This window comes from Argentina anserina, chromosome 2 (assembly GCF_933775445.1).
Source record: "Argentina anserina chromosome 2, drPotAnse1.1, whole genome shotgun sequence".
Lineage (NCBI taxonomy): Eukaryota > Viridiplantae > Streptophyta > Magnoliopsida > Rosales > Rosaceae > Argentina > Argentina anserina.
The window spans coordinates 15,644,707-15,782,551 of record NC_065873.1 but is presented as its reverse complement, the minus strand read 5'-3'; the positions used below and the strand labels follow the sequence as shown (position 1 = coordinate 15,782,551).

At 39.4% G+C, this 137,845-nt stretch overlaps 13 protein-coding genes across 14 annotated transcripts; 6 read left to right on the top strand and 7 right to left on the bottom strand.

Annotated features, from left to right (window-relative positions):
* Positions 1-11,022: 11,022 nt before the first annotated feature.
* Positions 11,023-12,129, bottom strand: LOC126784045 (zinc finger protein ZAT3). Its single transcript, XM_050509549.1, has one exon. The coding sequence runs from the start codon at positions 12,127-12,129 to the stop codon at positions 11,023-11,025; it is 1,107 nt and encodes a 368-aa protein (XP_050365506.1).
* Positions 12,130-13,941: 1,812 nt separating this feature from the next.
* LOC126782950 (uncharacterized) lies at positions 13,942-18,332 on the bottom strand. The gene is made up of 4 exons (XM_050508308.1): positions 18,223-18,332; positions 15,719-17,212; positions 15,537-15,620; positions 13,942-14,311 (listed from the first exon to the last, which is right to left on the bottom strand). The coding sequence occupies exons 2-4, from the start codon at positions 17,196-17,198 to the stop codon at positions 14,220-14,222; spliced, it is 1,656 nt and encodes a 551-aa protein (XP_050364265.1). The 5' UTR covers positions 17,199-17,212; positions 18,223-18,332; the 3' UTR covers positions 13,942-14,219.
* A 561-nt stretch (positions 18,333-18,893) lies between these two features.
* Positions 18,894-22,734, bottom strand: LOC126805553 (ubiquitin domain-containing protein DSK2a-like). The gene is made up of 8 exons (XM_050532349.1): positions 22,355-22,734; positions 21,286-22,059; positions 20,559-20,797; positions 20,349-20,462; positions 19,992-20,050; positions 19,680-19,708; positions 19,495-19,584; positions 18,894-19,364 (listed from the first exon to the last, which is right to left on the bottom strand). The coding sequence occupies exons 1-8, from the start codon at positions 22,581-22,583 to the stop codon at positions 19,213-19,215; spliced, it is 1,686 nt and encodes a 561-aa protein (XP_050388306.1). The 5' UTR covers positions 22,584-22,734; the 3' UTR covers positions 18,894-19,212.
* A 3,635-nt stretch (positions 22,735-26,369) lies between these two features.
* LOC126782531 (U-box domain-containing protein 15-like) lies at positions 26,370-29,574 on the bottom strand. The gene is made up of 4 exons (XM_050507787.1): positions 28,866-29,574; positions 28,628-28,744; positions 27,872-28,303; positions 26,370-27,600 (listed from the first exon to the last, which is right to left on the bottom strand). The coding sequence occupies exons 1-4, from the start codon at positions 29,220-29,222 to the stop codon at positions 26,545-26,547; spliced, it is 1,962 nt and encodes a 653-aa protein (XP_050363744.1). The 5' UTR covers positions 29,223-29,574; the 3' UTR covers positions 26,370-26,544.
* A 4,140-nt stretch (positions 29,575-33,714) lies between these two features.
* Positions 33,715-36,496, top strand: LOC126784044 (uncharacterized). Its single transcript, XM_050509548.1, has 4 exons — positions 33,715-34,621; positions 34,706-34,858; positions 34,931-36,163; positions 36,262-36,496. The coding sequence occupies exons 1-4, from the start codon at positions 33,715-33,717 to the stop codon at positions 36,342-36,344; spliced, it is 2,376 nt and encodes a 791-aa protein (XP_050365505.1). The 3' UTR covers positions 36,345-36,496.
* Positions 36,497-36,771: 275 nt separating this feature from the next.
* Positions 36,772-42,420, bottom strand: LOC126784042 (uncharacterized). The gene has a single exon (XM_050509547.1). It carries the CDS (start codon positions 42,418-42,420, stop codon positions 36,772-36,774), a length of 5,649 nt encoding a protein of 1,882 aa, XP_050365504.1.
* A 1,781-nt stretch (positions 42,421-44,201) lies between these two features.
* LOC126783154 (G2/mitotic-specific cyclin-2-like) lies at positions 44,202-47,088 on the top strand. Its single transcript, XM_050508567.1, has 10 exons — positions 44,202-44,259; positions 44,346-44,442; positions 44,573-44,629; positions 44,733-44,769; positions 44,861-45,061; positions 45,157-45,273; positions 45,949-46,038; positions 46,129-46,449; positions 46,580-46,758; positions 46,885-47,088. The coding sequence occupies exons 1-10, from the start codon at positions 44,208-44,210 to the stop codon at positions 47,021-47,023; spliced, it is 1,290 nt and encodes a 429-aa protein (XP_050364524.1). The 5' UTR covers positions 44,202-44,207; the 3' UTR covers positions 47,024-47,088.
* A 31,146-nt stretch (positions 47,089-78,234) lies between these two features.
* On the top strand, positions 78,235-81,173 carry LOC126783213 (uncharacterized). The gene is made up of 10 exons (XM_050508632.1): positions 78,235-78,366; positions 78,458-78,516; positions 78,602-78,642; positions 78,757-78,788; positions 78,965-78,993; positions 79,638-79,674; positions 79,894-79,950; positions 80,270-80,346; positions 80,558-80,631; positions 80,959-81,173. The coding sequence occupies exons 1-10, from the start codon at positions 78,283-78,285 to the stop codon at positions 80,976-80,978; spliced, it is 510 nt and encodes a 169-aa protein (XP_050364589.1). The 5' UTR covers positions 78,235-78,282; the 3' UTR covers positions 80,979-81,173.
* A 2,598-nt stretch (positions 81,174-83,771) lies between these two features.
* LOC126781986 (protein LAZ1) lies at positions 83,772-89,387 on the bottom strand. The gene is made up of 9 exons (XM_050507126.1): positions 89,294-89,387; positions 88,412-88,670; positions 88,252-88,308; positions 87,344-87,452; positions 86,285-86,469; positions 86,094-86,182; positions 85,196-85,457; positions 84,608-84,859; positions 83,772-84,343 (listed from the first exon to the last, which is right to left on the bottom strand). Exons 2-9 carry the CDS (start codon positions 88,562-88,564, stop codon positions 83,987-83,989), a joined length of 1,464 nt encoding a protein of 487 aa, XP_050363083.1. The 5' UTR covers positions 88,565-88,670; positions 89,294-89,387; the 3' UTR covers positions 83,772-83,986.
* An 11,018-nt stretch (positions 89,388-100,405) lies between these two features.
* On the bottom strand, positions 100,406-102,222 carry LOC126784041 (uncharacterized). Its single transcript, XM_050509546.1, has 6 exons — positions 102,138-102,222; positions 101,961-102,041; positions 101,545-101,664; positions 101,301-101,363; positions 101,015-101,139; positions 100,406-100,634 (listed from the first exon to the last, which is right to left on the bottom strand). Exons 1-6 carry the CDS (start codon positions 102,207-102,209, stop codon positions 100,406-100,408), a joined length of 690 nt encoding a protein of 229 aa, XP_050365503.1. The 5' UTR covers positions 102,210-102,222.
* Positions 102,223-102,429: 207 nt separating this feature from the next.
* Positions 102,430-104,980, top strand: LOC126782674 (SEC1 family transport protein SLY1). Its single transcript, XM_050507971.1, has 2 exons — positions 102,430-102,569; positions 102,894-104,980. Exons 1-2 carry the CDS (start codon positions 102,539-102,541, stop codon positions 104,717-104,719), a joined length of 1,857 nt encoding a protein of 618 aa, XP_050363928.1. The 5' UTR covers positions 102,430-102,538; the 3' UTR covers positions 104,720-104,980.
* An 824-nt stretch (positions 104,981-105,804) lies between these two features.
* On the top strand, positions 105,805-108,735 carry LOC126782695 (isocitrate dehydrogenase [NAD] regulatory subunit 1, mitochondrial). 2 transcript variants are annotated; one of them, XM_050507995.1, is made up of 4 exons: positions 105,805-106,428; positions 106,595-106,822; positions 107,955-108,033; positions 108,207-108,735. In XM_050507995.1, the coding sequence occupies exons 1-4, from the start codon at positions 105,901-105,903 to the stop codon at positions 108,479-108,481; spliced, it is 1,110 nt and encodes a 369-aa protein (XP_050363952.1). In that variant the 5' UTR covers positions 105,805-105,900; the 3' UTR covers positions 108,482-108,735. The 2 variants fall into 2 exon arrangements, with proteins under 2 accessions (XP_050363952.1, XP_050363951.1); XM_050507994.1 differs by having other exon boundaries at positions 105,811-106,428; positions 106,583-106,822.
* A 2,140-nt stretch (positions 108,736-110,875) lies between these two features.
* Positions 110,876-129,629, top strand: LOC126784040 (probable flavin-containing monooxygenase 1). The gene is made up of 8 exons (XM_050509545.1): positions 110,876-110,893; positions 110,996-111,074; positions 111,179-111,197; positions 111,608-111,851; positions 126,922-127,159; positions 128,432-128,607; positions 128,717-129,078; positions 129,183-129,629. The coding sequence occupies exons 1-8, from the start codon at positions 110,876-110,878 to the stop codon at positions 129,523-129,525; spliced, it is 1,479 nt and encodes a 492-aa protein (XP_050365502.1). The 3' UTR covers positions 129,526-129,629.
* Positions 129,630-137,845: the final 8,216 nt, after the last annotated feature.

Below are 137,845 nucleotides of genomic sequence, written 5' to 3'. Positions count from 1 at the left end.
AAAAAAGAAAAACTTTTGGCTTGTAGATGTTCACCAAGACCACAAAAATGTTCGACTGTGAGGAAAATTCCAATGTTCAATTCAAAGCTAAGTACTGAATGTTATATCAACTCTTGTTGTATCAACTCAATAGAATTTCTATAATTTGAAAAGTATTGTATAGGCAATCAAGTAAAGCATATGTACAGTAAGCAAAAGCCCTCAGATTAAGAATTATGAATGAACCTAAAATTTAACATCATTATTTTTTTTGGCAGTAAAGTAATTATAAATCAATATTCTAACATCAAAGTTCCATTTTATAAGCACTTAATCATATGTTTTGCTATACGTTAAACCTCTTATACCCAAAGCACCCAAAACTATAATAAACTTTAGACACTAATACTCATATGCTGGGACTGAATTTGAAGCAAGCAAGAGTTGGGTATTTTAAAAAAGAAGAAGAGATTATTAGATGATACATGCTTTGTATGGATAAAATTCTAAATACCTGAGATGCTCAAGAGAGAGAATAAAAGGAAAAAATTACAATATATGCCTAACAACCTACATTGCTATGCATGAGAGAGGCAAAGTGTCCAATAAACCACATTAAAAACCAAAAATACAATTTCTCAAACTTGCTCTATACTATAAAAGGGCAAAAGCATTGCCCAAATGGCCCATAACGCAGAGTTATAATGTAAATGCAGAGAGAGCTAACAAAAAATTCAAACCAATCAAAGGTAATTCAGATTATATAAGTATAAATAACATTATATAAGTATGATTAACCTACCATGACTATTAGTTAAAGGTAATTCAGATTAGATTTTACACTAATGTATTTATTACATTCACAGTTGAGTGATTGAAAAATCTATGTATAGAAGATATGCATTAAGATGCAGCTATAACTATAAAATCATATATTCCACTTCCCCTATTTTACAAAATAACATAAGTTGTTATCTTGCCAATTAAAAATTGAGGCTGTCATTGAAGCAATGATTTTTTTTTGAAAGCAGGAGGTCTGTAATAGTGATACAGTGCTATAGCTGTTGCTAAAACCTAGAAAGCTATAAAGTAGACAGTAACGTGAAGGAGGAATTAATTTAAACCAATAATACAATCAATCCTTTGAAGCACAAATTTATAAAAACAAACTCCAACCTGTGTGCAAGTTTGGCACCAAATCCTTATACCTTGACATGCACTTTCTCATCAGGCTCTACATAATCTGAAAAGGTACAATAAATGAAATTGGCATGCTGTTCTGGATAGACAATAGAGGTATTAGACGGAAATCATCAAACATGTTTTTGTCAGCATTGTCTATACTAAATACTTCAGTTAGAATTGAATAAAAAAGGTAGTAGCTTATGTCAAAATTCAATCTGAACAAAATGCAATAGATAGCTAGTTAATTTCGAATCAAGATCTATTTTGGAAAGCAAAACCTATGAAATTGATAAGAGCAAGTTATATTTCCCAAGATAGTACCTGAGGACATCGATCTGATCACATAATTATGATTAAGAGTTGGATATGACTCTTTGATTATTAGCTTAAAATCCTAATGATCTGCAAAAAATATAAACCAAACAGAACTGTTTGGCTGCACACATCATTGCCTAGTTGTAGTTAGGATCAATATGAAGTAACATCAATTCACTAATAGATCATTTGACAGCATGACTGAAATTTATTTAGAACTTATATATGAATTCAAGACTCCAATTAAAAGTTACATAAAGCAAATGATACCGTACACAAAATTACAATTTCAGCAAAGGAAACCTTCATCGAAATCTTTAAATAACAATATAAACTGCATCACATAAAAATCTCATAGAAAATTGCTTTCTGGACTGAACAGTAAATATTCAAATTAAAAACAAAGAAATTATTCAACTACCTCATCTAATTATTGACAGTGAGCCTGAGCTGGAGTGAGAACACAAAACCGAGCCTTCTTCGTTTGTCGATCATTTTCAATCGATATCAATGTCTGCTACAGAATAAAATTATAGCTCTCCGCCAACAGTCCAAAACCCAAAACGAACAAAGATTACGACATGAAAGAAGAAAAGAAGAAGAAAATCTGCAGTGTAAAGATGTAATTTGACAGAGACTGACTTCAAGAGAAGAATACCACTGCCTGTGTACTATGGAAGTTAGAAACGAAATTGTTACAGTGATATAGCATTGTATCTAGGTTGTAGCAGTAGGATCTTCTATTAGAAACAAAATTGACCAGAATGCAAACACTAAGGTAAAATGAATGCATGTTGAAAATCTTAGAGTTATTCAATAGTAGAGAATGAAATGTTAAAGAAAAATTAATACCATGCAAATGAATTTAACTTTGCACAACTTTCTCAAAATAAATCTATCTATTTTTTTTTAAACAGAATCAATTTATTTCTCAGAATCAAACTTACGTTCATACAAAATGTTATATGGCTCCAATTAGGTACAACATCTATTTATTATGCAACAAAAGAAGATAAATTGATGGTTAGGTGGCTTACCTTGTTTGATATGCCACTGCCTCCAGAAGGTTTGGATACTGAAGGTCAAGCCATAGCACTCCTCACTTTTATTTGGTCATATACGATACTAATGCATCCTGTTTGGCACCACAGCTAGAATGCAATGGCAGTCAGAAAAGAAAAAAAATCAAAGCAAACCCAAAACCCAATCTGTGAACAGACCGACATCAATCACCTTAAGAACATCAATGCAATTTGCCTCCACTTCTCCTTCGCTCTATCATTTTTTGTTATCTGAGCAAAAGAGAAAGAGAAAACTCTCTCTCTCTCTCTCTCTGATTTCAAATAATTACAGATTAGAAGAGAGTGGAACTGAATAGAAAGACTTGCCCATTAGAACATAAAAGGTGTAGTAAAGAGCCAACCATTGTTCAACTCTTTGACAACATGAAAACCAAAAGCTCTGCCCTTCCATCCGTTTGATAGATAGCAAATAAAAAAACCCACCACAACTACATACATGGATATTTGAGTATTATTCTGCTCCAGCAACAATTACTCCTCCCCAAGGCCCCAACTGAAGAACCAAATATAATCAGAACGAACGATAAAATACAAAAACTTACCCATACTCATCTCTTGCTGAACAACCCCAATTCCAAATACCCAGATATCCTTACCGAATACGAACGACGCCAATGAAATCAATATCTTCTCTCCCACTCTTGCTCAGCCTGCCCTCATTTTCTTATCCCAAAATCCCAATTCATCTTCTATCACAACTCATAGGACCTATCATGAAGTGATTTCTTCTTGGAGACGACTATGAGAAGAGTGAGGGAACTGAGAAATTCAAGAATAGCACTTGATACACATAGCATACCTGAGCAAAAAAGGATAGCGAAAAACAAATAATTATTCCTCGAATTAGGTAAATCTGAAACTGTCAGAGTACCCAACAATTGACTACTGCCTAAATCTGAGAAAAAAAATGAAGTGTACCAGATAGATAAACCACTGAAATAATTCCAAGCTACTCAGCTCTCTATACTTAATTGAGCATTCCACCACACTGATCAATAGAAGTCCACAGTTGTCAAAAGCAAAACCATCAACATTGTATACAAATAAAAATCACAAAGAAATGGGAGTGAATTTGAGAGCACTAACAGTAGCTGGAAAACAAAATTCAGAATCAACAGCGCACATCACAACCACCATCAAATTCTTCCAAGAAATAAAACTCCCAAAATAAAAACCCATAATCAAATTCAAATTAAGCGTAAAACAAATAGCCAAACAAAATTCGGCAGCAGAAATTCAAATGAGACAAAACATGTTCAACACTCACCAATCAATAGAGGTGTACAACTTCAAAATCAAGCGATTATAATCCGCAAAGGACTTGACCACTGTTGTTAGCTTCTTTCTCTACTCTCTCTCTCCACAAGCAATTATTTCTCCCATTACTCGAGCAATCTGTTCAGATATATTATATAAAAGATTGAACCACAATAGTTAGCTTTTGAGTTCAACAACAAAAAAGAACGAATTCAATTGTGAATGTTCATACGAAAATCACTGCCACACTCTTCTAACCGAATGATCCAACCAACACCAACTACCAAAGAGCAAGAAAAAAATTCGAGAAAAAAGGAAGAACATAAGAACCAATCCTCAAAATCAAATAAAACGTGAACGTACCCGGGGAAAAATCGCTTCTACTGTCGACATATGACCTCGATCTCTCTAAATCGCCGACAAAAAACCAAATCCTGATAAAGTTTTCCAATCAATTAGATGAATGAGGTAGCAACCGATTGTTATAGAAGCTTCACGAATCAGGAGAACGACGCGGTGAAGAGCGAGAGGAGGAAAACATTATGACACGTGTTGATGACCATCTGCTTTTATACCACGGCGAATGGCAGGACCGTAATTAACAGAAAATAGAGGGCAGAACCGTAATGTCCGCGCGAGCTGGGAACAATGCTTAGCTACAATGCACCGCCCAACTCAAAAATAGTATATAGTAAATATAATTATGATGGTAGTCACGTAAATTTTCTGGAAATCAAGGGCTTTGTCAAATCCTTATGAATAGTACTACCACCTATAGCGTGTCTAATATATAGTAAATATATATATATATATATAGAGAGAGAGAGAGAGAGAGAGATAGAGAGAGAGAGAGAGAGAGAGAGATAGATCGATGAAAAGAAAGACAAAGAGAATCACTCTTTGCTCAAAACAACCATCCTAAGTTAGCTTCAGATCATTTTGGGGGAAAAACTAGCTATAACCTCCATTAAAAAAAAAGGAGCTAAATGAGCTACAAAGCATACAAGTCCCTTCCATCCATCATTCTTATGTGTCCTAGGAACAATAGGTGGTTCACTGCGATGGAGTTTTCCATTTTTAACGATGCATTGCAGTGTGTATTCGAAGTCAGACATTTCCACAGCCTTCCTATAGCATCTCTAAACCCTTGGCCATAAAACTTCATGCGTCGAGTTATCCATCCCTAGGACTGTTTTTGTTAGTTATAACTATATTTATATGTCATTCTGTTCATTTATAAGTTATAACTAGATTTTACCGTCACAATTAAACGCACATAATTAGTTATTCATGACTTTACACTACAAAAAAAATCAAAGAGTAATATATATTTTTGCCAATAATAAGTTGTACTAATTTATTTTGCTAGTTAAATTAGAAATAAAACGATATATCTGTCAGGGATTAGTCTCATGCCTGAGAAATTATATTCGGCCGTGGGGATACCCTGATGCCTAGTTTTTAGACTGGCCTCTCCGCTTCGGTATGTAATGATGTACCACCGTGGAGCATTGAGATTTTTCCTCCGCTGAGTTTATCTTCGGGCTCCACATAGGAAATGTCTTGGAACTAGAAATATAAAAAAAGAAATAAAAAGAAATAAAGCGATATATAGTTGCGATATGATTGCATATAGGCAATTTAACGATAAACGGTCAAAACATATGTTAAAACACCAAGAATTTGGTTAAGTATACAAGTTTGCGGCCATGACCAGTTAACGGTATATAATTATATAAACGTGGGAGAGCTCTGAAGTCCTTCATTCTCTCACTGTACACTACAACACTCTTACATAGATACTACTGCATTGATGACCATCACTGGCGCACGCTCAGACCTAAGGGTAGGCCAAACAGGCCGTGGCCTCAAGCACCAAACCCCAAAGAGGCACAAGATTGATTTTTCTAAACATATATTGTAAAAAAAAAACAATTATACCCAAATTAAAAATGCACAATAACCATATTCTACAACTATTCTACATCCTTACATGAACCCTTAGCTTCGTAATAAAAATTTATATAGAATTCCTTAGTTTGAGAAGGAGTTAGTTTATCGAATTTGTGTCTGGTGTTTGTGTATCGATTTTTTTGTGTACTAAAACACTAAAAGACACCATTTCTAGAACCCGCCTTAGGTATTTGAATCTCAGGATCGGCCCTGCACCGGCGCCCGGTGGTCTCACCTGACATTCCATACTTGGAGTCTTCATCTACTTTTCCAACCATTGCAAAAAAAAAAACACAAGAACAAATAAAAAAATCCTTAACAAAGGGCCACATAAAATTTAAATCACGAATGATGAGAGGATCCCAATCCATGTGAAGCTCGAGCTCTCTTTGAAGATGCCTCCAACTCCCATCGTTGGCCAAAATAGGGAAGATACTTCACTCTTGGAGGGCTAAGTACTGGATCTATGCTTAACCTGCATCTTTATTAATATCTATATGGGCCTGAAGTTTACGTTTTAAAATATTAGCTTTGTTAATTTTGATGACCCTAGGATTTGAACTTTGAAATGCATGTTGGTTTTTGATTTAGTTCAAATATTTTGTTTGTGGTTTTATGCTTTGGTGTTTTACGTAGATAAATATGTATATATGTTTTGTGTGGATTTTGTTTGTCGTTCTTTCATGGTGTAGGGTGAGGCAGAGGAGGTTTTGCAGTGGTAGCACGTTGTGGAAGGTTCTGGGTGTAGACTTTAAAGGTTCAAATCTGATCTGCGTATGAAGAGGTTTAAATTGGAGTGGCAATTGTTGTGGGTTTTGTGTTTAGAGTGGGTTTGTGGGTTCAATTCTATTCTAGGTATGAGGTTTTGGAGGGGCGTTGTGGAGGGTTGTGGGTTTAGATGTTCATCTTTGTTTGTTTGATAAGGGAGCGAAGGAGGTTTTGTGGTGGCGGTGGTGGTGGGTAGGCCGGTCTGGTGAGGCGGAGGAGGTGATTATGTGGTGGTATGTGTGGGTTATAAATTATTTAGCCATAATATAAATGTGATACTAATTAGTGTTTGTAACTGTGGTAATTAATTACTTTAATAAGTGTGTTTATTATTACTAACAATTATTACAGCAGTTAATATGATAATCATTGCAGCTATAAGTTTGTTTAATTATTGCAGCTATAAGTTCGTTTAATTATTGCAGTGATAAATACAACGGTAACCGCTGCAATGAATGTTTTAGCCGCCGATATAAACAGATGTAACTGCCGACTAATAAGTGAGTATAATAATAGTATTAGTTATGAGTTCTTAATATTAGACATATATCTTCTACTACAAAAGGGAAGCAAGAGGTTCAGGTTAGACATCTCATTCCTTATCTCCTAACTTGAGCGTTAAACTAACTTGAGCGGCATAAAGTTTTGTGATGATACCCCCCCCCCCAAACTTTCTCACTTGAATATCGATTCCGGGTCAGCTCCCGCTCAAGTTTAACAATCTATTGGTGGGTAAAACTTCTCAACAAATTTTCCCCTTGTCTGTGGGAAACACTTTTCCCTAAAAAGTAATGGCGAGAACTGCACTAAATGAAATCCATTTCTTGTCACTTATGATTGGGAGTGACGAAATCGTATTCCTGAATCGAGTGAAGAAAAGCACGTCAACAATGAAATATGACGATATAAGCTTATTCATAAGACAAGTGGGCATGCCGTATGAGGTTTGTGGTTTTAGAAAGTATGAACAATACAATTCAGTCATTACATTATATGCATGAAATAAGTGTTATATAATTTATATGTGTGACACGTTATGAACGGCGCGTAAGACGACGTTATGAAATAACTTGCATGCTGAGGCATGACTTTATTCCACATATTGAGGCATGTCGCTAACTTGCATGTTGGGGCTTGACTTTAACACGCATGTTTAGGCATGATTTTAACCCGCATGCTGAGGCATGACTTTAATCTACAAATTTATTGCAAGAAAGAGAAAATTGTGGTTTAACAAATTCAAAGGGGTCTGGGGGTTATTTTATCTCATGTTGAAGATATCTTGATCTCAAGGGAAGAATCGAGTTGGTCTGCGCTTGAGGAAAGAATCGAGGCGGCCAAGGTCCGAGGAAAGAATCAGGGCGGCCAAGGCCCAAAGAAAGATTCGGATAGACAAGGATGGTTGGAAACTTGCTCTACTATGGGGTTATAAATTTGGGGCAGTATGGGGTTATAAATTATTTAGCCCTAATATAAATGTGATACTAATTAGTGTTTGTAACTGTAGCAATTAATTACGTTAATAAGTGTGTTTATTATTACTAACAATTATTACAACAGTTAATATGATAATCAATGCAGCTATAAGTTCGATAATCATTGCAACGATAAATACAACTATAACCGCTGACTAATAAGTGAGTATAATAATTGTATTAGTTATGAGTTCTTAATATTGGACATTTGGACATATATATTCTATTGTAAAAAGAAAGCAAGAGGTTCAGATTAGACATCTCATTCCTTCTCTCCTTATTTGACTCACTTGAGAGTGAAACTAACTTGAGCGTCAGAGAGTTTTGTGCAGGTACCCTGCCCCCACTTTCTCACTCGAATATTGTTTCCGGGTTAGCTCCTACTCCAGTCAGCAATCTATTAATAGGTAAGACTTCTCAACAGAATTTTCCCCTCCAACATAGTATATTGTGGGTTTGATGTGGGGAGTGGGAGAACGATCGATCATACCAGACAAAATTACTTACCAAATCGCACCAGTGTTCTATCTCCCACAAACTACATACATATCATCTCTCTCTCTCTCTCTCTCTCTCTCTCTCTCTCTCTCTCTCTCTCTCTTCTTCTTCTTCTTCTTCTTCTTCCCCAAATTAAATCTCTAACCCTAAAAACTACACCTCTAATTCATAAATTATAGTGATTAATCACATTGGAACCTATGGATTGAGCTCTACACTCCATCAACGAGTTATGCGCGGCCTCCACTCCTCTAGCGAGCATTGGATGTCAGGATCAAATTGGAGATTTTTGCCATTTAGGGTTTCTGCGTTTCTCCCTCAGTCCCTCGATTATATATTCTTGGAGTACCTCCTAATTCATTATGATTTCTTCTTCTAATGAACTTGATATATGAATAATGAATTGCTGGAATAGAAATATAGAATTCTAGATATTTTGAATTGTTTTGTGACTTTGTGTTGAACCATTATGTTAAATTGTTTGGTTATGTATGTTAGTGTGTTGGTAATTGTTTAATTTAGGTTTGTTTTTCACTGATTATAGGTTATTAGATTAAGATCACATAATGTCAGAACTCAAACGGAAGCGTCAAAATAAGGCCAATGAGGCTGGAAATGAGATGTGATATGAGTTTCTTAGTAATTGTATGGTTCTTCATATTGAGAAAGAGTATGTTGAATCTATAAGGAATGAAGATATCATAAAAGAGTTTGAAGAACTATTGACCCGTAGAGTTAAATTTAGTTACTTTAACTTTTTCTATTGTATGCATTTGAAGAGTTAGACTCATTACGTTCCCCCCTGACTAGGTGTATATATTTTGGCTTCAATTAATAAAATTTTCTTGCACCGTTGTGGTAAGGAAGAAGGGAGGAGCAAGCACACTTGGAGAGCACAATACATTATCACTATTTTCTTATTGTTCAGTTTAAAACTTCAAGCATCCCCTAAGTTGGCATCCAAGATCCACCACTGCATCATTGTACGATCAGTACACAGCGACGGATCTACCTTAGTCCATGGGGTTACTCAAGCATCCCCCAATCTAAGACAAAAGAAAAAAAAACCTAGGTATTTAAAACTTTGTTTCTTTAGCTTGGGTTTACTAAAGCATCCCTAAATCCCCTAAAATCTGATTTGACTCTTCCTCAACTTCACACTTCTTCCACAACCTCATTAGCGTGTCCCCCTCAGTTACTCACTCATTCACTCCTAAACCCTAAGCACTCTACTTCGTTTTCAAAGATAATTATATATATTATACTATTATGTAAAATCTTGAGCCAAAACAAAAGCGTTCAAATTAAATTACTTCATGATTTTATGAGAAATGTAGATTTTGAAAGTTGGTCATAAAAATTTAGAGACAATATTGAGAAAGACAATGTTAAATCTTAGATAATGAGAAAGTGATTAAAGAGATCAAATATTCATCAACTAATATGCGAGAAACTTTTAGTATGTGCGAGAAATTTATTAATTTTTTATATAAATTTTGATTTTGATTAATAAAATTATATCGCACTATCGAAATTATCTGCTATTTTTTTTTTTTGTACAGAAGTTTAAGCATTCTCAGTATTGTGATCCAGGATCCGCCACTGTCAGTACACACTAGCGCGTGTGCATGCACATCACATTCATGCGCGTGCACACACACACCTATTTACATTGCAATTAATTGAAAGGTAAACTTTCGCCAGATATGCATCCTGGACAGAAACAAGACTACAACCTAATCTAGTTCTAAATAGGACTGAGTGACTGACTGACTGAGAACGTATCACCGAGATGGATTCTATTCCTGCGTACATACAAGTGAATACTATGCCAGCATCATGCTTTTGATAATTCATATATACTAGATTTTCTTAGTGTGTAACTGTGTATACGTTCGAACACTAGTAGTTAGAAGTACATCAACCAGCCACATCTCATCGCAGACGTTAGATTGTATAGCAACTAACATAAATAACTCAATTGAGAGCAATCCATGGCATGTACCTTAGAATCCCAGAAGCTCAAACTATGATTTATTTGATGATCAGGCCATGAGATTAGCCAAAACAAAAATGATAAATCAACGCCAGGGATGGAAAACAAGGTAAAGATGTTATCAGGCTAGAGAATGAATGAAATTCATCTAGTTATCGTATCTCTGCTGCATTAAGACCAAAAATATCCAACCAACAAGAAATAGAGGCTACTTAATTAAGTTCGCACACTCCATATTGTACTGCATATATACAACTATCTTAACTTCAAATATGAGCAAACATCTAACAACGGAACAGAGATTTGTATTATATATGAGTATCTTCCTAATGACAAATATATTTCAAGGTATCTTACATTCTTCCCAACTCCCAATGTTGGAGCCAATAGGTTCACTACCACACATATATGATTCCCAAGGGATCAATTACATCAATATAGTTATAAAATATACCAATCACCTATTATAATAACCAAGTAACAATCACCTGATTAGCTAATTAGCAATCCCAATTCAAAGACCCAACCTCAAATCCAAACCCAGGCCAGCCGACGAATAGGACGAGCATTGATCATCTTCACTCGCAGGAGCAGAAGCAGCAGCCGCAGCAGCAGAGGCAGCAGCAGAAGCAGGCAAGTTCAAGTCCAGCCCACCAGAATTGTTAACATTACTGCTCATCCCAACTTGTGTCATCACCACCGAACCCTCTTCCGCTTTCTCCCAATGACACCTCTTGTGCCCACCCAAAGCTTGCCCACTCGAAAACACCCTCCAGCAAATGCTACACTGATGCCCCGACTCCGTAACATCATCAGCATTACTATCATCAACCCCATAGCTACGACTAGCTACTACTGCCACATTACTATGCTCATGATGCTCCTCATCAGCATCCATATCACTCTTTGTATTCGCAAAGCAACCCTTCACATTCTTGTGGCTCGCCCTGTGGCCGCCCAAGGCCTGGTGGGATCCGAACACCTTCTTGCAACTGGAACACTCGAAACGACAGCCGCCTGAGTCGTTTTCCCGACAACCACTAGTACCAGGAAGAAGTTGTGTAGTTTGGTCAGTGCCGCCAGCTAGAATTAAGAGGCTAGAAGCAGCGTCGTGGTCGTCTTCGCTCATGGAGGTCTCTATCTCGGGAAAACACTGAACCGGGCTCGACGACGAAGGCGAATCGGTGCGTTGGAAATCCGGCGGCGGTTGGATACCGCGCCAGTGACGCTCGGGATGGCAGCGCATGTGGCCAAAGAGAGCCTTCCACGACCAGAACTTGCGGCCGCACTCGCTGCACGGCGTGGTAATCTTCGGAGCAGTAGGGTCTGGCTTCTTCGCCGGCCTGGGCCGCTTGTTTTCCGGGTTGTCATCGGCGTCGGGCCTCGTCAGTTTAGACCGCTTCTTCCTAGGGTTTTGCTGTTGGGGTTGTTGTTGTTGTAGGGCACTGCTGTCTGAAATGTTGAAGGAAGTAGAAGATGAAGAGGCGAATGCGACGGGGGTAGGGCTGGGAACGACGTCGTTTGGGGAGTGGTGGGGTTGAGTTTGGATTGGCGGCGGCGGCGGCGGCGGAGATGGGGGTGGAGTTGGGTGTCGGGAATTGAAGGGGGGATTGTTGTTCATGGTGGCTGTTCGGGCGAAGAGAAGAAAAAAATGAAGCGAAGGAGTGGGATTGAGTTATGTAGAGAGGGAGAGACAGGTTGGCGGTTACTTGGGGGTCAATCCAGGAAAGTGGCAGTTGTGGGCAGTTATCGTGGTTCCTATCTTTTACAGTTCAACTCCCTCTATCCCTCTCTGATCTTTCCTTTTCCGATTTCTGTTTCCTTACATTACCGTTATACTTTTTACTTTATTACAGTGGAATTTTACCTCAATGTACTACAGATCTCCGGTACTAATCCTATACTCTAGATTGTGCACTGGGTTTTTTGTCCCCTACTACATATGGCATATCACTTCGAAGGTTACAACTACGTTCTTGCCACCGTAGGTGATGACTCTCGATAGTTGCGCATCTTAAGCTTTGCTCAAGTAATTGAAGTTCAGGGTGTATGGATGATGGATCAAGGTCACTTACAAGAAAATCATATGCTGAAATAAAATTGCGAAGAACAATGTTTACAGACACATCAATAAAAGTAAAGAAATTTTTTTGGATCAGGTCTTAAATTATTGTGGCAATGTCAATATAGTACCCAACCTCAAAGTTGTACATGTGTAGTACCCAAACTTGCAATTCGCAATCAACGACGGGTCTGAGACAAATTTTTATCACGGCTCCGTCTTCTAGATCACGTGTCCCACACGTGACCACAAAAAAAAGGGGTAGTTAGTACCCAAACTCTTGTGACAAGGGCCAAGGTCAATGTAATACCCATACTCTGAGTTATACCAATGTAGTGCTCAACTCTCAATTCGCTATCAATGTAGTACCCATCGGAGCCCAAGTCGCTCTGGTCTGGCCCGAATGTGAACTGGGAAGGTGGGGTGAGGGAAGTGGTAGGGGTAGAGGTGGAGGAAGAGGGAGGGTCGAGGGTCAGAAGGCCGTAGGTGAAGGAGGTGAGGGAGACGATGTGATCGCTCAAGGTAAAGCTGTCGAGCTGGGAGAAGTTGTTGTCGTCATGGTTGAAGAGATTGGAAGAAACACAACCATATCGTCTCCCTCACCTCCTCCACCTACAACTTCCTCACCCTCGACCCTCCCCTTCCTCCACCTCTACCCCCACCACTCCCCTCACCCCACCTTCCTGGTTCACATTCAGGCCGGACTAGAGCGATTTGGGCTTGGATGGGTACTACATTGATAGCGAATTGCGAGTTTGGGTACTAAATTAGTACAACTCAAAGTATGAGTACTAAATTGACATTGCCACAAGAGTTTGGGTAATAAATACATTTTTTTTTGTGGTCACGTGCGGAACACATGAATTAGAAGACAGAGTCGTGACTGAATCTGATCTCAGACCCATCGTTGATAGTGAATTACGAGTTTTAGCATTACATTGATCAACTTTGAGACTGAGTACTATATTGACCTTACCACAATAATTTAAGAATTAAGACCTAATGCGAAAAAATTTTCAAAAGTAAAATATGGCCACATTATGTCATCATCAGAAATTTTTATGTTCCGTTGACCTTCTGAACAGATCACTTCCAGGATAGTGAATTGCGAGTTTTGGCATTACATTGATCAACTTTGAGACTGGGTACTATATTGACATTACCACAATAATTTAAGAATTAAGACCTAATGCCAATTTTTTTTCAAAAGTAAAATAGGACCACATTATGTCTTCATCAGAAATTTTTGTGTTCCGTTGACCTTCTGAACAGATTACTTCCACGATTTTTTTTTTCCTAATTATTTTTCTAATCGACCTCATAACAGAAACTAATTTGTCATTACATAAGAAACTGCATGAAGTGATTAAGGAATTAATGCAAAGCAATTGACAGATTTCTTTTTCTATTTACTTTTCAACAGTTACATATCAATACTTTCAGAAGCTTTGGCTACAGGGTGGTGAAAGATACTGCAGATTCATAAGTGAAATAGTACAGACTTGCAGTAAATACCCGCAAACCAACTGGAGAATTAACAACTGCACAAGATGGAACCGATGGTAAAGAAACTAATAGGCACACTTTCACCCAGCAGCAATTTAATCATCACCACAGTTAAGCCCTATTCCCTGGTCTTTGTTTACTTCTCAGATCTTTCTTGAAGAGTTGAGGGGCACTTTAAAAGGCTTCGTAGGTTTTCCCAGAACATTCAAGATCGCAACTCGCTTCAACTCTTTTGCTGTAATAAAAAGGAATGTAAGACAGGTTTCATGCTTGTTCCACACATTCAGCTGATTCAAGGTAGATGTATACACACACATTCAACTAGAAGCTCAAAAGCTTAATATGCAACCACTACCTGACTACAATGGGAGTGACTGTGACAGATGGAATATGGAACACTGTGCTTTCTATTGCCAGGTAGATATAGTCTATTGAAACTAAGAGAATTTCTCCAAGTTTGAATTATCATATATATATATGGAGTTTGAAACATCAGAATTAAGAATTATTTTGAAAACCGCACATGAAACATCAGAATTAAAATTTTGAAACATCGTCACATATAGAGCGATAACACTTGCATTTGAAAATCAAAACTAAACATAGTGCAATCATCTCAAAAAGGGTGATCCCTAGCCACAGTGCGTAGACTGATAGACACCACGCGCCTAAACTCACACTATATACTACTCTCACATTTAAGAATGAATTTGGTAGCATGCATGTGCAATCCACAATCTGGCTACCTAAAGTTGCGATTGCCAAGTCTCATGTACAGTGCTTGTACCGATTCAGAGACTCACTCATGCTTTCTATTAGGTCGTGGGACAAATATCAGCACTAGTCCTGCTATATTGATCGATGTTGCTGCATTTTTTCATACAGAACGTGGCTAAATATGCATACCATGTGTAAGGCAGGCTCCCGAGAACATAAGAAATATTTTAAAGTGAATTCTTTAGATGGAGGAAAAGAAAGTTCTAATCATCAAAACTGAGTGTATCCAAATCGACACTCTTTTAATCTTTTACACAAACATAATTTAAAGCAGATAATATCAGCCATCAAACAATGTGAAAACATTGAACATCTTAGCGAACCATATACTAATTACTGAAAACATCAGCAATTCACATAACATTAATAAGTTTTGTACATCCCAGTACAAGCTCGCATTAAATATAAAAGAGTTACGTACAAAATTAACAGATGGAGAAGACAAAGTTGGTAAATAAGGCCAGAATTAACATCAACAATATATGAAAGCAGGTCATAAAGTCATAAACTTTCCTAATCAATAATTATTTGAATGGTCTCAGTCAATCACAGTAGAAGTCAAAACATTTAGAACAAGAGAATAAAGCATGAATTATCCATCTTTTAGTGCTTGACACATCAGTTCTTTCTTGCATTTTTATGGGCACAGACAAACATTAAAAACACTACAAAATTTGTATTACCTTCCTCCAGTGAGAGCTGTATCGATCTCTTTTCCAACTCAACCGCATGTCTGCTTAGTTCAACCGAGGAGAGTGACCGCAGCACTGAAACATGAACAAAATCAAAGGAAAACCAATGTGGACAGAAAATACAGCAAAATAAAGTGAACCGATAGGATGCATTTTCTGAATTTATGACATACTCTTGAGATAATCCTCATGGTCTGATTGGTCCAATTTGCTCAATAGCATATGCAGTTGATGAAACCCCTCTTCCCCATCCATACTTCTGAGTCCCTTCGAATTACCCAATGAAGGGGTAGCAGAAGCAAGGGGTTGGCAATTGGATCCTGCCGGCGCCCCTCTTACATCAGATTTACTATGTGGCAGAGAAACTGAAGGTTTTCCAGGAGGGATGGCGGTAGCGTCTCTTGGAAAAGGTGCAACTTCCGGAATGCCATGATTTGTTGGCTGCTTTGGTTGAGATATGGGTCTGGTGCTTGCGTCCTGGTGACTATTTACCCTCAATACCTGACAATCAGCCTTAATGCTTGCATTATCATTAGCAAAATGAACTTTTGGCTCCTTTGTTTGGGATATGGGTCCAATGGCTGCCTTTTGGTTGCTAACTGTCATCGATACCTCACAATCACCATTAGTTCTTGCATTATCACTAGCACAATGAAGTTTCAGATCCTTTGTCTGGGAAATGGGTCCGGTGCCTGCCTCGTGCTGGCTAATTTTCCTCAACACCTCACAATCAGCATTCATGCCTGCATTATCTTTAGTAACATGAACTTCCAGCTCCTTTTTTTGGGATATTGATCCGGTGCTTGCCTCTTGATTACTGAGTTTCCTTGATACCTGAAAATCGGCATTATTGCTTGCATTTTCATTAGCAGAATGAACTTCTGGCTGCTCTTTTTGGGATATTGGTCTGGCGCCTGCCTCTTGGTGGCTAATTCTCCTCTCCCCTTCATAATCAGCATTAACGTTTGCATTACCGTTAGCACTATGAACTTCTGGCTCTTTTGTTTGGGATACGGATCCAGTGCCTGCCTCTTGGTGGCTTATTATCTTTGACACCTCACAATCAGCATCAACGTTTGCATTGTCATTAGCACTCTGAACTTCTGGCTCCTTTTCTTGGGATATGGGTCTGGGGTCTGCCTCTTGGTGGCTTATTCTCATCACTTCAGAATCAGCATTATTGTTTCCAGTATCATTGGAACTCTGAATTTTTGGCTCCTTTGTTTGGGATACCGTTCCGGTTTTCTCCTCTTGGGTGCTAAGTTTCCTCGACACCTGACCAACATCATTAATGCTTGAATTATTGTTGGTGCTACTTCTGACTGCGTCAGCTTCTGATTTCCTACGAACATAGACAAGAGAACAATGTGCAGAACTAGTACTGTGGGGTTTCAGTTCAGGAGGGAACATCTGGCACTCAGATAAAGGTCTTTTGGTGCCAGAAACTCTAGGGGCAGTATTAGGTATCTTATCTTTAGACGGGGAAGAGCTTGCGGCAGAGCTGGGCACTGCAACTTTATTGTCATATTGCAGCGTTCTTAAAACTGTCTTCTTTATAGGAACTGATGACTGCTTATCATGCACAGACAAGTCGGCTTCAGTAGTTCCAAGCCCATATTCATTGGTTTTAGAATCTATCGTATGCTGAACCATCTGAATATATTGACCTAGCAATGGAAACAACAGTCAAATTTAGAAAAATTAAAAAATATATAAAAATAAAAAGTAGCTTTAAATTTCAGATGTTAAATAAATTATTATAATACAAAAATAAAGCACAGCAGACAGCTCAGTTTACATAAATTCTAGAGAGTAGAGAGCATATATAACCAAGTATGTCGTCCTTAGTATAAGCTTGAAGGGAAGAATCACTAAGCACATAGCAAAAACCAGTGCTAGTAACCTAACATACTTCTAAAAGTAAAGCACATGAAATATTTCACTCGAACCATTCATGTCAACTTTAAGTTTCAAGCATAAAAGCTATCCCTGACCAATATGATCAAATCACTTGAAATCAATGAGGCATTTATAAGTGCAACAAAAAGATCAACAAAAAAACACATAAAAAGAGTGTAGAAATTAGGAAAACATTACCTCATAACTACGCTTTCACCCCTTTCCTTCCTAATTTAGCGGGAAAACTCAAGTTTGGCACTATAACCTAAACCTAGAAACTGCCTTCCCTTATTAATTACATAGATCATCAAAACTCAATCTCATCACATACCAATTCAGCTAACCAATTACCTACTTTACATCCAAGCCAATTGGGCGATCAAACCGCCACAACGATCCACATGATCCAAATCCAAGTTTCTAATTCCCATTAAATTCAAGATAAACATGCAACAGAACGAAACCGTCACTAACATGCAGCTACCTCCATTTCCACACAAATTCAACAATTTCAAACCACGAATTCCACCAAAATCAAAAATTAACGAGCACCCATTTGATCAATTTCACTTTACAACAAAAATACCTAACCGAAACAGATTCATAAGCAACATTAAATCCTGCTCCATAACCAAGACAACTAAATAGATCGTATAATAGAAAAGGTGATTGATGCAAAACAATAGTGTAAGAAATTGAAATTGGAATTGGCAAAGGAAGAAATTGATAGAGAGAAAAATAGGAATTGAATTGGGGGAGAGAAGAGAGGGGATGATACCTTTAGCTCATTAAGAACCGTTGTGCAAAACAAAGAGAGAGTCGCGGGTTTCAAAAGCCAGAAGGTTTGGCTCTAAATCCCTTCTTTAATATGTCAGGAATTTGCTGTTTGCTCCCTCCGTCTTATGTAATTTGTTTCAATTTGGTCCTACTCTCTTGGTATTTCGTGTTTTACCACAGAACTTACCTTTCGTATCAAACAGTTGTACAACTCAGATACATGGGATATAAATTCAACGTCGGATATTACCTTTCGTGTCGAAGAGTTATACTCAGATACATTGGATATAATATGACAGTCAATCTCGTTTTAATTGCCCCATTTTAGCAATGTCAACCATTACTATTAGCTGGGTAAGGAATTCATAAGTTACGAAAATAGCGTAATATTCATGTTCTCAGTTAATTATTTACTCAGTTGTGCTCAACCGTTATTGAATTGAAATCAAACAGTAAATATGGTATTTAGTTAATCAAATGATATAAGCATAAGCTTATCACTGGTGCCTTGACATGTTAGCATGATATTGGAGTGGCTGGTTGAACCCATCTGGTTTTATAGTCCTTTACACAATTTGTCAAATAACAAAGAGCTCGTGCTCTTAGCATCCATATGAAACTAATGAGAGTACCATCCAGCTAAAACATAAAAGCTTAAGAAATTCAGGCATATCAGAGAATTATACTTTACATTGAAACTTATTTAAAATGTGCACCGTATACATGAAAATAAGTTTAAAGCATATGAGAAGGAGGATGTAAGAGGGAAGCAGGTAAATTGTAGAGTATGGATAAGCTTGTCCACAAGTTCACAGCTCTATGACAGTGTGTTCTTGCTTATTCACACTCCCAAAATGGAATCTACAACCGCTTGTATGTCTGGTGTCTTAAGAAGAGTTTACTCCCCATTACTAATGTTACATGTCCACATTTAAACAAGGAAAAAGAATCCAAATTCAATGAATATAAAAACACGAAACCACATAACATGTTATGCTCCAGGTGGGTTCCCTAAAAGTCGCTCTACTGCAGCATGGACATTCCCGGAAGTGGCTTGCAATGCCCTGATGTTCTCTTGAGTATCGAAGAAACCCATTTCTTGAAGTTGTGACAGCTGAGTTGCGTAACGCTCCTCTGGTGGTACTGCATAATGTAAGAAAAAAAAAATTCAGAGACAAGAAAAAGTTGTGCCTATTTAGATCTTCCTCAGAACCAGAAGCTCATTCCACGAATGCAAGTTTGGCATTAATATGAGTTAAGTAGAGAGCCCTACCATTGCTGGCTGGTGCAGCCAAGCTGCCAGCTCCAAGACCACCAAACATGTTCATCAGCATCTCCAGTCCAGCACCATTATTGGGAGTTCCTGATTATACAAAAGAAAGAAGTCTTAACCCAATGAAAGAAAACAACAAGGCCTACATATTTTAAATAATTCTTGAATCTTTATTTCCAAAATACCTGTAGCACCACCAGTCTGAGTTGGATCCCTGGAAAGAAGGCAGCAATTAGTTGGTGAAAGTAGAAAAAAAGAAGATAAATGTCCCTCTGCTTGTTCAAGGAAGAGAATTCTAACCATATGCTGAATTCAACACCTCAAAAGTATATGAAAGGGCAGGATACAGAAGGGATAAGGCGAAGGAGACAATAAAAGAACAATAATATAGATTTATAACAAATTAATATGAACCACAGAATGATTCGGTATTTAGATATAAGTATGTAGTGACGAAGAAATCATGGAAACCTAGCAGGCAATATCTATCCACTTACAGAGGTGATTGCTGTCGATTGGTCTGAGAGGATAGTGACTGCTGTAGAGAAAGCATTTGCTGCAAGAGGGGGAAAAGTTAGAGATAACTGGTGTAAACTGTACAATATGAATGTTCACAGCAAACAAAATGTTTTCAAGTTGCTTGAACCAATATCTACACATAACCCACGCAGGATGAAGCAGGTTTCAAAAAAGAGGGGAACAAGGAAACCAATAACAGAGGGAACATAAACCAGCAAAGATTGTATATATCTTTGTGTACAAGAAAGAGTGAGGCAGGTGGTTAAATTGTTAATGGATAAATTGTTTTGGTACAATACCATGGTGAGTTTGCAAAAACTTGTGAAAGAAAATACCTGCATTGTCTCCGGGTTTGTCAACTGACGTAGAAGTTCTGGATTTTGCATCATTTCTCTAAGTTGAGGATTTAAATCAACCATAGCGCGTAGTTGTGGATTGAGATTCAGGATCTGCAATATAATTAAATTTGAAACATTAAAAAAAAAAAACTTCACTTGGCAAAACATTTGTGTCCTCTGTAAATAAAATTCTACTAATGATAGTACCTGATTCATATATTGGGGATTAGAGAGCATGCTTTGCATCATCTGAGATATAGCTGGATTCTGCATAAGCTGATTCATTGCATTAGCGTCTGGCATGCCACCCATCATTTGTTCCATTCCAGAAAGACCACCAAGCCCTCCCAGACCTCCGAGGCCTCCTAGACCTCCAAGACCTCCAAGGCCTCCCATATTTGGTGCCCCAGCAGGAGATGACCTGGCTGTGTTTGTAGGATTTCCTCCTGAGAATTTATATCACATTGTAAATATAAAGATATAGTTGGCAGGCTAGACCTAACAAATTCTATAATACATATTCAAAACTCTCTTTTCAGAAAAACTACACTATTAAAGGGCATAAGTTCATTTTCAAAAAAAAAAACAATATAACTTCACACAATAACAATTTTAAGGGTCAACAGAAACAGATTGCAGGTCAAACAAGCAAATTCAAAGACAATCCATGCACCACATCAGAACGTAGAGTGGCCTTCACCATGCTTAAAAGACATATTTGAACAGACCATGAAGAACATTGGTGATCCAACCATGAATTTAGCATGGTTTGTTGCTATAGCTTTGATAGGGTAATCTTAGTTTTTAAGGATAGGACTCTCAGAAAACTTTCTTGTTTGATTAAATTATAACAGCTTAATAGGGGTAATCTAAGGGACCAATGTTCAAAAGCCACATGTAGATAAGAAAAGAAAAACAGAAAGGAATAGCTCACCAGTAGTATTGCTCCACGGATTGGGAAGAGGGTTTGCATTAGGAATAGCAGAACCGGCAGTAGTTTCTGAACCAGTGGTTGAAGGGTTGTTAGTCCCCCTAGCCTGTGCCGCACCCTGATTCCCAAGAAGGGCAGCAAAGGGGTTTGATGCCGCATCATTGCCAGCGTTCCCGGACATTGTGGTAGCGTTCAAAAAAGGCTCCTGAACATTTTCATACATCCGTCTCAGCATGTTAAATCCCTCAGGCGAAGATTCAATATTACTCATGGCCCTGTCAGTATTACGCATCATCTCACGCATGAGTTCAGGGTTCCTTGCAGCTTCTAGTGTCTGTCGAAGAATGCCAGGATCATTAAGTATATGTCCAAGCTCTGGGTTCTGGTCAATAATGTCACGCATTTGTGGATTGTTCATGATCAAGCCCCTCATCAGCTCAGGGTTATTCATAAGACTCTGGATGGCAGGCGTATTCATTATATCCCTCATCATGTTCGGATTCTGAGTTAGCTGCTGCTGCACTTGCTCAAATTCCGGAAGCCCACTCCCAAATAAACCACCTGCTCCCCCATTACCACCAAGACCTAAACCCTGCCCGAATAGCATAGACGCCCCCAAGTCCGGATTCCCAACCCCCTCGGAACCAACACCGCGAGTAACCCCTGCCGCAGCGTTGGGGCTCGCAGAAGTAGCATTAGCCGCAGGAGCAGCCGGTGCAGCTGAAGCACCGGGAGAAAAGGAGCGAACCAAGTGGACAGTATGATCTGCCTGCAAACCTTCAACAAACCAAACAAAACACTCATCAGCAACACCGAATCACTTTAAACGGTGGATCATAACAAAGCAACCAATAACACTCAAATCCAACAATCTCAAATCCACCGACCGACCTCATAGCCCCTAATAACAATTGTCTCATACAAAAACTCCATGTTCTAAAGCAAAAACAAAACAAAAAACAAAATTCAATAAAAATAACAGAAACCCACATCACAATCAACCCAGATTCGATAATTAAAAAAACCCAACCAATTGCAATAACAAGAAGTCAAATTCCGTTGAGAAACTCACCATAACTGATGAGGGTTTGGTCGTCCTTCAAGATACGACCTTTGTAAATCAACCTCTGCTGATCAGCTGGAATATCACAATTCTGAGCCAGAATCGCCTTGAACGACGCAACATCGATATCCAAAGCCGCCCGCACCGAAAACTTGGACCCATTAGAGCACCGAATATTAATCAGCTCTCCTCCTCCTCCACCTACTTTGGCCTCGCTTGAATCGCCCTCGGCACCCATAATTTATCCGACCCGAAACAACCACCGATCCGAAAACCCTAACCCTAAAATATAAGGGACGATGGGAAACAGGGCCTGGAGTGAAAGTGAGAGGAACAAAGAGCCCAGAAATTTCTGGGGAGTAGAAATATATAAAAGATTAATTTAGGGGGAGAAAATAAATAAAAATAAAAAAGGAGAGGGAGGAAATAGAAATAGGGAGAAAGAGGGAGAGGGTGTATATGTGGGTTTGTGTGCCCAAGTAGAGAGAGAGAGAGAGAGAGAGAGAGAGTTCGGATTCTCTGCGGTCTCGGGTTCGCACATTCTATAGTCCTACTAGAATTTGGAGTTGAATTCTTCTCCAAACATGATGTTACTTAATTTTTATTTAATTTTTAGATGTTTTGGAAATAAAAATGATAGCTCAAAAAGTATGTATGTTACTTGACAGTCCGAAATTTCGAATAATAAAAATTTAAATTTGAAATCATTAAAATTTTAAAACAATTTTAAATATATTGAAATCATTTTATAATAACAGCGTATCGAAACTGAATCCACATCACGACTCAGTCGACTTGAATAATAAATAAATAGTTTATATCTCAATATTATTACCAATGGAAAATGTAAAATTCACTCAATTCTCAGCACAAACAGAAGAAATAAATCTTCAGAGTAAGCCCTCAGAATCTGCTAATTCCCACTTGCAGAACTATCTCATACACCATCAAATTGGTGCACCGGGATTATAAACACTAACCCGGTAAGTTTTTCAACCCGTATGAGTAAACCAACAGTATAACATACATCGCATACAAATGAAGTATGACAGATAACATTTAAAGAAAAACGTACTCATGTGACACTTGGCAACCCATCTGTTACCAAATACCATTTAAAAATATGTGTAATCATGAGACACTGGGCAACCCATCTGTTAACATGGATACTCATGAGACTCATGTACTCTTCTATTACCCCTCATGCAATACACCGACAGACACTGGGCAACCCATCTATTACCCAATATCACTAAAAAACATGGGTACTCATGAGACCCAAGCAACCCATCTGTTACCCCTCATGCAGTACACCGACAGGCACTGGGCAACCCATCTGGTTACCCAAAATCATTTAAAATATGAGTATTCATGAGACTCATGTACCCATCGGTTACCCCTCATGCAGTACACTGACAAACACTGGGCATCCCATATGTTACCCAATATCACCCATAAACATGGGTACTCATGAGACCCAAGCAACCCATCTGTTACCCCTCATGCAGTACACCGACAGACAGACTAGAGCTTTAACTGAATCGTAACTGACACCCGGCCAAGGCTTGGTTCCGATTACTGCCAACAACGTCCGAAGACCTAAAAACGTTTTAACAAGACTCAATGTTAAAACCACGTACAATAACAATCCACACATGTTATTGTACTACAACCAAGCGACTCTTGCACAACAATATGAATATAGTCACAACATTATAATCTCACATTTGAAATAAAACTGAAATATTATATAATATAGCAACCCATATATATGCATCGTATTTATCATTTTCATACATATACACAGCCCACTATATTATATAAATGTCACATTTCACTCTTTTTTATAATTTAAAAATATAAGTCACCGTTAAGGGTAGATTTGTCATAGTGAGATTTACTCACATTCACCACAGTCCATAATCACTAAAACCTTTTTAAAATTATTTATTAAAATAGTGTTTCATTTACCCATGAACCGTAGACGATTAAGTTCACGTAATTTAAACCAAAACATATTTTTAAAATAATTTTTTATAAGCTAGTGATGCAATAACTATGTTAACAACTGAAACTAAATTCAATAATTATAACACTACTTCGATCATGATGATCATGTGAGGTTTACTCACTTTATTTCCTGCGTGCAACTTCCACGACACCGAGAGCGATTCCCTCACTCATTTCGTCGTTCACCTAATAGCATGATAAAGTGCTTATAAAACGATACTTAAAATCTCAGATGACGATTCATTATAGCGGACACACTGTTCATAAAGCTGTTTCATAAAACATTGTTCGGGATTTTACTGTTCATAAAACATTGTTCATGTGCCGCCTGTTTTCCGACCACCACAATGAACCGTAGACGATTAAGTTCACGTAATTTAAACCAAAACATATTTTTAAAATAATTTTTTATAAGCTAGTGATGCAATAACTATGTTAACAACTGAAACTAAATTCAATAATTATAACACTACTTCGATCATGATGATCATGTGAGGTTTACTCACTTTATTTCCTGCGTGCAACTTCCACGACACCGAGAGCGATTCCCTCACTCATTTCGTCGTTCACCTAATAGCATGATAAAGTGCTTATAAAACGATACTTAAAATCTCAGATGACGATTCATTACAGCTGACACACTGTTCATAAAGCTGTTTCATAAAACATTGTTCGGGATTTTACTGTTCATAAAACACTGTTCATGTGCCGCCTGTTTTCCGACCACCACAATGACTACCAAATTTCACCACCACAATCTAAATGATATTCCTAACAATTTTCTAGTTCACCACAAAGTCAAGTTTTTAGCCTAAACACTTTAATTTAACAAAAACCGAAAAACTCAAATTTAAAACCTATGATTTCTTTTCTTTGATTCTCCTAGCACACAAGGATTTGGGTTAAATATTTTGGAGGGTTTGTAGTATGGAAGAAGACCTTCAAAATGGGACAAGAATCTCACTGATTGGTGGCCGGAAGAGAGAGATCCTACGAGATGAAGTTCGGCAAACTGTACACTTTCAGAGGAACTTCCGGGCTTCAAAGCATGAGAGTGCACTATCAAAGCATGCATGTAGCCATTTAACAAATTGTTGTCTTCTTCTGAAAACCAAGGACGAACCCAAAAAAATTGTGTGTGAATGAGTATATTAACTTAGTGTCCATTCCACAAAGTAAAGTACATCTTTTACTTTGATTAAAAGAAGGAACGATACTACTGCAAATTTTCTTCAAAGTACTTAATTCCTTATAGCTCTATCTTTATGACGCCACCTCCCCCAAGGCTCTGAATTAACTCTACTAATAATTCGAAGATCAAAACAAATAAATGCAATCACATAAAGAAAAATCAATTGCACCTACTGAGCCTCAGACTCTCATTAGTTTAAGGGAAGATTCGAAATCAGTAATACTAAACATGGTGTAACAAATTCCTTGTTGTAAATTTGTTGGGGAAGCATCACTTCCCAAGTAAGAAGCTGAAATGGGGATCACACACTGATTCATGGTCTTACAAAACCGTCATCATGTTCGTACCAGTTGCCAGCTGCAATGGTTATGTTTTTGTTGGATGGGGGTTGCTGGTTGCATCTGAATTCATGAGTGTACTGTTGCCCTCGATCAACAAGAGGATAACTAGGAGAATGAGAATCAGAACTAGGGATTTCTGATGTTAACAAAGATGTTCCTACGATGATACAAATGCCTAAACCACTACGTGAATATCGCTATGATCATTGCGAAGTTGTTACTATTTGTGATCCTCAGTAGCCTGATGTCGCAATTAAAGCTTTCTAAGAATATTGATTCTATAACAGATTGTAGACAGCACTACTTATCAAAGTGACAAAGTCCCATTGAGCATTACTTTTACCAGTAGAAGTGTTGGTTGCATTCAATGAGACAGTGATCCATAAGAACACAGGAAAAATTTATGTACTGATGGTAACCAATTTGAGCTAAGCTAGCTATGCAGAAGAAAGAAGATACAGAAAATTATAGTCTAAGAATCTGTCTGTAAAGATTGCTTCTTTCACTTACTAGATTCAACAATTTTTATAGGTTATAACACAATATAGTATAGTTCTATACAACATATATAGAGACAAACTTTGAAGAAAAGCTCGAATAAGAGTTCACTCAAGAGTCGAGAATAAAGAATCAAAATGAGGTTTTGTTTGAATTTTTTAAGGAATGTGCTCACATTTACTCATATGCTGCAAAAGGGCGTTTGCTTTTCTTTGAGCTCTGTTGGTTCCACATCTAGCTACCTCCACCAGATGCTCATAGACACCATACTGAAGTGCAGCCAAAGTGAACGACGAATTGTTTAATCCGAGCGCTAAAAGAACCGATGTAGCACATTCCTTGTTCTTGGGGGTTCCACTCTTGATTATTCCAACCAGAGTTTCTATGAAAGATAACCTCCCAATCTCATTTCGGCCGTCAGTATGTGATGCAAGGAGTAACAAAATTGAGAGGGCTTCATCAGTCATGCCAATGTTCTTATCCTCAAGTAGACGAAGCAATGGCGGTATTAAACCTGCATTGATGGCTCTTGACTTGTTGGCTTGGTTCAAAGACAAGTTGAATAATGCAGTGGCAGCATCCTTTCTACCTCTGATTGTTCCATTCTGCAGAAGATTTACCAGAGGAGGAATTCCATTTAAAGTCCCAATAAGTACTTTGTTCTCATTGAGCATGGATAAGCTCAACAATGCAGCAGCAGAATTCTCTCTAGCTTCATCTGTTCCATGCTGCAAAATCTCAATTATAGCAGAAATAGACTCTTCTCCTGCTATCAGTCTTTTGTTGGCCTCATCGATCGACAAATTTAAAAGAGCTGTCACTGTGTGTTCTTGAATCTTGGAATCTGGATATGACAAGAGCTTAATCAGTTGGGGGATCCCTCCACCCTTAGCTATCAGAATTCTATTCTCCGGATTCTCTTTAGAGAGCATTCGGATCTTAAAAATGGCTTCTTTTAAAACATCCAGCTGACACGAAGATAGATCATACACTAAGGAAGATATTTCCTCTAAAATTTCAGCAGTAGAGCCATCAGGAAATGCATTAGAATCCTTCTTTGGGAGTTCAAAACGATTCTTCTTGCACCATTGCTGGATTAGATTCTTGAGGGCGAAATTTGGTGCCAGTGATGTGTGATCCAGTGTTTGCCCCGTCTTTGGGCAGGTGTTGTGATTGGAAGCCAGCCACTTTTGTATGCTTGCTCTTTCGTAAGTCTTTATAAGAAGGCAGTGAAAATTATCTTAGATACCATATAACTGATATAAGTATTGTAGTTCAGAAAGCAAAACTATAGTTGATGACTTGATGTAAAAAAAGCTTTTGGAGTTTCTTTTGACAATTGAGAAACCAAAACCACAGTTGATGCTCCAATCATTCTAATGTTGGACATCAGGACATGAACAAGAGCTCCATGAAACCATCTCTCTAAATGTAAAGAGTATTTTTAACATAGTGCATTGGCTCCAAAAACTAGCAAAGATTTACCTGTCCAGTTGCAACAATAACAGGATCAGTCATGATCTCCAACGTAATTGGGCATAGAAACTCATTAGGAATCAACAAAGACTGACACTGCCTCAGACTTCTAGTGGAAACAGGACCATCAAGCAAGAAGTCCTCATAGATCCCTGCATTTTCTTTGAACCTTCCCAAAAGATCAGTGACGTGTTGAATGCTTTCAGCATTCTGCCTTGCTGATCTTCTTTTCGCTAGCTTTCTAACCGCTATTGTTTCCTCTTTCAAGTCTGCAATTGTGTGTAGTTCCAACTTGTTGGCTAGTCTTTCAAGTATCGCTTTATCTGCATTCCTGTCATCATTGTTCATAGACAACACAACCATCAGATCCATTGCGAGCTCTATGTCCTGAGTGTCTGCCCGTGTCTTTGCTCGTTTGAGTTGAATTCGCATTAGTTGAACCTGAAGTTAGCAATTACATAAGCACCCCAGAATCCAGATGAATACCATAAAAGCTCATTAAACTGGATATCCTCTCCTACTTAACAGCATGTTATGTTGTGTATCATCTGAACCTAATTAGATGAATTCTTATTCTCATTTGAACCTGTGATATCAACCAACAGAAATATATAACTTTTGCAAAGTAGAAATTTGAGCAAAGCTGGTATCTGGTGAATGGTGTCATAAATCATCAATTTCTAAGAAGATTCACCCATATGAGAAGACTGAACATTACAATTACAATTCTAAGTATTGCTAAAAGTTGGAAGGAGATGAAATTACCTGCTCTATAACTTCAATTGAGATCCCAAGCTCACCGTAAGGGAAATCCTCCAAAGCCTGGCTTAGTATATCATATACAGCATGAAACCTTACCATCACTGCCTCACTTTCCAGTGTCTATTCATATCACACAAACAAACAAGAAATCCAACAAAGGCATCAATACATGGATATGAGGAATAACCCATGTAAGCTACTACTTCAATTTATAACAGAGAAGAACAGAGATTACACTAACCAAGTAAATCTTACTCCCACAGCTACAATTCTTGAGCAACTTCTTGGCAGAAGCAAGTGCCCTCTTCAAACTAGCCAAAGAACTCAAAGCCTTACTGGAGTAGTACTCCAACTCCCTAATCTCCTCCAATAGAGGCAGCAGCAGCTTCAACCTCCTCACCAAGCTCAAGCACTCCTTCCTGTGAGCTCTTCGAAACCCGGAATACGATCCAACCGTCTCAATCACTCCCATCAATTCCTCCACACTGCCACCATCGCTTTCATCTCCACCACCACCACCGCCACCGCCACCACCAACACCAACAACATTCTTCTTCTCATAATAACGACCCGCCATCACTATCTCCCTCTCTGCCATTACCCACCAGCCTAGTACAGAGCCTAACAAATTGACCACCCTTAAAGGGTCTTCATAAAACTTAAATAAACCTTACAATTCTCCCCCGGAAAATGCGCCGAGTTTGCCCAGAAAGTAATGAGCTGGTTGCTTTAGCTAGCCGAAAACAGTGAAGTGAGTTTCACTTTTACCCTTGGGGCCCAATCATCAGCAGAACCAAAGATCCTAACTTTACCAATCACGAATCCAAACAAAACTCCACCATCATCAACATTGTAATGAGGGCTGTGTTACGTGTTTGGCGGGGTTTCAGGGTTCGTTACTAAAAAAAGAAGGGGAGCTTGATAAAAACAGTTGCATATGGTTTTACTGGAAGAAGAAGAAGAAGACGACGATGATGATGCATATAGTGCATGGGGGCCTGGAGAAGTTGACGCGGTTTTATTGACAAGAAATGACGCGCATTCACGTGCAGGGTTTTGGATTGGCTCTTCTCTATTTCTTTGCTGTGCTGACGGGGTCCCCCGATCTCTTTGTTTTTCTGGGTGGTGGCTGCTCTTGGACTTCTCCATCTTTCTATTCTAATATTTACCAACAAGATTTTCGGGATGGATCCCACTGAGCTCGTCTCTTGATTTTCCTCCTTGCTTTCTCTTTGGGAGTGATTTCAGGGAGGAGAAAATTCAAAGCGCTGGCCCGGCTGTTGCAAACACTCCATGTTTTCTCCCTTGTATCCGTACTATTTCGCAATTCATCCAACATCTTATCTTCGATTCCTATAACCATTAATGTATCAATAAGAAAATAACACATTGGCGAGTAGCCACGTCTGCATATACCTCATAGCTGTGTTATCTTGAGTTCATTGCATTGTTACAATGTGGGGAATATCTAGCAAGCAAATGACAGCTGGGGTATCTGATCTCGATTCCCAATTGGGTTTCCGAACCAAACTCATCAAGTGAAGAGCATAATCATACATGAGTGCTAGGGCTTCGGATTCTCCTATAATGTACTAGTAGACTGTCATCTCATGACCTCATGATCAATTTCTTTTCTTCAGTAAAAATGGAAATGTATATGTATCTAATTAAGATTGTGTCGGCTTGTTGTGAAGAATGCTAGTTACTGAATGGACTAAAAGAGAGTCAACTCAGCTAGAGCCTAGAGATAAAACATCTTTAGGCATATATATTTGAGGAGATACCCTCAAGCGTCGAGACAATTATGTTTGAGCTCAATTCAACAAACAAAGTGAAACACAAGGTCCAACATTTAAGTGAGGTGAAATTCTCTAAAATACCTAAATGAGGCAAAATTTCATTTAATATTCACTCGAGACCGATCTAACTTAGGCCGATTACGTGAGGTTATAATCAGATTGAACTTGATACATGTATCTATCAAGTACATAAACATAGGGGCTAGCCGGCTAAGTTGCCCACTTCCCCCCGACACTGCCCATGATTGAAAAATGATCATATCACCACTACTGGATCATTGGCTGCAAACTTGTAACTTGGAAGGCTTCCCCCCAATTTCCTCTTAACTCCGGGTAATAATTCCTTTCCTAGTTTGGTGAATGTTCATTAGAGGGGGGAAAAATAGATTTGGTACGTTTAGTGTTAAAAATGTCTTTTTATATGGCTCATGCTTGTTTAGAGTAACATCATTTTATGATTAATAATTGAATCAGGCTAGATTAGCCCAGATTAGGAGCTACTAGGTAATGGTGAGATATTGATTCTTGCAAGAATAATGAGTCAGATGACCACATGACATATTGGGGTCTAGCTCGCTGGCGTTGACCTAGACTCTATATTGGGGTCCTCTTGCAACAATATCTTGTTCTGGGCCACAAATCGAATTAGAGTGAAAGACTGAAAGGTGTGGTTTAGAGTAGTTGCCAACCAGCACATTTTTAGGTCAAGTCTTTCCAATGTTAAGACTATTCCTTTCACATATAGCACTATAGGAGAGTAATCAGTTGTGCGGCCAAAAATAGGACCTTATTTCATGTAGAAAATGTATCTAGCAAAATAGTTATTATAGCAAATTGATATCAATAGATGTAGGTCGGAATCCTTGCAGAGGATTCGTTTGAGTTTGGCATTGGATTGAGTGGAATTTAGGAGGTGGAGCTTTTTAGAGTTGGAGCCTCAGTCAAAGACCGCCATGGCTTGGTGACGGACCTGAAACTAAGGAGGCCATCGTCGCGGAAACGACTGTGAATGTTGATACATTCAGTAAAGTGACATTGGGTTAGAAGGATCTCTTAACGAATCTTTTCTTTCTTCTCATCAGAATTATGTCAGAAGAGAATTGTACTGGTGAGAAAACCACAAGACTACGAGTAAAATTTATAGTTACATAACTATATTGCATAGGAAAACCATATTTTATGAAATGGTTGAGGATACCAAAATTATGTTATGCTTTTATTTCTGTTGATGCTGTGATTATACTTGATTCAGTACGCCGTGCTTCCCGCGTATGTAGTACGCCGTACTCCTGGTCACTTCTCTGTCACAGGTAACACACGTCGTTAGAGCAGAGACCACGGCGGCGTGGTCTTCGACTCTCCGACGCTCAAGTCAGGGTAATGATAATTTGTGCAGAGTGATGGTAGGAAGTTCAGTGTACTTACCTTGTAAGGTCAAGAGTTTGACCTTTTATTGTTGAGTTGAAGTGGATCGTTTACTTGCCATTCGATGTGGGACGACGTCCGATTAAGGTGCTCTCTGGAGCCTTCTTTGAGATGCGCGTGAGGGCACGTCCGTAGTCGGTTTGGGCCGTGGGGAGGCCCGTTGTGTAGTTAGCGCGGCTGACTTGCTGTTAGTGTTGTAGGATTGTGCTATACGTTAGCTTTAATGCGCTGGTAGTTGTGCTGATTATGGCGGGCATAAGCCTATGCCAACAAGTCCCCCCAAGTTCCCAGTCTAGAGAGGTAATTTCTTGACTGGGGAGTTAATAATTGAGCGTCTTGCCATGATCAGCAATGGGTCTTGCGGACCCTCTCGTAGTCCCCCCACTCCCCGGTTAAGGAATGCCGAGTTTTTGTTTAGTATGTTTGATCGCTTCTCTCTGTTGGGGACTTCTTATATCGCTACTTTTGAGCATAGTGCGTCTTTCATGGCGTAGTAAGTTCTTACGCGTAGGACGTCTTATCGCTGTCTTTGAGCGTAGTGCGTCCGTCATAGCGTAGTAAGTTCTTACGCGTAGGATGTCTTACCGCTGTCTTTGAGCGTAGTGCGTCCGTCATAGCGTAGTAAGTTCTTACGCGTAGGATGTCTTACCGCTGTCTTTGAGCGTAGTGCGTCCGTCATAGTGTAGTAAGTTCTTACGCGTAGGACGTCTTACCGCTGTCTTTGAGCGTAGTGCGTCCGTCATAGTGTAGTAAGTTCTTACGCGTAGGACGTCTTACCGCTGTCTTTGAGCGTAGTACGTCCGTCATAGCGTAGTAAGTTCTTACACGTAGGACGTCTTATCGCTGTCTTTGAGCGTAGTGCGTCCGTCATAGCGTAGTAAGTTCTTACGCGTGGGACGTCTTATCGCTGTCTTTGAGCGTAGTGCGTCCGTCATAGCGTAGTAAGTTCTTACGCGTGGGACGTCTTATCGCTGTCTTTGAGCGTAGTGCGTCCGTCATAGCGTAGTAAGTTCTTACGCGTGGGACGTCTTATCGCTGTCTTTGAGCGTGGTGTGTGTAGGTTGGGATCAGCGCCATTCTTGCTGTGGGGAGCACGTGTCATACATGCATTGGGTGGATGTTTCGTGAACGTTTTGAATTCGTGGGGTGACGTTATCCGAGAAGACAGTTATTGCGTGTAATTAAGGCGTGTGTAACCGAAACGTTGCCTCGGTAACTCAGGCCACGTGGCGAGATCTGGAGCGATGCCTCTTGGGTCGACGACTAGGATGCGAGTAACGGTTTTCTGAATCTGACGGTTAAGGATCGCTGCTGAAGGATCAACGGGCAGGATGTGAGGTGGAGTTTACTACAAAAGGGTGAAAGGGACAGAATGGCTGTCATTATCGACAGACCCAAGTTTTCGAAATCCAAATTCTCTCATTCCCTCTCTTTTGCTCTTGTCTGTTTCCTTTCCTTCCAAGCGTAAACTCATCGGGATTTTGGCGTGAATCGGCTTTTTGAGGTATGTTTTCTGGTCGGATCCTTCTTTATTCGGTTTGTGGCTTGTTGTTTGTTGGTAGATTTGTGTTCGTAGGGTAAATCGGTGGCCTTGGGTTTTGGGTCTTTCCGGCAGATATGTGGGTTTTGGGTCCATTTGATCTTTAGATGATTATTTTCCGGCAAGGTGGGGTGTTTGTATGGGCGGTGCGGATGGGTTTTCGCCGTTAACTGGGCTTGGTGTTCTTCATGTTCTTCGTGTTCTTCGTGTTCTTCATATTCTTCAAACTTGTTCTTGCGAGGTTCGTAGGATAGATCTGACTTTACTTTTTGACTTCTAGTTTTAGGTTGTTCGCCTTTGACTTCGGTGTTGCTTGCTGCGGCGTAATGTCTAGGATAATTATACTAACTGATAGCGATTCCGCGTCTGCAGAAGGAAGTTGGTCCGCGTCGTCATCCGCTTGGTCGTGGACAAGTGAATTAGAGACCAACTACTTGGACTTGGTGCGGCGTAGTGGTGGAAACGATTTGCATCGCGAAGATCGTTCTACTGTCTTTGCTAGGGTGTTAGCGAACTGGGATACGAGTGAGTCGTCAAGCACCATGGAGTCGCAACGTGAAGAGACTGGAGAAAGTGAAGGAGTATCTGAGCGTATTATAAGTGCTTCGGGGACTAGCACTTCAGGCCCAACGCTGAGCCCAGCGCCTGTAAGGCGCTGGTTAGATGGTGGTGTGCAGAGGTCGGAAGTGGAGGAGGCATATGGAGCCGACTCTGCCGCAGTGAGTGGTTATGTCGAGGAATTTAAGTTACCTGGGACTATCCTCGCCCGTGCGATTCGGCGTGATGAATTTGGTTCAATGTTGCCAAACGGGCATGCGTTGGTGAGCCCCTCCGTATTACGACTTGGGGTGGAGTTGCCGTTAGACCCTCGTCTGCAATGTCTTGTGGCGGAGTTTGGCTTGGCCTTTGGCCAGGTGAGTTATAACATGTGGCGGGTTCTTCTCGGTCTCTGTTCATTATTCTACCTGTCGGGGTGTTCGGCTCCTACTGCGGCGGAGGTTCTCCATTTCTTCAAAGTGGATTACAACCAGCGTAATGGTAATGGGGGGACCGCGCGGTTTGTGAGGCGGGATGAGCGCAGTGAGTACCAGGTTTTAGAGAACTGGCCCACCTCGGAGGCGAACTGGAGAAAAAACAGCTTCGTGGTGGAGGACGGGTGGGAGTATGGGCGCATTAACGGGGTGGAGTACATCCCAAGAAAACGTATTCCCTCGCGGTTCCGGGCTATTAACTGTAGGTTTCAATGCTTTACTAACTTTTGTTACTACGGAATGATTGTTTGCTGATGCTACCTTCGCTCTGTTTTTGTTTATGTAGCTGGAAGGAGATTGGTTTTGTCCGAGCGAGAGGTTGAACGGGTGAATCGTGTAACTTATCTTTGGAGGTGTCAAGGTGAAGACTTGGTTCACGATTTAAAGGTATTGACGAACCCGTACCTCCTGTTCGAGCAAGGATTACTCCGCCGTCATCGTAAGTAGAAGTGCTCTGTTTTTTTTTTTTTTTTTTTTTTTGTGGCGTATTAATCTGTTGTTATATGTGCAGCTACTACACTCTCGGTGAACAGGAATTTCGAAAAGTCAGAGCGCGTCTGCTACGCCCGGTTTCTGCAGCAGGAAGATCCTGACGTTACGCCGGATACTGAAGGGCTAGCTATCACGATGTTGCGACGCGTCATGTCTAAGAAGGCGGCAGCCTCTACAAAGAAAGTAAACGTCGCGGCGCAGCGAGTCGAGGATTCGTCCGCGGTTGTGGACCTGTCCATTCCCCTGCACGCGAACCTGCCGAATGAGCAGGGATTACCACGCCGCAGTGATGCGGAAGGAGTTGGCCGTATCGATGCCGATCCGCATCTGGCTGATCCGGCGGTGTCGCTTGAGACTGGTAGGAAGAAGAAGCCGCAGAAGGCGAGCGCGTCTTCGAAAAGAGCAAAGTCATCTGCTGCCCCCGAGGATGTGGAGGATGCGGCAGTGGAGGCTCCGCCTCCTAAAAGACAGAGGACTACGCAGCTGGCGCCACTCACCTTCACGGAGTCTCGGGTTTTCGAGGATCTGTCCGCCTTGGACCGCAGTCCTCTGAGCCAGCTAGGAGCTCCGGAACTGGAGAAGCTGGTGTTGTTAAGCCAGCGCGCCGGGCTCGGGGGTTTGAGGCGACCTGAAGGATCTGGTCTGGACCTGCGGAGTCCCCTCGGTCTTGCTGCCACGAGGGCAGCGAAGATGGTTTTTAATTTGCTTGATGCGGAGCGGGATGCTCTGGAGGCACAGCGCCACCTCGCCGAAGTGGTTGAACGAGACAGCACCCGTGAGACAAGGGTGTTGCTGCTGGAAAATGACTTGGCCAATGCTAGGGCCAAGTTGGAAAATGCGGCGAACCTCCAGGAGGACCTTCGGCAGGAGGTTGCCCGTCGAGAGGTAGCGGAGTCACTTGCCCGAGAAGCGGCGGCGGAGAGGGATGCGGCGCAGTCTGCCCTTGCGGATGCAGAGGAGCTTGTTAGGAGGATGAGCGAGGAGGCAGAAGCTGAGAAGGCCCGCGTAGCAGAGGAGGCTGCGTCTAGCGCCGTGACTGCCTTCAAATCATCTATGGAGATGACTAAGTACTTGGAAGGGTACTATGTCACGGCTGTGGGTGACATGATAGCGCAGTTCCAGGAGCTGGAGATGCTGGATCCTGCGGACTACGAGGTCCGTCTGTCGGAGAAGGGTTTGGAACCGCCGCCCATGCCACATGAAGTGACTCCGCCCTTTTCGCAGCCTACTTCTACTGCGGAGGCTGAAGGTGGTAAGGAAATTTCTAACTCTTCTTCGTCTGGTTTTTCTTGTGATAATGACAGGTCTGATTCTAATCCGGAGACTCCCTCTCCTACTCCTCCTTCTCAGAGCATCAGGATGCACAACCGCCGCAAGGCGAATCGGGGGAAGCGGCGGGGCTAGAAGCTGCGAGTACCGACGATGCGGTCTGAGCAATGCTGGCGTACTAAGTTGCGGGGGAGGAGTAGGATAGGGTGATAAGATCGTTGTAATGCGTCTCCTGTCGCCGTAGTCTTTATGTTTCTGTAATTTTTGTAACGGCCTTTGTGCCGAACTTGCTATCTTTTGATGAATAGAAGTTCTTTTGACCCGTGTTTTTTTTATATTATTGCCGTAGTAATATTGTGATTGTTGTTTTGTGCTTTTGGCTGTATGCTTAATTCTATCTTCGTTGTGCGCACAATGAAATTGTCTGTCGAAGGAATTTAATTGCCATAGTACGCTAGCGTAGTAAGGATCAATGGTTTGAAAAATTCCTCATTTCATTGATAGCCTGGCCGTAGCCATTTTGTACAAAGATAGCTAAAGCAGCGCGCCAAAAGCACTCAAACAGTTGGTCCTTGTGCTACGGATGGACTCTTACTTGTAATAGTACTTGAGTTGTTCCATGTTCCAAGGATGGGCTAATTTTTCTCCGTACTTGTCTTCTAGGCAGTACGTGTTTGGGGCTATGATTTGGACGACTTTATATGGTCCATCCCATTTCGGGCGTAGTCCAGTGACCTTTGTTTGGATCTTCTTTAGAACCCAGTCGCCTACTTGTAGTGTCCTGCTTTTGACCCTCGAGTTATAGAAGCGTGCCACGCGCTGTTTGTTCTGGATGTTATGGCGATGCGCTGTGATGCGTTTCTCTTCCAAGAGATCTTTATCAAGGTGTATACTGTCCGAATTGGTTTCGGGGTCAAATAGTGAAACCCGTTGTGTTGGCTGAATTACTTCGATGGGTAGAACTGCTTCCGTGCCATACATTAAGCAAAAAGGAGTTTCGCCTGTGGCTTCTGTTGGTGTGGTACGGATTGCCCATACTACCTCGTCAAGTTTTTCTGGCCAAAGTCCTTTAGCTTCACCCAGCTTTTTCCGAAGAAGGCTTTTAATCAATTTGTTGGCGGCTTCTACTTGCCCATTGGTTTTTGGATGTGCTACGGATGCGAATTTGAGCTTAGTTCCTCTTGCCTTGCACCAGGTGATGAGGTACTCGTTGTTGAACTGCGTGCCGTTATCTGTGATGATAGACTCCGGCGTACCGTGGCGGTAGAAGATGTTGCGTTGCAGGAAGTTTTGAACCTTCTCGGTTGTTATGGCCGTCAGGGGCGCAGCTTCAATCCATTTGGAATGATAATCGATACATACAATGACCCATTTGAATTGACATTTCCCGACGGGTAATGGGCCAATCAGATCCATTCCCCAAAGGCAGTTGATCCACGGGCTGACTATGTAGGATAGTGGTTCGGAGGGTAGGCGTGGTATGGGTCCATGGATTTGACATTTGTGGCAAGACCTGGCGAGCTCCTGTGCATCGGAGGCTAATGTGGGCCAATAATATCCTGTGCGGAGTGTTTTTGCGGCCAATGCGCGGCTGCCGTAATGGTTGCCACAATCACCGCTGTGGATTTCGTTCAAGATCTGCTTGCCTTCTTTGGTTGTGACGCACTTGAGGTCAGCATTCAGCAGACCTTGGCGATAGAGTGTGTTGTTCCGCAGGTAATATCTTACCGCCCGTCTCCTTAGTTGTTTTGCCATGGTCTCGTCCTCTGGTAGTTTGCCGTTGCACTTGAATGCTACTATCTCATCCATCCATGAGGCTTGGTCGCGCTCTATCTGGCATATCTGTTGCAAGGTCTGGTGAATGGAGGGATGGTGGAGAATTTCGACCCTGGTATCCTTGTGGCATTGGTGGGGTTGCGCCGTGGCGAGTCGTGCTAAGGAGTCCGCTCTTGCGTTGTTGGCCCTCGGTATTTGATTGATGTGGTAGAATTCGAACCGCTTTAATAATGTTGTGGCATACGCCAGGTAGGCTGCTAGTTGCTCATCCTTAGCAGTGAAGGACCCGGTGATTTGATTGACTACGAGCTGAGAATCACTGAACACATTAATGCTAGTGGCGCCCGTGCTTAGGGCTAATTGTAGTCCTGCAATCAGTGCTTCGTACTCCGCTACATTGTTGGAGGCAGCAAAGTTGAATTTTAAAGCATACTCGAGTTCGAGTCCCCCCGGTCCGCTCAAGATGATCCCCGCTCCGCTAGATTTTGCGCAGCTAGAGCCATCTACGTGCAAATTCCATGGTGAAATACTGACGGGGTTGATGACATTATCTGGTTCCACTTCCGCCGTATCTCGGGGAATCATTTCTGCTATGAAATCGGCTACAGCCTGTCCTTTTATGGCGGGTCGTGGCCTGTATTCGATGTCGAATTCTGTCAGCTCGATAGCCCATTTGCTGAGTCGCCCGGAGTGTTCTGGATTCTGTAGTACTTGTTTGAGAGGTTGATTTGTGAGTACGTGGATGCTGTGAGCTTGGAAATAGTGGCGCAGTCGTCTGGCTGCTACGATGAGCGCGAGGGCTAATTGCTCCAATGTTGGGTATCTTGTCTCTGGGCCGTTCATAGCTCGTCCTGCGTAAAAAACTGGTAGTTCTTTAGTTCCATCACGGCGAACTAAGGCACTGCTGACCGCAGTTGTGGATACTGCGAGGTAAAGGTACAGGGGTTCACCCGGCTGCGGGGTTGACAGTAATGGTACTGCGGCGAGGTAATCTTTTAATCCCTGAAAGGCCACTTGGCAGTCTGGTGTCCATTCGATCAGTTTACTCTTAGAACGTCTCAACAATCTGAAGAACGGCTCACACTTGTCAGTCAGTCTTGATATGAATCTAGATAATGCCACGAGCCTGCCTTGGAGGGCTTCTACATCCTTCTTGAGTGTTGGCTGCGCCATATCTAGGATGGCCTGTATCTTTTCGGGATTCGCCTCTATGCCGCGTTGACTGACGATGTAGCCCAGGAACTTGCTTGTTGTTACGCCGAAAAAACATTTCTCCGGGTTTAATCTCATCTTGTACTTTTTGAGCACATTGAAGATGGTTCGGAGGTTGGTTACATGGTCTTCTGCTTTTATGCTTTTGGCCAGCATGTCATCGACGTACACCTCGATTTCCCGACCGATGTGTTGGTCAAACATTTGTGTGACGCACCGCACATACGTAGCACCCGCATTTTTTAATCCGAAGGGCATTACGTTGTAGCAGTACAGGCCCCTATCAGTGACGAAGGTCGTAGCTTCTTGATCCGCCGGGTTCATGCGTATCTGATTGTACCCGGAGTAGGCGTCCATCATACTGAGCAACTCGTGACCTGCCGTGGCATCGATGAGCTTGTCAATTCTGGGTAGGGGGAAACTGTCTTTTGGGCATGCTTTGTTTACGTTCTTGTAATCCACACACATACGCCATTTACCGTTGGCTTTGCGTACCATAACACAGTTTGAGATCCACTCAGGGTACTGTACCTCCCGGACGAACTTCATGCCTCTTAATTTGTCAACTTCCTGGCGTATTGCCGTGCTTTTTTCGTCGTCGAAGCTTCGGCGCTTTTGCTTAATTGGGTGTGCGGAAGGTTTGATGTGCAATTCATGCATGATGATGTCGGGCGAGATGCCAGGCATGTCTTCATAAGACCATGCGAAGACTTCCATGTTGTCGCCCAAGAAACTTGTTAAATCTCTCTCAACAGTGGGATTGAGAGTTGCCCCGATTTTGATCCTGCGCTCCGGATGACTTGCGAATGGCGTAATGCTTTTCAATGAGGATTCGGGGTTTGCCGGGATTTTTGTCTCGTATGGCGTAGCCTTCTGCTTGCTCTTTCCCTTCGACGTTTCGTCATCTCGTGCGTCGACAACTTTGTCAGTTAAGTTTACTGTGGCGTGTACTGCCAGGATTTCGTGTCGGTTGCGCGTTTGTCGAATTGCACGTGTCTGGCAATCTTTTGCCACGGACTGTGAACCCCGGACCTGTCCTGTTCCGTGCGGAGTTGGGAATTTTATGATCATCATGTGTCCTGCGATAAAGGTTCTCATCCGGTTAAGTGTAGGTCGGCCGATGATCCCGTTGTATGAGCTGTAGGCATCGACTATGATGAATTCAGCTTCGACGCAAACTGTGCATGGTGCAGTCCCAATACACACCGTCATATAATCCGAACCTAGGGGTTGGGTTATGTCACCAGAGAAGCTGACTAGCGGTTCGTGGTCTTGTACCAATTTCTTGCCGCTACGCTCCATTTTTTCGTAGCAGCCCTTAAATAGGACGTTGACTGCAGATCCCGTGTCGATCATCATCTTCCCTACATCCCATTGTCCGCCCAGGATTGCGTCTATGAGGAAAGCGTCGTCATTGGGTAAGGAGATGCCAATTTCCTCGTCCTCAGTGAAGGTGATCGGTTTCCATCCTTCTTTCTGTCGTTTAACGTTTCCTCCTGTGATGGCATACACTTGTCTTGGGTGATTATTGCGGTCGAGGCGCTTTTTTGCTCGGTTGGACAAGTTGGTCTTCGGGGCTCCTCCCTCTATAACGTTGATGCGGCGTAGGGTCTCGACTGCGGCAACCACATTCTGTTGTACCCTCTGTTGCGCCGGGCGAATTCCCGTGTCGCCATTGGTTCTTAATATGCGGAGGGTGCGGCAATCGTTCGTGTTATGACTTCCATTTTCGTGGAATCTGCACCATTTACCAGTTTCCGCTTCGGTTTGGGGGCGTAGCGGTCTTGCTGGTTTCCTCAACGTGTCCTGATGTGCGTGAAAAAAGTCCTCCAGGGTCTCTTCCCTAGGCAGTGTGTGGTCACTACGGCGTCCCATCGCGTTAACTTGGCGGGGGTCTCTGTTGTCGCGACGTTCCTGGTCAAGTCTTCTGTTCCTGTCCCGGCCCCTGTGCCGATCGTTGTTACGCGCATCACGGTGATTGGCTTGATGCCACTCTCTCTTCCTGCCTTTGCTATGGTCTTCTGTGTTTGGGAAGAGCTCGCGCTGGAGGGGGACTGTGTGTACAGATGTCTGCGGCGTAGTAGTTTTGTCTGATGGTACTGGGGTTCGCTTCTCTCCGTATGTGACGTATTCTGCCTGAGCGTATCGTACTGCTTCAGTCATGATGTCATCGTATGTGGCGCCGCGCATTCGAGGGTCCACATTAATGTGGAACAAGAAGTTCTCTGACCGTAGTCCTTCCTTAAAAGCAGCCAGGGCGAGCGTTTTGTTCAGGTTCCGGCATCTGGATGCTGCCGTCTGCCATCGCATGACGAAGGTGCCCAATGTTTCCCTGCTCTCTTGTTTTACTTGAAATAGGCCATCAGTTGTGTGGGCGGCCCCGGCCATGAGTATAAACCGATTCAGAAATGCTGTGGTTAACTGCGCGAAGGAATCCATGGAGTTCGCTGGTTGTTCAAAGAACCAATTCATGGCATCCCCATCTAAGGTTTCGCTGAATAGGTGGCATAAGGTGGCGTCGTCGAATTCTCTACTGGCAGTGACTTTTTTGAAGTTATCAATGTGCCGGAATGGATCGCCTTCACCTGTGTACGGCGTGATTTTTGGGCTCTTGGATTGAGAAGGACGCACGGTGTTCATTATCCTCGTAGTGAATGGGCCTGGCCTGGCGGCGAACACTGGTTGGCACCGTGGATTGGCATCCCGTTGTTCTATCGCTGTTAGCCGCTGCAAGATCAGGGCTAGCGTGGCAGACTCGCTGTTGTGAGCAGCTGTGGGGGGTCTGGAGCGAGAGGTGACGCTTGTGCTTCCTTCCTCACGGTTATGGATACGCCGTGGTGATGGTGGCCGTTTCTTGGCGAGTTCGGAGGGGGTCAAGCTGATACTTAAGCGAACTTGTTCTCGTCCTCTTGTTTGCGCGCTGCCCTCGCGATTTGACTCCTCATGTAAATGACTGCGCTCAGCCCGTTCAAGCTGTATCCGTATCCTGTCAAGTTCGCTCTGGAGAGCTGCTGCTTTCTCACGTTCCAGTACCTCGCGCTGCTGGCACTCGGCTAGGTCGCGAGCCATGCTTTCCATTCTTGCGGCGGTTGCCGGATCTGTAGTCGCATTGGTACTAACGACTGTTCCGGGTGTGGGTGTGAGGATGAAAGGGTCGTTGGCGGAGGGTAGAGGGTGGTTGAGGCTAAGGTCTGTGACGTCTCCGATGTGACCACCTGCCGGAGTAGAGGGGGACGGATTCGTAGTGCTCATGTCGAAGTGTAGTTGTTTGGCTAGGTGTTGCATGGGATGTTTTTTTTTGTTTGACTTTTTGTTGCTGTTTCCCACAGACGGCGCCAATGTTGATGCTGTGATTATACTTGATTCAGTACGCCGTGCTTCCCGCGTATGTAGTACGCCGTACTCCTGGTCACTTCTCTGTCACAGGTAACACACGTCGTTAGAGCAGAGACCACGGCGGCGTGGTCTTCGACTCTCCGACGCTCAAGTCAGGGTAATGATAATTTGTGCAGAGTGATGGTAGGAAGTTCAGTGTACTTACCTTGTAAGGTCAAGAGTTTGACCTTTTATTGTTGAGTTGAAGTGGATCGTTTACTTGCCATTCGATGTGGGACGACGTCCGATTAAGGTGCTCTCTGGAGCCTTCTTTGAGATGCGCGTGAGGGCACGTCCGTAGTCGGTTTGGGCCGTGGGGAGGCCCGTTGTGTAGTTAGCGCGGCTGACTTGCTGTTAGTGTTGTAGGATTGTGCTATACGTTAGCTTTAATGCGCTGGTAGTTGTGCTGATTATGGCGGGCATAAGCCTATGCCAACAATTTCCTTAATAACAAACTTTGACGGTATCAAAATTGTTTTTTAGATATTTTGATAGACACTATGCTTCAATGCTTGGATTATAGCTATATATTGATCATTGAGTTATCACATTATTAGATTTAATTATATAATTGTTGATGTTTGGCTAATGAACAAAAAAAAGATGTGAATCTAATCTATCACACATTAATGCGGTTAGAAACACGTCCTCCAATCGTGTGCATATTTCAAAAATCACATACTAACAATCGATATTTCTAACATTCGGTATTGAAGGTGTTCTAGTTTAAATTCAAAAGTGATTGGCTCTTAATTCGATGGTAAATCAAAATTCCAATACCCATAAAAAATGCAATGCCTAAACATTGCACATATTATGGACATCACCTCAGAAACTTTGAACCCAACAAACCATCAAGCTCTAAAGAGATCTTCTTTCCATGTAAGAGTAGAAACAAAGAAAAACAAGAATGTATTTCCATTAAATTGCTATGAGCCCCCACTTCCATAGTGGTGTAGAGCGTTTGTTCATCCGCTCCACAATTCCCACATTTTTCCATTTTCGGAAAATCATGAAAAGCCAAAAATCATTACACGAGCCTTACCCGACCCGGCCCAAGATCAGACCTACAGAAACATTTGAAAGGGAAGCGAGCACCGACGCAAGAAAAAGAGCGAGGTAGCCGTTAGAGAGAGATAGAAGCATCGCGACTTTTGCCATGGTATTAAAATCGGACGGTTGAGATTAAATAGCCGTTGCGTTCAAACCCGAGAACGAACACATGCCCGTTCTCTCCGTGCCTAATTTCGCTTTTTAATTTTCTTTTCCTTTTTATTCTTTTGTTTTTTGGTTAATCTCTCTCTCTCTGCTTCTTAAAACCCCAAGAACAATAAACTGAGAGTGTGACAGAGATAGAGAGAGAAAGAGAGAGAGAGAGAGAGAGAGAGAGAGAGAGAGAGAGAGAGAGAGAGAGACCTCACCCAGTATCATAGCCTCTCTTGATTCAAGATCTCAATCTGGGCTCTTAAAGATTCGAACTTTCGTCAAGGTTTGATCTGGGTTCTTTGTTTTTGGTTAAATTCTGAATCTTTTGATCTGTGTTGTGTGATTCTGTTGTTCTGTTCTTGCTTTAGATCATGGGTTTTTCTGGGTTCGTTTAGTTTTCTTTGAATTCAGGGGTTTTGTGTTTTGATGTGTTGTGATTGGTATTGAAGGTGATCGAGATGGGTTCCAGGGAGAACAATCAAGGGCTGGTTAGGAATGCCAATTTCCAAGGTAGGGGCATTTCAGAATGCTTAATGAATTTTTGTTTTGAATTTAAAGTTTTGATTTTTAATTTTATGTTTATTGAAATTGTAAAGGTCCAAGATTGGGGGGCTCCAAGTTTTTGAAGGAGATTGGCAACAATCCTCGGGCTGCTCTTAGCAATATCACCAATTTCAAAAGAGAGGCTTCTGGGTATGTGGATTTCATCTCAGAATCTGAATCTGTTTTTGAATCTGTTTTTGGGTTTTTGTTGTGGCATTTGATTTTTATAAGTCAAGTAGTCTTTGGGTTTCAAGTAATCGATTTGGGACTTACATTTCAGGCTCGGTGCGGTTCGTGATAAAAAGCTGTCAAATCTGGGTCATAGACCCATTACAAGGTTGGAACTCACTCAATCTTCTTTGATCTCTTGTTATTGGTTAATTAATTCTTGTTTTTTGTTATCAATATTTGAACTTTTTGTGCCATGATGTTTTGTACAGGAGATTTGCTGCACAGATGGTCCAGCAGAACCCAAATGTATATTCTTTTCACTCTATTCTTTATTTTTCATTGATTGTATTTGTTAACGCAAATCGAAATTTATTGCGGTTGTGATCATATGCTTTAGGAATCGGAGGTTCCAAATCCTACTGGAGTTAGGGAGTGTGATCAGGGAACTAAAAAACTGAGCTCAACTACTACTGTCGATCCTAGTGGACTTGTGGACTTGGGGATCATAGATGTGGAGGACAGTGAGGAGGAAGATTTTGATGCTGTGCCAATGTATGTGAAGCACACAGAAGCTATGCTAGATGAGATTGATAGGATGGTATGTGTGACTAGTACTTAATTTGATTGGCAATAAAGGGGTCCTTTGTAGTTTATTAGAAAATTTAAAAGGTAGTTGGTGTTGCATTACTGCAGGAAGAGGATGAAGAATCTGAAGACCCCATTATGGATATCGACACCAGCAGTTTGAAGGATTCACTCAGTGTTGTGGACTACATAGATGACATCTATGCACACTACAGGAAAACTGAGGTACTGTGGTTATTGAGCATTAAACAAGTACCTGATAACTCATCTGTTTGATTAGAGGAGCCTCAAACTTGTATAAAGTTAGCATTTGTGGTCTCATATAGTGTTGGGAGAGAATAATGGAAAGAACTTGCGTAGATGGGGGTATAAAATAATGGAAAGGACTCATGTAGATGGGAAGAATAGCAAAATCAGGCTTCGTTGTATATGAAAATGTTGACCACGTTATTGGCTAACTGTGTAGTGGTGACATTACAAAGTCGATCATATAGACATGGTACTGTTGAGCTGTTGTATATGTAAATGCTGAACACAGAACACCATTGCTGAAGTATGCAATGCTTATTACTTTTTAATGGTTCGATCAGAACTTATATATAAAGCATTTGCCAATGAGCCAATTGGAGTTGGTAGATATGTAGTTCTGTACAAACTGGTAAAGATCATTGAATGAGCTAAAGTAAACTTCTGTTTTGTGTATCTGTATCATGTATTGTGATTCATGCAGTTATAACAACTGTTTGTTTTTGAAGCTTTTTGGTTATTTTCTGTCAAACAGTTGCCATGTTTACAGTAGGTGATATTCTGTTGGACTCATTTGTAAATGGGTCTTTCTTCTAGTTTTACTTTTTAAATAGTTGTTCAGACATTCTGAAAATTTACATCTTAATCATGCAGAATCAAAGCTGTGTCTCTCCATGTTACATGGCCCAGCAACCTGATATCAATGAGAAGATGAGGGCTATTCTTATTGACTGGCTCATTGAGGTATGGTATTAATTCATTGGACCAGTTGAAAAGTTTTAAGTTTAGGAATGGGTTTACTTAATTTAATGGGTTTGATGATTCTGTTACCAGGTCCACTACAAGTTTGAGCTTATGGACGAGACATTATTCCTCACCGTCAATCTTATTGACAGATTCTTAGAGAGCCAAGTGGTGGTAAGAAAGAAGCTTCAGCTGGTTGGAGTGACAGCCATGTTACTAGCCTGCAAGTATGAGGAGGTTTCTGTCCCAGTCGTGGAGGATTTTGTTCTGATATCAGATAAGGCATACACAAGGCAAGATGTCCTTGGCATGGAGAAATCAATGGTTAACAAGTTACAATTCAACTTTTCTGTTCCTACCCCATATGTGTTCATGAGGAGATTCCTCAAGGCTGCTCAGTCTGACAAAAAGGTTAGTAATAGGAACCCCGATTTGCAGATGTGTCAAGCTTTATCTGTTAAGTCTTGTTTCTCATTGCGTTTTTGATAATGGATTAATGGTATTGAAATACTTGGTACTCTACTCTTGGAATTTGTAACAGCTTGAGCTTTTGTCCTTCTTCCTCATTGAGCTTTCCCTGGTGGAGTATGAAATGCTAAAGTTTTCACCATCTCTGCTAGCTGCTGCAGCAATTTACACCGCTCAGTGTAGTCTTTCAAGGTTCAAGCAGTGGAGCAAAACCTGCGAGTGGTATACCAATTACTCAGAAGATGAACTTCAGTGAGTGTTTCAGTTTTGTTTATAGAAATTTTGTACACATAGTATTTGGCTCATTGCTGTATCACAGTATACCACCTGAAATCTTATCAGTGCTCATTGTCTGTTTAATTGTTTCTTTACCAACAGGGAATGCTCGAGGATGATGGTTAGTTTCCATCAGAAGGCTGAAACTGGTAGGCTAACAGGAGTGCATAGGAAGTACAGTACTTGGAAGTTCGGCTATGCTGCTAAAGCTGAACCAGCTGAGTTTCTCCTGAATCCCTGACGCTTCTGCGGGTATCAGATCAAATTTTAAGGGGCTAGTTTTCACTGAGCAACAGAAGTTGCCCTGGGGGGGGGGGGGGGGTCTTAGTGAAACCCCACACATGGGGGATCATGGGTAATCTTCTTTTGTTGCCAAAACAAACACATGTACGAGTGTCTGCATTAATAATGTTCTTTTCTGTCTTAGTAGAGTCTTTTATTGACAACTCGGTGATTTCTATGTTTCAAATGGTTACTTTGATCAGTTTGATGATTTCTTTATGTGAATATAAATATGTTTGGTCTCTCCCTAGCTTGTTGGGAAGAGAAGGGAACCAAATGGAAAAAGCATACAAAAACTCAATCGAACTGGTGAAATTAAAACACTATCAGTTTGATGTGAATATCAAAATGGTTTCTTTATGTGAATATAAATATGTTTGTCTCTCCCTAGCTTGTTGGGAACCAAATGGAAAAAGCATACAAAAACTCAATCGAACTGATGAAATTAAAACACTGTATCAGTTTGATGTGAATATCAAAATGGTTTCTTTATGTGAATATAAATATGTTTGTCTTGTTGGAGAGGATAGATCCCACATCTAAGAAGTGACAAATAAAATAAAGATTATAAGTGGGTGAATAATAAACAATTGTACCGAGGTCTTTTGTGATTAACATTCAACACATGTGAGGTGGCTAAATTGGGACAGTATCGGTACAGTTGTCTCTCCCTAGCTTGTTGGGAACCAAATGGAAAAAGCATACAAAAACTCAATCGAACTGATGAAATTAAAACACTGTATCAGTTTGATGTGAATATCAAAATGGTTTCTTTATGTGAATATAAATATGTTTGTCTTGTTGGAGATGAGAGATCTCACATCTAAGAAGTGACAAATAAAATAAAGATTATAAATAGGTGAATAATAAACAATTGTATCGAGGTCTTTTGTGATTAACAACATGGAATGCTCGAGGATGATGGTTAGTTTCCATCAGAAGACTGAAACTGGTAGGCTAACAGGAGTGCATAGGAAGTACAGTACTTGGAAGTTCGGCTATGCTGCTAAAGCTGAACCAGCTGAGTTTCTCCTGAATCCCTGACGCTTCTGCGGGTATCAGATCAAATTTTAAGGGGCTAGTTTTCACTGAGCAACAGAAGTTGCCCTGGGGGGTCTTAGTGAAACCACACATGGGGATCATGGGTAATCTTCTTTTGTTGCCAAAACAAACACATGTACGAGTGTCTGCATTAATAATGTTCTTTTCTGTCTTAGTAGAGTCTTTTATTGACAACTCGGTGATTTCTATGTTTCAAATGGTTACTTTGATCAGTTTGATGATTTCTTTATGTGAATATAAATATGTTTGGTCTCTCCCTAGCTTGTTGGGAAGAGAAGGGAACCAAATGGAAAAAGCATACAAAAACTCAATCGAACTGGTGAAATTAAAACACTATCAGTTTGATGTGAATATCAAAATGGTTTCTTTATGTGAATATAAATATGTTTGTCTCTCCCTAGCTTGTCGGGAACCAAATGGAAAAAGCATACAAAAACTCAATCGAACTGATGAAATTAAAACACTGTATCAGTTTGATGTGAATATCAAAATGGTTTCTTTATGTGAATATAAATATGTTTGTCTTGTTGGAGAGGATAGATCCCACATCTAAGAAGTGACAAATAAAATAAAGATTATAAGTGGGTGAATAATAAACAATTGTACCGAGGTCTTTTGTGATTAACATTCAACACATGTGAGGTGGCTAAATTGGGACAATATCGGTACAGTTGTCTCTCCCTAGCTTGTTGGGAACCAAATGGAAAAAGCATACAAAAACTCAATCGAACTGATGAAATTAAAACACTGTATCAGTTTGATGTGAATATCAAAATGGTTTCTTTATGTGAATATAAATATGTTTGTCTTGTTGGAGAGGATAGATCCCACATCTAAGAAGTGACAAATAAAATAAAGATTATAAGTGGGTGAATAATAAACAATTGTACCGAGGTCTTTTGTGATTAACATTCAACACATGTGAGGTGGCTAAATTGGGACAATATCGGTACAGTTGTCTCTCCCTAGCTTGTTGGGAACCAAATGGAAAAAGCATACAAAAACTCAATCGAACTGATGAAATTAAAACACTGTATCAGTTTGATGTGAATATCAAAATGGTTTCTTTATGTGAATATAAATATGTTTGTCTTGTTGGAGAGGAGAGATCCCACATCTAAGAAGTGACAAATAAAATAAAGATTATAAGTGGGTGAATAATAAACAATTGTACCGAGGTCTTTTGTGATTAACATTCAACACATGTGAGGTGGCTAAATTGGGACAGTATCGGTACAGTTGAATCATGGGCCACGCTTATCGTTGTTTAATATGGTATCAGAGCGGATCCCTCTCAGTCGCGCTTCCAATATGTCGTGGGCTCAAGTTGGGTGCCAGTTTTTCATGGGCTCATGATGTGTGTCATTATCATGTCATCACCAAGTGTCGTTGGTTACTGGACCTTGGTTTATTTCGTCCTAGTGTGTGAGATGTTAATCTGTCACGTGCAAACCTAAAAATTAGGTTGCACGTGAGGGGTGTGTTGGAGAGGAGAGATCCCACATCTAAGAAGTGACAAATAAAATAGAGATTATAAGTGAGTGGATAATAACCAATTGTACCGAGGCATTTTGTGATTAAAACCCAACACATGTGAGGTGGCTAAGTTGAGACAATATCGGTACAGTTGATCCATGGGCCACGCTTGTCGCTGTTTAACATGTCTCTCCCTAGCTTGTTGGGAAGAGAAGCGAACCAAATGGAAAAAGCATACAAAAACTCAATCGAACTGGTGAAATTAAAACACTGCATCACCTCATCAATGGAACTTGGGACCTGGGACATCTAAGGAACTAGGAATACATAGAGCAGCCGGCTTTTTGACTCCATTGTACATCAGGAAAAATAAAATAAAGAACTAATTTGAAAAATGCTACAAAATCTATAGTCGAAATTTACTAGCGTATGTGATATGACTGACAATATCATGACAACCTAATACCCTCTCAGTTAACGTGACGTGACGGTATTGAGAGTTTGAAAGTATTTGTTGCTCGAGGGGCATATTGTATGATGGTACACACTAGAAAAGAGATGATGAACTAGTAGTCCATTGAGAGTGTAAAAACGGAAGAGAGGGGATGTACAGGTAGTATTATTGATGTTATTGAGTCGCTAGGAGAGAGAGAGAATGTACTAGTGTACCTCAAATATAGATCCATGAAGAGAGAGGATACACTAGTGACTCGTAGAGTGTTGATGTAGTCTTGTACTTGTTTCGTGACTTGGTGATTGATAGCATTGTTAGTTCTCCTATTTGAATTTGGAATCACGTTATTTTACACTCATTCAACGCATGCAAGTTTATTTATATTTATCAAAGTGGGAAAGTATTAAATGTTTAAATTCGTACCTGATGTAGTTTAATGTAGTTTCGGTATTCTAAGTTGTATCTTGAATTATAAATATTTGCTTGAGGTTGTGGAGTTTGGGAAATTATGGGAAGCATGGTGGCTCTAGGTGTTGAGGTTGGATTGGAGATTTTAGAAGTGTCGTTTTGTGCAAGTAGGATTAGCTACTTTCAAGGAAGACTTTTTTTCCGATGATTTTTTTGTTGACCCTTTTTTTCGGTGACTTTTTTGTTGACTTTTATTTTCTTGTTACTTTTTTTTTCGGTGATTTTTTTAAGGTGACGATGTCGTTTTGAGGAATTTCAACGTAAATAGGCAGAAGGTGATTTATGAAGATGATTTTATCTTAGAAGATGAGGATGAAGATAATGGAGAAGATGAGTTTGACTTTGATTCTGATGATGAGAGAGTTTATAATGCATGAATGCATAATCAATATCTCAATCTATCTTTTGTGCACCTATTTTTGTTCAATTAGTACTTAGTAGTTAATATTATTTGGTATATTTTGAATATTTTGAAGTATATGTTTATAAATATATTAAATTTAAATTAAAAATTAACAAAAACGATAAATCCGATATAATCCGATATATCTCCGTTATATCCTTATTTTACAAAACCGATACGATGCCGATAACCGCTATTTAGACTATTGGTTCAAAATCACAGTATAAATAACAAATAAAATTTTGCTATAATTTATAACATAAAATGCATTCGAATTGGCATATCACAATAAACTGGAAGAATAAAACAGTCAAAAATTTATAAAATAAACGTCTACAGAGTGAGAATAATATTTTTATTTGGATGCATGTGAGTTATTGAAAATGATATTATCATAGTTAGTTAAATGAGGAAGGAGTCTGTTTGGAATTATTGATGTGAGAAAAAAAATTGAGAAATCAAATTCTTATATTTGTTTGTATTGGCAATTTCGCATTAATTGACAAAATCAATACTAATTTGAAAAAAAAAGAGGTTTAAATATTGTTTTAGGAGCTATGAATAGAACTATAGAAGCTCCCTAAGAAAAAATGCACACATTTTGGGTGGGTTGGATTAATTATCAGCCTAGGTTAATCCATTATTCACCCAAATCAATCATTACTCATTTGTTTAACAATATACTAATGAGACTAATCCGAGGACCAATTACTATTCACAAAAGAAGAATTTTTTTAAACACAATTATTGTCTTGTACTTTATTATTTGAATATATATAAAATTATTTATTTATATGCTAAGTATCATGGAATTCATATAAAAAATTAAAATACAATTTTATACATAATTTTTGCAGCCATTTGATCTTGATCAACGGCCCTGATGTATTCCATGCCTCGTTCAAAAGTGGTTTTCTTTCTAATTAAATAATATAAGATGTTGCATATGGGATGATAGATGTGCCCCATAATTTCTTAGCTCAGACTAATTGGAGGACTAACGATTACCCCATCTCTTATCCCGGTTACTTGGGTCCCACGTGAAGCCTAGTGTTGACCCAAACTAACACCAGCCTGGTGGATTGCATGTTTTAGTCTAGCCTTCAGTCTCACGCACCTATCGCACCATTGACGCATATGCTCTAATAATCAACTTATAGACCCCCAATTTCCAAAAACTCAAACCCCTTCTTCCCACAAAAGATTTTCATTTCCAACAATAGATTTTTCTTAGAAAAATGTCAGATCAGATTCACTTGAGCGTTGTTGACATACTCCCACCCCTACTCTTAATTGCATTCTTGTTTCTTGGAGCTCTCATATACATTTATGCTAAGGAACATCGAAGCCGTTGGACTTCCAACTGGGATGTGCCGGAAATGAGATTGAGGGATCCCATGAGTGTAGGGAAAGACGGTCTGAAACTGAGAGACAGCATGATTATAGGAAATCAAAAGCGAGAATATTTGTATTTTGATCACCATCTGTGGTTCTTCTTCTTAATCTCTCTGCTTCTTAATTATCTTCTGCATATTCTTCTTCCCATCATCATCCTCTTCCTCCCTAAAATTCTTGGACCATCATTTCATCATCCCCTCTTTTAGGTTTTAGCTCACTCCAATACCCTATTTCACTACAAGAAAAATAGCCATTTACGGCATGTAATGCATGCCGTGAATTCGGTTTACGACACAAAAGCACATTGTTAAAGACTACGTCGCAAAATGTCATTTTCAATTAGGACACACAATTGAACACTGTAATTTTTTTTCATTTATGGCGCACAATGCACGCTGTAAAAGTCATTCCGATTATTAATATATATATATATATATATATATTTAAATAAAAGAGATCAACCATGCTTTGATTTAAATATTCTAGCATGAGAACGGTGCTTTGTAATTGAACTGCACACTGCCACGAGAGAATTCATCGACACATGAGAACATGTTTTTGTTATATTCAGGTACAAGACGAGGACAACAACAGTTTGTGTTTATAAGACTTTTTTTTTATATATGTTCCAGAATTTTGATTCAAGAGAGAGCCTCCATCTATAGTTTTAACTCATTTTTTTTTATTTTACACCGATTATGTTATATGAATTGGTGATTTATCCTTTATAGAAAGAAAAGATGGAGTTTGGGACAGGCTGTCTAGAGGTGGTGTGGAACAAAAACTATAGCCTTTTGGTTATGGTGGCCAATGATGACATGGTGCTTTAGGAGAACATAGTGTCTCAGATATGTGTTTGGATGTGGTGACGGGTGAGTGAATTAGTGCTTTGTAAAGGAACACATGACTTTGGTGTAAGGTGTCTAGTTTTCTAGGGTGGTTAACATGAAGCATGGATCGTTGCGGCTTTTTATGGTGTAATTGTGTATGAGTGTATCAGTTTTGTATTTGGTTTTGTAGGATCGGAAGGTGGTGACAAGAGTATTGTTAACGTAGCGAATTGCGCTGATACAATACGCTACACTCTTTGTTGATGCGATACGCCGTGCTCCTCGTTCATTTCCTGTCACAAGTAACACGAGTCGTCAAAGTGGAGACTACGGTGGCGTGGTATGCTCAAGTCAGGTTGGTAATAATTTATGCAGAGTAACAGTGGGTAGTTAAGTACACTTACCTTATGAGGTCAAGGGTTTGACCTTTAATAGTTGAAGTAAGGTGGATCCTTCACTCGTCTTTCGATGTGGGACAAAGTCCAGTTAAGGTGTTCTATGGAGCATTCTTTGGGATGTGCGTGAGGGCGCATCCGTAGTCAGTTTGGGCTGCGGGGCGGCCCGTTGCACAACTAGTGTGGCTGACTCATTGCTGGTATTGCGAGGCTGGGCTATTTATTAGTCTTAGTGTGGTGGCAGTTGCGCTGATTAGGGCGGGCATAAGCCTATGCCAACAAGTCTCCCCAAGTTCCCAGTTTAGGGAGGCAATTTCTTGATTGGGGAGTTAAAATTGAGCATTTCGCCATAATTAGCGGTGGGTCTTGCGAACACACCTCGGAGTCCCCCCACTCCCCGGTTAAGGAATGCCAAAGTTGCGGATGGTGTAATGAACTGTGTCGAGCCTCTTTGGGTGTTCGTTGGTCATGGTGCTTCCGTCATAGCGTAGAATATCTTTACGCGTGGGACGTCTGGACGCTATTTTTGAGTGTAGCGCGTCCATCATAGCATAGTAAATCCTTACGCGTAGGACGTCTGGGTGCTATCTTTGAGCGTAGTGCGTCCGTCATAGTGTAGTGAGTTTTTTATGCGTATGACGTCTTAGACGCTACCTTTGAGCGTAGTGCGTCCATCATAGCGTAGTAAATTCTTACGTGTATGACGTCTTAGACCCTACCTTTGAGCGTAGTGAGTCTGTCTTAGCATAGTAAATTCTTATGCATAGGACGTTTTTGAGCGTAGTGCGTCCGTCATAGCGTAGTGAGTTTTTTACGCGTAGAACGTCTTTGAACGCTATTTTTAAGCGTAGTGTATCCGTCATAGCGTAGTGAGTTTTTTACACGTAGGACATCTTAGACGCTACCTTTGAGCGTAGTGCGTCCGTCATAGCGTAGTAAATTCTTACGTGTAAGACGTCTTAGACGCTACCTTTGAGCATAGTACGTCTGTCATAGAGTAGTAAATTCTTACGCGTAGGACGTCTTTGAGCGTAGTGAGTTTTTTACGCGTAGAACGTCTTTGAACGCTATCTTTGAGAGTAGTGTGTGGGCCAACAAAGGCGCGATACGCGCTGTGGGTAGCACGTGTCGTACATCCATTGGGTGAACATGTCCCGGATGGTTCAATTTTGGGAGGAAGTGATGTTAGCAGTGGAAGCAGTTATTGCATGCAGTTATTGCGTGTGTCGTCTCAATAACTCATGCCATGCGGTGAGATCTGGGGTGACACTTTTTGGGTCAACGACTAAGATGCGAGTAACGTTTTTTGTATCAACGGTTGGGAAGCATTTTTGAGAAATCAACGGGCGAGATGTGGTATGAAGTTAATATAAAAGGGTGAAAGGGATAGGGGAACTGTCATTATCGACAGTTCTGAGCTTTTTTGAATTTCAAAAGCTCTCGCATTCTCTCGTTCTCTCATTTGTTCTCTATCTTATTCTTCAAGTTTGGACGAGATCCTACCGGGGTTATTTGTGTAAATCGGTCTTCAAGGTATGTTTTGATCGGAACTTCCTATATGTGTTTTGCACTTTTGGTTGTTTTCTGGTGATTTTTGGGTTGTGGGGTAATGCAACGGTTTTGGGTTTGGGTTTTCCGTCGAAATTGATAGGTTTTGGGTCTATTTGATCTTTAGATAAGTGTTTTTCCGGCTAAGTGGGGTGTTTGTGTGGGCGGTTGTCGATGAGTTTGGCCTGAAACTGGGTTTGGTGGTGTTCGTGTTCTTCATGTTCTTCCTTGCGATGTTCTTAGGCTAGATCTGATTAACTCTCTAACTTCTAGGTTTAGGTTGTTCGTCTTTGACTGCAGTGTTGCTTGCTGCGGCGTAATACGTAGGATAAATCATAAATATACTAACTGACAGCGATTTCGCGACTGTAGAGGGAAGTTGGTTCGCGTCAACATCGTCTGAATCGTGGACGAGTGAGTTGGAGGCCAACTACCTGAACCTGGTATGACGAAGCAGTGGTGGCCATTCGCGTTGTGAGGATCGTGCCACGGTCTTTGCGAGAGTATTAGCAAATTGGGAGAGTAGCGTATCGTCAGGTACAATGGAGTCAAGACACGAGGAGGTCGGAGAGAGTGAGATGTGCCTGTTCCGAGCCAAGACCGGGGTGTGCGCGAGCGTATTACGAGCACTTCTGGGACTAGTAACTCGAGTCCAGCGTTGAGTCCAGCGCATGTTAGACGTTGGTTAGATGGCGGAGTACAAAGGTCAGAGGTGGAAGAACCGTAGGGGGCAGACCCCGCCGCAGTAGTTGGCTACGTGGAAGAGTTCAAGCTGCTGGCTACGATTGTGGCTCAGGCCATTAAGCAGGATTAGTACAGGTCAATACTGCCCGAGTGATATGCGTTGGTCAGTCCCTCAGTATTGCGGCTCGGGGTTGAATTGCAGTTGGATCCACGGCTGCAGTGCTTGGTGTCGGAGTTCGGCTTGGCCTTTGGGCAAGTCAGTTACAACATGTGGTGGGTTATTCTTGGCCTCTACTCACTCTTCCACCTGTCGGGATGTTTGTTTCCCATTGCGATGGAGGTACTCCATTTCTTCAAGATACACTTTAACCAATGGAATGGAAATGGAGGGACTACGCGGTTCGTTAGGCGGGACGAACGCAGTGAGTTCTAAGTCTTGGAGAATTGTCCCTCCTCGGAAGCTAACTAGCGAAAGAATAGCTTCGTTGTAGAGAGTGGGTGGGAATACGGGCGTATTAACAGGGAAGAGTATCTTCCAGAGAAGCGTATTCCCTCACATTTTCAAGCAATTATCTATAGGTGTTAATTTTACTTATTAAGTAATTTCTGCGGAATAATTGTTTACTGACGTATTGTTGTTCTTTTGTTGCGCAGTAGGAAGAAGGCTAGTATTGTTGGAGTGCGAAGTTGATCGTGTCAATCATGTGACGTATCTTTGGAGGTGACAAGGTGAGGACTTGATCCACGATTTGAAGATGTTAACCAACCCGTACCTGCTATTTGAGCAAGCACTCCTCCGCCGCCATCGTGAGTGACACCACTACGCTCTCATTTTCCGCCTTTTGTTTTTTTTTGGCGTACTGATATGTAATTTTGTGTGCAGCTACGACACTCTCGGTAAATAGAAACTTCAAGAAATCGGAGCGTGTCTGCTACGCGAGGTTCTTGCAGTAAGAATACCTCAACGTGACTTCGGATACCGAAGGTCTAGCCGTAACCATGCTGCAGCGTGTGATGGCGAAGAAAGTGGCGACCACTCATAAGGTAGTGAACGCGACCACGAAGCGAGTTGAGGACTCGGCGCATGTCGTGGATCTACCCGTGCCGGCTCATGTGAGCTTGCCGAATGAGCAAGGCTTGCCTCGCCGTAGTGATGCGAAGTGTGGGTCGCATAGACGTCGATCCGCAGTTGGCTACACCGGCGGAATCGTTGGAGGTTGGTAGGAAGAAGAAGACTAAAAAAGAAAACGCCTCTTAGCGAAAGGCGAAGTCGTCCGCCACTCTTGAAGACATGGTAGATATGACTGTCGAAGCGCCGTAGCCCAAGAGACAGAAGACTACCCAGAAGGGGCCCATAACCTTCACCGACTCCCGGGTGTATGAGAATCTTTCATCCCTGGACCATAGTCCACTAAGCTAGTTGGGCACCACAGACTTGGAGAAGCTGCTTTTGCTGAGCTAGCGTGCTGGGCTCAGAGGATTGCGGCGACCTGAGGGGTCCGGCCTGGAGCTACGTAGTCCGCTTGGTCTAGCTGTGACGAGAGCGGCAAAGATGGTGTTCAACCTACTCGACGTGGAGCGGGAAGTCTTGGAAGAGCGGCATCTGTTCGCCAAGGTGACTGAGAACACGCCACAAGGGTATTACTTCTGGAAAACGACTTGGCCAAGGCCAAGCTGGAGAATGCGGCGAACCTGCAGGAAGATCTCCGCCAAGAGATCGCCTGTCAAGAGGTGGCCGAGTCGTTGGCGTAGCAGACGGCCGTGGGGAGAGATCCGACGCAGTTAGCTCTTGTTGAGGCAGAGGAACTAGTTAGGCGGGTGAGGGAGGAAGCGGAGGTGGAGAAGGCCTGCATGGCGGAGGAGGTTGCAGCGAACGCAGTGGCCGCATTCATGGCGACATCGGAGATGACGGAGTACTTGGCAAGGTACTACGTCACAGCCGTGGGTAATATGATTGCACAGTTCTAGGAACTGGGGATGTTGGACCCAGCGGAGTACGAGGTCCGACTGAGGGAGAAGAGGTTGGAAGCATCGCCGATGCAGCATGAGGTGGTGCCGCCCTTCTCGCAACCCTCTTCTGCTGCGGAGGCCGAAGGACATGAGGAAAATGGTAAGGAAATTCTGACTCTTCTTTTTCTGGTTTATCTTCTGATAATGATAGGTCTGATTCTAATTCGGAGACTTATTCTCCTACTCCTCCCTCGCAGACCGCCAGGATGCACAATCGCCACAAGGCGAATCGGGATAAGCAGTGGAATTAGATGCTGTGCAAATCAGTGATGCAGCCTGAGCGACGCGGGGTAGCAAGATGTGGGGGAGGAACGAGATGAGAGTTAAAAGACTGGGCGTAATGAAAGAACATCCTTCGTTCCCGAAGTGCTTCATCATTTTTTTTTTCTCGTTGTATTGTTCAAGTTTTTTGCTTCTGTAATGGGCCTTGTGTCGTACTGCTTATGTTAATAAACTGAAGCCCTTTGGGCCTTTCAAATAGTTTTTCTCCTATGTGATTTCCGTTTCAAACGTTGTGTGATTGTTATGAGGTGGTCCCCCTTGCTTTGCATAACGTTATGAGGTGGTCGTTATTGAACTGTGTGCCATTATCCGTGATGATAGATTCCGGCGTACCGTGGCGGTAGAAGATGTTGCGTTTTAGGAAATTTTAGACCTTCTCAGTTGTTATTTCGGTCAAGGGTGCGGCTTCGATCCATTTGGAGTGATAGTCGATGCACACGATGACCCACTTAAATTGGCATTTCGCGACGGGAAGCAGGCCTATCAGATCCATTCCCCAGAGGCAGTTGATCCATGGGCTGACTATGTATGATAGTGGTTCTGAGGGTTGTCATGGTATTGGCCCATGTATTTGACATTTATGGCAAGATCTGACTAGTTCTTGTAAGTCGGTGGCAAGTGTAGGCCACTAATACCCTGTCCGCAATGTTTTTCCAGCTAGTGCGTGACTGCAGTAGTGGTTACTGCAGTTGCCACTGTGAATTTCCTGCCAGATCTGTTTGCCTTCTTTAGTTGTAACACATCTTAAACTGGCGTTCAACAGGCCCTGGCGAGAGAGTATGTCGTTTCGCAAGTGGTACCTCACTGCGCGTTTCGTTAGCTGTTTTGCGGCATCGTTGTCTTCGGGTAGTTTGCCATCACACTTAAGTGCTATGATTTCATCCATCCATGAGTCTTGGTGTCACTCTATCTGACATATCTCCTGTAAAGTCTGGGAGATGGAAAGATGGTGGAGCACTTCGACCCTGGTATCCTTATGGCATTGATGTGGCTGCGTCATGGCAAGCCTTGCTAAGGAATCCCCCAATGCGTTACTATCCCTCGGGATCTGGGTGATGTGATAAAATTCGAATCGTTTTAATAACGCCGTGACGTATGCCAGGTAGGCTACTAATTGCTCGTCTTTGGTGGTGAAAGACTCGGTGAGTTGATTGACTACCAGTTGAGAGTCACTGAATATGTTGATACTATTTGCACTAGTGCTAAGGGCCATTTATAGTCCTGCAATTAATGCTTCGTATTCCGCTACATTGTTGGAGGCAGCGAAATTGAATTTGAGAGCGTACTCTACCTCGAGTCCCCCCGGTCCACTTGTAAGTTCCATGGGGAAGTTGTGGTGTGGGATATGACATCGCCTGGCTATAAAATCATTTCTGCAATAAAATCAGCTACGGCTTGGCCCTTTATGGTGGATCGTGGCTTGTACTCGATGTCAAATTTGGTTAGCTCAATAGCCCACTTATTGAGTCGCCCCGAGTATTCTGGATTCTGTAGTACTTGTTTGAGGGGTTGGTTTGTAAGTACTGGATAATGTAAGCTTGGAAGTAATGGCGCAGTCGTCTAGCTGCCATGATAAGTGCAAGGGCTAACTGTTCCAATGTTTGGTATCTCGTCTCTGGGCTGTTCATGGTTCTGCCAGCGTAGAAGACTGGCAATTCTTTAGTTCTATCTCGGCGAACTAAGGCACTGCTAACCGCGGTTATAGATACTGCGAGGTAAAGGTACATTGGTTCTCTTGGCTGCGGGGTTAACAATAATGGCACCGCGGCAAGGTAGTCTTTTAACCCATGAAAGTCTTCTTGGCAGTCAGGTGTCCAGTCGATCAGTTTTCTCTTGGAGTGTCTTAACAGTTTAAAGAATGGTTCACACTTGTCGATTAGCCTCGAGATGAATCATGATAACGCCACGAGTCTGCCTTAAAGGGCTTCCACATCCTTCTTAAGTACCGGTTGCACCATGTCCAGAATGACATGTACCTTCTTCGGGTTTGCCTCTATACCATGTTGACTAACGATGTAACCCAAGAACTTGTTGTCACGCCGAAAAAACACTTTTCTGGGTTCAATCGCATCTTGTATTTTTTGAGCACGTTGAAGATGGTTCAGAGGTTGGCTATGTGGTCTTCGGCTTTGACGCTCTTGGCCAACATGTCATCAACGTATACCTCAATCTCATGACCGATGTGTTTATCAAACATTTGTGTGACGCAATGCACATACGTAGCCCTTGCGTTCTTTAACCCGAAGGGCATGACATTGTAACAATAAAGGCCCCTGTCAGTGACAAAGGTCGTAGCTTCCTGATCCGCAGGGTACATGAGTATTTGATTGTACCCAGAGTAGGCATCCATTATGTTTAGCAACTCATGACATGCTGTTGCGTCGATTAATTGGTCGATTCTGAGTAGAGGGAAGCTATCTTTAGGGGATGCGTTGTTCAATTTCTTGTAATCCACACATGTCACAATCCCAAAATTTCGAGTATGAAAACTCAAATTCCGAAGTCATGAAAACTCTAAAACAATCTCAATAAATCGAAATCATTTTAATGTTACAGCGGATCATTACTGAGTTCATAGTACAACACTGTTAAAATGATTATTACAAACCAATTTTATAATTCAACATTATATCAAATGGAAATGTAAAAATCCTCAAAAATCCTCACCACAAGATAAAATAAAGCAACTTCAAGTCTTTAGAGTTGTCCGTCGATTTCCGCTAATCCACACATGCAGAATTATCCCCTACACCATAGAATAGGTGCACCGGGTTTGTGTTTCCCGGTAAGGTTTGCAGCTCGTATGAGTAAAACAACAATACAACTTGCATAAAAATATATACGAAAAACCACAAAACATCTATTATAAATGCACTCATGAGTCATTAGACGGCTCATCTGGTTGTCTAATAATATGAAAATGTATGCGCTCATAAGAATTTGGGCAACCCCTCTGTTTACCCAAATGCATTTATAATACGGGTACTCATGAGCGCTGGTACACCTCTGTTACCCCTCATGATAGTACGCCGCCAACATTGGGCAACCACCTGCTACCCAATATTCAAAATATGGGTACTCATAAGCCGATAACCCATCTATTACCTCTTATGCAGTACCGCGGCAGACAAACTAGAGCTCTAACTCTATCGTAACTTTCGTCCGGCCAAGGCTAGGTTCCGACATGCCAACACGTCCGAAGACTGGTCAGAAGACAGAAAACACGTCCGAAGACAGAAAACTCGTCTGAAGACATATCACATGTCGAAGACATAAAAACACGTCCGAAGATATAAAACGTTTTAACAAAACTCCATGTTAAAACCACGTACCAACAATCATAACATGATATTATACAAATCGAATCAACATGCTCAATAAATAAATCTCAACACCAAAATGAACTTATTCGCAACGGAAATTACGACAGTATATAATATAGCAAACCATATACATGTACCTATTTTACCATTTATACACATATACAATTCTCTATATCATATACATATCATATTTCATTCTTTAAAATTTAGTATATTCCTGAATCTCCGCAAGGTAGATTAGTTATTTTGAGATTTTACACACCTTAAAATGCTGAGCGTAATTTCCACGATTCCAAAAGTGAATCCTTTACTTGATGTATCGATCACCTAGAGAAGATAAGAAGTGAATTCAGAATTGTTACGTAAAACCTTAAATGCCGAAACAATAATAATATTTTACGGTTCAGCAATTTTTGGATTTTACGAATTTACAGTTCACGTAGTTACTATTTTCACATACACTGTACAAATACATATTAAATACGTATTTTGTACAAATACATACTATTTACGTATTTATGTACCTCCATGTACTATTCAATTGTAAATACTGTCTCAGTAAATAATAATTACCCACAAAAATCATCCTAAGCTAACCCTCACCTCGATTTCACCTTGGAGACGTCGGATTGTCACCGGAGAAGCTTGAGAGGCCGGCGGTGTCAAATTGAGCAGAGGTGAGGGGCAAGTCGCGAATCGAGGTCCCAATCTTGTCGGAGATGGCTCTAGAGGTGAGGAGAAAGGGGAGGCTAGCTTGCCTCGAGCACGGCGTCGCCGGAGGTGGAGTTCGCACGGCGACAGAAGGCTCGGTTGATCGTGCGGCTTCCCGGCGGCGAATGGGGACTTGTCGAGCTCGGGGTTGGTTGTGGAGGGCCGTGCGAAGCTTCCTGGACTGGCGGTGAGAGTCACAGACGGTCAGAGGTGGAAGATCGACGGCGAGCTTTTTCTTAGGGGAGAGAGGTCGGGGAGAGAGAGAGAGAGAAGGAGAAGGAGGCGGGGGTGAGGGGCTTCCGAAAATGGAAACCCTAATCCCTCAATTTTCCCTTTTATACCATTTTTCAAATAAGAAACTAACTTCCGTCGTTAATAACTTTCACGTACAACGTCTGATTAGAACGCGTGACATGTCCACGAACTCGTATCGACGAGCTCTACAACGTTCGTGAAGGAAGATTTCACAAACGAGCGACGAAGTAAAAGTCGATTCTCACGTCGCGGAAACGTAACGTTTTTCTAATTAAAATTTCCAATAACGTTTCCGTTTTCGATTTACAACGTTGTGAAGCGAAACAAACACGTTTAATGAATTTTACAAAGTTAATAAATTTTTAAAACAATCGAATACTTGGTTCCAAAAAATCGGGTTATTACAACACACATCCGCCCTTTTCCATTGGCTTTACAGACCATGACACAGTTTGAAATCCACTCAGGGTACTGGACTTCCCTAATGAACTTCATGCCTTTTAATTTGTCGACCTCTTGGCGTATTGCCATGCTTTTCTCGTCGTCGAAGCTACGACGCTTTTGTTTAACTGGATATGCGGAAGGTTTGATGTGTAGCTCGTGCATGATGATGTCAGGCGAGATGCCAGGCACATCCTCGTAAGACCATGCCAAGACTTTCATGCTCTCTCCTAGGAAGTTTGCTAGGTCCCTCTCTACTGTGGGGCTAAGAGTAGCGCCGATCTTGATTTTTTGCTCCGGGTGGTGCCGGAAGGGTGTGATGCTTTTCAAGGAAGATTCGGGGTTTGCCAGAGTCTTGGCTTCATAAGGCGTGGTCTTTTTCTTGCCCTTGCTTGTTGTTAATTCACCGTCGCACACGTCGACGACCTTGTCGGTTAAGTTTGTTGCAGCATATACCGCCAAGATTTCGTGACGGTTGCGCGTGTGCCTAACTGCGCGTGCTTGGCAATCTTTCACCACAGACTGTGATCCCCGGACCTGTCCTGTTCCATTTGGGGTTGAGAATTTAATGAGCATCATGTACCCAGCAATGAAGGTTCGCATTTAGTTGAGAGTAGGCCGACCGATGATCCCGTTGTAAGAACTGTAGGCGACAACTATGATGAACTCAGCTTCGACGCAGACTGTGCATGGTGTCATCCCAATGCGTATCGTCATGTAGTCTGAGCCTAGAGGTTGGATTATGTCACTGGAGAAGCTGATCAACGGTTCATGGTCCTGCACTAACTTCTTACCACTACGCTCCATCTTCTTGTAACATCCTTTGAATAAGACATTAACTGTGGATCATGTATCGATCATCATTTTACCTACGTCCAACTGTCCACCCAAGACGCGTCAATGAGGAATGCGTCGTCATTGGGTAGAGAAATGCCGATTTCTTCTTCTTCAGTGAAGGTGATCTGCTTCCATCATTCCTTTTGCCTTTTGGCGTTTCCCCCTGTGATGGCGCACTCTTGCCTTGGGTGGTTGCTGCGAGTGAAGCGCTTTTTTGCACGGTTAGACATGCTTGTCATTGGGGCTCCGCCCTCAATCACGTTGATGCGGTGTAGGTTCTCGATCTACTGTGGCAACCACGTTCTACTGCGCCCTTGGATGCGCTGCCCGGGGCCCTGTGTCGCCGTTGGCTCTCAGCGTGCTGAGGGTTCTATAATCATTCATGTTGTGGCTTCCATTTTCGTGAAACCTGCACCACTTACCAGTTTCCGTTTCGGTTTGAGGGCGTAGTGGCTTTGCTGGCTTTTTCAACCTCCCTTGATGTTTGTGAAAGAAGTCTTCTAGAGTTTCTTCCCTCGGTAGTGTGTGCTCACCGCAGCAACCTATCGCGTTAACTTGGCTAGGATCTCTGTTGTCGCGACGCTCGCCGCCGAGCCTCATGTTCTTATCTCGGCCTCTGTGTCGATCATGGTTACGCTCGTCATGGCGGTTTGACTGATGTTACTCTCTTTTCCTTCCTTTGTCGCGGTCTTCTGTGCTAGGGAATAGCTCGCGTTGTAAGGGGATTGTGTTTATAGGTACAGATGACTGCAGCGCACTGCTTTTGTCTGATGGTACCGAAGTTCGCTTTTCCCCGTATGTGACATATTCTATCTGAGCGTACCGCACTGCTTCAGTCATAATTTCATCGTAGGTGGCGTCGCGCATTCGAGGGTTTTCAGACCGTAGTCCTTCCTTAAATGCGGCAGGGCGTCGCGCATTCAAGGTTCTGACATTTGGATGCGGTCATCTGCCATCACATGACAAAGACGCCCAACGTTTCCCTGCTTTCTTACTTTACTTGGAATATACCGTCTGTTGTGTGTGCTGCTCCGGCCATGAGGATGAACCGATTGAGGAACACTGTAGCAACTGTGCGAAAGAATCCATAAATTCGACGGCTGTTCGAGAACTAGTTCATGGCATCCCCGTCTAGTGTGGTGTCGTCAAAATCTCTACTGACGGTAACTTTTTTGAAGTTATCTATGTGCCAGAATGGGTCACCCTCACTCGTGTATGGCGTAATTTTCGGACTCTTGGATTGTGAAGGGCACACACTATTCATTATTCGCGTAGTGAAGGGACTCGGCCTGGCCGCGAACATTTGCTGGCACCGCAGATTGGCGTCCCGCTGCTTTATGGCAGTTAGCCGCTGTAATATCAGAGCCAGCGTGGGGTCCATGCTGTGGCCAGTTGTGGGGTCGTGAGCGAGAAGTTATGCTCATGCTTCCCTCTTCACGGTTGCAAATACGCCATGGCGATGGTGGCCGCTTCCTGACGAGTTCAGAGGGGGTCAAACTGATGCTCAGGTTAACTTGTTCCCGTCCTTTTGTTTGCGTGCTGCCTTCACGTTGTGATTCGTCATGTTGACGACTGCGTTTGGCCCACTCAAGCTGCACTCGCATCCTGTCGAGTTTGGCTTGCAAAGCCGCAGCCTTCTCGCGTTCAAGTGTTTTGCCCTGCTAGCACTCAGCGAGGTCTTTGGCTTATTCTTGCGGTGATCACGGGATCAGGAGTCGCGCTAGTGCTAGCAACCGTCCGGGGTGTAGGGGTGAGAACGATAGGGTCATTTGTGGAGGGTAGGGGATGATTGAGGCTGAGGTCCGTTACGTCTTCCACATGACCGTCAACCGGAATGGGGGGTATAGAATTGAGAGTGCTCATTTCGAAGTGCAGTTGCTTCGCTAAATGCTTCATGTGTTTTACGGGAACTTTTTTATTGCGTTTTCCGCCGACGGCGCCAATGTTAACGTAGTGAATTGCGCTGATACAATACGCTACACTCTTTGTTGATGCGATACGCCGTACTCCTCGTTCCTTTTCTGTCACAAGTAGCACGAGTCGTCAAAGTGGAGACCCCAGTGGCGTGGTCTTCAACACTCCGATGCTCAAGTCAGGTTGGTAATAATTAATGCAGAGTAACAGTGGGTAGTTAAGTACACTTACCTTATGAGGTCAAGGGTTTGACCTTTAATAGTTGAATTGAGGTGGATCCTTCACTCGTCTTCCGATGTGGGACAAAGTCTAATTAAGGTGTTCTATGGAGCTTTCTTTGGAATGCGCGTGAGGGCGCATCCGTAAACGGTTTGGGCCGCGGGGCGGCCCGTTGCACAGCTAGTGTGACTAACTCATTGCTGGTATTGCGAGGGTGGGTTATTTATTAGCCTTAGTGTGCTGGCAGTTGCGTTGATTATGGTGGGCATAAGCCTATGCCAAGAAGTATCATAGTCACCGTAGTGTATCCATAGTAACCAGAGAACCATAGTATCAATAGTAACCAGTAGCCATAGTAACAAGAGGTACAGTAACCGAGTAACTCTAGTATCCAGAGCCAAGTAACCATAATATCCGAAGCCAAGTAACAAGAGAACCAGAACCCTAAAGTAACCATAGGAACTAGTAACCAAAGTATCATAAGGAACCAGTATCCATAATGATCAGAGAACCATCGTATCCAAAGTAAGCAGAGAACCATAGTGTCAAGCCACCAAAGATAGAGCCAAGTCACCAAAGAACCAGTAACCATAGTAACCGTACCAGGTAACAAAAGAACTGGAGTAACCATTGATCATCGTAACAAGAACATAGTAACCAAGAAGACAAAGAGCCATCCGTGAGGGATTATGAAAGCAACCGGGCCTTAAGTAACAGATTTGTAACAAGAACAAGAGAAAGAAGAGAGGACATCGTTCGGACCTTTTACAGAGAACAAACTTTGTCTTCTGGTATCTTTGCAGGGTCTCTATGTATCTCTTTATCTCGTCTCCCTTCTCTCTCCTTTTTTCTTCACGGTGGTGTTGCTCCTTTATATATATATATATATATATATATATTGTGTACTTGCTGAGAAGGTTGTATTTGAATTTAAATGGGTCTCTTGTGGTGTAGCCTTTGATCTCATTCTGACACTTGTTCGAGTTGTAATCAAACTCCACTAGGTTTGTACGCAGTGGCGGATCTTTGAGGACTAAATTTGGGATGCTTGAAATATAAACCCAAAGAAAAAAAATAGTGAAAAGTATCGATAGTGTAAATTTTTTTTATCAATTGAAACAAAAATGAATACAACAAAAAAGTTAAATTATTTAAATTTGACGCTTCCGTTTTATTCTGACATTATATAATCTTAGTCTAATAACCGATAATCATTGAAAAACAAAATAACTATCATTCTACCAACATACATAACCAAACAATTCAATAGAATAGTACAACACAAAAGTCACAAAACAATTCAAAAATCTAGAATTTTATTCCATTAATTCATATATCAACAAACAATTAATTAAGTTCATTAGACGAAGAAAGCATAATGATTATCTCCAAGCAGTAAAACATATGTAACCGATGCAGTGGATCAGTGGATGGAAAAACCTTGCTTCTTCACTTATTTTCAAAAATATTGCAGCAACAAGGTCCAATGGATACACTAATTAGCCAAATTCAACAATCAAAAAAATTAATCTGAGTATCTACAATCAATTGGAAAGATATTGAAGCAAACCCTAAATTGAAGTTAAAGAGTCAAAATCCAAACAACACCCAACACTTGAATTCAATAAAAATCTCAATTTGGCCAGAAATCTAAAACTCTCAAATTCCCAATTTCATTTCTTCCCCAAAAAATTAATAAGAGAAAATAAAAAAGAGATTGAAAAATTAAGAACCCACCTCTCTATTTCTTAATCTTTGCTGCGATTCTCTCCGCCGCCACCTAACTCATTAGTATAGTGTAGAGCTTTAATTTTGGGGTTAGGGGCTTATAGCTTTAATTTTGGGGAAGAAGGAGAAGGGAGAAGACGACAAGATGGAGAGAAAAAAAATTGTTGTCTATGTGAAATTGGAGAGGCCGAGAGGTGGGGTGGGTGAGGTGATTGAGTATGGGTGAGTGTAGGTGTGGGTGTGAGTATGAGTGAAATGATTGAGTGTGGAAGAGTGTAGGAGATACTTGACTTTAAAAAAAATTAATACTAGCATTTTTTTTGTTCTGATTAGCTTGAGAATGCTTGAGCATCCCCTCCTAATACATAGGATCCGCTCCTGTTTGTACGTATCATATGAACAAGACAAGTGTTAAATGACTTTTAAAGGTAATATGCTTCTTTTTACTTTTATTTCTTTACCGAAAACAACTCTCTTCTTTTTCAGTTTCAACAAAATGTAACCTGCAAAAGAGCAGATATAAAGAGAGAAATAAACTTCACAAGGCAATGCCCGTTCTTATTCCAGTTCTCCCAGAATCAATACATATATACCACTTTTCCCATACTGTTGCAGATATCATTACTATAAACCTCTATTAAATATAATCTCTAAAGGACTAATTTTAGATAAAGTCTACATCACGTCTAGACCTAAATATCAAGTTAACATGAAATTAAATTCACCAACAGTCCCTCAACTCTGGTGTACCTACCAATGTGATACCTCAACTCTTAATCGTACCAATGTGATACCCAGACTCTAGTATTGCTATCATTGAAGTACTTCCGTTAGTTTTTTTTAACTTTTCCGTTATCTTGGTGACGTGGCAGGTACGTGAGGCCCACAAAAAGGGTTAAAAGACAAAATTAACCTCATCTGAGAGGAGCAATGTTTTTCCCGCCCTTTACCTTGAGAAAGAGACCCAACAATTCTAATTTTGGCGCCAATTTTCCCTCCCTACTCCTTAATTTGTGTCTCTTATCTAAACTAAAGAACTACCGCCAACCAGTCGACCACAATCTGATAAAACCTAGATCAATTTTCCGTTAGTTTAGATAAGAGACACAAATTAAGGAGTAGGGAGGGAAAATTGGCGCCAAAATTAGAATTGTTGGGTGTCTTTCTCAAGGTAAAGGGCGGGAAAAACATTGCTCCTCTCAGATGAGGTTATTTTTGTCTTTTAACCCTCTTTGTGGGCCTCACGTACCTGCCACGTCACCAAGATAACGGAAAAGTTAAAAAAAACTAACGGAAGTACTTCAATGATAGCAATACTAGAGTCTGGGTATCACATTGGTACGATTAAGAGTTGAGGTATCACATTGGTAGGTACACCAGAGTTGAGGGACTATTGGTGAAAAAAACTCTTCATTTTAACATGTTTCTGCTAGAAGTCTTCAGCACCATCTGTGAGACACCCAAAGCCTAAAACATGAAATCCAGCAAATGTTAGCACACACCAACACCATTGTAGTTGGACCAATACAAGCGACACTATCATAATGTAGTCTCAAGTTATTCACCAACTTACATCAGCACTAACGCAGCGGAACAAATCCGTTAGAATCCACAAGACTACGGTTTCTTGAATCCACGAGAAGTTCTGGAATCCACCAGGAAAATTGAGAAAACTCAAAAGTTTTATAATATGAAAGATTTCTCATACGGCTACAAGAGGTGGCTTAAATACTAAAATGAAACTCTAGGGCGCTAACAAAAGCCTAATCAAGCCCATAGGTTAAAATAAAATAAAATCCAAAATAATTCAGAAAACACTAAAAGTTGTTTTTGAGGGCCTCAACGACATTGGATGCCCGAAAAAGCACACACATCGTGGCAAAGCAACGAGTTTGGTTTCTGGCGCTGTTCCCTTTCCGAAAATGTATCATTCGCCCTATTTTGAGCTCGTAGCCCAAACATGAACAGTACCAGCCTTCTCTTTCTTGCGTCGGTCCATTTGCTCTTCAGTTCTTCATGCCATCTGTTCTACATCTATGAGATGGATATCATTAATCATATGTTTCAGACTTTTAGTAGTCAAGATCAATGTTGGACTGTTACTTACAAGCAAGTGATGAGCAACAGATTGCAAAACTAATACCTGCTGATTCTCTGTGGATCTGATTTCAGAAGACACTATGACCATGACCACCAGAATTGAATTCATGCGGCTGTCCTTCTGAAGATCAAGTACGTACATGAAGTTGAAAGCAAGAAATTAGTTCAAGGATAATGATTGTGAACTAAGTTTTCAAACACAAAGATACATACAAGAAAACCAGGAAGTGTCTAGATACTGGACTAGTTTACCATCAATAAAAAACTGTTCTCTCTGCTCAGGGTTTCAAATGTTAATAGTCAGATATATTGGCCTTCCATATAAGAACATTTTCAGGGACAAATATAGGCACATATTTAAATTAAAGCAGTTAAGGGTTAGGTTATAGGGCCAACCTACATGAGTTCACTTCTGATAAATAATATGTATGTACTTCATATTCATAAATGTGCGGTCTCGCGTGTTATATAGAACCCTACTCGCTACATGGCTAAAATCTAGGTACTGATGCTGCCTTGCTTGTTGTTTCTCTCATCTTCTATTGAAGTTGCTTAAGATTTCAGCCAAAAAGAAGTTCATATATATATTTGGTAAGTTTGTTTCATGAATTTATGAATATCTATGGACCCCTACTTCCTATTCTAGTGTATGCTACATGGATATTTGATCTCAAATCCAGATAGTGTTGCTGCCTGGCTGGTTGCTTCTCTCATCTTCTATTTAAATTGTTTAAGATTTCAGCCAAACATGATCTTCTAGTTGGTAAATTTATTTCATATACTTTTGGATATCTGACATTTTTTCTGAAACACCAAAATAGAGCCAAGAGGAACTTAATTGAACACCTGGTGTTTGATCGACACAGACTTCCACAGAGAAACTAGTGTATTGATCATTCCAAGAGAAAAAACAGTGCATCGATCTCAAAATTCTTAATGAAATAGAAAACAATTCTACGGTGGAAAGTATCAGTGATTCAAAAAAACTCTCAGCACACGCTTTCACAAACTAACAAAGATATCAATAGCCTCACAATAGTGTCAAATAAGCAAATTCTAATCATGATATAAGATATCAATTCCATATGAGAAGACTGATGGTCAATATGAGAAAAGTAAAAGACTGATGGTCAATATGAGAAAAGTAAAACAGACATAAGGTCAATTCCAAATTCCTTATTATCCTGGTACTCACTAAAACTGTAACTAACTGGACAAACTACATCCTATTAGCTTCATACAAAAGTTTCCTGTGCCCTGTCAAACCTTCTCCTACTTCCTAAAGTAGAAACCAGAATCGAGATTTTAAAACAAAGTACACTAAAAACAAACGATTAACTTGGCTGAAACCATATCTTAATTAACAGGCTTGACTACCTCATTAAACAAATATGTCAATGTCTGTTCCAGAAAATAAAAATATAACAATAGGAAAAACAGAAAAAGCACAACATATTACCAAAAGACTCCCGCACTTAACCCTTTTACTAATAACTATTGAAGTATGATAGCAGCATGGCTTGGGATCTTATTCACGCAGCATGGCTTGGGATCTTATTCACTGATTTCATGGATCTTGGTTTTGCAGCATGGCTGCTTAGGGTTTGGTTTACCTAATGCTTTACCTTAGCATGGTAAAGCATGCTGTGTAATTGTTAGAGTTTTGTGTATATATACAAAACCTTTGTACTCAGACAATTTAATCAATATACTCAAGAGAGAAAACTGCTTGTATTCTTGCTTATGGAATTCTACATGGTATCAGAGCAGGAACTTTAGTGTCCTGCCTCTGCTTATCTTCTCTTCTCTTCTCTTCTTGTTTTCTTTTTGTGTTGATTGAAAATTTTTCTTTAGTTTCAAAATGTCTGGAAGCTCTTCATCGGTTGAGGAAAACCCTTTTGGTTCATCTGGTCATATTAACTCTAATATGGCTAGTTCTTCTGAAGCTGATCCAAACACATCTTAGCAATTATGCTCAACCTTGTTAACTCCATTCAACTATCTTAACTGGTCTAGGACAGTCACCTTAGCAATTGGTGGTAAGTCTAGGCTTGGTTTCGTTAATGGCAATTCTCCCATGCCAAAAGAAGGATCTGAGGCTTATGATGTCTGGATGAGGAAGGATCAACAGGTGCAGTCATGGCTATTGAATTCCATGGAGCCTGGTCTAGCTGAGATTTTCAGCTATTCTGGAACTGCCTTGGATATCTAGAACAATGTCAAGGAGATGTATGGCAACCAGAACAATTCAGTCTGAGTTTTCCAACTCAAGAATGAGATAGCCAACCTGGAGCAAGAAGATGCTCCATTTGTTCAGTATCTTGGAAAACTCACAGCTAAGTAGAATGAGTTATCTCTCTATCTTCCTCATACCACTGATACTTTGATTTTGGCAAAAAGGTCTGAAGAGGACAAGATTTTCCAACTTTTGGCCAATCTCAATGCTGACTATGAGGATCTGAGGAGTCACATTCTTATGAATTCGGAGCTGCCATCTTTCAAGTCAGTATGTGCTACTGTTCAGAGAGAGGAACTTCGCAGGAAAGTTATGAATGCTGAAATCAACACCAACAGTCAAACTCAAGGGCTTATGTTGGAAATCAATCATCTTCTGAGTTTAAAAACTTCAAAGGAAAGTCAAAATTGTTTAAATGCACTCATTGTAATGCGACTAACCATGTGGTAGAAACTTGTTGGATATTACATCCTGAGTTAACAGCCAAGTTTATGAAGGAACGAGAGAGCAAGAAAAATCAAAGAAATTGGACCAGTCCATTTCACAAGGCTAATGTGGCTACTAGTGTGGCTTCATCTTCTTCCACTGCTTCTGAGGGTTTGATTGACTTCACTACTAATCCTGCTATTCTACTCAATGAGTTTGCAGCTTATCTACAACAGAAACAAAGCAAGGGTGGCAGCAATAATGAAAAAAATCCACATACAGCTCTCCTTGGCAAGTTTGCGGGTTTTTTGACTGAGACAGACATGGTGAAAGACAGTGATATTCCAGGTATCATGAAATCCTTTAAGACTACCATTGATATTAATAGTGAGCATGATTATTGGGTCATTGATTCAGGAGCCACAGACCATATGACAAAATTGTTCTAAAAATTTGCAAGATTTTGAAAAAATGTCATCCTGTGTATCTGTTGCAAATGGGAAGGGTGCTCATGTTTTAGGAAAAAGAAAAATAGATTTTTTCTCATAAAATATCAAATCTGAAGCTTTATTCATTCCATCGTTTCCTTTTCAATTACTCTCTGTTGGTAAAATCACTATGCTTCTAAACTGCCTAGTCATTTTCTCTCCGGTTGGTGTCATTTTTCAGGATATCACCACCAAGAGGAAGATTGGTGAAGGGTTCTTTCTGGATGGCTTGTATTATCTGTCAAAAAAATCACAAGCCTTCCAAGTCAGCTCTAGCAGTGTCTCAGATCTTCAGCTTTGGCATCAGAGACTAGCTCATCCCTCAGACAAAGTATTATCTATCTTGTTTCCCTCTTTCAATCAAGGAGTCAAGCACTGTGATGTGTGTTATCAGTCCAAGTTTTCATAATCTTATTCTCACTCAATTTTCATCCAAAATCAAAATCCTTAGATCTGATAATGACTCAGAATACATGTCTCGAAACATGGCTAAGTTTTTGGGGCTGCATGGAATTATTCACCAAACAAGTTGTGTTAGCACACCACAGCAAAATGGCATAGCAGAAAGGAAAAATAGGGATTTACTTGAAAAGACTAGAGCTCTAATGTTTCATGCCAATCTGCCTAAGAAATATTGGTCACAAGCTGTTCTTACTGCTACTTATCTCATAAACAGGCTTCCAAGCAGGGTTTTAAAAGCCAAGTCACATTTGGAAGTTCTTAAAAATAGAAAAATAGATCTCTCACACTTGAAGGTGTTTGGTTGTGTGTGCTATGTTCATGTTCAGTCCAATCACAGAGATAAGTTGGATCCAAGAGCAGTAAAATGCATTTTCTTAGGGTATTCCTCTACTCAAAAGGGATATTGCTGTTACAATCCTTTAACAAGGAAAATGGTAGTATCAAGAGTTGTTAAGTTTGAGGAATCCATGAGTTATTTTTCAGAAAAAATCCAGTTTCCTAGTCAGGGGGAGAATTATAGTGATCTATTTCCTTTCTTAAATGTGAGTACAACAGTTGAAGAAAATGCAGACAACTCACTTATTTCAGCAGAATGTATTTCCACAGATTCTACTCCTGCCAACCCTGTAGGTCATGACTCTGATAATTTTTATGGTAACACTGATAGCTCTTTGCAGATTGATACTACAGATGTTGTTGATCAAGATGTGCATGTGCATCATTCCCCAGCTCCCGTTCAGCCTAGGAGAAATCCTCCTCGAACTCGGAATCCTCCTGTAAAAATGATAGATTATGTGGCCTACACTTCAAAATATCCCATTTTCAGATTTTGTGAGTTACAACAGCCTGTCATCAGATTTTTGTACTTATCTCAGCAACCTAGATGTTCTCCATGAACCTCAAAATTTTGAGGAAGCATGTCAGCATGAAAATTGGAAGCAAGCTATGGAAACTGAACTCTCGGCTCTTGAAGACAATCAGACTTGGAGCATTGTTCAGCTTCCTAAAGGGAAGAAAGCAGTTGGTTGTCAATGGATTTTATAAAAATAAATTCAATGCAGATGGTTCTTTGGAAAGGCACAAAGCCCGACTGGTGGCTAGAGGATTCACACAAACATATGGAGTAGATTATAAAGAGACTTTTGCACCAGTAGCAAAAATGAATACAGTGAGAGTTCTCTTATCTGTTGCAGTCAACAAGAACTGGTCTCTTCATCAAATGGATGTGAAAAATGCATTTTTGCATGGTGAATTGCAAGAAGAAGTGTACATGAAATTGCCTCAAGGTCATTTACATGCTAATACTGATCCTAACCTGGTATGCAGGCTGCATAAAGCCATTTATGGTTTTAAACAGTCACCTAGAGCTTGGTATGCTAAGCTCAGTTCTACACTGGAAGAAGTTGGATTTTGCAGAAGCAATGCAGACTCATCCTTATTTGTCCGAAATGGTGATCATGGAAAATTGGTTGTTCTCATTTATGTGGATGATTTAATTGTCACAGGTGATAACATTGAAGAAATTACTGCTCTCAAACAGTCACTTTTGTCAAAATTTTCCATGAAGGATCTTGGTGCTCTTAAATATTTTCTCGGCATAGAAATGGTTACTTCATCTAAAGGCTTGTTTCTAAACCAAAGGAAATATGTTTTAGACTTGCTTGCAGAGGGAGAAGTGACAGATTGCAAACCTGCTCGCACACACCTTGATAGCAAAATCATGTTGGACACTCTTGGTACTGCTCTCTCCAATATCAGCTCTTATCAACGACTGGTTGGAAGATTAATATACCTCACCATAACCAGCCCTGACATCTCATTTGCTGTAAGTATTGTATCTCAGTTCATGCATGCTCCTACATCTTTTCATTTGAGCATTGTGAAATGCATTCTGAGGTACTTAAAGGGATCGGTTGGCAGAGGCATTATTCTCAGGAACCATTGTCACACAAGTATTTCAGCTTATGTTGATGCAGATTGGGCTGGTAATGTTATTGACAGAAAAAGTACAACTGGCTTTTGTACACTTGTCGGTGGAAATTTAGTAACTTGGAGGAGTAAGAAACAAAGTGTTGTTGCTCGCTCAAGTGCAGAGGCAGAATATAGAGCTATGGCCTCTGCAGCTTGCGAAATGATTTGGTTAAAAGGTCTCCTAGGTGATCTGGAATTCCCTTGTCAAGTGCCAATGTCCCTTCACTGTGACAACCAAGCTGCCATCCACATTGCCTCAAATCCAGTCTTCCATGAGCGCACTAAACATATTGAAGTCGATTGCCACTATGCTTGTATTCTTGCTTATGGAATTCTACAATAACCTACAGCCTCCGCTACAACACAAAACAATAACAGAGCAAAGTAAGCTGAAAAGGAAATGAAACTCATGCGCAACACAGAAACTCAAAGCCACAGTTACTCTAAATCCATACCGTGGACAAACTTTGAATGGAGTTATATTTAAGATAACACGTCCGTCAACAGAAGAAGACTTGCAATCAGCAGTTCAGCACAATAATAAGGGGAAAATCATAGTTTATCATAAGATGTTAGAGTGTTTTCCGTTTTGCCCTGCTAGCAGCAAAGAAGAAAACTTATAATGATTGGATGTGGTATATTCAAGTAGGAGGGTTTTTACCTCATCTTACATGTATAGAACAAAAGAGTTCATCGCAACCAAGTTTGCGTTTTGAACTGTCAGAATAACAGAACATCCACGTGATTTTAAGTAAGATGCAAAGAGCCAGGTTAATAACCTAAACATATAATGAAGACGAATATTGGACTGAAATTGAGTGTGGGCGAATACACACATTTTGCAATACATGAGCAATTCGGTTCCAAACTCTCAATAAAATGAGACCAAGAACCTAAAACACAATAAATACAAAAATCACATCCAACCTATCAAGTGAAACACAAATACATAATTTACCCAGATATCTCTCTCCCTGCCTCAAACCAAAACATATTAATCCAGACTCATGAGACCTCCTAACCTCAAAGCACTCATCTTCAAACTGAAATAAACTCAATACGACTAAAAATCTTAGAAAGATAAAAATTCAAATAGAAAACTGAATTTCAACTCCAGTTCGGTACCAAAAGCACTAATTCAAAAACCCAGACATCAACATTCAAATAAAAAAAACATACCTTTCGATGGTCAGCCCAAAGCTTCAAATTCACCAGAAAATTTCAACCGCAACCATCTTTATACGCAGCTTAACACGAGAACGAGAGCATGAGGTAAAATACCAACGGTGCCCTTGAGTCCCTTACATACGCAGCTCTAAAGCGAAGGGCAAAAACCGACTTTCACTAATTGAACGGTGATTCCACGCGTCTATATTAATGTCCAGTAAAAAGCCAAGAATGAAATTAACAAACAAACTCTCGCTTTCTTTCTGATTCTGTCTCTCTCTCGCTCTCTCAACTCTGTATAAACTTCATCTGCTTGATCATTCTGCAATGGAGTTTATGGAGATGTCTTGCTTCTTCATTGTTGGTCTCCTTCTCAGCATTATCCTTTGCGGCGCGCTCAACATGCGTGATCATCGAACAGCCTCCCACAAGGAACAGAGGAAGCCCAAGATACACTACCTGACTACCCAGAGACTTTTGTCAACAGAAGACGATGAATCTTCTCCATCTCTTCTCATCATCTTCTTCTTCTTCGTCTTCATCTTCCTCCTCTTCGTCCTCCATCATTTCTTCTTCTTCCTCTGTTCCTTTACTCTGTTTTCTTTTGCTTCTTGTTTTGATCTTCTCCTTCTTGTTTCTTCTTCTTCTTCTTCTTCTACTACTTCGTCTTCTGGGATGGATGATCAGAGATCAGGTACGAAATTGGCCTTCTTGAACTTTCTTGATACATTTCTTTTCCAGGTTTCTCATACCAGTTCGTCATGCTTTTCTTGTGGTTATTAATTAGTTAGTAGTAGTTACTCAATGTTAAATCTGTTCAGAATGAGAAGCAAATCTTTACTTTCTGGTCATTTTGTGCTAACTGGCCGGAATGGGTAGTCGTATATGATGTTTGGCGTTGTTGGTGCTGCTTAAGCTGAAAAGATAAGATTGATACTGGGCCTCCTGAAAGAAGATGGCATGGGACTTCGACTCGGTGCATGATATTAATTGCTGAATAGCTTACAAGGGTTATTTCGTTCCTAAGTTTCCCAAATGTATTGACGTCATAGAGTTCCTGCCTCTTTCTTTGTAGTATACCAGATTACCAGTTGCATTGAGATAATTTCTTTTTGCTAAATGCATGTTTTACATTTCCTGCTTTATTGGTCTGCTTTAGAGCATTATGTGTACCCAGAAATTCATTGATATATTTGAACCTAAGAAATGAGTTCAGACTTAAGAAAATTAGGCAAATTAAGATGCATGTAGTCTTCCAAAGCCACATATATATAAAAGGATGGAGTTAAGATATAGTTCAGAACCATACAATGATCTTCATTAAAATGAAATGTAAAATGTTCAAAGTTTTAAAGTTCCATACGTAAGAAGTTTCAATATCTTAATTACCACTGGAATTTCTCCCTCTCACATGCACATCGGACTCAATGATGTAGACTCAAATCACTCAATGACTAGACTTCAGGTGAGAAAGAAAGCAAATATGGAGGTTTGATTTACAGTGATTTGCCTTGGATTGATCATACATGCTACATTGAATAGAAACTAAAATAACAAGATCGGTGGTATTAACGAAGCTCTTAAATTGTATTGATTTGGGAAATGTAGATGTAATTTCATCCCCAGGTCGATCCTAGCTAAAAGATTGTATCCTAAAGATGGCTTGGGACTTGCAACTCATTGCATGATACTAATCGGTGAATAGCTTACAATTATATTGACATTTTGTGTTCCCAAGTACCCCATACATGCCAACAGTGCCCTTGAGTCCCTACATACGCAGCTCTTAATCGAAGGGCAAAAAATAGACTTTCCCTTATTGACCGATGATTCCACACGTGGATCTAACTCAAAACGACGCCGTAGTGGGTGCTGTTTAAAACAAAAGTGTAGCATCCAGCAAAGCTCTGAGAGTCTGAGACCAGAGACAATGGAGAACGCGACTATTCTGAGAGAGTGGTTCGCCCGAGTTGACTCGGAGAAAGCCGGAAGCATCACTGCCCTTCAGCTCAAGGTTTCTTCTTCTTCTTCTTCTTCTTCTTCTTCTTCATACCCTTACACTCTAATCTCGCATTTAACTTATTGCCTTTCTCTCTGGTGATCAGAGCGCTCTCGCTGTTGGAAATCTCGAATTCCCTCTCTCAGTTGTTCAGCAAATGATCAGGTCCCACATACTCATCACTCTCAATTTCCATTACCCAATTTTATGTTCAATTATAAAACATAATCAAGTCTTTATTCTCTTACAGGATGTATGATTTTGATAGAAATGGAACCATGAGCTTTGAAGGTATGCTCATATCATATGCAGATTAATCTGGTTCAACTTTTTTATTGTTTTGCTTAATATACACACACATATATATATGGGTTCACTGATTTTTGAGCTGTTTATGTTTCTCAGAGTTTGTTGCACTCAACAAGTTCCTACTCAAGGTGAGAACTTTAATCAATCACATTTTTCAGTTCTTACCCAAGTGGCTTGTAATGTAAAGAAGTATGATCTTGTTTTAGTAATGCTCATTCAAGACCTTATTTTCATGGGTCTTGGTGCCATTGTTTCCTCGACTTATATATCTTTGTTTGAATTTTTTGGTTGTCTGTCCTTGTAGGTTCAACAAGCTTTCTCAGAACGAGAGAGGTGATTCAATGCTTAATTGTGATTCAAGAAGTTTCTTGTCGAGTCTAGTAAACATGTTCTGATTTTGCGAGTTGCAGTGTCTTCATTTCAACTTAATTTACGGTGGACCTGCTAGTTTCAACCTGCCAAAAGATTCATCTTACTGTTAGCAATTGAGTTGTCTAAAGTGGCCTACACCATTTTTTTTTCTTTCTTATACAAGGTTTATGGTGATTAAGATTCATCTTACTTTAGTAATTAAGCTTGGGTGTATAGACTGCCATGCTCTTGTAAGGTTTAGGGGGCTTTAACCGTTTATTAGGCAGTTTGTTGTGGTCATATTTAGGAACCGAAAGCCTAACAATCTCTGGAATAATTAATGAATGTGAGGAAGTTACAATCTTTAGAAAATTTATGTTTCTGGCTTTTCATTGAGCTGTGAAATCACTGAAATGCTTTGCTATGAGCTTTTATGCTCTGACATTTTTATGACCTTCACAGTCAATAATAAAAATACCTGGCACCTTGCCAACAACTGAATTTATTGGATATCTATTGTTGATATGATTTTCTTTCAGTTCAGATTGTTTGAGATCAAGGTAATTGCTTTATATACAGGTTGATGCATTTTATGACTGTAGAATTTTGTTAACTTATATTTTCAGGGGTCGGGGCTATCTCGTTCCTGATGATGTGTATGAGGTAATTTCTAATCTCTCCGTCTCGGATGGAAAATTTGAAACTCATATCTATTATCAAAAGCTGTGACTGACTGACTGTGTATTGCATTTTAAGCATCTTATATGTTTTAATTGAGTTGCAATGGGAAGACAGCTTTACCTCTTGCTCTGTATATATATTAATTTTTTTTCTTTTTTGTATTTTAATGTCTAATTTTTTAATGGTGAACCACTGTGACAGGCATTGGGGAAAATTGGTTTCTTGCTGGACTCCCCTGCTTTTTACACAGTTTGTGAGGTATACCATCTACTTCTAAGATGAGGTTTGAAAGTACGAATGGATATCATAATTTATTTAGCCTACATGAGGAGCCACGGTATTTTTAAATGTCACAACTACTCTCTCTAGACACATATGCTTGCATGTTTATAGTCTGTCCTAGGCATATATCATAAAGCCTCTAACACTGAACTTTTGGTTATGCCCTGGTATGCCTTGAGGAATCATCGATTCCCGACTAAATCCCTTAAAAAGGAAGTCATAGAAAGGCTCCCCAATATTCCATCTGATGCTTGAGTTGATCGTGTTGCTGATCCCTTTATCTCATAACATGCAGAGCTTTGATCAAAAGAAGAATGGAATGTTCCGACTAGCTGACTTCATATCTCTTTGTATATTTGTGCAGTCTGCTCGGTAGGTTGCACTTAATTTTAAGTTGAATGCAGAATTAATGAGTACTAGCAAACATCCTAGGTTTGATTAGAAACTAAGTATTTCCATGCACACATGCACTTTCTGTACTGAAGTTTGGACATGACTTAAAAAGGTGGACCCTTCAGAATTTGATATTGTTATCTAAGCTTTATTGGGACTGATTTAGTTGCTTGAACTTTGTTTGCTGCAGTAATCTGTTCAATTCATTCGATACAGCTAAGCAAGGGAGAGTGACTCTTGATCTCAACCAATTCGTCTATTGCAGTGAGTGCTTTTTCAATTTGACAGAAAATTTTAGTACATTACAATTGTCTAGTATAGTGTGAAACTTATAATCAAACATAATAGGTTAGAAGTAGCTTCTTTTAGCCCTCCTCTGCTTGTAAGTACATCACTGGTCTAATGGACAAGAGTCGAGTGAAGCAAATGATGTCGTCATTGAAAAGAGATAGATTCTTGGCCATTGGCCAGAGAAGGTTGTAGATGGGTTTATCTAAAATAAATAATCTAATGTTGTAAATATTGTGATTGGATATGTTCTTCATCACTAATTTTCATATATAAAAGTGTGCTTATTCCTTTCTTGTTCAGCCGCCAATTGCAGAATATGACTGCAGCAATGATCATGGATGCTGTGGAAACCCGACATACGTTTCTATTCAAGTCTTTTCTTTGTGAATGCATTACCAGCAGAGTTTGCATTTGTAAGATGGTGTAACCTAGAACTGGATATGGCAGTGTAAGAGGCAAAATCATAGAAAACTGTTTTTCAGTGTTATATCAATGTGTTGGATTTTCTTCACCAAGATAGCCTACAATCAGAACTCTAAAGCATTTACATCACTCTACCATAAACTTGGCATGAACCAACTAAGTCGAGAGTATTTTGCCATCTTAAAACTTGGAAAGGATCGCTCAATTTTCCAGTGTCCAAGTAGAAAATGCCATTCTCACGTGATGTATGAATAGTTCCACGTTCTCTTCCTCGTTGCAAAATAGATGCAATTACCTCGCAAGTCTTTGAAATCACTGGCTAAAATGGACAAGGAAGAAGATATCTGCTTGCTTCTGCCCATTAGTTTATTCCACCTCGACTTGAGATCGGGGCAAGGCAGCCTCGACTTGAAGACTTTGCCCCCAGAGAGGCTTGAGAAGCTCATGCTATGGCATCCTATGACTTGAGGTGTACTAACCATGGGAGCTGTGGACATGTTGGGATTTCTTTTCGCGTAGAAACTAACCTCCAAGACTTGCACAAACTACTTAAGCGAACTCGACCACTGAAACTCATTTGCTTAACAATCATCTCTTTCACATCTTCAGGTGGATCCTGCCAACAACCCAACTCCTTTTTCCCTAACAGACTCAGATAATCATAATAAATTCAAAGTTTCTTGAAGAATTCAGACGTGGTTAGGGCAAGGCAGTCTACCGCTTCCTTTACAGCTAAAATTATCTCTTTAATCCAAAAAAGGACAAAAACTGTATTAATCACAGTCTAAGAGCTTTTTTTTTTGTTACACAGGGGCACTTAGGCCCAGAAAAGAAGACCAAACGAAAAAGACCAAGCACCAGCCCCAACTCTGGAGCTTCGGTCTTGTAACCAAGGACTAAAAAATCGAAATTATCGTCGATATTTTGGCGATAATTTCGGGGTAAGGATATATCTTTCACATACCATTGTAATTTCGGTCGATATTTTAGAAATTTCCACGATATATTAGGATATTATCGATATTTTGGATATATCCGCGATATAATCACTCATTCCGCCACGTGTCCTTCACATACCACGGTAATTTCGGTTGATATTTTGGAAATTTCCACGATATATCGCGATATTATCGATATTTTGGATATATCTGCGATATAATCATTCCTTCCGCCACGTGTCGCCACCAGAAATTAAAACTCAATTTGAGTTTGAGGGGAATCGAACCGTGGTCATTCATTTGCAAGCAAAGATGTGTAGCTAACTCTACTAAGCATAGTTATTGTTCTATATGACTATTTTTAATATATATTTCATTCTATGTTAGAAATAAAATTCAAATAAAACCTAACTTGTTGTTGAGGGGAATCGAACCATGTTCACCTCAATAGAAAATGAATCACTTAGCCAACTCTACTAAGTCAATTTGTGTTATATTTTGACACTTTATAATATATATTGTATGTGTAATAAATTTGATAAACAAAGAAAATTGGTTATATGTCCAATCCCAACTAACTTCATCACATTATTTACCTACAATTATTTACCTACAATTCAATTTTTAACTATTTTTCAAATTAAAACTTTATAATACTATAAATATATTAGGATGTTAGTCCTTGGTTGCACACTTGCATCATTACTCAACTCTATTCTATTTCAAGTTCTAAATATATTAGCATCAAATTCCAAATATATTAGTGAGTGAAGCTTTGTTGATATTCTCTTTTCTTCCTTGTTGGTAAGTATATTAATATTATTAAGTTCTAATTTGTACCTCATAGATCATCTATGTGGTTCTAAATCACTTATGTAATTTTATATTTAATGTATCATATGTATATAAGGCGTGATGGCCTAATTTCCCTTTGGGTTCCCAGCCATTAAAATAAATTTGTAATAATTCTCGACGATTGTTTTACCTTAAATTACTATAACTCATTATAGACTAATAGTTATATAATAATTTCTTATGAAATATAGTAGATAATTGATCAAATAAACATCTCTCAAAATTTCATTCAAAATTTCCATGTTTTTATTTAAATTTCCATCAATTTACTCAATTATTTTTTAAAATCGATATTTTCCCGATATTTCCGTCGATATTTCCAATTTTTGGACCCTCGATATTTCCGTCGATATTTTCGATATTTTCGTTCTTGTCGATATTTTAGTCCTTGCTTGTAACACTACTCAGATCATCAAGGAAGGCATTAATAGCATGAACAGGGAGAATGGAGAACTTGATCAAACCAGGAGCATGCTCAATGTTATTCTTAGCGAGGGAATCCGCAGTCATATTGCACTCTAAATAGATGACTGATTTTAGGAATGTCTATAGAAGATAAGAGGTGGTGGCAACCAGTGATAACTGATAAGAGAGCCAAGGGGATGAAGAAAAAGATCAGATCTCTGAAGAAGATTAATCAAAATGACAGAATCTGACTCAATCTCAATGTTGGAAATGTCAAGAGCATTTTCGTTTGTCTACAAATCAGTAATCTCTCAATTTTGATCAATCTTTATAGATGGCTAAATCAACATATTTATAATGCATGTGGTTGGCCGATTCATACAAGAAGGCGATTTTACGTGTACGTATTGAATTTATAGTTCTAATGCATGAGGGAATCGACTTGTTCGGCACTTACGCCAGGCCGGATTATAATGATAGATTTCCAAAATGTTCATGTAAACTTCTAAACTTCATATATATATGGTGTTACATCATTTTTCGGTTACTGTATAAATTACATCAACCTAAATAAAATGTTTTCTCTGCGTAGACATTTACAAATTTTAACCCTCCAGCAAAAATAACCCCAAAATTTCTCACAGGACAAAGGGCAGACATCTTTCCTCTCCCAATCTTGATGAAAAAACTGGGATCATCTCTTCCCGTCAATCTTTCGTGACCCATCTACGGCCCCTGACCTGATATCCACCATAACTTTGGTCACTGCTGCTCTCTCCACCGCTTTCTGCACTTGTATAACCTGATTTTCGGGGATGCTTCTTTACCCTTGATACACCACTATCACTCATACTTCCATTCAAGAGAGGGTCATCTATCCCACGAATGACCTTCCCTACAGGTGACGATGTGGAAATACAACTGTCATCCTTTGTTTTCCTTTTCTCCTTGTCATGTTTCTTAATGTTTTGAGAGATCTTGTGTAGCTTCTCATTGAACCTTGTGAACCCCTTCTCTACAGGCTCAACTGCCTGCGTAACTGTAAACTTCACATCGCTAACAATCTGTATCAGAAGCAATGACCACATTTATATGTAAAATTACACACAAGGATATTCAGAAAACTGAGAAAAGAAAAGGGAAAAAAAATTGGAACAGTTGACTGCTTTCATATTACCAATTTGCTAACTTGCTTTTAATTCAACATTTTGAAAAATATCAGAGATTAAAGGTAAACACTTTTTTTTAACTTATGAACAGCAGTTACTACAGTTCTATATCCCCACAGTAATTTATGATAATAATGGGAAGAAGAAAAGCTAACTTACATATCCCCCACCACCGATAAAAACATCCCGAACACTTTCTCTTATGGTCATTCCGCTCCTAACATCAATGTCAGGAGTGGGAAGGCGTAGCTTTGTCGGACGTTCACTGTCCCTTACTTCATCGGGATCCAAAGGACAGTCAGCTGATACATAGTCTCCAAGTACTGAGACACTCCCAGGGAAGCGATCTCCCATCAGTTCATAAGGCTTTGCAGGGAAAACATACAGGTGAACAACTGAAGCAATGCCCATCTGTGCAAAACAAATATATAGCATTATTAAGATTTCATGTGTTCTACAAAAATGATCCACACAACCATGTACATCATAAAGATGGTGTAATGCAGATGCTAGTAGGTGAAATTTATCCTATTTATCATGGGCATTCAAAGCCAAGTCCACTTATTCTTATTTAAGGTTTACTGTCAAAAAACAAAAATACTCTCCAAGAGAAGAAAAAAAAAACATTCGAAAAAATCTCAGAGGTCTAGAACTTTAATTTAAGGGACTCATAGTAAATGACTACAGACACAGAGCATGACTGGTGCTGAAATGGCATATAAATTGATTTACCCTATGAAAGAATACCTCGATACAAATGATGAAGTCTTGGACACTTGACTTAAACTGTAAGCCTTGAGCTATAGGACTTTTGAACAAACCAAGAGCATACAGAAGAGCAATTGCCACACCTTGCCACCACGTCAAGAACACAATTGACTTAAAAGTCAGAAACTTGTATAATGGCTTTATATGAGCTAGTTCATCTTTTGTAACAGTGTAAAACTGAACTAGACAGTACAAAGCCCATGATTGACTAAAATTTAGAACCACTGCAATATAAGGATACCTACAAAGAAAAGATAGTAGGCCATAAGTTTACTTTGTGAGTTTAGTTTTAGGACATTTACAAGGACATCAAAATAGTCAAAATATCAGGGATACATAAGAAAGAATGTATACTAGTATAAAACATAAATGAACAACATCCACAAGCTACAACATAAGTCAAACCTGTGGCCCATTCTACAGGAGAAAGGAAAAATAAAAATTTGGTACATACAATATAAATAAAAAGGATAGATAAGAAAAGGTCTGGGTCTTTATATTTTTTTTTTTAAATACACACACTACTTAAGTGAGTTTGCATAACCAATATCAGCCCAATTCATCAACGACAAACACATCCACATTACAAACAGGCCTGAGAAATGTGAAAATATGTCCGACACTAAAGTCTACTGAATTTAAAGTCTATGATAAAACTTATATCCATATTCTGCAAGTCCCACAGAGCAATTACAACACATCAAAAAATCTAACAGAATCTTGATCAATCAACATATGAGAACTCCATGAAAAAAATCAGCATCTGATGGTTTTAACCTTTTTTTTTTTTTTTTTGCAAAATCACAAATTTATCATGTTAATTTTAAATGACAATTACTTGAAAAATACCAAATGCGATAGTTTAAGGTTGTCTTACCCACATCCCCACTTAAATTCTCCATCACAGTATATCCCAAAAGCTTCAAGGATAACTGCTAAAATGGCACTGAGAGACTTGGTAATCATCTGCCAGAGGATAAAAAGGGATTTACTTTATCTACGGTAAATGAAAGTAAATGAAAGAAATAGCATCATGTAGTAGCTTTTCAAAAGAGATGCCACACATACATACTGAACGATTCCGAATTTGACAAGTTGGTAAAACCCTTGACCAAGTTTCCAAGGTTTTAAGATTAAGTTCATTGGAAAAGGATGTGTGACAGTTCCCTCTCCAGAGATGTCAACTAACAGAGGAGTCTTATAACTTGCTCGTCCTTGTCTTTCCATAAACTCGATTGTCCTTTCTTCCCCGCCTTCAGAAGTATAAAAAATGTAGACAGGAAATAAATATGAGAAGTACAGTATTTAAGTTTATGTGACTACAAGAGAATTACAAAATTGTAACTATACAAAAAATGATCATCGGTTGCTCCATTAACACATCAAACATTTAGATACGATGAAAAGACTAGCACAAAAGATAACTTCGATAAACAAATAATATAACTGGCAGAACCATTTAAACTTAAACATTGTATATTATGGTGTAAAGTTTTGGTGTGTACGATAGTAGTTATATGTGCATGCATCTGCCAACATGCAGACCTCATTGAATGAGAAATAGCATCTTTCAGATTGCAGAATGATGCATCATACTGGTGCATGAACAGTGCGGTCTTGACAACATCAAGGAATCGATTTTTATGAATTGAATAATTATTAACATGCTCTACATGTACAAAACACACATTTCAAATTCTTATAGAGTGCATGAAATCGAGATTCACTAAAACTAAAATCATTTAATTATTGCAATTATGGAAACCCATAAGTTCTAGAGAGAATATCAGATCAAGCTCCTGCAATATATGAAACTCCACATACAATGTGTGAAATATCCATAGCCCAGTGCCAAAATGTCAACTTGAGCTTCAAATAAATAGTATATTTATGGTGAGAATTTCAGATCCATCAAATGTTGAATTATGATGCTAGCTAAAGATTCTGCAAGTTATCATGAAATTTCATATAAAAATGGTCTTATTATGTATATGTATATTTAACAGCTCGCAAAAAGGCTACAACCCAGCATCAAATGTCTGATCTCAATTACCCTTTTTTTTATGTAATGAAGTTTCTACCCATTATTGGTAGAAAGTCTGCTTAATATTTCATAAAATGCCATACCTAAACATGCCACCAGGTATCTTCCAAAGCAATACATGGCAAAAGATTCGTAACAATCCCGTAAAATTGCGCAATCAACGCTGATTGATGGGTTCACCAATGACACTAACTGTCAACCAAAACTATGTTAGAAAGTAGATAGCATAGCTTTAAAACTTAACATAGAAAAAGACATAAGCAAGAAAAAAATAAGGAACACGAACTATCAAAGTTTATAATTTGCATATCACTTCCAGAGTAATACAAAAGAAAATGAAAAGCTAAGCAAGAGAAGGTTTTCAAATTGTTAAATTAACAAATTTTCTACAACAACTGTCACATGCAAATTAAGCAACCAAATTTTTATAGAAAGATTATCTTTCACAAGAACTACATGCACGCACATGTACACCATGGTCTCCCCCACCCTGAGTTTTGTCTTTTGAAAACTTATTTCCCTATATATTCTCTTCTCTGTCTCTTCCCTTTCAACCCTCAGTTTCAATGGAAATTTTTTTATCATTAAGTATAGTGATGCATAGTTAATTGTCAAACAAACTGCATGTTTATAGAGTTTTTAATTAAATTAAAGGGTTAACAGTAATTTTAATCTTATGTCGGTGAATCTTGAAGTCAAGGTCTACATCCACAATAAACAACAAAATGTTATCTAACTTAAGGTTCACGTTGCAGCAACTAACACACGGGATGCATGAAAAATTCCCACCCTTTCTTTTCCTCATCTTTCATATTCTCTTATCCCTACTTTCAGTCTCGTACCCCTTTGTGTCTTTAGTGATTATTTGTATAAAAAAAAAAGGTAACAAGATACCATTATACAATGATAAGCAGTTCGAGATTCTGCCAGATTCTATAAGACACATAAACACTCATATCTACAAAAAGAATAGAGAGCGAAAATAGCTTACTGATTCTACTGCATAGCATGGAACCATGAGGATGACACCAATTAAAAACTTTTGTTCCTGGAAGTTAAATGCAAATCAAGTTGTAAAATATAGATCAGCAACAAAAATAAATGCCAACGCACATTTTATACATAAATTTGTCCCAACAGCTGATTGATACCTCAGGATTCTTGTATGCTGAAAGGTGCTCAAAGAGAAGATAGATTGAAAGCGTAAGAGTGATGAGTACAAAGACGCCACAACTTAGACTTGCCCATGTAGGTGTTGTGTAGGCCAACCGGATAGTGAGATCAAAGATTGGTGCGATCTTCATCAGCTACGTCTTCTTCTAAGTGGCTTATTTTCTCAAATAGTGCCAGCATAATGGTGCTCTCAATTCAAAAATATACATTAGGTGCTGAATCACCACGAGCGTGGACCTGTTCACACGGATGATCAGTACCAAGTGCAACTGAGGCTTACAAATTACATTAAATTTGAAGTACTTAAATTCAGGCAAAGCACAAAGACAGAGAGCTGACAGTGAAACGCAAACGCCCTAAATACAAGTACCCACAACAAACAAACAAACAAAAAAACACACACACACACACACACAAAGGTCCCAATTGGCCAGTTTCAATCTTGCAATAAGAGTAAGAGTGTTGCTTGTGTGAAGTCTTCACTGAAAAACAGTGTGGAGTAGCAGGAGGTTAGTGGGCATTGAAAATGCGTGTGTGGGTGAGGTGGGTTCATATAAAGCTTAGGTCTTTGATGGTATTGACCGCCAGAACTAGCAATATTGATCAAGGGATTTAATGGGTAGTCTTAGTATTCTGGGTATAACTAGTTGAGGAAGAGATGCCAATTAGAATTAATCACCCGTAAGCCAAAAGATCTCATTTACTTGGATAATGGAAGTCAAAATATACTAACTAAACCAAGTAATTGAACTAAGATTCCAACACGCTTGATCAGCAACCAGACACAAAAATTACAGAATTAAGAATTGCCGGAAAAACATCCGAATCCGATCAACATAAGAATGGAGGAAAACACTTACAGAGCTTCAGCTTCGTGGAGTTGGCCAGAAGTTGACAAAGCCTCTCGTCTGACCACGAAAAATCAAAAAGGCGAAAACCCAGAGAGAATAGAACCCATCACATGAATAGCCACGCACGCACCACGTGACTTTGTGCAATTGTACCCCAATAAATAAACTTTCGTTTTATTATAGTTATGTTATAATTTATTAGCCTCCCCGTACGTAGGGCCGCGCTCGCGCATGTATTTATTTATTTGCGAAAATATATTTAACGAATACATTCTTCTTTCTGTTGCATCTGTTGTAAATATTACCTACGAAAGCTTTCTAAAAGAAACAATCTTGCAACTAAATAAGAGTAACATAACACCAATTCACCAATGAAATAATCTTCGCATGAGTTAAACATAAGCCAAAATCAGAAATATCAATCACATTATGTCTAACCAAAACACCCAAAAATATCAATCAATGAATTAGCTTAGCTATGGCATATACTAAAACGCAAAGAAATAGAGCACAATGTAAAATTGATTACAAACCTGAAGAGGATGACACGTTATCCATAGATTTCCGATTGTGTGGGTGAAGCTTCTTCTTCTCCTCATCACCATTGTTAACTTTGTCATTCATTCTACAATGGTGCCCTTCACAATTAGGTAAAAGGAAAAATCGAATCTCCAAGACATAACAAAGAGGAATCGAAGCAAAAGGACTGGGAGGAAAATAAAGGCCGATAAAAAAACAAAGGACGACAACGAGGAACTTTTGTGTAATTGAAGAGGAGATAAGCTTTTGGAACGGCACCCTCTTCAACAATGTTTCAACTGAATAGGAGTGGGGAAGATAACTTCCCACGTAAACTGAATTTCTACTTGTTAATGTAGTGTACTGCCATGGATTAATAAACACCACTATTCGAATGTGATCATCACCACGTGTTCTCGTGATCCTTCTTATCACAAGCAATAATAGCTCGTCAGAGCGAAGACTACGGTAGCGTGGTCTTCAACTCTCCGATGCCTAGTCAGATGAGTAGTAATTTATACAGAGCAACAGTATGGGGTTCAGATCACTTACCTTAAATAGTAAGGGGCTTAGCCCTTAAATAGACGAGCCAAGCAAAGGCAGGCATCCATTTCCCGATGTGGGACTTGTTCCACTTTAAGGTGCTCTTTGGAGCTTTCTTTGCACTGGGTTTTGGCCGTGGCGTAGCCCGTCACGTAGCTGACGTGGTTGGTTTGAGGCCTGCGTAGCGGGCTTGGGCTGTACTTGGGCCTACCTGTACTGTTCACAGTGCTAATTGCGGTTAGGCATGAGCCCATGCCAACAAGTCCCCCCAAGTTCCCAGTCTAAGCGGTCATTTCTTGGCTGGTGAGTTAAAATGAGTGTTTTGGCATAATCAGCGCTGCGCGGGGACACTGGGCACCACCCATAGTCCCCCACTCCCCAGTTAAGGAATGGCTCATACTCGTTGCGAAGTGTGAAGGGTATTTTCGTTGTGCGCCCTGCCTGGTTAGGGCGGTTGTATGTCGGAAAAAATGTTGCGGTCTTTGAGCACAAAGGCGCGTAGGACGGCTTTGAGCCTCTGAGGACAAATGCGGCCTTTGAGCTCAGTGGCACGTAGGATGGCTCTAAGCCTTTGAGGCTAATGCGATCTTTGAGCGCAAGGGCCCGTAGGACGGTTGAGCCTCTGAGGGTGAATGCATTCTTTGAGCACAATGGCGCGTAGGACGGCTTTGAGCCTCTGAGGGCGAATGCGGGCTTTTAGCACAATGGCGCATAGGATGGCTTTGAGCCTCTGAGGACTATTGTGGCCTTTGAGCGCAATGGCATGACTGGGTTAGAAAAAAAGATGGGTTGCTGAGGCACCTAGCTGATTCCCCTACTTAGGGAGTATTAGACCAGAAATTATCCTGATTTCAGTGAGGAGCCTAGGAACCTTAGATTAGTGTTGTCTTCGGACGGGTTTAACCCTCATATTTCTCTTTCTAGGAAGTATTCGTGTTGGGCCGATTATATTGGTCACATATAACCTTCCTCCATGGCTTTATATAAAGAGGAAGTTTATGATGTTGACTTTGTTAAAATCAGGACTGAAGCATCCCGATAATGACATCGATGTCTACTTGCAGCCCTTAGTAGACGATTTGAAGATGTTGTGGGATGGAGTTGACGGAGTATTTGATGCACATAGAGGGGAGTACTTTAATCTGAGAGTGATGCTTCTTTGGACTATCAATGACTTTCCCGCATATGGGAACTTGTTTGGTAGTGTGATTAAAGGATACAATGCATGTCCAATATGCCTTGACCAAACCAAACCTCATAGGTTAAAGAAAGGCAAGAAACAGGCTTACATGAGGCATCGTCAGTTCCTACCTAGACATCATCCTTATAGGAGGCAAGCAACTGCATTTGACAACACTATAGAGGAAAACCTTGCTCCCGTACCATTGACCGGAGAGGAGGTGTTGGCTAGAGTACATGGTCTGATTGTTGAGTTTGGGAAAAGCAAACCCCTTATGAAGTGTGGTAAAGACCAACCCAGACCTTGCTGGAAGAAGAAGTATGTTTTTCTTTCAATTTGAGTACTGGATGTATGTTCTAGTCTAACACATTCTCGATGTCATACATGTTGAGAAGAACAATGTTGAGGCAATTCATGGTACTCTACTAAACATTCAAGGGAAGACATAGGATGGCCTTGTAGCTCGTTTAGACATGAAGGAGATGAAGATTAGGCCTGGTTTGCACCCTCAAGCCGATGCGAAAAGGAATAAATTACCTTTGGCCAATTAGAACTTGATGTTGAAGGAAAAAAAAAGTGTTTTGTAGTTCTTTCTTCGAAATGAAAGTTCCAACTGGATTTTCTTCAAATGTGAGGAATCTTGTGTCTAAGGAGGAGCTGAAACTTTCTGGACTCAAGTCACATGATTGTCACACTATCTTGCATATTCTTATTCCCGTTTCTTTACGTTCTATTCTTGAGAAACTAGTAAGATATGTCATTATTCGCTCCTGCCTTTTATTTTAAGGCAATTTGTGCTAAGGTGATCGACATTGGGAAGCTAGAGAAAATGCAACAAGATTTAGTGGTGACAGTTTGATAACTAGAGAAGTACTTCCCGCCTTCCTTTTTCGACATTATGATCCACTTAACTATGCATCTTGTGAGAGAAGTTCAGCTCTGTGGTCCTGTATTTTTTTTTTATGGATGTACCCCTTTGAGAGGTACATGAAAGTGTTTAAAGGGTGGGTCAGAAATCGAAGGCATCCCGAGGGATGCATAGCTGAGTGTTATATTGTCGAAGAGGCAGTTGAGTTGTGTGTTGAGCATATGCTTAGTGATGTTTCTACTGCCAGAATTCCTGAAAGTTCCAAACCAGAAGTTCGTAATGCCTCCAATCCCTTATCAACTCCTACAATGATATCCATATATGGCAAGGAGATGCATCAAGCACATCTGTGTATATTGCAAAATACTGAAGAGGTGCAGCCTTATCTCATGTAAGTTTTTGAGTTATAATTATCCAAAGTTCATAACTAAGTCCATTTTTGTTATTGTTCTTCAATTTAAATTGTTGAACTTTGTGTTTTTGATGTTCAGTGAAAATATGGAATTGTTGAAGCGGGAAAATCCAAGATTTGCAAAAAATGAGAAGCGGCTAAAGAATAAGCAAACAATAGTTTATTAATCTAAACCTATTTACTCTATATAGTCTAATTTTGCTTTGTTTAGCGCTATCTGCAACAATGAGGAGGGGTGCTTATTTATGTATATAGGTGGATAATATACATGTTGAAGAGTTGAAGAGGAGGAAAATAGTATGGAAATTAGCTAGGCAAGACGCGGAAGGCAACTACTCATCGTCACTTATACAGAGAAAGGCAGAGAGGATTGTAGTCCGGTTTTTTATGAAGATTGGTAGCTATTTCACAACATTTATGGATATTCTAACTACTACGTCTTGTTATTCATTTTTTCAAGATGAATTGAAGTGGGAAGAGGACAAAGGAAAAACAAAGTGTGAAGGACCTATGGATATTCTAACTTTGGCCTTGGAAACCCTGGAGTATCCTGAAAGGGTGAGAGGTGTTAGGGGTTTTGTGAAGCCAGAAGTATGTTGGAATCTGCCTGAACACACTAAGTTGGGTTCAGCCGAGTCTGTTCGAGCAAGTGTGAGGCAAATAATGGAAGAGGTGAAATAAAACATCATCGTTGAAGCAAAATCATAATGGAACAAAGAAAATAAAGCACTGTTTGCAAGATTACGCGCATTAGAAGCTGAAATTCATGGGGAAACGATTAAGTCACCCAAAATTGTGATGACACCAGTTGCTGAAGTAGGATCTGGGCAGGGAAGTTGTTCTCGAGCTCTTGAAAAGGCTGGTACTCTTGTTCAGAATGAAGTTGACAAATTTGTCAAGAAGAAGTTAGAGCTAGAGGAGGTTCATGTAATAGGAAATGAAGATAATGACGTGGAAGAGGTGGTTCTGATAATTAATCCTCTCTAACTTACTTTTTTTTTTCTCTTGAAGCATTAATACTGATGATAAAAATTTCTTAATTGTTACATTTGATGGTAGGGTGATGAGCACAATGACCTTCTAGGACTACAACAGAGGTGAGAACTAGTGGTTGATTCATTGAAAAACATAGTGGCTAAGGGAACTATGTTAAAAGTGGATGATGAGTCGACCGCCCAAATTGTCCATAGTGTTCCATTGGCCGCATCCAACGTTCAATTGTCAATCACCAAAATTCATGACCTAGATGCCCTGTTACCGGTTTCTATTGGAGATGACATTGCACTTGTCAAGGAAGCGATTGATAATTTGTTGCTTGGCCTAGGAACTGGGTTGTACACACTTTTTCAGCTTATTCTAAGGTACGGTTCTGATAATACATGCTTAGGCGATTTTCGTGCATTTTATCATCTACCACCTAACCTTGTGATTAATTAGCAGCTATTTTACATGATAAAAGTCTATAATTGCAATATTGTTATTTTATGTGTTTACATGCAGCTGGCTTTATGAGAAATTGAAGAACTCGAACATGGCTGATATGATCAGCTTTGTGGACCCTTTTACGGTAGGAGTAAAGGGTTGTGGGAACTCGGAGGAAATATCTCGTTCGTTTTCGGAAGCTTATAAAAGAGGGAAGGTTTGCCAAATTTATTTGGTTCTATTTAACGCAGGATAAGCAAGCTTTACTCAACTTTATTCAAGCTTTATTGATATTTTAGTGAATGCTTTTGTTGTAAAGGCTATGCCCACTCCTTGTGCTTATATTGTACTTCCAGCTTTATGGATTCGCTGAATGAATTGGTATTGATTATTCCTTTGTATTTTGTTAGGTCTCATTGGATCTTAACATTAGTTAACCCCACTAAAGAAGTTTTGTACCACATGGATCCAGCAAAGAGGCATCTAGATGTTTCCACGCCTGATTGGAAAAAATTCGTAAATCAGTAAGTGAATCTCTTCAACTCTTTTTACATGCATTAGTAAGCACATATATGTGAGATTGCATGATTTATTTTGATGACATTGTACTGTTTTGATTTTGAAGCTCCATCATAATGGGAAAAGTAAACGTCATTCTAAAAAATGCCGCAAGGATATTATGTGGAGAAATTGTGCAGTAAGTGTGCCCTTCTTGATCTTTAATCCTCCCTTGCTTTTATTCCATGGTATTTCTACAATTTATAGTTGATACTTTGTAGCTGATTAATATTTTAAGTAATGAAACTAATTTCTCATGAAAGTTGTGTTATTTTGTGGTAAATATCTCTCTGAATTACTCAGTTGATTGGATTGTTGTTTTTGTAAATGCTTGGGAATTAGATTTCACTTCCTCACACATGAAATCTCTTCTTGGAATCCATAAATGTACTGTTGGTAATGTAATTGACTTCTAATAAATGCAGGGAATTCCGGAGCAGGTGGGTGAAAAGTCATGTGGGATTTCATGATGCTTTACGTGAATGAGATTGTGGAGGATAAAAACCAAGACTGACCTGATAAGGTAATATAGTGTATTGATAATCATTGATCCTTGACATATTCTCTTTAAACTGATTCAGTTGTGATATACATGCAGCTTAGCTAATATATATATATATATATATATATATATATATATATATATACAGTCTCTATTCAGAGTGAAGCTTCACTCTGAAATTACATAGTGAAGTTCCAATTTTAGCACACTTTTCGGTCAAATTTTTTCACCATAAGTGATTCAATATTTAGGTATGCTATTCAAGATCATCTCTACAAAATTTTATCTAATTCGGACATCGTTAAGGTATTGAAATTACATCAAATCAATAAATGAATTAAAACTGTTCAACGTGAACCGTTGGTGTAAATCTCAATTTTGAAAGCTCAAACCATTGTCAAATTGGATGAAACTTTGTAGAGATGATCTTGAATAACATACCTAAATATTGAATCGCTTATGGTGAAAAAATTTGACCGAAAAGTGTGCCAAAATTGGAACTTCACTCTGGATAGGGACTGCACATATATAAATATGTTTTGTTGTTCTTAATTGCAGTGGCTGGTTCGGAAAAATAACTATCACACTATAGAGGATATTGATGGTTTACGGGCAGAGTGGGCAAAGTATGTTTTCAATTTCAAAGATAACAAGTATGTGCGGTAATCAGTAGGAGCTCGCTATAAGTAGTTAGAGATGCATTGTAAGCATCGATCTGCAAGTTAAATTTGGACATGGCCGGGGTTGCATCTTTTGCGAGCTATTTTAATTTGATGTATGTGCAAGTTGTTTAGTTTGTTACCTTTTGTGTACAACTGCTACTTGTAGTACTTTATGACGCTTTTGTGTTGTAAGGATAATATATACCATGGAATGTAAACTACTATTAGAAAGAATTTTATGGTGCTTTTATGATGATTGATTCTCATGTTTTTATGAAACTGCATGCAAGCAATATTCTATTTGGAATGTGTTATCTTAAAGAGGCAGAGACAACATATATGTGTAATTTCAACTGCATAGAAGTAATACAAACCTTTTGATATCCATTGGCTTTTTGATACAAAAGATAACACAAAAGAACAAAACATATGACGTCTCAAGAGTGCAACAACAACACATATGAAAACAAATAAGATGTTAAATGATGCTATACTAATACTCAGCCGACATATATATGAAAAAAGTGTTACATGGGAGGTTATATGTCGCTTATATCAAATATCACGACTAATATTTGTTATTTCAGAAGAATTATAACGACTTTTATATGTCATAAGAATACCTAATTAAACAGCAAAAAGAGGGTTTCAAATATGTCGCCTCATATTGAAAATTCAAACATGTCGCCTAGTAGCATGTCGACGTTATAGCTATCAGACGACATATAATATCTATCGCTGGAATGAATATCAGGCGACATAAGACTTTTTTCTCATATGTTGCTGTAAAGCGACATATATTATATGTCGCCTTATAGCTATAACGGTGACAGACTACTAGGCGACATATTTGAATTTTCTCCAGCGACACAACATATATGTCGCCAGAAGGTATAATTGGCCTAGTGAATAATTAATACATTGAGAAAAAATGATAAGAGTCCTACAAATCAATTACCAAATCTGTCGCACCAAAAAGGCATATGATATGTCATTAAATAACGCAAACAAGTGTTGAAAAAGATTTTTTTTTTTTTTTTACTCCATAAATGCAAAGTTAAGCTATCACCCAAATTACCTTTAGTCGTTACCCAAAATCATGTAATCATCTCTCTCCTAAACTCTCATGCTTCCAGCTCTCTCACCGTATCATTGCATAAATCTCATTTATCTCTAAAATTTGTTGATGTGAATGTGGAAATCATCGACGGGTAGAACACAACAATACTTCTTTTGGTTAATGATCTAACATAAATTTTTGTTTCTCCTTAAAAAGAAAAACAGTATGCGTGCATTCTTATATAGATCCAACCCAATTTGGTTTATAACAATATTATTATCAACCAAATCAGAACCGAATTGATTGTTGTGAAAGAGGTTAAGTACCAACAATATGGTTTTTTTGGTAACTGAATTTATACCAAACCAACTAGCCCAAGCTGAATTAATGATATTGTCAAAATGCAGAGCTCCACAAGACATCATATTATTCATTTAATTACAAAAAATAAAATAAAAAGGCTTACTACAACCCATCTTCTTCCCCAATTTGTCTCCAACCTGAAATGAGTGTGGCCATTCTTTTTTTCGCTGTATTTATTTCTTTCTTCTTCAATTTTTTTTTGCGTAGTCTTTTTGAAAATTTTATTGCGCAGTTCACAACTTGACCATTAGTCCAGTAACCTAGAGTGTTCGTTTAACCCTGACCCAAAAATTCTAGAAAAGTCCACTGACTTTTGAAAATACCACACTTCATAGATTTATGTCGATTTCTTTACCACATAATTGTCGCTTTTTGTCAATTTTTGTCCACTGACTATAATCTACCTACGAAAAAAACTATCTTCTTGTTTCTGTGGCTACCATAATTTTACTTATGGGTTGGCTAGTGCCGGTTGTCTCTTCCTGTAAACTCTACCATGCTGCAGAGAATAATGGATTATACATGCAAGAATCATTACGATAATGACAATTGTAATCAGTAGGTTCTCGACACTCATTCTAAGTTGCTATGTCATTTTGTAAGGTTTGTTTTCTTGAATGAAAAGTTGAAATAAGGTTTGTTTTTTTTTGAAATGACGCGGATGAGATTTAGTTAAGGTTTTGTTATATTAGAAAAATACACACACGATGGGTGTGGTAAATAATTTGTTTTCCAGAATAAATATGTATTTACTACATAATAGTGGGGAGATAGTGAAGTGGTTACAACACATTGAAGTTATCTGCAAAAGAAAACAAATTTTCATTTTTATTTATTTATTTTTGTTTTTTCATTTTATCCTCTTAATATTAAATATAATTTTAAATTAATATATGATATAGAGACTTATACGTATTTTCACATGTGTTTTGATTTGACAAACTCTCTTCTGGTTATAAAAGTATAGATAAGCTACCATACGTGTGACGAGTGCACCCATCTTACTATTTTTTTAATCACGTGAATTGTTTAATATATTTTAAAAGCTTTGAATTATAAAGCATTCTTTTCATACTTCACGCTGTAGCGAAGCTCTTATGTTCAAGTTTGTAATTAACCCGGGTTCAAATGCTTTTTGGTGTATTTTGCTAAATTTTTCTTTTTCTTTTTTTTTTAATTATTTTTTTATAATATACTTCCATCTCAACCAAAAATATGTTTGTAAAAAGTATTAAGAACGATAAAATTTCTTATATTCCATTGTGTAAAAACCAAATATAAAGTTTATGATCAAACTTGAATGTTCCAGCGTTATCGCCACTATATATACTCTACATACCCAAATACCCAATATCTTGCATGTTATAATAAATGAAAAAGAAAAAAAACAGTACCCCTAGCTCTTTTTCGATGTTCGTGACAAGGCTTGAATATTGCTAAACTAGTCCAAGGGGATCCCCTTCAAAAGTACATCTTCTTCTTGATCACTATAATTACTTACATGAGCATGCATGCTTATGGTAGAGTTGGATCTAAATGGATATATTTCACACATCAGAGCAAGTTCACTCGTGTGAAAATGTTAACCTTCGTTGTCCTAAGTCACTTGATAATTAAACCCAAAAATATTTATCTTCCACCCATGGGTTGCATCAACATTTGTTAATCTGGGTATGCCTCAAGCTTAACATTTGATAACCCAGGTTTTCCTATCCCACATCCGCGCCAACCCAAATTTATTGTGGGATCAAATCAAATAGCCTAATTAGGACTATAAATTTCAATTTAAAAGCCAATCTAATGTCTCAAAATTAATAGCATTTGGTTTTTATTTCATCATAAGTACTATATAATTAATAGAGTATTAATTCAGATGAATTACACACAAAAAATTAAAATGGAAAAATTGAAATTTTTATGAAATTTCTATAAATACAGACCAACACTATTATACATTCAAGCTCATTTTTTTGTGGTATAAATTTGTTATCCAATTTTTTCACACTTGGAGCATCTCTAATAGAGTAGACAAAAGGTTTGTGTCAATTTGGAATTTGACTGCTAAGTGGGCATTGTCAAATTTGACAAAAACCAACCCCAGTGGATGAGTTAAATTTGAGTAGTAATTTGATATTTTTACATCATCCTGTGTTGGTTTCTCTGTCCTTATCCCTTCCTTTTACATAAACTTCTTTCGTCTTTTATATAAAACTACTCTACAGGGAGAAGAAGTTCTGCTTGTTCCTAACCGGGTAACTTTATAGATTGATGGAAGAATTACAGCTCGCACTTGTGTTTTAGCATTGAAGTTAGTCTATAACTCTATAAGATTATAACAAAGGAGAGGATGTGAGGCACCTCTTACGTTTTATCAGGTCTGTTGTATGAAAGTGTCGCAGGTCCAAATAATTTTTTAGATTAATTCTACCCCGGATGAGCATCCGTGACAGTATTGGGGAACACAACGATGTAAACTCGGAAGGCTTTAGAATCGAATGGGAAGGCAATGAGGTTGATAATGAAGGCGTTGGAGATAGTGTATGGAGATGAAGTAAATTATGTAATGTATGGACGTCTTCTATTTGGATGATGTACATGTGCTAACATATCTGGAAACGGTTCCAGGCTTATGATAGAGCTAGAGATGGAGACTTGTTTGAGAATTTTGCTCTTTAATGGAAATGTTTCAAGTGCCAGCAGTGCCTTCAGATTTGGGAGTGTCTGTGTGGGATGCTCCAACGCTCCTATAGGGAGCTAGCTACTCAAGTATGATGCCCTGCCATTATTGTTAATTTTGTGAAACATATCCTTTTGCTATTAACTAAAACCAGTATCATATGTTTTTTCTGCCAAAAGAATTCCGTGCACTAAATAGGGCATCAATCAAACAGAACTCAGAATTATTGAGTAATGAAGAATACGAAATATAACTCAAGTCCTGTGAAATTCAATGATTCAATATTTAGATTGCATTCGCCCTTGTTAATATCAGTAATAATCACTAAGTGAAAAGATAATACTGTAGCACATATTCAGAATTTCAGACATGTACGCTTTGTAATACTGAGGTAAATAACTGCTCGAAGCTCTGCAGTAAGCAAGGAAAATTTCCGGTGCTGTGACAAGATGGAAAGTGTTCTTGCTGCTTGAATTCTTGAAGTCAGGTCATGACAGGTGGATCCTGCGTCAGGCTTAGCAGAATTCAATATTGTCTGCAAGATTTGTAGGGTATCGCCATGACTAACAAGCAAGATTGTGCAGCTGCATAATGAATATGAACACAACACATTAACATGCATAATATTATCCATCAAGAATCACAACAGCTTTTGCATCATTGGTTTAGAATTCAATGGAAAATCATTGGTCTAAAATTCAATGGAAACTGAAAATAACCATGAAATTAACTACAAAAGACTTTACCCAAGTACATAGTAAATGTTTCAAAGACATGTCTGCAATGCCACTATGTCTGATTAAATGCAATGTAAAACACTTCAAATTTTGCAGTCTTTTGCAGTTTCTTTACCAGAGATGCCCAGTTCTGGGACCAATTAGAAGGGCCCTTAGAAGAACCAAAACAGATGCTCGTACAATTATTTTGAAAACAAATACAATCTAAATTTACAGAAAAAAGTTACCCTTGAAATTGTGATTCCATGTTTGCTATAACTTCTACAAGTCTAGATGCAACGTCATCAACAATTTCTCCTCCTTCTGGCTTGATGAGTGGATCTATCTCATCAATAGCCCATATTTCGTGATACTGCCAGCAAAACTAAAGAAAATTAATATAGCCTCATCAGGAAGGAGATAGTAAGTCAGAAGCTCCAGTTCATCATCAATTGGCCACAAAAGAAGCTTGTCATCTGCCACTTTAATCACTGGGAAAACTATATACACGATTACCTGCTAATGGTTACTTACTTTATCATGTGACTTGAGCTCATATGAAGGACCAAAGAAGCGTTCCCGGAGGTTTTTCATAACCTGCCCAGAATTATGCACTTCAAAATCAGTGCCTAATTCAGTGGTTAAAAGCTAATTCTTGGAATTTGAAATTATAATCAGTATAGACCCAAACAAACTTGCATAAACTAGAAACTAATCCAACTCTTTCTCAGTGGCCTTTCTACATACACAAATGACAGACTGGCAGAGACCAGCTCACCTTACATTGAGCACCCTCAAACTGAATATTCAATACAGATGCAACAACTTCCGCAGTCTGTTTTGTTCTCGAAAATGGAGAATAACGAATGCGAACAATTTCAATTGGCACGCTGTTGTCCTACAGAGATTTGTTACCATTTATCTACTGACCTTCCTCATCAAATGCTACAATGCTTAAACTCAGTACACCAATATAACTCTTAAGAAACAACACTGATCAAAATGCTTAAACAGCAACCAATATCAGCAGTATGTATTCATTTACGCACTCTACGACATCCATCTTTCTCTCCTACCCTAACAAATTTTCTACCACAAATTAAATGTCACATTTTTTAACTGACATTGCTGTTTAGGGCTAAATATTGAGCTCAATAAAGTGAATAAACTGAAATTTGACCAAATAAATCGTACCTTTCGGAACAACTCCCCGGCGGCTTTAGCTTGATCAGCACCTTCCGGCGCCAATTGATACTCCGGGCGCGCCCCATTTTCCTGGATGAGATTCCAGTGTCAAAAATACAAAATATTCGATAAACATAGGACCAAATAGCAAATGAATAAAACAAGATTTGATAAAGGAAGAAGAACCATGGAGGAGACGATTAGGCCTTTCTCATTAGGAATGCTCTTGCCGTGCCTCAGTATCCAGTACCTGTTCATCCCAAACGACGTCGTCTCCATTCCCAAAGGCCAACGCCCCCAAACTCCCAACTCCGCTTCGTGCTCCTTTAAACTACGGAGACTGTCCTAGCGAGTCAACCAATTAAAAATTTTAAACGTCTCCTGTTTTCCTTGGTTGCGTGACGAACTTTAATATAGACCCTGCCGCAGAGGAGTGAAGTCTATAATTATATATACCAAACTCGACCGGCAAAATTTGCAGAGCTCTTTTTCGACCCCAAAAAACAAAGAAAATTGGGAGAGCTCTTTGAAAATCGTAGACCCGAGTCTGTGGCTGTTTGAGGAAGAAGGAGGTAGATTTCACGGCGATGGCTTTCAATCTCCGGCAACGGCAAACAGGTACTTGCTCTCTTGCTCGTTCTAGTTTCTCTAGATCCATTTCTTCACCGAATTGTAGTAAATTAAATTACTGGAATAAATCAGAATCTCAATTTATAAATCTCAGAAAACCCTAAGAAATTTGTAGTGGAATTAACTTTCGAGCTTATGAAATTCTACGCGCTTAGATTGAATGTGATCTGCAATTTCAGTCTCTGAACTTGAAGCTTCTGTAGTTTAATGGAGGATTTGATTGGTTAATTGCGCAATTAAATTGTATATATTCGCTTAATTTTGTGATTTTGGTGTGAGATTTTGATTTTGATATGTACTTTATTGATTCAGAATGTATTGCTCGTATGCTGAATCTGAACCAACCTGTGACTGCGACGGGTATGGTAAACGACGACGTTTATAGGATGTTGATCTATGATAGGCATTGCCAGAACATTCTCTCCCCACTGATCCATGTTAAGGATCTTCGAAAGCACGGTGTGACTCTTTATCACCTTATTGATAAGGACCGAGACTCTGTCGCTGATGTGCCTGCGATCTACTTTGTCCAACCCACCCTTGCCAATGTGCAGCGAATCGTTGCCGACACGTCCAAGCTGCTATATGATAGCTTCCATCTCAATTTCTCGTCCTCGATTCCCCGTGCACTTCTGACGGAACTGGCTTCTGGGGCTGTGAATTCAGATTCGATACATCGGATTTCCAAGGTGCATGATCAGTATCTGGATTTTGTGACACTGGAGGATAATTTGTTTTCTTTGGCACAGAAGTCTAGTTATGTTCAGTTGAATGATCCATCGGCAGGGGACCGTGAGATTGAGGAGATTATTGAGAAGATTGTTGGTGGGTTGTTCTGTGTTTTGGCCACTCTTGGTGTTGTGCCAATCATCAGTTGTCCACGTGGTGGACCTGCTGAGATGGTAGCGTCGGCATTGGATCAGAAGCTGCGTGACCACTTGGGTGTAAAGAACAATTTGTTAACAGAAGGGAGGACAACCTCCTTCCAGCGCCCAATATTGTGTCTATTTGATCGTAACTTCGAGTTGTCTGTGGGGATACAGCATGATTTTAGGTATCAACCATTGGTGCATGATGTTCTTGGGTTGAGGCTTAATAGGTTGAATGTGCAAGGGGAAAAAGGCGGGATGAAGTCATATGAATTGGATAGCTCAGACCCATTTTGGGCAGCAAATTGGTCTCTAGCATTTCCTGAAGTAGCAGGTGAGATTGAAAGCCAATTGAGCAAGTATAAGAAGGATGTTGATGAGGTAAATAGAAGGACCGGCGGAAGTGACGGGACTGAGTTTGATGGGACAGATGTGATTGGAAACACAAAACATTTGATGAGTGCAGTTAACTCCTTACCTGAGTTGACTGCAAGGAAGCAGGTAATTGATAAGCACACAAATATTGCAACAGTGTTGTTGGGTGAGATTAAGGAGAGGTCGCTTGATGCTTTTGCCAACAAGGAGTATGACATGATGGCCAGAGGGGGCATTGATCAAAAAGAACTTTTGGGCGCACTTAAAGGGAAAGGAACTAAGATGGATAAACTCCGGTTCGCTATCATGTATCTCATTTCATCAGAAAGCATTAACCAGGGAGAAGTTGAATTAGTGGAAGCAGCCCTCAGGGAATGTGAGGTTGATACCCGTGCTTTTCAGTATGTGAAGAAGATCAAGTCGCTGAATGTCTCATTGGCATCAGCAAATTCTGCTAGCAGAAACAACATAGTTGATTGGGCAGAGAAGCTCTATGGGCAGTCAATAAGTGCCGTGACAGCAGGTGTGAAAAACTTGTTATCTAGTGATAGGCAGCTGGCATTAACTAGGACAGTGGAGGCTTTGATGGAGGGAAAGCCAAATCCAGAAGTAGAATCTTACAAAATGTTTGATCCTCGTGTTCCGAAGTCAAGTTTGGGAAGCAACCAATTTAAAGGATCTTTTAAAGAGGCTATAGTGTTCATGGTTGGGGGTGGCAATTATGTGGAGTATGGGAGCCTGCAAGAGCTTGTACAGCGTCAACAGCCTACTACAAGGCATGTTATCTATGGAACAACAGAAATACTCACAGGAGAGGAGTTTGTGGATCAGCTTGCTATTTTGGGTCAAAAAATGGGATTGGGTGGTGCCCCTGTTGCTGCTCCAACTCAGTAACATTTGTCCTGCAATTCGCGCACACAACGCATGAAATAAAGCCATTATGAGAAGTGAAGAAATCGTGGTGGGTGAAAATGTATAATTTTCTGCATAGTTTGAAATAGTTAGCAGGGACTGTTACGTTTTGTGGTTCTTTTTATCAAATTTTCCTTTTTGTATTTTGTGGTGCCAGCATGGTGGCTTCATATGCGACTTTGATTGACATCATATTATCTCTGATCACCATGAAGAGTCTATTTAAGTTCATATTTTGTTATACAGGAGCCGGATCTTTCGTAACTGCTTTAGCATGTAGAAGTTTTTGTTAATCTGATAACATCCGTGGAAGATTTCCTATGGTCGGAAAGATATTACAAGTTTTACCTTATTGATGTACCCCAAAGCTGAACTTTGGGATTCTTATCAAGATATGCATTATATTGGATTCCAAAGTCTCAACTTGGTTTTACCAGATAACAAGAAGTTTAGGAATGTTTCACAATCTTGAACTATTTGCAGAAGTCGATCTTGCTCCTTGTAGGTCATCATGATCATTGATATCAGCATAGACAAATTTTTGTGCTTGGTTTTACTCTGTAAATGAGTTTCTGGGTCTTGCTGGATGAACACAATCAAGTACTCGGTATCTAGTCATTTAAGCCATTCAACATGACCTTTTCATTTTTACTTCAAATGAAGGCATCATAATAACTAGTCTAGCCAATGCTTGTGAGATGATTATTTTTGTGATCTTCGACTCTACAGTTAGCCATTGTGAGAATCACGATCAGAATCATTTTTCTGACCATTATTTTGTCTACGGTACAATATCGATAGATTACATCGGCGACAATTTTTTTTATCAGTTCTCACGACTCACGATTTGCGGCATGTCCAAAGGCAAGTGGTCAATGACTAATCTATTTAAGTCGATGAAGTAAAATATTACTATTTAGTATTTACTAACCCTGGATGTTCGAGCAGGTGTGAACCAGGGTGTCCAGAAGGGCAGAAGGAGAGAAATTAGGCTCCAGAATATTTGCAAACAAGTCCTCCAACTTCGCTCACTTTTATGATTCCCTCCCCAGCTTACACCTATCAAAGTTCAACTCTTCTTCTCTGCAAAAGTCGACGACCCTTCACTAAAACCCAAAGGACACCTCCCCGTCGGACTCGGAAACCTCCAAACCCTAGCTCCGATGGCCCGTCGAACTCTCCCCATCCTCAAGCAGCTCTCCCACCGCCCCACTCTCTCCTCCTTCCACCCCAAACCCGACCCGAACACCCGATCCGTCACCTACATGCCCCGACCCGGCGACGGCACCCCCCGCTGCGTCACTCTCATCCCCGGCGACGGGATCGGCCCTCTCGTCACCAACGCCGTCGAGCAGGTCATGGAGGCGATGCACGCGCCGGTGTTCTTCGAGCGCTACGACGTCCACGGCGACATGAACCGCGTCCCGCCGGAGGTCATGGACTCGATCCGGAAGAACAAGGTCTGTATTAAGGGCGGTATGAAGACTCCGGTCGGCGGCGGCGTGAGCTCGCTTAATATGCAGCTGAGGAAAGAGCTTGATCTTTACGCGTCGCTGGTCAATTGTTTCAATCTCCCTGGACTCCCCACGCGCCACGAGAACGTGGACATTGTTGTGATCAGAGAGAACACCGAGGGCGAGTACGCCGGCCTCGAGCACGAGGTCGTTCCCGGCGTCGTAGAGAGCCTCAAGGTAAAGGTCCTCTGCTTTTGTCTCTTTTTTAACCGTCGATTGTTTACTATGTGAAGGTTAAATTGTAGATGTGGATGGTGATTTTTGTTGTGGAAGAATGTGTTTGTTTTTATTTATTTATTTATTTATGGCTCTGATTGAGTGGTTTTGCTAGGTGATCACAAAGTTCTGCTCGGAACGGATAGCAAAGTATGCGTTTGAGTATGCATACTTGAATAACAGGAAGAAGGTGACTGCCGTGCACAAAGCCAACATCATGAAGCTTGCGGATGGTTTGTTCTTGGAGTCTTGCCGTGAAGTTGCGACAAAGTATCCAAGTATCAAGTATAATGAGATTATTGTGGATAATTGCTGTATGCAGCTTGTTTCAAAGCCTGAGCAGTTTGATGTTATGGTATGCGAGCTCAGTTCATATATGAATATTAGCGATTGCATTTCTTGTCATGGTTGTTGAAATGCTTTGGCATGAAACGTATTTATCATTTAAACTGTCAAAACATGTTATTCTCCATACCAAGTGTACTTGAAGCATCTGAGCTCTAGCTGCTGAAGATCTTGCATAGGCTTAGGCAGACTGGTGGTTGGGGAAGATTCTTTACGCTGAGTAGGAAGTTACTTGTAGTTGAGGCTTTTCAGGGTGGTAGTGCATAATAGACCTAGAATTTCTATCGCTCAGCCACAGTTTTAGCTTCTGAGCAGTTCTTTCAAGTGTTTCTGTTGTCAACTAGTGATGACTTGTTAATACTTGAGAGTGTACTTTAACAGTCTGATGCCAGTGGCCAAGCATTGGATGAAATTTTTATAGTATGTTCACCATGTTGTAATGAGAAGTCCCTTCTTTGAGATAAAAGTATATTTAAAATAGGAAAGGGCAACTAAGGTCGATTGGGACGCAATCAAGTGAAAAGGTCCATATGTACAGAACTTCATGTACAGGAACAAAAACCAAACATGACTTTACTAAAACGGTCGTCACTTACCTTGTTTTCTAATATGCAATTCTATTTCACTTTCTGTTGTTTTAACTGGGATCAAAAGCCTGTGCGTCTGGTTCTGAAGTTGTCTTCAGCTTTTCTTTATGTCAACTCATACTCCATTTAGTTCAGGTTTTCAGGATGAAGCTGTTTGGTATTGTTTGAGATTGTCTTTGTGCTTTGACTTGGGGACGTGAGGTTAGAAACATATAACCGGATTAGTGCCCCTTCTAGGTCGTGTAGTGTTAAGATAGTGTCATGTTTGGTTGGTTCTCTGACACTAAGCTCTGGCTTTCCTCTGTTCAATGTGTTTTGCTACCACGACATTTTTTACTCAGTTTACGAGTTATGAGCATGCTCCAAAATATGTTTTTTTTGTGTACCAAAAGTCCTCTCACTCTCATCCAACTTAAAGGAGTACAATTAATATAGACAGGGTACTTGATCAAAATAGATATGTACGTTTCTGCTGTTCAGTGAATTCAATGGTTGTTTAATACTTTGGTATTATATGTCCCCATCTCTTGACGAAGATTCTTTGATGTCTTGTAGGTCACTCCTAATCTTTACGGAAATCTAGTAGCAAATACAGCAGCTGGTATTGCTGGAGGCACTGGCGTCATGCCTGGAGGTACAAAACATTATTAACAAAGTCAAGTTTTATGTACTTTTTCATTCCCTGTAACGTATATAAGTGCCATTTTGATTTGTGATCAATTGCATGAGGTCATTGCTCAAAATCTAGTTCGTTTGTCTGGTCGGTATCTTTTAGTTGTGTCTGATTAGGTGTTTGGTAAATTGCAGGAAATGTGGGTGCTGATCATGCTGTTTTTGAGCAAGGTGCTTCAGCAGGTAATGTAGGAAATGAAAAGTTATGGGAGCAAAAGACAGCCAATCCAGTTGCATTGCTCCTGTCATCAGCCATGATGTTGAGGCATCTTCAGTTTCCCTCATTTGCTGATCGACTTGAAACAGCGGTGAAACGTGTAATTTCAGAAGGCAAGTACCGTACAAAAGATCTTGGAGGAGTGAGCACAACCCAAGAGGTGGTTGACGCTGTTATTTCGAATCTGGACTGATTGATTGCTAACTTGTCTATCGAGTTTATTTTGGCTATATACTTCATGCAATTGTTTACCCAGTGTCACACATGATTTCGTGTAGTGTATTATCCTACATCTGTCAAAATGCAACGTTATTATTTTTCCCCTTTTTGGGAATAATTGGAAAGGATACTTATAGTCATGCAGTAATAAAGATTCAACCTTTGATTTTCTTCCTTCCCGACAAGACAAATGTAACCCATTTCTAATCTTATTTCTTAGTTTTCATGTGGCCTGGGTTTTAGATTGTTCTATTTGGATTGGAGTATCTTGTCTGAGATTGGATTGTCTTTATTGTCTCTTACAGTTAGTACATCATTAGGAATTAGTTTGCAATAATTAAACAATTTTCAAGATTTTGGCTAGTGTTAACAGACGAGAGTAAGAGATATTGTTCCATTTTTCTGGATTATCTATTGCATCATTTTTACATGCTATTGTACGCAATTTTACATTCTTTTGAATGAATCTATATATCAATATATGTATTTAAGGTTCTTTCCCAATCACTAATGTACAGAATTGTTTTTCGTACACTTTCTTCAGAGCTTTTATGAACATAGAAGAACTGGAAGACACTTTAAAAACAATAAGTTAATCTACAATAGACCATTTTTTTTTTTAACAACCAAGGTTGGATTATCCTCAATAGCTCCGTCTTTCTCGGTACTGTGACTCGAAGCCCTTTTAGGGTTTTCGTGGAGGCGGCAACACTCTTGCTCAGGCAGGGTGAAGCCTGCGGTGAACGAAGGCGACAACGCTCTTCCTCAGGCAGGGCACGTCCGCGGCTCCGAGTTCTGTACGACGGTGGGGAATTTGATTTTTGTTTCTGTCCTTGTTGGATCGATTAAGGCAACAGGACTCCTCCCTTGGCTGAGCGGCGATAGAGGCTCCATTGGCGATCTGAATTCACCATCTGAGAGCTTGGATCGAGGCGCTAAACTCTTGCAACTGTAGGTCGGACTCCACCGATCTTTGTTCATGCGGCGACAAAGGCAGGTGTGGCCGTACCATCTCCAAGCGACGACCCCTTGATTTCAATTTGTTAATCACTATGGTGGAAGAGCAAGTTCGTCCGCCGGAAATTGCACAGCTCCGATTTGGGTCGGCGGAGGATCTCGGCTGGACCTTACGGCGGGTCTGGGTGGAGTATTTTGGGCTTGGACAATGGGCCAGCATATTGGGTTTGTCACAATAGCTAGTAGGTTCGGGTTAACATATATTTCACTAGGGCTAACATAACTTTAGCATCCACGGCTCTAGTTAGGAGGGTTCGTGGAGTCTATTCTGCTTATTTGTTTTTGATTGCTAGTTATGTCCGCTTATTTTAGAAGTATTTTAGTTTGTTAAACTTTTTAGATTTCGATTTATTCTGTCTAGTGTAGTGCAGCCTAGGGTGGCTAGTCATCTTTTGCTTGAATTTTGTGGTCTTTATGAGCTTTGAGCTCACATTGGCTTATGCCAAATGAATTTGTTTCATTAAAGAAAAAATAATAATGTACAGAATTGTAGTCACCCCAACTAGATTGGACTTTTGGAGAAGTGGCAACGACAGGGAAATCTAAACTCGGACAATAAAACTGTCATCTCCAGCCTTACGTGTAACATTGACATAAAACCGATCGAACTTGCCGTTGAAGTTAACCGATACTACAGGATAATTTGTTTCTTGAGGATAGCTGACTGTAAGTAGACAAAGTTGAACCATCAAGTTAATTAATTAGAGCTCGCGATTGCTATACTGTACGTTGACAGTAATCATATATATTTATAATCTCTTTTATGATATAGGCTGTGCATGAGGCAATTCTGATCAATAGAAAACATCTAGAGTCCCCCCCTCCCCAACATGGAATCAATGTTCTAAATATCTCAGGATATATCTCCGATATTAAGAAAACAATACGATAAGTTGTTTATCGGTCTATTATATCGGTTAATCGGAAAAATCAAGTCAAATGACGATATATCAGGTCAAATTAAGTTTGACCCGACGTTTTTTTTAAACCACGTCGTTTTAAAAAAATAATTAAAAAAAATTCATCGATAACATTCGATGACGAGAGAGTTTATGATGAATGATCACCTCTATTTTTATTAATTAATACTATTTATGTATTTTAATTGTCAAAACAATCAAATATTTTTATGAAGTTTATTTGGTATATTTTGAAGTATAATTTTTAAATTCTCAAGTTTATTGGTATATTTTGCAGTATATGTTTGTAAATATATTAAATTTAATTAAAAATTAGTAAAAACGATAAATCTGATATATCTTAATATATCCTCGTTATATCCTTATTTTACAAAACCGATACAATGTTGATAACCGCTATTTAGATCATTGCATGGAACGAGTATAAATCGATGACGTTTACTTTTCAGGTTAGTCCTGCAAGCTCAAATGACAACAGATCGATGTACATGCTATCTTATGTCCTGCAAAAGATTTCGTCTCTTTAGTATGTCTCATTACAAAATGTATAGGTTATCAATGAAATTATTAGGGCGGGAAATACTGCCCCTGGCTTATTGCGTAGAGCACTGGCAGATATCCCATTAAAAGGTACGCCGAATTGCTTAATCAATCTAGTTCTTTGCTTTCTCATGCATGAAGTGAATTTTTATAATAACATATATCTACGTATTAAAATCTGAAATCCTCTGCAGGATTTACAATTCCAGCTGGGTGACTATAATAGTTGTCACCTCTGCCCTTCAGCTGAATTCCGACACATATAATGATCCCTGCGAGTTCAATCCATGGCGTTGGAAGGTATGTGTGTAGTACTATAGCAAACGCGCACAGCTTGCAAAAATTTACATGTAATTCGTTGCACCAAATGGTTTGAACAGAAAGTACACGTAATGAGTTGTATTGTTTGTTAGCGTGAGTGACAGAGTAAATCACGGGCGTAATTTACTCCGTGAATTAAGGAGTGATTCGTGCTTAATTGAACTCTTAATTATATATAAGACATTTTGTGTATAGAGATAAGCATTCAATACAAATGTTAAGTCTGTTTAACTTGGTATCAGTAGCCTAGTTTTTCATCCCCTACTTTTCTAGGTTTTTCTTGCTTTTGTAACCTGCTGAAGGAAAGCCATCCTCTCAACTCAGGAATGCCCTCAGCACAACCGCCTTAGCATTGAAGTTTTCTCGGCCGACTTCCCTTTCGGAGCCGAGACAACGTCTTCTTCTCCAGTCTGCCGGCGTTTCCAGCTCGCCGACGAAGTTTCCAGCTCGCCGTCGCGTTGTCTTCCCCGTCACGCTTCTACCGGTCGCGTCGACATCGTCCTCCCCGTCGCAGCATCCCTCTTCGACCGGTCATGTCTCTCTTTGGCAATTCCTGGGCCGACCCCGACAGCTTCTGTCCGCCGGCGTCCCTCACGTTTGTTTCCAGCTCGCCGACGAAGTTTCCAGCTCGCCGTCGTGTCGTCCTCCCCATCGCGGCGTCCCTCTTCGACCGGTCGCGTCTCTCTCCGGCGATTCCTGGCCCGACCCGGTTCGTCAACACACGTCCAACGCTAGTGCAAGTGCACCTACAGTAGTGCACGTTCACCGACATTGCAAGTGCACCAGCATCAGTGCACATTCACCGATAGTGCAAGTGCACCAGCAGCAGGTTCATTTCAGTTTTTTGTTTCCGCTACATAACTACTGATTTGTTGATTGTTTTACAATGGGTTCTGGAAAAGAAAAAAGTTCTCAGGTCTCTGATATTTAGAAGCTTGAAGTATCTGTCAAGAATTCTGAAAATAGTTCATTCGAGGGAGTCAAACTCAATGGGACCAATTTCCGTAAATAGAAGAGAATTATGGCAACTCATCTTCGAGGAATGCACAAGATGGGGCATGTCAGCGGAGTAACTAAGGCTCCTAGTGCAGATGATATTGTTGCTTACACTAAGTGGGACGATGATGATAGTCTTGTAATGTCAGTCTTATCGAAAGCTATGAATGAAGAAATAGTTGATCTGGTGGAAGTATGTGACACTGCGCAAGTAATATGGAAGACATTGGAAGACTTATATACTAATGACTCTTATTTCATACAAGTTCATGAGTTAATGTGCACAACTTTAGCGATGCAACAAGATGGGCAACCGGTGGTGCAATATTTCACCAAAATGAAAAATATTTGGGCTGAGATTGATGTGAAATGTCCTTGCATGATAAAAAATCAGGAGGATATTGTTTGGTACCAACAAGAGAAGGAGCTTGAGCGAGTTCACCATTTCCTAAAAGGTCTTGATGCAAAGCATAACAGTGCGAAAAGAGAATTGCTCAAAAAAACTGAACCTTCTAGCCTAATCACAGCTTTCACATATATCCATAAGGATGAGTCTCAACAGGAGAGTCTTCATCAGGCACAAGTTGAAGTTTCCAGCCTTACTGTTTATGCTAGAGATGGAAGTAGATCTCTGGCAGCACCCCTTCGGCAGGCAACTTCAGCTCCAGTTCATCAGCAAGGACCACCGCCAGGCTTCGGGAATCAGCCCCGCCCTCCTTACTCTTATTGTCATGATACTAACCAAACTCGTGCGACCTGTTGGAAGTTGTATCCACACCTTAGGCCTAAGAGGCCTAATTATCGTCCCAAGGTGAAAGAAGCTCTTCAATTAGTACAAGAACCATATATCTATGGTGTAGTTAGACACGATCATCATACAGTAGGACGAGCAACACCTACCGCATCCATAGCTGGTCGTAATAAAATTGGTATGACTTTAAATATTTCTAGCTTTGTTGGTTTTAATACATGAATTATTGATTCTGGTGCGTTTGATCATATGACTTATGACAAATCTTATTTTACCATATTGTCTCCTCGACCAATACCCTATGTTACTAATGCTAATGGTGAGGCATTCCCCGTGTTAGGGAAAGGGTCAGTTCGTATTATTCCCACAATAGAGCTTCACAATGTGCTATATATACATGCTTTATCTCATCATTTGATATCTGTCCCACAATTGAACACTGAAGCTAAGTGTTTTGTGACATTTTTTCCTATGTATGTGATATTTCAGGATCTTCTCACCGGGGAGTTCATTGGTCGGGGGTATCTGAGGGGCAGGTTGTTTCATCTGGATCAGATATATGCGGGGGAGAAACCCAGGCCACAGTCTTGGACCGCTTTAATTTCCACTTCTGACAAGCTAAGTAAAGTTTAGTTATGACATCGTCGCTTAGGGCATCCATCTTTTACTGTTATGAAAAAAAATCCATGCCTACTTTGTTTATTAGTGTGGATGAGCCTTTTTTACATTGTGAGACATGTGTTTTGGGCAAGAGTCATCGATCTACTTATTCTCCTAGTACTTCTAATAAAAGTAGCATTCCTTTTGAATTAATTAATTATGATGTTTAGGGACCCTCCAAAGAGTATATTGTGTTAGGAATGCGGTATTATGTGTCATTTATTGATAATTACACACATCTTTCATGGATTATTCTCCTTAAAACTAAAGATGATGTTTTTTCGGCTTTTCAAACCTTCTATACCACTATCCAAACACAATAGAATGCCACAATTAGAGTTCTTCGTTCTGATAATGGGGGGGGGGAATATGTGAATCGTGTCTTTCAAGAGTTCTTTAACACACACGGAATTGTTCATCAAACAACGTGTCCTTACACACCTGAGCAGAATGGCGTTTTTGAAAGGAAAAATCGTCATTTATTTGATATGGCTCGGTGTATTCTTTTTAGTGCCCATATGCCTAAATATTTTTGGGGAGATGCTGTCATAACTTCCGCCCACCTCATTAATCGTCTTCCATCTCGTATCCTTCAGGGAAAAGTTCCATATGAGGTGCTTGCATCTCATGTCTCATTACCCTCTTTTCATAATCTCATGCCCCTGTTTTCGGTTGTGTTGTTTTTGTCCATCTTCCAAAACACCAGAGATTTAAGTTGGATGCTCGGGCCGTTAAATGTGTGTTTGTTGGGTATGGCGGACATCAGAAATGGTACCGGTGCTATCATCCACCTACCAGGAAGTACTATGTCACTATGGATGTTACTTTCTTTGAGGATATGAGTTATTTTTCCTCTTCCAATACTACTCTTCAGGGGGAGAATTCATACTTCGAAGAGCTGTATCATGGAGAGGGGGAGACATGAGATATTTTATGTCTACCAAAAGATTGTCTAAGTCATGTGAATCATTTGTGAACCAAATATATACTGTATCAGTACCTAACAAAGTGCATGATGCATTAGGAGATCCAAAATGGAGGAAAGCAATGGAGGAAGAGATGGAAGTATTACAAAAGAACAATACTTGGGAACTTGTATCTCCACCACATGGCAAGAAGGTTGTGGGATGTCGTTGGGTGTTTACAGTGAAACATAATCCAAATGGGTCAGTGAGCTGGTATAAAGCACGCTTAGTAGCAAAAAGGTTCACCCAGACATATGACATAGACTATGATGAGACATTCGCACCTGTTGCAAAGATAAAACACTATTCGGGTATTACTCTCTTTTGCTGCTAGCTTAAATTGACCACTTATACAGTTTGATGTTAAGAACGCATTCCTTCATGGAGAACTCACACAGGAAGTATACATGGATCTTTTTGCTTGGATATGTGGCCGATTCTCCAAGTAACTTTGTATGCAGATTGAGAAAGTCTTTGTATGGTCTTAAACAGTCACCTCGTGCTTGGATTGGAAGATTCTCACAATTCATGAGGAAAATTGGCTACAAACAGAGTAATTTAGACCACAATTTATTTCTCAGACATCAACAAGGGAATGTAACAGCCCTAATTATATATGTTGATGATATGGTAGTTACTAGAAATGATATTGTTGAGGTGGATAGATTACAGAAACAGCTAGCCACAAAGTTTGAGATGAAAGACCTAGGTACAGTCAAGTACTTCTTGGGAATTGAGGTAGCCCAGGGAAGTGATGGTATATATCTGTGTCAGAGGAAGTACATCCTTGATCTACTGACAGAGACAGGTATGTTGGATTGCACTCCCATTGATACTCCTATTGAGCAGAAGCATCAGTTAGCAGAGTATCTAGATCAAGTGCCTACTGAAAAAACTCGTTATCAGAGGCTAGTTGGACGCATGATCTATTTATCACATACCATACCAGATGTTGCGTATGCAGTAAGTGTAGTGAGTCAGTTCATGCATAATCCCAGTGTGGATCACATGGATGCTGTTGTAAGGATTTTGAGGTACTTGAAGTCAGCTCTAGGGAGAGGAGTAATGTTTTACAATCACAATAGTATCCTTGAAATTTGTGGCTTCACATATGCAGACTGGGCTGGAAATATTACAGATCAAAGATCTACATCAGGGTACTTTACCTTTGTTGGGGGTAATCTTGTTACGTGGAAGAGTAAGAAACAAAAGGTGGTAGCTCGATCTAGTGCTGAAGCAGAGTATAGAGGTATGGCTTAGGGAGTGTGCGAATTGTTATGGCTTATAAATTTGCTACAAGATTTGGGTATTAAGCCTAAGTGTGCTATGCAGCTGTACTGTGACAACAAGGCAGCTATTGATATTTCACAGAATCATATGTAACATAATCGTACAAAACATGTGGAGGTTGATCGTCACTTTATAAAGGAGAAGGTAGACACTAAGATCATTAGTTTTCATTTTGTTCGTACAGAAGAACAACTTGCCTATATGCTCACAAAATGAGTGTCTAAGAAGACCTTTTATGACTTACTTAGCAAGTTGGACATGGTTGATGTGTATGCGCCAACTTGAGGGGGAGTGTTAGCGTAAGTGACGGAGTAAATAACGGGCGTGATTTACTCCGTGAATCAAGGAGTGATTCGCGCTTAATTAAACTCTTGATTATATATAGGACATTATGTGTATAGAGATAAGCATTTAATACAAACGTTAAGTTTGTTTAACTCTGTTGAACATAGAAGAACGAATAGGTTGCTCACTGATCGTAGCTAGATGTTTTTATAATTAGTTGAGAAAAAAAGATATTAGTGGAAGGCGATAGATTAACAATACAAGTTGTCTTGATGAAATATAGGACACGGACTCGAATGTTACATCAAAAAAATTCATGCCTTTTGGTGGAGAAAGGAGGCAATGTGCAGGAGCAGAGTATAGCAGGTTGTTCATAGCCACCTTTTGCATGTCTTGGTCACAAAATACAGGTACATTTTATACCAACCATTCTTAGTTTTAGCACTCGTCTAGCCAAAACCATGATAGACGTTTAATAATCCTTTGAATTCATGGTTCGTTGTAGACGGTCATTGATCAACGGGGGACGCATTGCAAGAAAACCCATGTTAGAAATTCTGGATGGGACTCACATTAAAGTCTCTGAGAAAAACAAATAAATTGACTTTTTTTCCCCGAATAAATACTAAGTGCACTTTTGTTATTCAATAAGGAAAATCAATATTGGCCTAAATGAGGCGTGACCTCAATTCTTCTAGTTTCATGGAACGTTACGTACCTTACAGATCACTTATCTACCAAATTATGTTATGTAGTACTTGAATAAAAAGCCATCTATCCTTCTAAATTTTAAGATTCTAAATTTATGTATGTATTTTGAGTGGCACTATTGACACACCTGGGATCTATGATTTGAGCGAATTAATGAGAAGCAAATTTTAGGAGTTAGTTTTTAAAAAATAAGTTGAATTACTCGCAAGCAGGATGATTATTGACACATATTTAATGCGACATTATGATGTACGTAGGTCTAACTAACATGTGTGACAGGTATCCACATCCCCCAGATTGTGCTCATACGTGGAGGGTCGAGTACCTCTAATGAGATGCGTTTTAGGGTGTAGACCTTATGAACGGATTTGTGCGGCCTTCTGGGGTGTCAGCTTGGCATGAGGCCAATAATGGACAATATCTAGTTGTGAGTTGACAGATGCTTGGATGACACTGACAGCTACTCATTAGACACGTTTTAGATCAGTCAGTGGGCTCAAGAAAAAAAATGTGTGGGCCAGTGGGCTCGAAGCATATAATATCTTAACTAGGTGGCCTGAGATATTACAACATTGTAATATTATTCTATAATAATTGTATTTACAAAACAAATACGAAATTTAACATATGATAATTGCACTAATAAATCGGGATTGGGGGAGGGGATAACAGCGGATTTTACCCGTTGGATTCGCGGGCTACCCGTTGGAAACCGCTATGACCCATTAATGTGTTTGTTTTTTGGTTAATTTTTATTTCTCAGAAACTGTCATTGTGAGTTATAGAATGTAATTTATAGATGTAAATCATGTAGTTAGTACTTACATATTATGTATATGGTAGTACGTAGACTTGTAGTACAATCTATTCTCTATATGTAGCCTCTAATGTGAGATTGATAGACATCAGAAAATTCATTCTCTAAATTGTGTCATATTTAACTTAGTATCAGAGCAAAGACCAGAAATGATTTTGTCTCTTTGTTTTTCCACTGCAATTTATTTGTATAATTGAACCTCATTGTTAGGGTTTTATCTCCTTTCAATTTCGTCGTCTTCTTCCGCTTTGCTTTGGGCACCCTATCAGTGCAACTCCAATTCTCGGATTCAACGTCACTGCCTCATTAGCCCAGCGTCCTTCCGCCGCCGTCGCATCTTCTGCGTCTCTTCTGGTTTAGATCGGTCAGGCGTCGTCCATAATCATCGTCTCATTGTTGTCACAACCCAGTTTCCCAATGACAATTACTTCCGTCTCTACCCACAGATCAATCCGACCGATTCTGCCAGATCGTGAGCGATTGTCATTCGTCATTCTCTCTGGTCGGTTTTGCCTCCAGATTGCTCTTTCTCCAAGAAGGCGCCGTCGTTACTTCTCAAAGATCAGTTCGACTCGCTTCAGATCGGGCCGACCTAGTTTCAGTGTTTTGACCCGGATTCACTCCGACCCGCTTTTCTCTGACCCACTTCATCAAACCCAACTTATTGTGAACAGATTTATTCAGTACACCAAGGGATTTGATCAGTACACTCGGAACAAATAATAATAATAATAATGACTTGTGTCTACGTTGACAATCTGGATTTTCTAGTTACAGAAGGAGAGCTTGATATTGAGTTCTATAACTTTAGAATTATTATAAGGATATGAATTGCAAGGAAACCACCGAGTTATGCTTTCATTGATTTTGTCCACATGAGAAATGCTGACACTGTTACCCGGAAATTAGATGGCAAGAATGGCTAGAGAGTTGAGTTCTCACACGACACTAGACATGTTGTGAGGCAATTCGGCACTAATGGTAATATCTTTGTGACTACAAAGTCTCGAGTAGGCGGTAAGATTAGTATGGCTTTAAAAGTTTCTAGTTTTGTTGGTTCTGATACTTCAATTATTTATTCTAGTGCCTCTGATCATATGACTTTTGATAAATCTTACTTTATTACTGAGTTGTCTTCTATACCAGTTTCTCATGTCACTAATGTTAATGATGAGGTTTTTCCTGTATTAGGGAGATGATCAGTTTGTGTCACTCTTATTTTAGAGCTTCATAATGATCTATATGTACCTAACCTGTCACATCACTTTATATTTGTTCCCCAATTGAATATTGAGTCTCGATGTTTTGTAATCTTTTTTCCCATATATGTAATTTTTCAGGATCTTCTCACCATGGAAATAATCGGTAAGGGAGATTTGAGGGGCATATTGTTTCACCTGGATCAGACATATGCAGGAGCTAAACCAAAAGCACTGCCTTGCCTGCAAGTTCTAATCAAATAAGTGAAATTTGGTTGTGGCATCGCCAATTGGAACATTCATCTTTCCATGTTATAAAAAAAAGCATGTCTTCTCTATTAATTGGTGTGGATGAGTCCTCTTTGTGTTGTGAAAATGTGTCCTTGCTAAGAGTCAGCATTCTACCTATTGTCCGAGTTTTTCTAAGAGTCATATCCCTTTTGAAATAATTCATTTTGATATTTGGGGACCTTCCAAAGAGCCTACAGTCACAGCTATGAATAATTATGTGTCTTTTATTGATGATTGTACTAGGTCATCGTGAGTTTTTCTTCTTCAAATCAGAGATGAGATTTTCCCTGCTTTTCAAACTTCTCATACTTATGTCCAAACATAGTATAATAGTACCATTAAGATTCTTCGTTCTGATAATTGGGGGGTATGACAATCATGTTTTTCAACAATTTTTCAAAGATTATGAGATTATTCACTAAACTCTGTCCACAAACACCAGAGCAAAATGGGGTGTCCAAAAGGAAAAAGCGTCATCTCCTTGATATGGATTGTTCCATTATTTCTAGTGCTCATATGTTTAAGTATCTATGGGGTGATGTGGTAGCAACTTAAACTCACCTTATCAGTCGTCTTCCATCTAGTGTCTTTCAGGAAAAATTTCATTTTCAGGTTCTTACATCTCATGTCTTCATTCCTTCCTTTCACAATATACCTGCCCATGTATTTGAATATGTGGTTTTTGTTCATGTCCCTAAAAGCCAGAGAAAGTAGAAGTTAGATCATCCAGCGATCAAGTGTGTGTTTGTTGGATATGAAAGTAGTCAAAAGGGATACAAGTGTTATCATCCACGTACCAGAAAGTATTATGTAACTACGGATGTTATTTTATTTAAGGACATAAGTTGTTTTATACAACTATTCAAGGGGAGCATTCATATTTCAAAGAGTTGTATCATGGCGAGGGGGGGAATCAAAAAGAGTTATTGGTGAAGATACTTTGACTATAGTAGTAGAAACTCATTCTGAGGTAGAAACTTCAAATAACTAGGTACCAACAGTAGAAAATACTCATTCAAAGGTACAAGCTTCATATAACCATGTTCCAGCAGTATTAGAAGCTCCACCACAGGTAGAAGCATGAGACACCCAAGTTCTAGAATGAGAACCTAATATATAATTCAACGTTCTTAATATGTTATATATCTTATTTAGTTTAGTTATTCTATTAATAATATTTATTTTAACTTTGTTTATTGTTTTTAAGTTTATTTGAGCAAAATAAGAGGAATATGTGTTTAAAGAAATAAAAGAGTAAAGAAACCCGAAATCAGTATTATGTCTTTGCAGAATAGTCAACTTTAATGACTCATAGTGGGCAATCTATATTAGGGGTGGGCATAAAAAACGGAAATCCCAATCCCGTCCCGAAATTCATAGGGACGGGACGGGACGGAGGTCTAAAAACATTCGTCCCGTCCCGTTTCATACTAGTGGGACGGGACGTGGGACGAATAATTTCTATCCCGCTTCGTCTCGTCCCGTCCCACCTTTAATAAAAACTTAAAAATTTTTATATATTGTATTAAAATGAAACTAATTTATGTTCTTAATAACTCCAAAATTATTTCAACTCAAATCATAATGCTAAATTATAATATTTTGAACATAATATGTATTTTTTTTTGTTAAAATTTCATTATTAAATGTTACTTTGTTAATGAAAAAGTAAAAATATAGGTTTTTATTTAACTTCATAGGAAGTTGGGATTTGTCCCGTCCCGATCCCGTCCCGTCCCAACCGGGATTAATCCCGAGTGGGATGCATTCTTAAAAACCCTCGTCCCGTCCCGATCCCGTCCCGATTCAAAAGAGTGGGACGGGACGTGGGATGAGCAACGTCCCGTCCCATCCGGTCCCGTGCCCACCCCTAATCTATATGGAGGAAAATTCTGAATAATATATCGATGGAAACCCTATGAGATTAGTTTTTAGAGTTGTTGGAATTGCATCAATGTCAATTTTCTAGAGGAAATTATGCTTGATTTACTGAGAAGAGGTCAAATTGTCAGAGAAAGAAGAGGAAATGCAATCCTAGTCAAGGAAGGAAAGAAAGTGTTAGCCACAAATTGGATTCCTTCTAGGGTTTCTCTGAGCAACAATTGAGGACAGAAAAATTAGTTATTTCATGCCCTTGGATCAGTTTATCATTATCTCAAAGAAGTGCCAATATTTGTTCAACTTTGTAGGGTTTCTTCCCTATTATATGAGACTTAATTAAGGAGTTAAGCACCTCTTTTTTGCCACACCAAGTCTTCTGTCTCTCCTTCTCTACTCCATAACCATAGTGTGTTTAGGTTTTTCTTTCTCCTTAGCCATTGCTCTCTTGTGTAATCATAGTGGTTGTGTTTGGAGTTTCGACTAACAAAAATATAATTCTATGAATTCTTCTTTTTATTTTAGTTCAATCTTTATGTCTTTCATCATCTTATTCTTCTACTTTCTGTTTTGTTTTGATTATTAATTTATGTGTGTGTGTGTGTGTTTTATTGTTCTTATATTATCATATGATTTTCTAGTTATCTGATTCATGTATATTCAAAATCATTTATGATTCTGATGCTTAATATTATGTACCATGGCTCATGTTTGGACTGCGTAGGGTTAACATGAGTTAATTGGTAGAGGGTTATAGATAGCATGTTAGTATAGGGTATTTGGATGCGTAAGGTTATACTCATATATTTACATGTTCAACTTTGCTTCTTCATGCTTATTAATTCATGTAATAACTTGACTGTGTATGGTTGTTTTTGCATGAAATATTATAGACAAGAGGTCAACCATCAGGTTACTTCACCTTTGTGGGAGGTAATTTGGTCACATGAGCAGAAAGTTGTGACTCGATCAAGTGCTGAGGCTGAGTATAGAAGTTTGGCTCATGTAGTGTGTGAATTATTGTGGCTGAGAAGTCTACTACGTGATTTGGGTGTTAAGTTGAAAAATGTTATGAAATTGTATTGACGACAAAACATCAAATGATATATCACAGAATCCAGTACAACATGATCATACTAAACATATGAAGGTGGATCGTCATTTCATAAAAGAGAAGCTAGATGTAAAAATTATTAATTTTCCTTTTGTCCCTATTGAAGAGCAGTTTGCAAATATATTCACTAAATGAGTTTCTAAGAAGACATTTTATGTCTCAATAAGCAAGTTGGACATGGTTGATATGTATGTGCCAACTTGAGAGGAATTGTCAGCGTGAGTCATAGAATGTAATTTAGGGATGTAAATCATGTGGTTAATATTTACATATTCTGTATATGCTAGTACGTAGTACGTAGAATTGTTGTATAATGTATTCTCTATATGTAGCCTCTAGTGTAAGATTAATAAATATCAGAAAATTTATTTTTCAAATCGTGTCATATTTGACTCAGGATTACTTTACCTCTATTATTCTCTTTGTCTCCTTGTGGTATGAACTCTGAATAGCGAAGAGCATGCATGATTGATTCGTTAACTATCCAAGTCGAAGAAACCATAAATTGATTGAGCACTGTATGTACTCAGAGGTCATAAAGTTGCATAGAACAATCACATATAGATAATCTGCAACATGATTGAACTCAATATGTACTCACTACTTAGCAACAACTCTTTATAAAACTCCAAAGTATAGCCAATTCAACAAGTCACTCCTCCATTTATAACACTCTAGAATCAATACAAATGGGAATTGAGGGGAGGTTTACTAAACTTGAATGTGAATGAGAAGGAATCAGAGTGAGAAAGAATGGGAATGAGAAAGACAAAGGTTCATTCTTATTCATTTGTTTCTTTATTGAAGGAATGAGGGATAATGAATTAATGGGCCAAAAATACCCCAACAAGTTTAGGATTATTGTATTTGATAGCTTTGAATTCTCATGAAATAATGAGGTTAATTTATAAATTTCAATTTAATCACCCATGAATCGAAATCAATACCAACCCCCCACTAGGGAATGAAAATTGGAGAATCATTCTCTGTTTTTGTCGTGGAGACCATAGTCTCATAACTCTCATTCATATTACTTACGGCTAGTAAACACATCTTTATACAGGAATGAGAATGATTCCTCATAAATTGATTCCCATTACTTTTTAGTCAACATACCCTGAAGCAAATGCCCAACCAAAACATCTGCAAACCCAAAAAAAAAAAAAAAAAGATCAGCCAAATGGTGGGCATCTCGATTATACAATGAAACCGGTAAGAAACGAAACACTAAATAAAAAACCAAAGTGAGAACCCTTACTTGTAAACCAGAAGTGTGAGATTGGTTGAGAAGTGGGTTTTAACACCAATGGCTCTGATGGCGGTCATTGGAGCTGACACTGTTCGCTGGAGCCGGTCTCGGCGAGGTTTCGTAGCCGGAGTCAAGAGGGAACACTTGCGGCCGTAGAAGTCGTTGAAGTCGATGTGAAATGAAAGAAATGAGTCGGTGTCAAAAGACTCAAAACCCAAAAGAGGGTCATGACTTTTTTTTTAGTGCGGCGGGTTTCTAACGGTTTTAAACTGGCGGTTGGCGGGATAAAATGTCAATTCAGTTCCACTCGTTAACTAACGGGTTTCTAACTCGCTGGACAAATATTTTAGTGCGGCGGTAATGTACGGGTTCAAACTAGTGGTTGGCGGGATAAATATTTTAGTACTTATCTAATCTGAATTCTCTTATTTAAATACGCTTTATATACATTTAGCTAGCACTCCATGCATACTCCCGCTTGACTGTTTTGAATCAATTTCCAGAAAACATGAAGAAGAAACCATGAGCTAATGGGTAAATCCAATTAACGTTCTATCACTTAATGTTTAAACTTAGCTCATTTTTAAGGTCGGATTAAATATTAAGCTTAAATTCGGCTGATTTAATTTTACGAACTCAAGTCGAACACGAGTAGCTTGAACATACTTACAACCCTAGTTAACAGAGCTTCTTAAAGACACATTCAAGGTACCAAGCATACAAGAAATGGAGAAAGACGTGAAGCGTTGGGACGAGTATGCCAAGCGATATTTTGGGAAATACTATCGGACCCATGCATCGGAGCTCTGCAAATTTGGTACAATGACCAACTGTGCAAGGATATGGGATGGAACCCCAAAAGGAAGAAGGGACTCTTTGCTGAACTATTTGAGCCATATAGTCCAACTGATTATATTTCCTCTTAAATGTAATCACCATGGAGCCCCAATTAATCATTGATAAGAGCACTTTGTGTGACGTTCTTAACATGTTTTTACCTCCATTTGTACTTTGCTTAGCCCTTATTGTTATAATTTCGAGTCATTGAGTCGTAGTATGAGTTTTCGGTGGCATTGATGACATTTTATGCTTAAACGAGTTGAAAACGCATAAATGGACTAGAAGGTTCTTTTAGAACCTATCTAGCTATCCATTTTAGAGCTGTAAATAGAAGAAAGCTACAATCTAATAAAGCTTGCAGGCAAGGAAATGCATTTCTCTTGGGATATTAAGAATAAGCTGTAGCCTCAGATGGCCAAAGATCTATTATATGTCTCGATCCTTGTTGAACTAGGAAACCTAGTTGGATTAGGAGTCTTCATCTTTCAATGTTTCTGTTGCACTGGCGATATATTGAGAATCCTACTTGCATTAGGAATCATTTTTAGACTAGGAAACGTACCATTTGGGAAAGTCATACTTAAAACTGAAACTTGTATTCCGTAACTTTCTTAACCATATTTTCTTAATCGTACTTTACTATTTTAGTAACTTACTTGATCGAGAAAGTTCTCTGTTGTGAAATGGAAACTTTCCTAATCTAATTGAGCTTATCTATCGCGTATGTTTTTTTATGACAATATTTGTCTAGATTAGGACAAGTTTATATGAATTATCTTGTCTTTATTCTTGTCTTTTATTATTTTCATATTTTAAAGATGAGATTGTGTAGCTAAAATGAAGGAAAAAATAGAGGAAAAGTCAAAACAAAGGGGAGAAGAGACTTTCATACAGCAAACATCATGCAATTAAGGAGAAGATTAAAGAAGGAGACAACCAAATTAAAGGAGAAAAAGAATGAATTGATCAAAGGAGATTGCATCCAAAAATAAGTGAAATAAAAAGATAGAGAAAATGAAGAGATAAAGGAGAGATAAAGTAAACAAAAAGAGATAATGCAAGAAAGAAAGAATGAGACAACTAAATTAAGGAGAAAAAGAAGGAATTGATCAAAGGAGATTGCACCCACCAATGACAAAAATAAGTGAAACAAAAAAAGAGATAATGTAAGAGAGAAAGAAAGAGACAACCCACAAATTGAGGAGAAAAAGTCCAAGCTATAATAATCAAGGAGCCAAAACTCTTCTATAAATAGCACATCATTCACACAGAAACGTTATCACTTCTCCTTAGCATTCAAGAGCTGAACTCTACTAAAACACCACCATAAACTTCCCTCACAAATTAGCCAAGTCGTCCACCCCAAAACCATCATCATCTCCACTGAGTTTCACCTATTGCAGCCGTATCTCTAAGGTTCCTACAATGAGTGATTCTCGCAACTCATCTCCATGGCTTCATTTATTTGTGTTAATCTACAATTCGTTATCTATGAAGATTGTAGTCTATTGTTTATGTGGAAGTATTGGTTTTGTATTTTGTTTCAGAATTTTCAGATAGTATTTGATATGTTTTTGAGACTATGCCGAATCTATGGTCTTATAATTATTGGAGTTTGTATTTCTATTGTTGTGTTATACTCTTCTTTTACTTGCTCTTAGATAATTTTCAGATAGGTGCTTACGAATTTAGTGCTTGAATGCAGTCATTAAGATTGTATTTGAGTGCTATTTTCATCATCCATATTGACACAAATCGAATCATGCCCTAATTAGGTTCGGTTTGTGTTAATTAAAGTGAGAAATTATGGAAATTTACATGTACCCCATGGTGAGTGACGCCGCCGTGAAACATGTGTCCAATAAAGATTTTGTGCTTAAATGTAATCTTGTTTGAATTCTACCATAAGTGTTGTTAAACTTGATTGCATGCAATTTAGGTGAGGCCCTAAGTCAACCTAAACGTCAATAGAAATATTGCATGATTAGATGTTCCCCTAAGACTCTAATTGTATTGGTGTTTAAAAGTATGTAATCAGATGAATTATAATGCATGATAGAACCAAACTTGTAATTATGTGGTGCATTGGTGAATTTGTTTTAATTTGTTAAAAAGAAGTCTATCATGTAAATAGTAATTTAGGTTTTATTTTAGTAGGTAATAATCAATCTCAAACCTCCATTATTTGTTAACAATAAAAAAAGTTTAGAATTCTTTTCAATTTCCCGGACTGAATGATCCCTGCTTATTTTATACTAACGATAACATTTTACAGAATTTATTATAGACGTCTTATAATGCTCTATCAATCGCCATACTGTAAATGTAAAACAATAAGTGAACTATTTGAGCAAGACTGTGGTGATTGAATTTCTAAGCTCCCATTTTCTCAAGGCACCACAAGCAATCCATGGAAAAAAGAAGACAAAAGTTACCACATAAACGACAGTACTAAAATAATGACCCAATATGTCATTTTTAAATGAAAAGACAATCATATCATTGTTAATCCAACAACTCTAAATCATTATAAAACTTATATTTTTATACTAATTGAATATGACAAACAGACTTATGTAGTAGACTTTGTGATCCTCTGCGTCGGACGATTCAGCGATGTTCCAAATATTCCTGAATACCCTCCCAATAAGGGACCAGAATCATTTCATGGAAAAGTCATCCACTCGATGGAATATGCCAATATGGATGATGAGAGTGCTGCTAAATTCGTAACAGGAAAGCAAGTAATAGTTGTCGGGTCTATGAAATATGGAATGGACATTGCGATGGAATGTTCAAATGCTAATGGTACGTAATTAATGATACAAGGGGCCTCATAAATTTAGGCCTTAAAAGCCTTAATCATATATATTAAATCTAATCACATAGATACGTTATATCATTTCTAAAATTATGCAATATTATTGTTAAGTAAAAAGACTATCAAATCATTTCAAATCTAATGATTATTATTTATTTTAAAAATATCTAATGGGTATAATTTGTTCTTACATTTGACTTCATTTTTCTCTTAATTAAATTTGATTACTTAATGATAATTTTTCTTACCTCTTTAGTTAATAGGATCCATGAATTAATTAATATCTTAATATATTTTCTTTCCATATTTAGATTTTTTGACTTTCTTTAATTTACTAGTTAGTGTAACTATGTAAGAAAATAAACCTTTAAAATTACACGTACAATATATTTAGTGCAAATTATATATTCAATTTTATAGATGATTTATATATAGGGCCCTTATATATATGTGGGTGTATATTCATATATGTATTCACATATTCAAAAAAAAAAATGCATTGAAAAGAATATATATTTTGTAACCATCTTTTTCTTTTTGGGAGTTTATTTGGGTTTTTTTTGTAATAGAAGAAACAAGTTGAAGAACAAATATTTGAGAAAAATATATTGATCGAGGAACAAATAGAACTCAAATGTATAAAATAAAATATGGTTTTTAGATATTAAAAAAAAACTAGTCTACCCACATATGCGTAGCTATTGTATGGTTACAGTAAATGAAAAATGTGATTTTCATTTTTTTTTCTATAATTAATAAATACCAACAGTGGTTAAAGTTAGATATATGTGAGCACTTAATGGAGTCGTAAGTAGTTACCAACTTCCTTTGTATTTACTATTTTATCTTTATATTTTCATTTATTACAATGCTCTTCCAATATTTAAGACAATTTGAAATTAATATATGATATAAATGTCGTTATGTAATTTCATGTCTGTTTTAGTTGACAAAGTGCGTTTGAGTTATTAATAGTATAGATAATAATCATTAGATTTGGAAAAAATTTGATAGTTTTTCTACTTATTAATGATATTTTATAAATTTAGAAATGATAGGATCTAATTTGGAAAAGATTTGATAGTTTTTCTACTTATTAATGATATTTTATAAATTTAGAAATGATAGGATCTATGTGACTAGGCTTGACACATAAGATTAAGGCCTTTGAGGCCTAAATTTTTAAGGTCAACAATCATTTTCCTTTGAATTAATTTGAAACTTCATTCTTAATTAATTGGTTTTAATTTAAATTCCAGGGATAGAAAACCCATGCACATTATTGTACAGAACAGTACACTGGACGTTTCCGGATTACCGTCCATGGGGTGTGTCTCTTGCATTACTCTACTTCACTCGCTTCTCTGAACTCTTAGTTCATAAACCAGGAGAAGGCTTCCTGCTCAGTCTGCTTGCAACGTTCCTTTCTCTTCTGGTAATCATGGGTTCAACTCTTACGTAATACTGTACTAGCAAGCTATGTATCCAACCTGTAATGAGGAGTGATGGCTATTAGCTAGTCTCACAGTATGTATATTGTGCAGAGATGGGCCTTTTCAAAATTTGTGGAAACATATATAAACCAGAAGCTAGGATTATATAAGTATGGGATGGTCCCAAAGCACAGTTTCCTTCAAGATATTAGTTCTTGCGTGAGTGCCATAGTGCCTGAAAAGTTCTATGACCGAGTACAAGAGGGAAGCATCATACTGAAGAAATCGCCCTCTGGCTTTGGCTTCGTCGAAGAAGGCATTCTGGTCGAGGGCGATGCATCTCCTCTCAAGACGGAGTTAGTCATATTGGCGACAGGGTTTAGAGGTGACAAGAAGCTCAAAGACATCTTTGTGTCTCCAACCTTTCAGGACTATATAATGGGACAGCCAGACGCAATATTGCCCCTCTACAGGTAACTAGCTACTGCTATTACATAAATACGGAAATGCGTACAGGGTAACATAACATGAATTACATGATTAAGATGGACTGCATATGTAAACACATTTTAAGCAGGGAATGCATACAAGGACGAATTCCACAACTGGCTGTAATTGGATTCTCTGAGAGTATCTTTAACTTGTACACCTCCGAGATCAGATGTAGATGGCTGTCAGAGCTCCTTGCAGGAACCTTCAAGGTACCTAGCATAAAAGAGATGGAGAAAGATGTGCAGAAATGGGACAAATATGCAAAGCAGTATGCCGGAGAGTACTACCGGAGATCTTGCATCGGAGCCCTTCATATATGGTACAATGACCAATTGTGCAAGGACATGGGATGGAGCCACAAAAGGAAAAAGGGTATATTTGCTGAATTATTTGAGCCGTATGGTCCAATGGATTACGTTTCCCCATAAAATAGTTAACACTTGCTTATGTACGTTTCCCCCTAAACTAGTTAATGTACGCTTGCGATGTACCATGCATATTGATGCATTGGCGAATTATGGTTCTACTTACAGTGAAATAATTTGGTGGTAAATCCCACATGTCGTTCATGACTCAGGAGCATTTCCAATCGTTCAGGTCTGCCAAACTTTTGTCTAATATATTCATTTCGGAAAAAATCGAAAATGTGTTATGACAACTTTAAGATAAAAATAATCGAGCCATCAACTAGTAACATTAGTCGACAAACTTATATAAAAACAGTAATATTAATTAGTCCTTAGAGTGGTTCTAGTTCGCTATTTAATGCTATCATCGACTTTTCTTTTTATAGAAATTACAATAATACGAAGCATATGCATCAATTCAAAAACAAAGTAGGATATAAAACTTAAAGATGAAATTGCACTATTGATTGCAACCATGTGAAAATGCACTACAAAACTCCGAGCAATAGGTCTGTCGTCGCTGGCCATTTTAGAACAATTTAGCCAATAGCGTCGCTTGAAAAAACCCTAGCAGAGCGGTGTGTAACTTTTTTTTTTTATGGAATCCACATGATTTTTATAAAACAAAAGCTTGAATAGCTATTATATACTCTCCCTCTGTTGTCGTGCAGCAGACAAGAGGTCTTAGCCGAAACTTAAATTTAGTACATACTCTAGTACTATTATTTAAAGAACTGATATTCGAATGTTAAAAGAAAAGCAAAAAAAAAAAGAGAACATATTCTATGACTTATCAAGTATAGTATTAGGCTCAAAACTAGTCTAAAATGTCCTAGGCCCTAGGGCAAGCATCCTTGGGCCCAGTAGCCCCCAAGGCCTAGTTGGCTGATATTCCTTCCAAGTTACCTAAGCTCGAACCCACGAACTCGATCCAAAGGCCTCAGCTCCGTCCTAGATTTGATAGACCTAGATCTGCATCTCCACCGCATACGACGGATCCTCCGGCAAAGATCGACCTCCTTGCCTTGAGAAAATTGAAAACTCATCTTCATTCTAGGCAGCCCACAATCTCAGCCCCCATCAGCCCCTCTATAACCTGCAAAGAGAACTCTCGACGGCACCTCCGACGTCAAACCATACCCAGATGAGATCTAATTGTGATCAAAGAGATCTTTGTTGGGACACAGCCAAAGGTCGCAGAACCCAGCGAAGAAGCTTCTTGCCACCACGCACGATCATCGTTGACCCACGGCGCCGCCATGGTTGTGTTGTTGCCCTAACGAGAGGAGCACTACTGCCTGTGAAAACCCTAGTTTTCACCCTCCCAAGTCGCTCCGAGAAAAACGGAGACACCTGCATTCTATTATACTCGCATTTTAGTTCTTTTGATGTAACCTATTTTCAACGTATACCAACTCATATATTGATTGTGATAGTAATTCACTAATTATATATATATATATCATCTAATTAAATTAGCTCTATTCGTTTTAAATAAATATAAACAGACTATCATGTTAAAAATATACATCTCACATTGGGAATTGCGCTAGCTTATGGCTTTATAAGGATTTGGGCCACTGCATTATTGGCAATTGGTTTTGGATGTGAACTCCAGATCACCATATTATGATATCAGAGCGTGTTACCCACATTCATGTGTGAAGTCCAAATGACTACCTGGACTCTACATCACCCATAATGTTGTCCACATATATGGCTTGAAAATTCATAACACGTGCAGTGACGTGTTGTGAATATGCATCCCACAATGAGAATTAAAACCTAACATGTGGGTTTTTATAAAAGTGTTATTCATCTATTACTAATTGATTTTAGATGTGAACTGTATATCACTTTATCACATCAATAGCACTTTAGTAGAACAAGCATTAGCCACATAATGTCGAAAATCGCCTAGCTAGCAAGACAGACCCCAAAGCTATCTGATCTCTAGCACATGCATAAAAGACACAGCTAGCTACTGCGGATATATGAATATCAATGTCACTATCATATATATACTTCATTCGTATCACATACTGTCCAGCCACTTTTGGAGTTTTGTTTTTGGTATTAGAGCATCCGCACCCATAAATTGCATTTGCTCAAGCAAATGGTAGGGCCAGAAGCAAATTTTGCTTCAAGCAAATCGATTTCATATTTTGCTCAAGCAAATCGATTTTTTCACACACCCATTTACAATTTGCTTGAGCAATTCAATTTTGTCTTGTTGTGAAATAATTAATTTTTTTTATCAGATATATTTACAACCAATAATAATGTGCCACGTGTCATTATCGACTCGATATTATTCAAAATTTCCGATACGATTTTCGACTAATAGATAATTGACACGTGTCACTACCACGTGTCATTGTCGCTAAAATAATTGGAGCAGATTTCCGATAAGATTTTCGACTAGTAGAGAATTGACACGTGTCACTGTCAGCAAAATAATTGGACCAAATTTCTGATAAGATTTTCGACCAATTTGCTATAAAAACGTCTAATATCACTCATTATAACTCATCCTTCAATCTAAACACTTAGCAACATTTCCTTGTTCATCACTCTGATGAATCCTTTCAGCTTTCACAATTTTTTCAGGCAGAGACAATGTCAACAAGAAGAGGATGACGATATGGAGCAATCATTCGTGAATCAGGTGGTCATGGCGGAAGCACAACACGATGACGAATCAACACGACCAAGCGGTTCACGTCGCGGTAAAAAACCGAATAAGCCACGTCAAAGGCTATCTAGGGGACACAATCTCATGGAAGATTACTTCATCGAACGTCCAATTTTCGACGCTCAAGACTTTCGTCGGAGGTACAGGATGAGCAGAGACCGATTCAACATTATCATGACGGACCTCTGCAACCACGACATGTCTTGGCATCAAAGAGAAGACGCCACTGGTTTGCTAGGGCTACTTCCCCAACAAAAGATGACCGGGGCTCTACGAATGCTAGCGTACGGGTCAGCCGCAGATCAGTGTACTGAAATTACAAGGATGGGGGAATCGACTACCCTGAAATGTATGAAGGAGTTTTGCAGCCAAGTTGTTCATCTCTATGGTCCAAGATACCTCCGCAGTCCAACACCGGCAGACCTCACGCGACTATTAGCTAAAGCAGAACGCCGAGGTTTTCCAGGTATGATTGGAAGCATCGACTGCATGCATTGGGAGTGGAAGAACTGCCCAACCGCCTATCAAGGGGCATACTCGGGCCGAAAGGGTCGCCCAACGGTTATCCTAGAGGCAGTGGCCTCGTATGATACGTGGATATGGCACAGTTTTTTTGGCTGTCCTGGAGCTAAAAATGACATTAATGTGCTCCACCTATCGAATGTGTTCTCAGAGATCCTTGCCGGAAGAGGCCCAACTATCGTCTACGAAGTCCACGGACAGAGGTACACCACAGCTTATTATCTGGCTGACGGAATATATCCAAGGTACTCTACATTTGTCAAAACAATTTCCAATCCCCAGACGCCGCAAGATAAGCTCTTCGCAAAGAAACAAGAGGCATACCGGAAAGATGTGGAGAGGGCATTTGGCATCTTGCAATCTCGATGGGCAATTATACGTCATAGTTGTACATTGCACCACAAATCGGTAATGACTACCATCATGTTAGCTTGCATTATATTGCATAACATGATTGTTGAGGAAGAGTATGTGGATGATGAGGATGATGATGAGGAAGAAGAAGAAGACTTGCAAAACCCATCGAGGGCTTTCCGGGTTTATGATGGGCCGGTGAATGCACAAGGGAATCGAGTTCTTTTTGAGCCAATCAGTAGAGATGGAGCTAATATACAACGGTTTCACGACCGTGTTGCCGATCTCGAATCCGCTTACATCCATCGAGAGCTCCAGAAAGACTTGGTGAAACACATTTGGAGAGTGGAAACCGGTGAAATACTTTAAATATGTTTTATTGTGTGTTTTCATGATGTTTGTGTTTAATTATTAAGCTTGTGTTTAATTTCAGTATGTGTTTTAATTTAATGTGTATTTCAATTTCAACTTAATAAATAAATTGCATTTTATTTCTCGATTTTTGCAAGAGTAGCTTGAACTTGTTGTAGTGAGAAGCGAGCGTGATTCGGGTCCTTGGCTCCTTCGGAGGTTTCTCACCCGGTGCTAGCACCCAATTTTGCATATAATCGCCATGAATTGTCTCCCACAATTTGTCCCTCTTTTGTTTGTTACCGTCATATTCATCAATGCTATGACTGACAAAAGAAATGCACATTTGTAAATCTTCGGAAGGAAGCCAATGGGTGCCCATTGTTTTAGAAAAAAATGCTAAACGAAAAGAGAGAGGAGATACGAAAAGAGAGAGGAGATGGAGGAAGATGTGAAATTTGTTGTGCACAAATTGGTGTGAGTTCATAACAAATTGAAGTAGTATTTATAGGCAATTTTTTGGGAGAATTTTGAAATTTTGGGGATTTTTTTACAATTTTTTGGGTTTATTTCCGTTATGTTCAAATAGTAGCCGTTGCCAATTAATTCTGACCGTTGGATCGAAATTTCTGATTCAAAATGGAAGGCCCAGATCAATTGGACCGTTGGCCAATCTGCTTGACACGTGGAAGCCATTCATTGGCTCGTTTTTTTTTTGGCGCGTGCGTTGCACGCGGCTAACATAAAAAAAAATTTGCCCGTGCCTGACGTCACCCACGGGCGGTGGGCTCCGCCAGGCGATCGAGCAAACGTCGGAGCAAAATTTGCTCGAGCGATCGGACGAGCACCGCGGCTGGGTTGACTGGGCGAGCAGCTCGCCTCCTCCTGCTCGCCGGTGCGAGCCTCCCCTTCTCGTGCTCGAGCTCCTCCGGCTGGTCCCTCCTCCTGCTCGAGCACGCCGGCAAAATTGCTCGCCGCTGCGGATGCTCTTACTATTACCATATGATTGGCTTCTTTTTATTGAAACACATTTCAATATATCAGATTCAAGCATTGCAATAATGCAATCTATCCAATTAGATAAGAGGTAGGTCTCATCATTAAGTCAGAGAATCATGTCGGCTAATGGAGGCCCGCAAGCCTGATAAGCCTAAAACCCAGCCCGGCCCACATAAAAGCCAGTTATAGGCCTAGCCCGGTGGGTAAAGGGACGGATTTGGTTTAGGGGTGAGAAACTCGGCCTGACCCGCAAAAACTCGTCGAGCCCAGCCCGTGAAAGCCCACAAATATATGATATATAGTTATAAACAAATAATATTATTATATGTCATGCTAATATGCTGAATAATAAATATTTATATATACAAATAATACTGCTATAATAAATATAAGTACATATCTCTATTAATCAAGTAAATTTCTTGTAATTAAAAGAGTAAAAAATAAAGAGCAAAAATATAAATTTCAAAGTAGCGACGAATGTAACTGATGCATATTTGAAATACATACATATATATATTTGTAGTAGTCACTATTGATTACAGTCCATTTTTCTCAAAAAGATGATGATCTTGTGTGCGATGCCAATTAGGTACACAAATATATATAAAAAGAAATTAATCACATGATATATATATATATATATATATATAAAGAATATGCAATAATATATATTCTAATATATCGATTAAGGATAGTTTGGTACATTACATGCATAGCATATTAACATGTATGAATGTGTGAATCTAAATTTTATTAGAATTTTTATTGAATTTCAAAATACAATATTATTTTGAGTAATCTTAAATTTTAAAATTTAACATAGGTTTTATTTTCAAAACATTCAGTGCGTGTTACAAGCTAATGAATTACTCATATTTATATATATTTATCATGTTCATAATATATAGGGGGGTTATAGTAGTTACAAATTATTTATTGTTTATATCACTATGATGTTATTATTTATTTTATGAGTTACAATCTTCTACTCCTATATAATCTTGACATCTCCTTCATTTCAATACACACATAAACACTTCTCTAATCTATTATGTATAGTTAAATTTCTCTTAGTTGTCTTTCTATCATGCTGGGTCCCAAACCCAAAAACAAATAGTATAATCAAAAATGTATTTATAAACAAAGTCCAGGCCGCCCGGATTCACAATGGATTATTTGACCCAGTCCGTAAAACTCCACAAGGCCTGTTTTATACGGACGGACTTGGATCCTAAACTTTTTGTAAAAGCCCGGTTCGCTATTTAAAAAAAAACCTAATAAAACCAGACCCATCCCGCTCCAGCCTGCCATGAACGGGCCTGACTTAATCACCTTCGAGATGAGATGCAGAGCTCCTTGTAGGTACGTTCAAGGTGCCTAGCATAAAAGAGATGGAGAAAGATGTGAGAAATTTGGACAAATACGCAAAGCAGTATGCACTGTATGCTCTAGAGTACTACAGGAGATCTTGCATTGCAGCCCTTCATATATGGTACAATGACCAATTATGCAAGGACATGGGATGGAACCACAAAAGGAAGAAGGGGATTCTAGATGAACTATTTGAGCCGTATGGTCCAATGGATTATGTTTCCCCATAAATTACTCAACTTGTACTTTGATTTTTATTTTCTGAGAAGTAAAATGAATCAAATGATTCAAATCTGATTCAAGAAAAGTGAAATTTATGAGCTCTTAAATTAAAATACATGCATGACTCTCTTTTTGGGTGAGAGTCGCGGGAGATTGGGTAAAATACGTTTCATCTACACCGTATGTCATGACCACAATGTCATGAGCACAAAGGCAATTAGAAAGAAATAACAATGGACACAAACCAGAGTAAAAAAAAAAAAACTGTCACAATTCTGAAATTTCAAATGATAAAATTTCGAATTCGAAGCCATGAAAACTTTAAGACAATCTCAAATATATTGAAATTATCTTATAATAATAGTGTATCAAAATTGAGTTCACATTACGACTCAGTCGACTTGAATAATACATAATTAGTCTATACCTCAAGTATTATAACAAATGGAAATGTAAAATTCACTCAATCCTCACCACAAACAGAATAAAGAAATCTTCAGCAATGTTCAGAGTAAGTCCTCCGAATCTGCTAATCCTCACCTGCATCATCGAATTGGTGCACCGGGATTGTAAACATAAACCCGGTAAGCTTTTCAGCCCGTATGAGTAAACCAGCATTATAACATACATCACATACAAAATAAATATAACATATAACATTTAAAGATAAATATACTCATGAGACACTGAACGGCCCATCTGGTTGCCCAATATTATTTAAAAATATGTGTACTCATAAAAAATTGGGCAACCCATCTGTTACTCAATATCATTTAAAAACATAGATACTCATGAGACCCAGGTACCAATCTGTTACCCTCATGCAGTACACCGGCATACACTAGGCAACCCATATGTTACCCAATATCATTCTAAAACATGGGTACTCATGAGACCCAAGCAACCCATATGTTACCCCTCATGCAGTACACCGGCAAATAAACTATAGCTCTAATTGATCGTAATTGACATCCCGCCAAGGCTTGGTTTCGATTTAATACCAACAACGTCCCAAGACCAGAAAACGTTTTAACAAGACTCAATGTTAAAACCATGTACAATATAACAATCCACACATGTTATTGTACTACAACCAAGCGACTCTTGAACCACAATATATATATATATATATATATATATATATATATATATATATAGTCACTTCAATAATCCATTATACCGGAAGGTAAGTTATCTCCCTTCTAGTCTTATCGGCCACAATTAATTGGAAACAACACAATCTCATAATTTAAATAGAAACCGTAACATTATATAATAGAACAAGTCATATATATGTATCGTATTTACTTACACATACACAACCCACTATATTATATAAATGTCACGGTTCACACTTTTTAATAATTCAAACATATAAGTTACCGCCAAGGGTAGACTTGTCATAATGAGATTTACTCACCTTATTTCCTGCGTGCAACTTCCACGATACTGAAGTGATTTGCTCACTCGTTTCGTCGGTCACCTAATATCATGACAGTGTGCTTAGAAAAACAATACGTAAAATCTCATGTGATATTCATTATAGCTGAAACTCTGTTTCCAAAACACTGTTCGTAAAACACCATTAAAAAAACATTGTTCACAAAACACTATTTACGCGCCGCCACAAACGACTGCGCGTGGGGCTCACACGTCGTCCAAACAGGAGCGCATGACCTCACACGCAGCCCCTAAAACCCCGCAATATCCCTCCTACACCGTCCTAGGTCGATTGCCTAGCCCCTGCCGCCTTCACCTACTCCCCACGCGCCACCACAAACGGCGGCACGCGCACCACCACCACCTCCGCCCCAACATCAAAAA

Coding starts and splice junctions, on each gene's coding strand:
- LOC126783154 (XM_050508567.1), top strand. CDS start 44,208: ATGGGTTCCAGGGAGAACAATCAAGGGCTGGTTAGGAATGCCAATTTC. Junction 44,630..44,732: donor GGTCATAGACCCATTACAAG/GTTGGAACTCAC, acceptor TGTTTTGTACAG/GAGATTTGCTGCACAGATGG. Junction 46,039..46,128: donor TTATTGACTGGCTCATTGAG/GTATGGTATTAA, acceptor TTCTGTTACCAG/GTCCACTACAAGTTTGAGCT.
- LOC126782950 (XM_050508308.1), bottom strand. CDS start 17,198: ATGGTTCAGCATACGATAGATTCTAAAACCAATGAATATGGGCTTGGA. Junction 15,621..15,718: donor CCATGAGGATTATCTCAAGA/GTATGTCATAAA, acceptor TTCATGTTTCAG/TGCTGCGGTCACTCTCCTCG. Junction 14,312..15,536: donor ACAGCTCTCACTGGAGGAAG/GTAATACAAATT, acceptor TTTTTATTACAG/CAAAAGAGTTGAAGCGAGTT.
- LOC126784042 (XM_050509547.1), bottom strand. CDS start 42,420: ATGAGCACTACGAATCCGTCCCCCTCTACTCCGGCAGGTGGTCACATC.
- LOC126784045 (XM_050509549.1), bottom strand. CDS start 12,129: ATGAACAACAATCCCCCCTTCAATTCCCGACACCCAACTCCACCCCCA.
- LOC126784040 (XM_050509545.1), top strand. Junction 111,852..126,921: donor ACCGGTCATGTCTCTCTTTG/GCAATTCCTGGG, acceptor TATGACAAACAG/ACTTATGTAGTAGACTTTGT. Junction 128,608..128,716: donor CAACGTTCCTTTCTCTTCTG/GTAATCATGGGT, acceptor TATATTGTGCAG/AGATGGGCCTTTTCAAAATT.
- LOC126782695 (XM_050507994.1), top strand. CDS start 105,901: ATGGCCCGTCGAACTCTCCCCATCCTCAAGCAGCTCTCCCACCGCCCC. Junction 106,429..106,582: donor GCGTCGTAGAGAGCCTCAAG/GTAAAGGTCCTC, acceptor TGGTTTTGCTAG/GTGATCACAAAGTTCTGCTC. Junction 108,034..108,206: donor CACTGGCGTCATGCCTGGAG/GTACAAAACATT, acceptor GGTAAATTGCAG/GAAATGTGGGTGCTGATCAT.
- LOC126784044 (XM_050509548.1), top strand. CDS start 33,715: ATGTCTAGGATAATTATACTAACTGATAGCGATTCCGCGTCTGCAGAA. Junction 34,859..34,930: donor AGGATTACTCCGCCGTCATC/GTAAGTAGAAGT, acceptor TTATATGTGCAG/CTACTACACTCTCGGTGAAC. Junction 36,164..36,261: donor TACTGCGGAGGCTGAAGGTG/GTAAGGAAATTT, acceptor CCTCCTTCTCAG/AGCATCAGGATGCACAACCG.
- LOC126805553 (XM_050532349.1), bottom strand. CDS start 22,583: ATGGGTGCCGAGGGCGATTCAAGCGAGGCCAAAGTAGGTGGAGGAGGA. Junction 22,060..22,354: donor CCAAACCCTCATCAGTTATG/GTGAGTTTCTCA, acceptor GGTTTGTTGAAG/GTTTGCAGGCAGATCATACT. Junction 20,798..21,285: donor TCCGTGGAGCAATACTACTG/GTGAGCTATTCC, acceptor ATAAATTCTCAG/GAGGAAATCCTACAAACACA.
- LOC126782674 (XM_050507971.1), top strand. CDS start 102,539: ATGGCTTTCAATCTCCGGCAACGGCAAACAG. Junction 102,570..102,893: donor TCTCCGGCAACGGCAAACAG/GTACTTGCTCTC, acceptor TTATTGATTCAG/AATGTATTGCTCGTATGCTG.
- LOC126781986 (XM_050507126.1), bottom strand. CDS start 88,564: ATGAAGATCGCACCAATCTTTGATCTCACTATCCGGTTGGCCTACACA. Junction 88,309..88,411: donor CAGCATACAAGAATCCTGAG/GTATCAATCAGC, acceptor TTTAACTTCCAG/GAACAAAAGTTTTTAATTGG. Junction 85,458..86,093: donor GAATTTAAGTGGGGATGTGG/GTAAGACAACCT, acceptor TTTTCTTTGTAG/GTATCCTTATATTGCAGTGG.
- LOC126784041 (XM_050509546.1), bottom strand. CDS start 102,209: ATGAACAGGTACTGGATACTGAGGCACGGCAAGAGCATTCCTAATGAG. Junction 101,364..101,544: donor TTGAGGGTGCTCAATGTAAG/GTGAGCTGGTCT, acceptor AATTCTGGGCAG/GTTATGAAAAACCTCCGGGA. Junction 100,635..101,014: donor ATGGAATCACAATTTCAAGG/GTAACTTTTTTC, acceptor TTCATTATGCAG/CTGCACAATCTTGCTTGTTA.
- LOC126782531 (XM_050507787.1), bottom strand. CDS start 29,222: ATGGCAGAGAGGGAGATAGTGATGGCGGGTCGTTATTATGAGAAGAAG. Junction 28,745..28,865: donor GTGGGAGTAAGATTTACTTG/GTTAGTGTAATC, acceptor TGATATGAATAG/ACACTGGAAAGTGAGGCAGT. Junction 27,601..27,871: donor TTATTGTTGCAACTGGACAG/GTAAATCTTTGC, acceptor CTTCTTATAAAG/ACTTACGAAAGAGCAAGCAT.
- LOC126783213 (XM_050508632.1), top strand. CDS start 78,283: ATGGAGAACGCGACTATTCTGAGAGAGTGGTTCGCCCGAGTTGACTCG. Junction 78,517..78,601: donor GTTGTTCAGCAAATGATCAG/GTCCCACATACT, acceptor ATTCTCTTACAG/GATGTATGATTTTGATAGAA. Junction 80,347..80,557: donor ATATTTGTGCAGTCTGCTCG/GTAGGTTGCACT, acceptor TGTTTGCTGCAG/TAATCTGTTCAATTCATTCG.